At 41.2% G+C, this 144,179-nt stretch overlaps 4 protein-coding genes and 2 non-coding genes across 7 annotated transcripts in view; 3 read left to right on the top strand and 3 right to left on the bottom strand.

Annotated features, from left to right (window-relative positions):
- F8 (coagulation factor VIII) overlaps positions 1-30,788 on the top strand; it is a 382,001-nt gene extending 351,213 nt beyond the window's left edge. The window contains exons 24-26 of the mRNA XM_058291449.2: positions 309-457; positions 1,705-1,881; positions 27,764-30,788. Coding sequence (XP_058147432.1) covers positions 309-457; positions 1,705-1,881; positions 27,764-27,919 — 482 coding nt within the window. The 3' untranslated portion in view covers positions 27,920-30,788. The remainder of the gene's footprint in view (positions 1-308; positions 458-1,704; positions 1,882-27,763) is intronic.
- An 8,040-nt stretch (positions 30,789-38,828) lies between these two features.
- On the top strand, positions 38,829-50,768 carry SMIM9 (small integral membrane protein 9). The gene is made up of 4 exons (XM_058291666.1): positions 38,829-38,966; positions 39,713-40,024; positions 41,110-41,239; positions 50,615-50,768. The coding sequence occupies exons 2-4, from the start codon at positions 39,826-39,828 to the stop codon at positions 50,640-50,642; spliced, it is 357 nt and encodes a 118-aa protein (XP_058147649.1). The 5' UTR covers positions 38,829-38,966; positions 39,713-39,825; the 3' UTR covers positions 50,643-50,768.
- A 19,334-nt stretch (positions 50,769-70,102) lies between these two features.
- On the top strand, positions 70,103-120,805 carry MPP1 (MAGUK p55 scaffold protein 1). The gene is made up of 12 exons (XM_058292078.2): positions 70,103-70,290; positions 98,927-99,070; positions 100,005-100,083; positions 101,448-101,533; positions 104,237-104,305; positions 108,826-109,022; positions 110,513-110,619; positions 115,166-115,246; positions 116,228-116,308; positions 118,155-118,357; positions 118,633-118,707; positions 120,155-120,805. The coding sequence occupies exons 1-12, from the start codon at positions 70,189-70,191 to the stop codon at positions 120,329-120,331; spliced, it is 1,401 nt and encodes a 466-aa protein (XP_058148061.1). The 5' UTR covers positions 70,103-70,188; the 3' UTR covers positions 120,332-120,805.
- Positions 120,806-122,380: 1,575 nt separating this feature from the next.
- On the bottom strand, positions 122,381-134,192 carry DKC1 (dyskerin pseudouridine synthase 1). Of its 2 annotated transcripts, none has more exons than XM_004480849.4 (15): positions 134,074-134,192; positions 133,325-133,392; positions 132,788-132,874; positions 132,184-132,275; positions 131,806-131,990; positions 131,280-131,344; positions 130,781-130,907; positions 129,559-129,689; positions 129,005-129,148; positions 127,061-127,181; positions 126,050-126,168; positions 125,166-125,269; positions 124,650-124,728; positions 123,620-123,757; positions 122,381-123,146 (listed from the first exon to the last, which is right to left on the bottom strand). In XM_004480849.4, exons 1-15 carry the CDS (start codon positions 134,087-134,089, stop codon positions 123,081-123,083), a joined length of 1,542 nt encoding a protein of 513 aa, XP_004480906.2. In that variant the 5' UTR covers positions 134,090-134,192; the 3' UTR covers positions 122,381-123,080. The 2 variants fall into 2 exon arrangements, with proteins under 2 accessions (XP_004480906.2, XP_004480907.2); XM_004480850.4 differs by having other exon boundaries at positions 133,325-133,389; positions 134,074-134,189.
- Positions 124,807-124,935, bottom strand: LOC111761238 (small nucleolar RNA SNORA56). The gene has a single exon (XR_002794656.1). It is a non-coding gene; the product is annotated as a small nucleolar RNA SNORA56 (small nucleolar RNA).
- LOC111761237 (small nucleolar RNA SNORA36 family) lies at positions 129,334-129,466 on the bottom strand. Its single transcript, XR_002794655.1, has one exon. It is a non-coding gene; the product is annotated as a small nucleolar RNA SNORA36 family (small nucleolar RNA).
- Positions 134,193-144,179: the final 9,987 nt, after the last annotated feature.

The following is a 144,179-nucleotide window of genomic DNA, read 5'->3' as shown; positions in this document are numbered from 1 at the left end:
TCCATGCTAAAACTGATACAGTCCTGGAAAAACCCAAAACCAAGTCACCCAAACCATGGGATAATATTCCCCCGAGCAGCCGTCTCCTACACTACAATTAACAAGGCAGAACAAAGTCAAACGGCTGAGCCAAGCTGAGCTGACTAGCAGACAGGAGACATGTTAACAATAGCAGAATCTGTGCAAAAGTAAATACTTGAGAAATAACACCATGATGACAGTAGTCCTAGAGTGTCAGTGGAAGCAGCCCAGTGGAACCTAGGTTGCAGCAAGTTCATGTAGTGACATTCTCCTTTCATTTCTTTGAGGTTGCAGCATGCCACTGGGAATGGAGAGTAAAACAATAGCAGATGCACAAATTACTGCCTCATCTTACTTTACCAATATGTTTGCCACCTGGTCTCCTTCACAAGCCCGACTTCACCTCCAGGGAAGGACCAATGCCTGGAGACCACAGGTAAGAGCAACAGACTTGCCATTTAACTGACCCAGAGTATGGATTAGTGGTTGGGAAAAATAGGCAAAGCCTTTATTTCTTCAGAGGTATCTCTGCCAATTGGTTCATTCCAAAAATGTGTGTCAAGGAAGGTTAATTATGGGCAGAAAACCCCACAGACATTTTGTGGATGTTCAATGTGATTTCACATGGCACTCACAGGGGAAATTATCCCTAACTGAACTTCCTAGAAGAAGAATCTCTATATCATGTACTGGGTGAATATCTGGAAAAGAGTTTTAGTAGCTTACGTTTTACACAGAAATATCAACAATTATCCTTCCAGTTTTCTCAGTGCCTTAAAGAAAATAGTCACAGCCATGTACAATGCATTGGGCACAGTCCTTTCCCGAACCACTCAGTATGTGATTTCAATCACTGAGAGGATTTTTAAGAAGAATTAGGGCGGCGGACTTGGCCCAGTGGTTAGGGCTTCCGTCTACCACACGGGAGGTCCGCAGTTCAAACCCCGGGCCTCCTTGACCCGTGTGCAGCTGGCCCATGTGCAGTGCTGATGAGCACAGGGAGTGCTTTGCCACACAGGGGTGTCCCCCGCATAGGGGAGCCCCACGTGCAAGGAGTACGCCCCGTGGGGAGAGCCACCCAGTGCAGCCTGCCCAGGAATGGTGCCACACACACGGAGAACTGACACAACAAGATGAAGCAACAAAAAGAAACACAGATTCCCATGCCACTGACAACAACAGAAGCGGACAAAGAAGCAGCAGCAAATAGACACAGAGAACAGACAACCAGGGTAGGGATGGAAGGGGAGAAAAATAAATAAATAAATCTTTTAAAAAAAAACGATGAATTAGTTCTGCTCCTCCAGGAGTTTACTTTAACCAGAACAGGTTGTACATCACATTGCCAAATTTTTTATATGCTAGTCACTGCAAATATATTTTTTCTAGATAGACAATGACTATATGGAAATCCACATAAAGGAAGTCTATATATGGCTCATATATTCATTCAGCAAACATTTACTGGGCACCTATTAAGTGACTGACTCTGGGGATACAAAGATGAACCATGTAAAATTCCTGCTCTCAAGTTGCTTAGAGTCTAATATGGGAGACTGACAAATAAACAGACCATTAAAATGTAAAGTAATAAGTGCTTTGCTAAGGCTAAGAAGGGATTTGGGGGTTTCTGGGAGCAAAGAGTGACCAAAAGGATACTAATCCAACACTAACTTTCCTCAGGTGAATAACCCAAACGAGTGGTTGCAAGTGGACTTCCAGAAGACAATGAGAGTCACAGGAATAGCTACCCAGGGAGTGAAATCTCTCCTTACCAGCATGTATGTGAAGGAGTTCCTCATCTCCAGCAGTCAAGATGGCCATCACTGGACTCTCTTTCTTCACAATGGCAAAGTAAAGGTATGCTGGTCTCATAGGAAAGCCACAAAACCTCTCCTAAAGCTTGGCATCCAGAAACATAATAAGGTTGACATGTGATCAAACTTTCAGGGTAAAATTTACAGTAACTATGGTAGCAGAAAATCATGAAAAGCATTCTAGGAGAACACAGTGATTCTTCACATGGAGGTATAATACCAGGTGTTGATTATCCTCATGGATGTTAATGTCATACAGGATGGTGAGAATCAGAATGGTGAAGATGAATGAGAATTATTTATGAAATGCTCAGTGGTGTATATATCCTCATCAGCAACCTAGATTCCCAATGCCTGTTGACCTAACTTCAATGATCCAGTCTTTATTCTTGATCTGGATTTGCTGGGAAGGTCAACAAATTGTGTTTAGAAAACATGACTTAAAAAGACTTGCTTTCCCATGAGTAATGGGGGAAGGAATAGCTCATCTCTATGGTCTCTTGTACCTTGTTTTTCACCAAGAACTAACTGGAATATGGCCCTTAACAACCTCTCTAGCACAGTTTCTTGCTACCTGCCCCTTTACTCTCTAAGCTCCAGTCATACTAAGAGATTCTCATGTCTCTAAATACAGAAAGTTCTTTCTCACACAAGGCTTTTATACGTACTGTTCCTTCTACATTTTTCTAGCTACCTCTCACTGCCCTTTTTATCTGGCTCATTCTTCAAATCTTAGGTAAACATTACTTCCTCCAAGAATTTCTTGAGCCTTCAAAGCTGTACTAAAGACTTGGTTCTGGAAGTGTTATGGACTAGAATTTATTTATTTATTATTTTTTTTTATTTTAACACATTTTTTTTTAAGATTTATTTATTTATTTAATCCCCCCCCCCCCCCCCCCCCGTTGTCTGTTCTCTGTGTCTATTTGCTGCGTCTTGTTTCTTTGTCCGCTTCTGTTGTCGTCAGCGGCACCGGAAGTGTGGGCGGCGCCATTCCTGGGCAGGCTGCACTTTCTTTCGCGCTGGGCGGCTCTCCTTACCGGGCGCACTCCTTGCGCGTGGGGCTCCCCCACGCGGGGGACACCCTTGCGTGGCACGGCACTCCTTGCGCGCATCAGCACTGCGCATGGGCCAGCTCCACACGGGTCAAGGAGGCCCGGGGTTTGAACCGCAGGCCTTCCATGTGGTAGACGGACGCCCTAACCACTGGGCCAAGTCTGTTTCCCGGACTAGAATTTAGACAACAGATTGTCTAAAGGAAATTTCCATCTTAAAAGGGCTATATCACTGAGAGTCCATATTTCTTAATGCATTGCTACATTTGAATGACCATAACGGAATCTCCAACCTCCCCAATGACTGACAGCAGAAAAACAATGAGTTTTTTAATCCCCCCTCCCAACCTTGTGGCTTTTTTTTTTTTTTTGCTTGCTGTCTGCTCTCTGTGTCCATTCACTATGCATTGTTCTGTGTCTGTATTTACTTATTCATCCCCATCCCCTTGGCGGCTTATTTGTTGTCTGCACTCTGTGTCCATTCGCTGCACACTCTTCTGTGTTTTACTTGTCTCCCTTTTTGTTGGGTCACCTTGCTGAGTCAGCTCTCTGTCGCAATGGCAGGCCAGGCGGCACTCCACAGCGCTGGCAGCCGGACCTGTCTTCACAAGGAGACCCCAGGACATGAACCCAGGGCCTCCCATATGGTAGATGGGAACCCAGCTAATTGAGCCACAGCCACTTCCCAACAATGAGTTTTTAATTCAAAATAATGAGGTGAAACTGGATCAGGAAGAAGTGAAAAGTGAGCAGATGTAAAAGGGAGCAAACTCCCTGAGGAAAAATTACTGTTTTTATGGTTATTGGGAGACTAAGCCTTGGGGGAAATGCAAGGAAAACTAAACCTGAGACTTCTGCATTAAATGAGGATCTCCAGAAGAGAGTTAAAGTGGTTGCAAATCAGTAGCACCCTCTGGCATCTCTAGTCCACTCTGGAAGAAAGCATCTCCAGTTTAGATCTCCAGAATTTCTACATATTTATATAAAACAAATATAAGATCATAAACTTAGATCAACAAACATGCAAGATGACCTTGATTACAAATAAGCAGAAACAACTGATGCAGATTTAGAATCTGAAGAACATCAGTTATTAACATTTTCAGATGCATAATATGAAACAATTATGCATAAAATATTTAAAGCAATAATATATGGAAACAAAAATAAATAACAGATTATCCAAAATTATTAGGGATTTTTGAAAAATGACAACTTTTAAAAATGAAAAATATAATTGTTGAAGATTAAAAGCCAAAGAATAATTTAAATAGTAGAGTAGGCATAACTGAAGAGAAAGGTAATCAATTGGAAGATATATCTGAAGAAATTGCCCAAAATGTAGCACAGAAGATGAAAATTATGATAGAGAATGTGAGACATAAAGTATGCAAATATAAAGTCTAACATATGTATAATTGGAGACCCAGGGTAAAAGAGGAAAATAATGAAGAAGGGACAACATTTAAAAGTTGCTAAGAAGTTTCCAGAACTGATGAACAATATCAATCCACAGATTCAAGAATCGAAACATCCCAAGTATGATAAATAAAAGAAAATCTACAACTATCACATGATAATTAAATGGTTAAAAAAATCAAAGACAAAAAGGAAATAGGAAACTGGGAGGAGAGATATCACTGAAAATGGCAGAGTAGGGAACTCCAAATATCTGAACCCTCCACTAAAACTACAATTTAGCTAGCCAAAACAGTATCAGAAACAATTTTTTTGAACTCCAGAACCTAATTTAAAAATCTCATAACAGCCAGGGGATAACTTATTGAAGAAAAAAGCTGCTAAATTCCTACATTTAAGGAAATAACTGTCAAATCATTAGCACCACCAAGCTAATGAAACAGAGACTTCAGTAACCAAACATGACAAAAAATATTCTACAAAAAAATAGGTTAGAAAAGTCACTAAAATAAATAATACAACCTGTAACAAGCAGCAACAACCAATCCTGTAGATGAGAAGAATCTAATTTCCAAAGTTACCTCATTATAATATTCCACATGTCCAGTTTTCAACAACAAAAAATATAAAGCATGTGAAGAATAAAATATGGCCCATTCCAGGATAAAAATAATTACCAGAAACTGTCCCTGAGAAACCCCAGACATTGGATTTACTAGACAAAGATTTTAAATTGACTGTCTTAAATATGCTCAAAGAACTAAAGAAAACCAATGGACAAAGAACAAAAGGAAAGCAAGCGAATAATGTCTCACCAACTACAGATGATCAACAAAAAGATAGAAATTACAAAAAAAAAGAACCAGCTAGAAATTCTGGAGATCTGAAGCACCATAATTGAAATAAAAAATTCACTATAGGCTTTCAACAGCAGATTTAAGTAGGCAAAGAATCAGCTTGAAGATGGGTCAATTGAAACAATCCAGTTTGAGAAACAGAAATAGAAGAGAATGAAGAAAAATGAACAGAGACTAAGGGCTCTGTGGGACACCATCAAGCATGCCAACATATGCATTATAGGAGTCCCAGAAGGAAAGGAGCTAGAGAAAGGGGAAGAAAGAATATTTGATGAAATAATATCAAAAACTTCCTAAATTTATGAAAGACATGACTCTGAACACCCAAGAAATGCAACAAATTCCAGTATGATTGTGCTGGTTGGAGTTATATACCCCAGAAAACATGTTCTTAAACTTAATTTGTTCATGAAGAGAGTTCAGGAAAGACTGTGTAGAAAAGAGGAAAGATCAGTGTAGAACCTAGTGGTTGGAACACAAATAAAATCAATCCGAAAAGAGGAATTCCCATTCTGAATGGTGAAATAAAAATGGGCCTAAGACCTTCTGGATTATAGCACTGGCTTCTGGGGAATTGAAAGAAAGGGGCTTAAAATTATGCAGGACTAGAGGTAGCAGTCCTGGAGGCTTGATGATGAACAAAATAAGAAAACAAATGGTGGAAATTTAGCATTCTATGAAAACAAAAATGAATCACAAAATCACAAGACAAGCAAACCTCTTCCTGTCCCATCTATTAAAGAAACTGCACTCCAATTTATCAACAGTAGAGGGTGCTCCTGTAATAAGAAATCTAGTAGGATGTCCAAAGCTCATACCACTGCCTAGATAAAATTTCCTCTTTTGCTGGAACAAGAAAATGTAAGAAATTTTTAAATGAACAAAAATGGCAGATGAAGTAGATTGTATTGCTCTTTATTTTTAATGTCCTCCTTCCTTGTATGCTCCATTCACTTTGGTTTTAGCCATGTGGCTTATTCTGACCAATGGAATGTGAGCACACATGACACACACCACTACCAAACAGAGGCTTTAAATGTGATTATATGCTTGTCTCAGTCTCTTGGGCTTCTTATCTCTGCCAAGAGATAAAAATATCAAGGCTGGGATTGCTCCTTCAGTCCGGATCCCAAAATGAGAAGACACATATTACAAAGCCTCAGCCTATAACAGAGCTGCAGCTAACCTAGAGCCCTCTTGTAGCTGGAGAAAAAAAAATGTAAGTCACTGAGATTTTAAGGGGGGTTGCAACTAGAGCAAAAGATGACTAATACACCAGAGAGCATCTTCATGAATATAACATCCACACAACGCTACACAAAGGAGAAAACAGAAAATGAGAATAAAAGCACTTCATCTGATGAAATCCCCCCATAAAACTACAAAGCAGGGGAGGGATTGTGAGAATATGGCAGAGTAGGGAGCTCCAGGACTCAGTCCTTCCACCAGAATAACTATTAAACAGGCAGGAACTGCCTGAAACAACTATTTTGAAACTCTGGAGACCAGAACACTGTACAGGATCCAGGGACGAGCAGGAGGAGGAGGCTGATAAATTTTGGTAAAGACCAGTAAAGTGCTCTCTCCATGAGGTGGCAACTGGCAACAATCTCTCACTCTCATGGCAGGCTACTGTGAGATCCAGACCCTGGCTAGCTCACTGGTGACAGAAAGGGACATAAAAATTATCTTCCCCAAGACCAGGGGTGGGCACAACCAATCACTGCTCATGCTGGGGGCCTGGCTATTAGGATGACCATTGTTTCAACCCTCCCTGGACAAAGACCACAGCAGAGGAGAATTAAAGATGCTATGCTTCCTCAGAGCTATGGGAGACAGTTAGTTGAAAGGCTGTATTTTCTGGGTAGGACAAAAAAGTTCAAATTTGGGGAGCTGTGGAAGAAGTTTTTGCCATCCTTCCTGATCCCCTCCCCACATGTAAGGGTTAGAAGCTGTATGGGCCCCCAGAAAAGTAAGATCTTAAAGCTAATCTATTCTTGTGAGCATAAACTTATTATACGTAGGACATTTTGATTAGGTTACTTTAGTTAAGGCATGGCCTAGGTGGGTCTTAATCCTCTCACTGAAGTCCTTTATGACACAATGAAATTCAAAGAGAGAGGAAGCCGTGGAAGCAAGAGGCTGAAAGCAATGAAACCAGGAAGAGAAGGGAGAGGGCAGCAGATGCCACCATGTGCCTTGCCTTACGACAGAGGAGTCCAGGATTGCCAGCAGCTGGTCTTCAGGGAGAAAGCATTACCTGATGATGCCTTGATTTAGACATTTTTCTCAGCTTCAAAAATGGAAGCTTATACACTAATAAATTCCCATTGTTAACAGCCAACCCATTTATGGTATCTGCTTAAGCAGCTTTAGCAAAATATAACAGATTTTGTTATCATGAAAGTGGAGTGCTACTATTGCAAATACCAAAAAAAGTGGAAGCAGCTTATTTATTGGTGTATTAGTCAGCCAAAGGGGTGCTGATGCAAAATACCAGAAATCTGTCGGCTTTTATAAAGGGTATTTATTTGGGGTAGGAGCTTACAGTTACCAGGTCATAAAGCATAAGTTACTTCCCTCACCAAAGTCTATTTGGAGCAAGATGGCTGCCGACGTCTGCGAGGGTTCAGGCTTCCTGGGTTCCTATGTTCCTGGGGCTTGCTTTACTCTGGCTTCAAGGTTCCTTCCTTCCTGGGGCTGGCTTCGCTTTCCTCTGTGTGCTGACTTCCCAGGGCTCCAGTTTAAGTCTTCAGCATCAAACTCCAAAATCAAAACTCCAGCATTAAAAGCCCTCAACTCTGTTCTTCGCCTTGCCTTTTATCTGTGCGTCCCCACCCAAAGAGAGTTGCTGACTCAGTGCCCTAATCATAACTCAATCATGCCCAGGTACAGATCAGATTACAAGCATAATACAATATTTCTTTCTGTAATTCATCAATTATATCAAATTGCTACAATCAGTAAGGAAACAGAGAACTTGAATAATAAGATAAATGACCTAGATATACATACATAGAACACTGCATCCCAAAACAGCAGGATATACATTCTTCTAAAGTTCTAATGGATCATTGTCCAGGATAGAGCATGTGGTGGGTCAAAAAATAGGCCTCGATAAACTTAAATGATTGAAATTATACAAAGCACTTTCTCTGGCTATAATGGAAAGGAACTGGGAAACAACAGGTGGAGAACTGGAAATTCACAAACATACAGGGGTTAAACAATACACATTTAAACAATTAGTGGTCAAAGAACAAATTACAAGAGAAATCAGTAAATATCTCAAGAAAAAAATGAAAATGAGAACAGAACAGATCAAAACCTATGGGATTCCAAGAGGGAAATTTATAGCCCCAAATGCCAACATTAAAAAAGAAGAAAGCGCTAAAATCCAATACCTAACTACACACCTAGAGGAATGAGAAAAAGAACAACAAAATAATCCCAAAGCAAGCAGGAAGAAAGAAATAAGAAAGACTAGAGCAGAAATAAATGAAATTGAGGAAGAAAAATAAAAACAAAGACAAGCAACAAAACCAAGAGTTGGTTTTCTGAGATGATCAATAAAATTGACAAACTCTTAGCTACCCTGACAAAGGAAAAAGAGAGAAGATGCAAATAAATAAAATCACAAATGAGAGATGGACATTACTACTGACCTCACAGAAAAAAAAAAGATCATAAGAGAATATGATGCCAACATTAGACAACTTGATGAAATAGACAATATCCTAGACACAAATGAGCAAACTACGCTCACTCTAGAAGAAATAGAAGTCCTCAACAAACCTATTACAAAGTAAGAGATTGAATCAGTTTTCAAAAACCTCCCAACAAAGGAAATCCCAGAATCTGATTGCTTCACAGGCAAATTCTACCAATAATTCCAAGAAGAATCAAAAATACCAATTCTTATCAATCTCTTCCAAAAAGTTGAGGAGGAGGAAATACTATATAACTCATTCTACGAATCCAACATAACCCTAATACCAAAGCTAGATAAAGATACTACAAGAAAAGAAAAGTATAGGCCAAATGAATATAGATGCAAAAATCCTCAACAAAATACTTGCAAATAAAACCTAACAGCACATTAAGAGAATTATACAACATGACCAATGGGGTTTTTCTCAGTTATGCAAGGGTGATTCAACACAAGAAAATAAATTAATGTAATACAACACATTAACATATTGAACGAGGATGAACCACATGATCATCTCCACTGTTGCAGAAAAGGCATTTGACAAAATCCAATATTCTTTCTTTTTTTCTTTTTTTTTAAAGATTTATTTTATTTATTTCTCTCCCTTCCCCTCCCTCATTGTCTGTGTCCATTTGCTGTGTGTTTTTCTGCATCCACTTGTATTATCCAGCAGCACTGGGAAACTGCATCTCTTTTTTGTTGCGTCCTTTCCATGTGTGCAAGGCCACTACTGGGCAGGCTGTGCTTTTTTCACATGGGGCGGCTCTCCTTACAGGGTGCACTCCTTGCGTGTGGGGCACCCCTACATGGGTGTGCCCCTGTGTGGCATGGCACTTGTTGCATGCGGCAGCACAGCACATGGGCCAGCTTACCACATGGGTCAGGAGACCCTTGGGTTTGAACCCTGGACCCTCCATATGGTAGACAGACACACTATCAATTGAGCCATGTCCATTTCCCCAGTATTCTTTCTTGAAAAAAGCATTTCAAAAGATAGGAATAGAAGGAAAATTCCACAACATGATAAAGAGCACATATGAAAAACCCACAGCAAATATCATACTCAATGGAAAGCTTTCCCTCTAAGATCAGGAATAAGACAAGGATGCCTATTGTTACCACTGTTACATAACGTTATGCTAGAAGTTCTAGCTAGAGCAATAGGCAAGAAAAAGAAATAAATGCCATTCAAATTGGAAAGGAAGAGGCAAAACTTACACTATTTTCAAATTGCATGACCCTATATTTAGAACACCCAAAAAAACTACAACAAAGCTACTAGAGCTAATAAATGAGTTCAGCAAAATGGCAGAATAAAAGATCAACATGCAAAAATGAGTAGTGTCTCTATACATTAGTAATGAGAAATAGGAGTAAATCAAGTGAAAAATTCTATTTACAGCAGCAACTGAGGAATAAAATATCTAGGAATAAATTTAACCAAGGACATAAAGGACCTTTTTATAGTTTACCAAAGTGGTGCTGATGCAAAGTATCAGAAATGGGAAGGCTTTTATAAAGGGGATTTATTTGGGTAAAACCTTACAGTTCCAAGGCTGTGAAAAAATCCAACCTGAGGCACCATCACAGATGCTTTCTCACAAAAGTCAGTTACTGTTGATCCCAGCATGTTGCCACGTGGTGAAACAAGATGGTCACTCATCTCTGCTGAGGTTTCAGCTTTCCCTTCTGGGTTCTCCATCTCCTCTTGAACTGCTCCATGGGCCACCCTTTTGGGTTTTTGTGCTTAAGTCCTCCTGAAGTCTTCTTTTACATGGTAGGATCAAACACAGTGGCTTCCTTTGCCTGTGTCTGTCTGAGTGAGTTTCTCTCTGTGTTTCCATTTATTTCAGACCCAGCAAGGGGGCAGAGACTCAACCTGCGTCATGTCTCACTGATATAGTCCAATTTAAAACCCTAAAGTGATCTTATCAATTAATCTAATCAAAGGCCTCAACTGAATTTCATTCAATCAAAGGGTATCACACCCAGAAGAATAGATTAGTTTGCAAGCTTAATATTTCTCTTTTGGGGACTCATAAAATCACCATACTCCACCTTCTTAATCCCAGAAATACAATATTCCAAAAAACCTTAAATCATTTCAGTAGCAATGCTAAGTAGAAAATCACATCAAAATCAGTCATAGGAGTATAGTTTGTCTTGGGTCAAAAGTCCCCTCTGGACATTGTAGATCCCCCCAGGGCCCACTGGCTGGAATGTGGGAGCGTGTGGGCTATGATGTGGACCATTAAGTCATGAGGTGTAGCGATGCCCAGAGATGTACTTACCAAATGCAATGGATGTGTCATGATGATGGGAGAGAGTGTTGCTGGGGGGGAGTGGGGGGTGGGGGCGGTGGGGTTGAATGGGACTTCATATTTTTTGAATGTAATATTTTTTAAAAAATGAATAAAAAAATGAAAAAAAATAAAAATAAATAAAAATTTTTTTAAAAGTCCCCTCTGGTATAGACCTGTGAAACTTACAAAACAAGTTATCTGCTTCCAATATACAAAGGAGAGACAAATACAGGATAAACACTTGCATCACCATAAAGAGAGATTGGGAGTGAAAATATGTCACAGGTCCCCAACAGTTCTGAAAACTTACAGGACATACTCCTTTAGAAGTCAAAGGCTGAGAATCATTCTTAAAATGACAGTTTCTTCTTTTCCTCACCCCAAGCATCTGGGTGATGACTAAGCTCCAGAACTCACCCTTCAAGAACACCGGGGTGACAGTCACACTTTCCCCAAACTCTGGGGGACAATCTATACCCCTTGGTATAATGAGGGAGCTGCAACAGTCTCCCTAATCTCTGGCATATAAACCCAACCCCTCAGAAAAGTAGGGTGGTAACCTGATTGTCCCTAATCTATGGAGACTAAGCCCAATCCACTCAAAGCAGTGGGGTGGTGACCAAACTCTCCCCAACACCCAGGAAACAGGCCTACCTTTCTCAGAGAAGTGAGGTGGCAACGTAACTCTCCCCAACCACTGAAGAATGTGCTATACCCTCTCTATAGCCTGGGGCAGCCAAACTCTCCCTTAATATTTAATATTCTGGATATTAAACAATTATCAGTTAATTTTTGTGTATAGCGTGAGATAGTAGACCTCAAAATGGATCAAAGACCTAAATATAAGAGCCAGGACGAGAAAACTCCTGTAAGAAATGTATGGAAGCATCTTTAAGATCTTGTGGTAGGCAGTGGTTACTTAGATTTTATGCAAAGCACGAGCAACAAAAAGAAATAATAGGTAAATGGGACCTCCTCAAAATGGAATACTTTTGTGCTAAAGGACTTTGTCAGCAAGGTGAAAGAATAGCCTATTCAATGGGAGAAAATATTTTGAAAGCACTTATCTGATAATGGTTTAATATCCAGAATATATAAAGAAATCCTATGACTCAACAATGAAAAGATTAACATCCTTATTTAGAAATGGGCAAAAGTCTTGAGTAGACATTTTTCCAAAGAGGAAATATAAATTACTAAAAAGCACATGAAAAGATGCTCAACATCACTATTAGGGAAATGAAAATCAAAACCACAATAAGTTATCACTTCACACCCATAGACTGGCCATTATTAAATAAAGAACTACAAGTGTTGGAGACAATGTGTAGAAATGGGAACACTTATTCACTGCTGGTGGGAATGTAGAATGGTACAGCCTCTGTGGAAGACAGTTTGTCAGTTCCTCCGAAAACTAAGGATAGAGCTGCCATATGATCTGGCAATCCAGATAGTAACTATATACTCAGAAGAACTGAAAGCAAGGTTGCAAACTGAAATTTGTGCACCAGTGTTCATAGCAGCATTATTCACGATTGCCAAAAGATGGAAACAACCCAAGTGTCCATCAACTGATGAATGGATAAACGGATAAACAAATATATCAAATAAAAAATTGCATTAATTCCCAAATAACTTTTCAATAAATTACCATGAATGTACACCTTCAGTAGGATATATTCTAAGGACAAAAGGAACTATGAAGAAATTCTGAAATTTATTTAGTAGGTTTCTTGTTGGTTTCGGAATTGATGTAATAATTCTTTAACTATTTTGTGTGTGCTTTGGACAGAACAAATGCATAAACATATTAACGTTGTTGTCAACTAGGGTTCTCACTGAGGGAGAAAAGGAATACAAATATGAAACAAGAATTGTAGTGGGTTGAATGGTGGCCCCCCAAAAAGATATGTCCACGTCCTAATACCTGGAACCTGTGAATGTGATCTTATTTGGGAAAAGAGTATTTGTAGATGAATTAAGTTAAGGATCATGAATTGAGATCATCCTGGATTACTGAATGACAAGCATCCTTATAAGAGACAGAAAAGGAGAAGACATAGAGAAGAGAAGGCCATGTGAAGGAGTCAGAGATGCAGCCAAAAGCACAGGAATTCATGGAGGCACTGTAAGCTGGACTAAGCAAGAAAAGATCCTCTCCCAGAGCCTTCAGAGGGAGTGTGGTCCTGCTGACACCTTGATTTGGACTTCTGCCCACCAGAATAGTGAGAGAATGAATTGCTGTTGTTTTAAGCCACCAAGTTTGTGGCAATTTGTTATGAAAGCCCTGGGAACCTAATACAGAGATTGTTGAATTTGAATCAAAAGTGTCAGTAAGAAATCAGATATTCTAAAGAATATATTTCCTAGCATTGTCTACTGAGACAGTCTAGAAGTAATGACAACCAGTAGAAATGAGCATATTCCATACCCAGATCTTAATTTCTAAATACTATTTCCCAGTAAAAGGAATATGGGCTCCTTAGAGAAATTACTTATTCCAAGTCTGGATCAAGGCAATGCAATCAACATGGAACATCTGGTGTGCTAGAAAACAAGAAACCACTCAAAGACTAACGAGATCATGTCAAAATAACACAGGAGGATGACACCAAGACAGTAGAGTGAGAGACTCCAGGGTTCAGAATTTTAATCACTCACAGAATTTTTTCAACAATAAGCAAAACCTGGAAGAATTATCTTTCTTAAAGCTCTGGAAAGATAGGTAAAGGATTGCAGTAACTAGATGAGTGATGAATCAAGAAAAAGGCAAACTAAAAATGGAAAACCTCATGACATCTTTGCCAGTCCATGTTCCTAGTGCATAGCCCTGGTCCGGGAAAGACATATTTATAGTGCTGGAGTAAAAAAGGGAATTACCAACCACGATTTCTACACTGTGCAAAACCATACTTCAAAAATTAGGATGAGGGAAGCAGACTTGACCCGTGTGGAGCTGGCCCACGCGCAGTGCTGATGCGTGCAAGGAGTGCCATGCCGCACAGGGGTGTCCCCGCGTACGGGAGCCCCATGCGCAAGGAGTGCGCCCCACAAGGAGTGTGCCCCATCCGGAGAGCCGCCCAGCGTGAAAGAAAGTGCAGCCTGCCCAGGAATGGCACCGCACTCACGGAGAGCTGACACAAGATGACGCAACAAAAAGAAACACAGATACCCCGTGCCGCTGATAAGGATAGAAGCAGTCACAGAAGAACACACAGCGAATGGACACAGAGGGCAGACAACTGGGGGGGGGGGGGGATAAATAAAATAAATAAATCTTTTTTAAAAATTAGGATGAGGAACAAGACAAGGATGCCCACTGTCACCACTGTTATTCAACATTGTTCTGGAAGTTCTTGTCAGAGCAATTAGGTAAGGAAAAATAAATAAAAGCCATCCAAACTGGAAATGAAGAAGCAAAAGTTTCCTTATTTGCAAGTGATATGATCCTGTATACAGAAAATATTAAAAACCCACAACAAAGCTACTAGAACTAATAAATGGATTCATCAAAGTGGCAGGGTACAAGATTAGAACTCCAAAATCAGTGGTTTTTCTATAATCAAGCAATAAACAACCAGAAGAAGAAATCAAGAAAAGAATTCCATTCACAATATCAACCAAATGAGTCAAATATCTAGGTGTAGCAGTTTGATATAGTTAAAAATTCCAAAAAGAAATATTGGATTATGTTTGTAAACAGATCTTTTCCTCTGGGCATATTAGATTAAGTAATCAGGTAAACCTCTTGTGCCAGTAAGGCATTGAGTCCCCACTCCTTGGTGGGTGGGTACTCACAGATAAAAGACATGACAAAGGATGGAGTTAAAGATTTTTATGTTGGGCTTCCCATAAGGTATGAAGTTGGGCTTCCCATATGGTAGAAGGGAGCCCAAATGACTGAGCCACAGATGCTTCCCTTTGATTGTATTTTTTTAAGATTCATAGATCACAAAAAATGTTACATTAAAAAATATGAGGTTCCCATATACCCCACAACCCCACCCCCACACTCCTCCAATATCAACAACCTCTTTCATCACTGTGGTACATTCATTGCATTTGGTGACTACATTTTGGAGCACTGCTACACCACATGGATACTACATTGTAGTTTACACTCTCCCCCAGTACTTTCAGTGACTTATGGCAGGATATATAATGACCAGCATCTATCCCTACACTATCATTTAGGACAACTCCAAGTCCTGAAAATGTCCCCACATCCTATCTCCTCTTCCCTCTCCATACTCTCAGCAGTTACCATGGACACTTTCTCCACATCAATGCTACAATTTCTTCCATTACTTATCACAATAGTTCCATAGTAGAATACCAGTAAGTCCACTCTAGTCTATACTCTATTCCTCCATCCTGTGGACCCTGGGATGGTGATGTCCACTCCACCTCTATATCAAGAGGAGGCTTAGATTCCACATGGCTGATGGATGCGATTCTCCTGCTTGCAATTGTAGGCACTCTCAGTTCCCTCGTGTGGTGGTTGACCAACTTCACCTCCTTGTTAGCTGACCTGGCTATGTCCAACGAACCAGGGAGTGAGAGTTGCAACTCTGCTGAGTCTCAGGGGCCCAGCTGGCACATAGCCAGTCCAGAGATTCAAGTCTCCTGAGTATATACCAACCTCAGCACCAACCACAGGTTCAGTAAAAGTGACAGAAGAGGCATGTGTAGAAAGGTCACATCTGAGTCCAACTCTATCACACTCAGGAACACAAATTTCAAAGTAGGGCCCACTGACAAGGCACTGAACTCCAGAGCCATCTGCCATGACTATAGGGCCTGTGTGTCTCTGTAGCCCTCAGGAGCACTAATACCTGGGGTTGTATCTACTTTGGCTGTCTCTGGGATTCTGCTGAGGCATGCATAAGTACAACGCCTCTGATGACCTCCCAACTCTTTTTTTGAAGGCTCTTAGCCAAATAAACTCATTTGTCTTTGCAATGTCCCCCTTTTATTCAAGGTCTTTTTCTAGTTGCATCACCACTTAGTGTTTGGTAGTAATCCCTTGGCACCAGGGAGGGTCATCCCTGGGACTCATGTCCCATGGTGGGGGGAAAGTAATGTGTTTACATGCTGAGTTTGACTTAGAGAGAGGCCACATTTGAGCAACATGGAGGATCTCAGGAGATAACTCTTAGGCACCCTGCAGCTCTAGGCATAGTTGAAATTTCAGGCACACAGGCTCATAAGCATAGTCAGGATCTAAAATGCAAGTGCATAGAAAATAATGATAGGTGGCAGACTTGGCCCAGTGGTTGGGGTGTCTTTCTACCACATGGGAAATCCGCAGTTCAAACCCTGGGCCTCCTTGACCCGTGTGGAGCTGGCCCATGCACAGTACTGATGCGCGCGGGGAGTGCTGTACCACACAGGGGTGTCCCCGCATAGGGGAGCCCCACGCGCAGGGAGCGCGCCCCATAAGGAGAGCCGTCCAGCGCGAAAGAAGGTGCGAACTGCCCAGGGGTGGTGCCGCACACACGGAGAGCTGACACAGCAAGAAGACGCAACAGAAAGAAATGCAGATTCCCGTGCCACTGATAACAACAGAAGCGGACAAAGAAGACGCAGCAAAATAGACAGCAGACAACCGGGGTGGGGGCAGGGAGAGAAAAAATAAATAAATACATAAATAAATCTTTAAAAAAAAAAAGAAAGTAATGATAAAGCTATGGTTTTAGAAATACAATGTATAAAGATTTATAAAGATGTAATTTGTGACAAATACAACATGAAGGGGTGTTGAGGGGGTGTAGGAATAGTGTTTGTTTATGTTATTGAATTTAAGTTGGTACCAAATCAAACTTTGTTCTTACTTATTAAGATGTTAAAAATATGTCCCATGGTAACAACAAAGAAAATATCTGAAATATATATACAAAATTAAATGAGAAGGAACCAAAAATGATAAAGTAGAAGAAATCAAATAAATATGAAAATAGGCATTAACAGTAGAATTGAAGGTCAAAAAGGTATAAAACTTACAAAGGCAAAATAGATACCCGGCAGAAGAAAGTTCTGAATTACCAGTAGTTACATTAAATGTAAATTAATTGGACTTCTGGGAAGATGGCATCAGAGTAGGTAGGCAGGTCTCAACTATCACAAAAACAATGGGGGAAGGGGAAAAAGCTGTCCAAGGGAGCTGTTTTGGGAATCTGAAGACCAGGAGAGTGCTGCGCATCGTCCAGGAGAGTGAGGGACAGAAAGATGAAGCAGCAGAAAAATAAACAAACAAGTAACTAGCCACTGTGGGTAGGAACAGCACCCATCCAGTACCCTCAATGCAAACATCCTGGATAAATCCCATAGCTCAGTGCAGCCATCTGAGAGGGGAACAGTCATCTTCCCCCTTGGGAAAAGGGAGAGTATGGCAGAGGGCAGAGAGGTTTCTCTTCAGCGAATTTGGCCTGCAGAGTCTGCTTAGAGTATCATTTGTGACCAGATCAGAATGATGGGCAAGTGGAAGTTGAAAGAGACACCTCAGTGGAAAGATTCATCAAAGAATGCCATCTTCTGACTGGTTGGGAAACTGCAAGGAGAAAAACTGCTTTTAGGAGTCTCTTCTCCAAGACCCCTTGGATCAGCTCTATAACCCATTAGTGAACCCCTGGCCTTATTTTGATAACCTAAGCTGGGAAATATAAAAACTTAGAATAAGCTGAACCCAAAATTAAAGAAAAATGATGAAACAAAACCACTAGGCAAGAGAGAGAAATTGACCATCAGTAAATTCACCAACATATTCAGATGCCTAAACATCAGAAAAAAATTACAAGCTATATTAAGAATCAGGAAGAGATATCCCAGGCAAAGGAACAAACCAAAAATCCTGATGAGACACAGGATTTAAGACAAGTAATCAATGATAACCACACAAATCTCCTAAATCCATTCAAGGAGTTGAAGACAAATTTGAAAGAGATAAAGGATTTTAAGAGGACACTGAGTGAGCATAAAGAAGAATTCAAAAGCTTGCACAGAAAAATAACAGAACTTATAGGAATGAAAGACACAATTGATGTGATTTAAAATTCATTAAAGCATTCAACAGCAGATTTAAACAAGCAAAATAAAGGAAAAATTAATTAGATAACAGGGCATCTGATATTGAACAGGCAGAAGAACAGATAGAGAAGAGAATGGAAAAATTGAGCAGGGTCGCAGAGAATTGAATGACATCATGAAGCACTCAAACATGTGTCATGGGTGCCCCAGAAGAAGAGAAGGTAAAGAGGCAGAAAGAGTATTTGTGGAAATAATGGCTGAAAATTTCCCAACTTTTATGAAAGACATAAATATACATGTCCAAGAAGCATAACTTACTCCAAACAGAATAAATCCTATTAGACCTACTCTGAGACATATACTAATCAGAATGTCAAATGCCAAAAAAAAAAAAAGAGAGAGAGAGAGAGAATTCTGAAAGCAGCAAGAGTAAAGCAATCCATCACATACAAGGGACATTCAAAATGACTTAGTGCAGGACATTGTATGTCCTCCCATGACCCACTGGGTGGACTGGGGGAGAGTGTAAACTATAATGTGGACCATTGCCATGTGGTGCAGCAGTGCTAAGAGATGTGTTCACCAATGGATGTCCAATGATGATGGAGGGGTTGTTGTTGTGGGAGGAATAGGGTGACCGACAAGAATACAAGTGGACACAGAAGAACACAGCAAATGGACACAGAGCGGACAACTGGGGAAGAGGGGGAGAAGGAAAGAGAAATAAATACATAAATAAATAACTTTTTTTAAAGGCTTTTTACAAAGCTACAATGTTCAAAACAGCATGGTAGTGGCATAAGGATGGGCATATTGATCAATGTAATTGAATTGGGGAAGCGGGCTTGGCTCAATGGATAGAGTATCTGCCTACCACATGGGAGGTCAACGGTTCATATCCAGGACATCCTTGACCTATGTGGAGCTGGCCCACGTGCAGTGCTGTTGCACGCAAGGAGTGCCGTGCCATGTGGGGTGTCCTCCACATAGGTGAGCCCCACGCGCAAGGAGTGCACCCCATAAGGAGAGCCGCCCAGCGTGAAAGAAAGCACAGCCTGCCCAAGAATGGCATCACACATACGGAGAGATGATACAACAAGATGACACAACAAAAAGAGACACAATACCCGTGCCACTGAGAAGAATATAAGCTGACACAGAAGAACACACAGTGAATGGACACAGAGAGCAGACAACTGGGGCGGGGGGAAGGGGAAAGAAATAAAATTTTTAAAATCTTTTTTAAAAATGTAATTGAATTGAATGTTCAGAAATAGTCCCTTACTTCTATGATCAACTGATTTTTTACAAGGTTGCCAAGTCCATTCAACTGAGGCAGAATAGTCTTTTCAACAATTGGTGCTGGGAGAACTCATTATCCATATCCAAAAGAATGAAAGAGGACCAGTATCTCACACCTTGTACAAAAATTATCTCAAAAGAGATAAAGGACCTAAAAATAAAAGTTAGGGCCATAAAATTCCTAGAAGAAAATGTCAGAATGCATTTTTAAGATCTTCTGGTAGTTGGTGGTTTCTTAGACCTCACCCCCAAAGCATGATCAACAAAAGAAAAAAATAGATAAATGGGACGTCCTCAAAATTAATACTTTTGTGCTTCAAAGGACTGTCAAGAAGGTGAAAAGAAAGTCTACTCAATGGGAGAAAATATTTGGAGGCCATATATTTAATAAAGGTTTAATATCCATAATATAACTCAACAATAAAGACAAACAGCCCAATTTAAAAATGGGCAAAAGACTTGAATAGACATTTTTCATCACATGAAAAGATGTTCAACATCACTAGCTCTCAGGGGAATGCAAATCAAAACTACAATGAGATATAATTTCATACCTACTAGAATGGCAAATATATTTTTTTAAAAAAAAAAAGAAAACTACAAGTGTTCAAGAGGATGTGGAGAAATACAAACACATAGTCAGTTTTAGTGGAAATGCAGAATGGTACAGCCACTGTTGAAGACTAGCAGCTCCTCAGGAAGCTAAATATAGATCTGTCATATGATCCAGCAGTGCTGCTACTAGGTATATATTCAGAAGAACTGAAATCAGAGACTCGAACAGATATTTGCACACCAATGTTTATAGCAGCCTTATTCACAATTGGCAAAAGATGGAAACAACCCAAGTGTTTATCAACCAATGGAAGGATAAACAAAATGTGCTATATACATATGATGGAATATTACTCAGCTTTAAGAAGAAATGGAAGTCTTCATACATGCGATGACATGAATAAACCTTGAGGACATTACACTGAGTGAAGCAAGCCAGACACAAAAGTACAAATATTGAATTATATGATCTCACTAATATGAATGCAATATAATGTGCAGACTCATGGAGTTAACAGCTAGAATATAAGTCACAAGAAGATAAAATGAGGGTAAAGAATGGAATGCTTGATGTTGAATTTGTGCAGAATTTTTTAAAATGTTGTTTTTAAATGTTTGGAAATGGATAGAAGTGATGTTAGCACATTATAGTAAGTGTAATTAGCATTGCTTATATATGGGTGTGATTGTGGTTGAAAGGGAAAGTTTAGGGGTTTTTATGTCACTAAAATGAAAGCTAGAAAATGAAAAATGGAGTAGTATGGGATAGTGAACCCTGTTTTGGATGATGAGTGTGGTCAATAGTACAAATACAAATGAATGGGAAGGTATCCCACACTGGGAAGTACTGCTGTGTTCTCAGATAGAGGGGCAAGAGTCTCTCGAGAGCACAGGCAGTGCCTAATAGGGGAGGACAGGCCAGTATGTCAAGTCCTCAATGTTGTTGCAAGTAACTATGAATCTTGTTCTTCAAGGAGTAAAGTTTGGTGGTTGCCGTGGGTCCTGAGGGGAGGGGGAAGGAGGAATAGAATAGATGGAACATGGGCCATTTTGGAGTGTTGGAATTGCTCTAAATGATCTTGCAATGATGGATACAGGCCATGTTAAATTTCGTCAATATTTATAAAAGTGTATGGTCCAAAATGTAAACCATAATGTAAATCATTGACCATGGTTAGTAGCAATGCTTCAATATTTGTATATCAGTTGTAACAAATGGACCACCCACATGTAAAATGCTATTAATAGGGGAAAGGGGGGAAGGGGGAGGATGTTTGGTATATGGGAATCCCCTATATTCTGTACATGACTTTTCTGTAAGTTAAGATTCTTTGACAATAAAATGAAAATAAATAAGACACTGGGGGAATAAATTACAACAGATCTTACAGTGCTGAAAGACATAATGCCAAAATTTATTTTTAATTGTATTCTTAAAAATTTTTTATTATTTCAAATTATTTTTAATTTTTTGTATTTTGTCATTTTTAAATCTTTCATTATTATTTCATTTTCTTATTAATTTTATTCAGTTAGTTTGATGGCTTCATTTGTGAAGAAGTTTTGAATCACAGAAGAGTTACAACTGTGGAAGGGGAAGATCATCAGCACAGGGTGTCAGTGATGGGGGATGTATGCGAGGAGGTTCACCTGGGGCATACTTATAAGACATATGAAAGAGTTCAAGTGTTAATGGGGCATTGTCACAGTGGGTGGAGTTCCACACAATAACCAAAAGAACATCTAATTCCCATCCTGGGGAGCTCTGCCATGTTCTCTAATGGGACAGAAAGAATCCTCCAAGTACAGGGGCAGCGATTAGTGAAGCAGGTTGGACCACTTTATGGACCCTTGATATTGATGACTATACTTATGAACATTTTCTTTTTTTTATCCCCCTCCTTGCAGCTTACTTGTTGTCTGTTCTCTGTGTCCATTCACCACATGTTCTTCTGTGTTTTTACTTGTCTCCCTTTTTGTTGCGTCACCTTGCTGAGTCAGCTCTCCATGGCGCTTGCAGGCCAGTGGCACTCTGTGGTGCCCAGGCTAGCAGCTCTCCGCAGCATGCGGGTGAGTCTGCCTTCATAAGGAGGCCCCAGGACACAAACCCAGGGCCTCCCATGTGGTAGATGGGAGCCCAACTGATTGAGCCACAGCCACTTCCCTGAACACTTTCTTTTAAAATTGAAACTTAGCCTAGTATTAAAGGGTGCCTAAGAGTTACCTCCTGAGAGCCTCCTTGTTGCTCAAATGTGGCCTTTCTCTAAGCCAAAAAGAAATTAAAGGCACCCAAATTGGAAGAGAAGAAGTAAAACTATCTCTATTTGCAGGTAACATGATTCTATATAGAGAAAATTCCAAAGAATCTACAAGAAAGCTCCTAGGCCTAATGAATGAATTCAGTAAAATGGTGAGGTACAAGATCAATGCACAAAAATCAGTGGTGTTTCTATACACCAGCAATGAAAATTCAAAAAAGCAATCAAGAAAACAAATCTATTCACACTAGAAACTAAAATAATAGTATGTCTAGGAATAAATTTAACCAAGGATATAAATGAATCTTATATGGAAAACTAAAAAAAAACATTGCTGAAAGAAATTAAAGAAGACCTAATAAATGGAAAGACATCCTTGTCCATGGATTGGAAAACTCAATATTGTTAAGAACTCAGTACTACACGATGTGATTTATAGATTCAACACAATCCCGATCAAAATTCCAACAGCCTTCTTCACAGAAATGGAAAAGTCAATCATCAATTTCATATGAAGGGAATGGGGCCCCAAATAGCCAAATCCCCCAGAAAATTAACAAATTTGATCCACTCACACTCACTGATTTCAAAACTGGCATAAGGATAGAAAGAGATCAATGAAATAGAATCAAGATTTTTAGAAATAAACCCTTACATCTATAGCCAATTAATTTTTTACAAGGGTTCCAATTCCATTCAATGGGGGGAAACAGTCTGTTCAACAAATTGTGCTGGGAAAATTGCAAAAGTACATGCAAAATATTGAGAGTAGAGCTCGACCTCACGTCATATAGAAAAATTAACTCAAATGCATCAATGACCTAAACATAAGAGCTAAAGCTGTAAATTTTTTAGAAGAAAACATAGGGGATATCTTCAGGAGTTAGTATTATGCATTAGGTTCTTAGATTTTACACCAAAAGCACAAGCAACAAAAGGAAAAAAGATAAATTGGACTTCATCCAAATTTAAAACTTTGAGCATCAAAAGACATTACCAAGAAAGTTGAAAGGTAACCTACAGAGTGGGAGAAAATATTTGGAAACCATATATCAGATAAGGGTCTAATATCCAGAATATGAAAAACAACTTATGAATAAAAAGAAAAACAGCCCTATTTTAAAGTGGGCATAGGATCTCAATAGATATTTCTCATACGAAGATACACTAATGTCTTATAAGCACATGAAAAGATGCTCAACATCATTAACCATTAGTGAAATGCAAGTCAAAATCACAATAAGTTACCACTTCACACCTACTAGGATGGCTAGTATTAATAAAACAGAAAATCACAAGTGTTGGTGAGGATGCAGAGAAATAGGAACATTTATACAATGTTGCTGGGAATTACAATGGCGCAGCCACTGTTTAAAACAGTTTGGCAGTTCCTCAGACAGCAAATACAAAATTACTGTATGTAGAAGTTTGATATTATTGATGAATTCCAAAAAGAAATATTGGATTATGTTTGTAAACTGGTCTTTTCCTCTGGGCATATTAGATTATATCGGATTCATAGGTTTACTTGATCAAGTAATTATGTACAGGGCCCACTGGATGGAACGTGGGAGAGTGTGGGCTATGATGTGGACCATTGACCATGAGGTGCAGCGATGCCCAGAGATGTACTTACCAAATGCAATGGATGTGTCATGATGATGGGAGAGAGTGTTTCTGTGGGGGGAGTGGGGAGTGGGGGCAGTGGGGTTGAATGGGACTTCATATTTTTTGAATGTAATTTTTTTTAAATGAATTTAAAAAAATACCAAAAAAAAAGTAATTATGTAAACGTCTTGTGCCAGAAGGGTGTTGAGTCCTCACCCCTTGGTGGGTGGGGACTCACAGATAAAAGGCAAAGCAAAGGACAGAGTTGAGGGTTTTTGATGTTGGAGTTTTGATGTTGGAGTTTGATGCTGAAGACTTAAGCTAGAGGCCCGGGAAGTCAGCTCATAGAGGAAACAGAAGCAAGCCCCAGGAAGAGCGAAACCCTGAACCCAGAGAGAAGCAAGACCCTGGAAAAGAGGAACCCAGGAAGCCTGAACCCTTGCTGATATTGGCAGCCATCTTGCTCCAACATGTGAAAACAGACTTTGTGAGGAAAGTAGCTTATGCTTTATGGCCTGTTACCTGTAAGCTCCTACCCCAAATAAATACCCTTTACAAAAAAACAACCAATTTTGGTATTTTGCCTCAGCACCCCTTTGGCTGACTAGTACACTATATGACTCATCAATTCCACTCCTAGGTATGTACCCAAAATAACTGAAAACACAATTAGAAGAGCATTATTCATAGCAGCATTATTCACAATAACAAAAAATAGAAATGATCCAAGTATCCATAAACAGATGAATTGATAAATTATGGTATGTACATGCAATGGAATATTATTCAGTTGTAAAAAAGGAATGAAGTTCTGATACATATTACAATATGGATGAATCTTGAGGACATCATGTGTAGTATAATAAGCCAGACATAATGACTCCTACTGAATGATTCAACTTATAGGAAATATGTACAATATGCCAATTCATAAAGAATGAAAGTCGATTACAGTTTACCAGGGGCTGGTGTGGGACTACAAATGGGTAGTTACTGTTCAATGGGTACACAATGCCTGTTGGGGTGTTGGGAAAAGTTTTGGTAATGGATGGTGGGTGATGGTGGCATAACATTGTGAATGTAATTAATACCACTGAATTGCATTCTTGACAGTTGCTAAAATAGAAAATTTTGTGTTGTATTTGTTGCCACATATGAAATAAAAAAGAATGCAAGGGATGACTTAAATTGGCTCTAAGTCCAAGTTTGAGACAATTTGAGCATTGAAATAAATAATGACGGAATGAATTATAATATACAAAACTTATAAAACAACCCAGAGACCAATAATCATAGTAAAGAAAACTAAAAGGCGGGGTAGCTTTTCTCTACACAAGAATTCCAACGGACAAATATAGAAGAAATGACAAATTAGAATACCATTTTGCAAGCACCAATATCATATTTTATACTTGTAAGAAATTTTAATGGATGCTTAAACCATTTGGTGAAAGATTCTTGAAGACAGGATATTTAAGTGGTCTCAAAGTATCACTCCATAGATTGTTTCTTAGAAAAGAGAAATGGTTAACTTTATAGTAGAGATATTAGGAATACACCTCCTTAACCAAGTGATCAAACTTAGCATCATTAATAATAGGACAAACGGGCATCAAGTGTCCCCTAATCTGATGGTGTGAGAACACATCACCTACATAGCATTCTAACCAAAACTGTTTAACCAAAATCTAATAATAGGAAAACAGTCATACAAATTTAGAATGTGGGCATTCTACAACACAACTCTCCTGTACTTAAAAAAAAAAGTCAATGTAATGAAAGACAAAGAAGACCAGAGACTAGGGTATCTGTTTTAGCTCAGAGGAGAAAAGGATATGACAAGTAAATGCAATATGTTATCTTTTATTAGATGCTAGATTGGAAAAATTGTTTAAGTGATGTGATAACTGGAAACTTGTGAATATTATTAATGTTGTATCAATATTAAATTAGTAGGGCATAATTATGGTATTTTGTGATTAGGAAGAAAAATGACCTTATTCTTAGTTTTGGCATGCTGAAATATTTATGTAAAATGCCACAATGTTTATAACTTCCTTTCAAATAGTTCAGCAAAAAATGTGTGTGGGAGAGAGAGAAAAAGAGAGAGAGGGAGAGAGAGAAATATCTCAAAATGTTAATAATCGGTGAATCCAGATGAAGGATTTAAGGCTATGCATTGTATTGTTCTTTTGACTTTTCTCTAGGTTTTCTTTTTTTTTTTTTTCAGAAAACCATGGGGGCAAATATCAACAAGGAATAAGTTTAACAAACGATGTAAAAAACCTTCAAGTATATCATAAACATTTGTGGAAGAATCTCAGAACAGGGACTTTATGATGTCTCCATTGCTTGCACATCTTCTTTAATATTTCTCAGAAGGATTTATGAAACACACAAAATTAGGTCAACAAATGTTTATGGGGTATTTTGCCTTGTATATATGTTATGTTATACATTCTATGAGTTCAGGATATAGCAGTAACCAAGGTCTCTGCCCTCATGGAATTGACATTTGGTGGCAAGACAGAATGGCCAATAAGCATGTAAAAAGATAAGCAAGAAGATATTGGATGTTACAAAGGAAATGAAGAACAGTTTAGATTTGGAATAAACAGAGGTCATGGGGAAGAGCTCTCTAAAGAGATAACATATAAACTGAAACTCAAAGGATAAAAAGAAGATGGATAAAAGAAGAGGTGACAGAAAGAATAAGAGGATTCCAAGCTGAATGAACTGTGTATACAAAGGCTCTCATGTTAAAAAGAATTGCCTCGTCCAAGAAGTAAAAGACCAGTGTATCTTCAAATTGTAAAATAGGGGAAATGGAATGGGAGATCAGGTCAGAGACTTGGGCAGGGGCCAGATCTGCAGGCAGGTTTTGAAGGGTAGAGTAAGAAATTTGGATTTTTAGAATAAATATGTTCAAGAACATTTATTTCTTTTTCGTTTTGTCTTAGAACCCCAAGTGAAATCAAGCCCACACTTGGCAGGACTCTTTCAGGGAAATATCCCTCATATAGCCTTAGGAAGCAGGATCCCTTTTGTTGCTGTTTAACCACTTCTTGCCAATTATTGTGGTGGGTTATCTCCTTTCACTTGAATTACATTGAGATCTATCAGGTCTGACTGTCCTTGCAAGAGCTCACATTATGATAGGATGTCACCTGTTCATGCTGTTCTTATTTTTCCAAGACTCCTGTTTATTCTTATCATTTGGAATCCACACAACAACCCAGGGCTTCAGGGTTGCCTTGAATTACGCTTTTTAAATATTCAGACTCTCATTTTCCCAATAGGTGGACTTACCTCCGAACTTCCAGAGTGGCAAGCTACCTTTAGTCTTAGACGCTCTTCCTTCTTTCTTCTCCCCTTGGTCACCCCATCTGCCAATGTCCCAGGGCTACACTAGAGTGCATGCCTATCTCTTTTGCTTTTGCTGTCATTCTAAAGTCTACCTATATGTGTGAAACTAGCTTATCTGACTACTAGCATTCCAGATTTGAGACATAAATGGAATAAAGGATTCCACATCAGACAAGCAGGATGCTTTTAATCCTAGTGCCTTTCCCAGGCCCATATGTGTGGGAATTGAGGGTCAATCCTGGAGTAGTGGGAGCATGGACTATACAACTGGAGAAAAAGCCAGCGCTTTGTGGCAAGCACTGTGATGGATGCCAAGGAGGGTGAGGGGCTATATTGGGGGAGAAGCTATGGGTGAGTGGCTGACAGTGGGAAGCTGATGGGTTTGAGGAAGCCAGGGGCAGTATATGAACATTATACTATTTTTCCTGTCAAACAACTGATAAATGCTATCTTTCCTCTTTCAGGTTTTTCAAGGAAATCAAGACTCCTTCACACCTGTGGTGAACTCTCTAGACCCACCACTGCTGACTCGATACCTTAGAATCCACCCCCAGAGCTGGGTGCACCAAATTGCCTTGAGGCTGGAGGTTCTGGGCTGTGAGGCACAACAGCTCTACTGAGGGCTTCTGCGGCAGCCCTTGCTGGTCCCCTCACCCCTCCCTCCTATGCTATAGTCCAGCATCTCTCTCAGACTTGCCTTCTACCTCTGTACCCGGCCTCTGGGTCCCATGGCACCATCAGGAGATGTCAGTCATAGCAGACACTGCCCTGAAGCCTCCCAAGTTGTCATTAATCCTGCTTTCCCTGGGTGTGCTTTCATCTCACTTAACTCTTACCCATTTGCTGCAGCTGCTCTCAGATTGATCCACAGTGTGGTTAGGCAAAAAGAAATGAGGAGATAAGTTATTTGAAAAGCATTACGTTAGGTCTCTCACAGAGCCATCACTTCTTTCACTGTGGAAAAACAAAGTGGTGAAAGATATTCAGATTAGGCTGCGTGCTTTTAAAATAAAACTCTCATTTATTAGCTGAGTCAAAAATGGAAAGGATAGAAAATTAAATGCAATCAAGTCCTTTTAGCAAAACAAAACAAGCAGATACAAATAACTTGTTGCCTAAATTTTCTATACTCAGTTTTCTGTACATGGTGCAAAATAAACTGAGCTGAATTTTTCCACTAGAAAGATTTTAACCACGTTTTGAGGTCAAAAGGCCCCATTTAGTCAATCTGCAAGATGGAGATAGTATAAGAACTGTTACTACCTCAAAGTCTATTTTTGCCACCTTATAGATAGGTATCATTTTCTTATTTAGTCACTTTGGGGTATTGTTAGTGGTACATTCTTACCTCCATAATTAGTGCTCTTAAAACAAATCTCAAAAATGGGGTCCAAGAGCCCCCGAATCCCCTGAAATTTTATAAAACATTATGTGTGCATGTATATGCTCATTTTCCTGACAAAAAGTGTCCATAGAGTTAATCAGATTTTTAAAGAGGTGGTAGCCTTAAAACGGTGTTATTTAATCTCAGAAGGAAGTAGAAAACCCTTTGGCCTTAATTCTGACCACCAAAAAAAATAGTTTAGGGTAACAGAAATATTGGAAACCTTGAAATAAAATAACAATGTCCTTTTGAAACTTGTAATGGTCAAGAAAAGTAATGATCATAATAAACTTCTAAATGACAGATTTTTAATATCTCTGGGGGGAAATGAAAATCCATGGCTATCTAGGATAGGATATACAACATTTATCATTCTAATAATGCAATTATTTTACTCCCTTCTTCTCCTAATTTCCTGCTGAAAGGACACAAAAGAAATCCCATCTACATAGTTGAAACATCAAGGAGTCACAGAAGAAAATTAAGCGGGCAAAAGTAGAGAGAAAACACTTCAGTCTGCCATATCCACCACACAAGAGGGAACCCACCATGAATTTCTCAAGGGTTTACTGATCCTTACATATGCCTGCCCAGCCCCTGTTACAACTACCAAAACATTTCCAGGATGCTAACAGGGGCTACAGGCAAGGATAATCCATATAATCCATAGAGCAAATGGAGAAAGCATCCAAAGTTTGCCTTCCATAGTGATTTGAAAACAAGAGCTCCTAGTATAAAAGAAAACTTTATCCCAATCTTAGAAGAGGCAAGATAAAGAGGATTTTTTCTCCATATTACAGCATTTTCTAATAAGTCTGCTTGACCCTTATCTGCCCCTCTCTGGGACTGTAATTTACTTGTCATAGTGTAGTTGACTGACAATCCACAACTAATGAAGCTGCAAATCATTTGCAGTCCTAAGGTTCTTTAAAATTTGAGGTTAGCTTACAAAAATCAGTAAGTTTACCAATCATCAGCTGGTGATGCAATTAGAAAAAGATTTTGAATAAAAGGGGGAAATGGCAAAGACAAATGAGTTTATATGGCTAAGAGACTTCAAAATGAGTTGTGAGGTCATCAGAGGGGTCGCACTTAAGCACGTCTCAGCAGGATCCCAGAGACAGCCAAAATAGGTACAACCCCAGGTAGGGATGCTCCTGAGGGTTATGGAGACACCCAGGTCCTACTGTCATGACAGATGGCTCTGGAGCTCAGTGCCTTGCCAGTGGGCCATACTTTGGAATTTGTGTTCCTGATTGTGATGGAGTTGGACTCAGATATAACCTTTCTACACATGCCTCTTCTGTCACTTTTACTGGACCTGTGGTTGCCACGGGGGTCGTTGTATGCTCAGGAGACTTGAATCTCTGGATTGTCCATGTGCCAACTGGACCCTTAGCCTCAGCAGAGTTGCAACTCCTACTCTCCGTTTCGTTGGACTTACCCAGGTCAACTAACAGGAGGTGAGGATGGTCAACCACCACACCAGGGAACCAAGAGTGCCCACAACTGCAAGCAGGAGAATCCCATCCATCAACCATGTGGGATCTAAGCCCCCTCTCAATTTAGAGATGAAGTGGACATTACCATCCCAGGGTCCACAGGATGGAGGAATAAAATATGGATTAGAGTGGACTTACTGGTATTCTACTATAGAATTATTGTGACTCTAGCAATGGAAGAAATTGTATTATCGATGTGGAGACAGTGGCCATGGTAGTTGCTGAGGGCTGGGAGAGGGAGAAGAGATGTGATGTAGGGGCATTTTCTGAACTTGGAGTTGTCCTAGATGATATTTCAGGGTCAGATGCTGGGCATTATATATCCTGCCATAACCCACTTAATGGACTGAGGGAGAATGTAAACTACAATGTAAACTATAACCATGCAGTGCAGCAGTGCTCCAAAATGTATTCAGCAAATGCAATGAATGTGCCACAGTGATGAAAGAGGTTGTTGATATGGGAAGAGTGGGGTGGGATAGGGTGGGGGAGGTATATGGGACCCTCTTATATTTTTTAATGTAATTTTTTTGTGATCTATGTATCTTTTTTAAAAAGACAATTAAATTTTTAAAATTCAAAAATAAATAAATAAATAATATATATGCAATTATAAAAAAAAAGAAATCAACCAGATTTTTTTAGTAAACACTGCTTAGTACCCAGATAACATAAACTTGACTGTTTTATTAATATTTCACTTGGTATGACAGAAATAAAACATCAATCTTAAAACACATTGTGCTTTACCTTAACACCTTAGTAAGTAAGGCAAAGGTCTCTATATAAAAAATATATATCCATGACTATCTTTATTCCATGAATTACATCAAAGATACTTAAAAGATATATTAACAAACCACTATGGGTGGGTTTTACTTGGATCCTATTTCAGATACAAAAACTGGGGAAAAAAACAAGAACTATAAACACTGACTAAATATTTGATGATACTAACAAAGTTTTGTTATTTTTAAGGTGTGATAATAGAATTATTCATTTCTTTAAGAGTCTATCTTTTAGACACATATAATGAAATATTTACAAAAGAAACAATAAAATATCAAGGATTCAACAGAATGGCTTTGTGGAAATGAGTAACTGACAGAAGAGATGAAATGAGTTCAGTCAGGTATTGATAATCGGTAAAGTGCATTGAGTTCATTATTCAAGTCTTACCTGTTTTATATGTTTGAATTTTTCCATCATAAAAGATTAGGAAAGATTTTCTAATTGCTGCCTTAGACAAGTTCACTTTAATTCCACAAAATAATTCTTTATCAGACTATAAAGTCATCTGGTTAAACATGTAAAATTATTTGTCCGCATATAGAAGCTTTATTTGAGTTAATTCATTGCTGAAAAAACATGAGTTACAGGTAAATGACTATGTAAAAATGCTGCATAAGGTAACAGCAAGAGATAAGAGTATCATATAATTGTTTATTTTTCTTGTTGGTTTCTCCAAATACTGTAATAAAATCTATGGCTCCTCAAAACAAAAAAAAAAAATCAGTAAGTTGTTTTGTTTTATAGCCCAGTACAGAAGTTAACCCCAAAGATAAAAAGGTTTTATTTCCTGTAAAAGATTACCTTTATGTCTAACTTAACAATCTTGTTTTGGCATTCTTTTCCCATCGACTATATAAACCTATATTTCTCAAATGCTCTTAGAACCAGCTCTTTTGTCTTCCTGCTGATTTTCTCAGTTAAGTGAAATATTGACAGATACAAACAAATGACTTTGTTTGAGAATTGTGTTTTTACATTGGAAATAAAAATGTGAAAAATGATTTTTTTTTTAAACAGAGACACTGAATAGCAGGATGGATACTTTAGAAACCCAAATTAATGACTTAGAAAACCAGATTAAATTGAATTGAGAGTAAAAAGTGACGTAATTTATGAGAGGGGAAATAAAACAAAAGAAATAAGAAATAGAGCCTTGATCCCAGGAGAAGAGTTTGAGAGAGTGAAAGTTCCTGAATTAAAGTTCAGAAAGAGTTTGGTCAAAGAAAACAGTAGCAGAAAATTTCTTCGAGATGAAGAAAAAAAAAAAAGGAACATATTTGAGTCTTCAGATCAAACATCCCTTAGTGCAAGGCAGAATTAAAGACAGACCAAAGCAAACCATAACCTGCTACCAATGTTAAATTCCAGGAATAATGTAGAAAAATTAGACTGTATATTGTTTACTGACATAAACCTAGTCAAGGGGGAAAACATATTATTGCCAATTCCAAGAAATCTGTGCAATTTTTATCACGGTGATTGAGTTCATTATAAGATTGCTGAGGTGATAGCAAGATAATTATCAGAGGATTGATAAACAAATTCAATCTCCTATGAAAAAAATAGTTTGTATGTAAATTTAAGTGAAGAAATGGAATTTCTGACACAAACACTTTATTAAACATAATTTCAAGATTACAAGTCAATAATCTTAGGAAAATGCATATTTTTTTAAAAATCTCTCAATTATGGGAAATCTCTGTACATTTTTTAGTAAACAGACTATATAGAAATCCAATTTTATTTTACAAGATACAGACTAAGTACAGATTTAAGTTTAATGTATACTAATATCTAGCTGTAAATGCTTTCTAACCTTCTTCCTTAGCTATCTTAACAAAGGGTAATGACTAACACAGCACTCCCAGAAACATGTGTCAACAACTTCTTTTTCACAAAGTCTCTCTTTAAGTGCCTTTCAAACATATGGTACTTAAAGAACAATATTTCATCCATATTGTTAACCAAAGCTGAGATTTTGGTCCTTATAATTTTCTATTTCTACAAGTAAAGAAAGATAAAATGTTCAAAATACCCTGTCAAAAGAATAGATCATTTACAAAGAAGAAAGAGAGTGATATTGATGGTAGTCACCTCTTCTTTGTCTACCTAGCATCTATTCCTTTGGGAAACTACCCCTCTCCATTTCCACAATATTCCTATTTGGTCCATGTTTTGTGAACCAAGATTCCCTTTTGTGCCTGTATTAGTCAGCTAAAGGGGTATTGATGCAAAGTACTAGAAATCTGTTGGTTTTTATAAAGGGTATTTATTTGGGGTAGAAGCTCATAGTCACAAGGCCCTAAGAGTTCAACTCAATATACCAGTAGAGGTACTTTCTCACCCAAAGTCATTTGCCACATGTTGAAGCAAGATGGCAGGCAATGTCTGTGAGGATTCAGCCTTCCTCTTTCCTCTTAAGGCTCCATGGTTCCAGCTTCTTCCAATCTCAGCTGTGGGCTGGCATAAGGCTCATCTCTCTTCCAGGGGCATTTCTTTCCAGGCTCAGCTGCTCTGTTGTTCTTCACATGGTCAGCTGAAAACTATCAGGCAAATGGCTCATCTCTTCCCGAGGCCTCTGTCTATGGAGCTGTCTCTCTTCCTCTGAGTTCTTCTATGAGTCACCCTAATGACATGGTCAAATTAAAGCCCTAACCTTGATTTAATAAAGTAAAAGTGAAACCTCTGAATTTAATACAATCAAAGGGGTATCACACCCAGAGAAACAGACCAATTTACAAACATAATCAAATATCTCTTTTTGGAATTCATAAATAATATCAAATTGCCACAGGGCCTAAACTAGTTTCGTTGAGTTTCTATCATTTGCAATGCACAGAGTACTTTCTAAGCTTTATAATTCTCAATTGCAATCCTCAATCCAACGAGACAGTAAAGAAACATTTAGAGAGGCATAAAGAAAATGCTTTCTTAATGTATCCCAATAATTTTTCCAGCCAAAGTTTGTACACACAAGAGCATGCACACATGTGTACACCTTGTCTATATTCAAGATCTAAATATCCATGGTGAACTGTATATCTTCCCTCTCATGTTCCCTCTAAACTGCCAGTTTTCTCACTCAGTATTTGACATGACTATCCACCCAGTTTATCAAACCAGAACTTGAGTGTTATCCTTGACACTGCCCTCTCCTTCACTGCATCTTTTCAAAAAATGCTATCTTTTTTTTACCTCTTAAATATTGCTCACCTTTCATCCAGCGTCATCATTCATCACTCCTTGAACTTTCACCTTGATATGGGACTTATTCTAATTTCCCTGATTTGCCATTTTCTCTCGACTCCAGTATTTTATAACACTGTATCAGTCTCTCCTCTCTCCCTGCCCCTTCATCAGTTCATCTAACTCTTATTCATCCTTTAGGTTGCAGTTTAAAAATCACTTAAATGTCACTTCCACTGGGGAGCTTTTCCCACCCTTTCCCATGAATCCTGCTGGTACTGGTTCATGGCCCTCCTCCTTGATACTCCTACAGTAGCCTTATATCACTGTTTTGGAATTGCCTGAAGACTTCCAGTTAAAGGTGGTAAATTGAATGAAAGCCTTAATCTTCACTCCCTTCTGAAATGCCAATAATATAATCATTTAAAAAAAACTAGGGGTTGCACAAAACCTTAAGGAAGAAGTGACAAGATCAACAAAATTTTAGAAGGTAGAAAGAAGATATATAAGTAGCAACTGACTTAGAAAACCCTAGAAAATTCTAGGCTGCTGTGATGGTTTGAAGCTGAATGGACTCCAGAAAATTAGGTCCTTAAAGTTAATTCATTCACTTTCTCTGAGATGGCTGACTGGATCCATGAGCCATATACCTATCTTTCTTAGCAAAGCATTGTTCACTTAAACCCTCAGATGGAGTCGTATTCTCTGAGAAATCACCTCCCAGGCCCAGAGAAGGCACTGGTCAAGCCTCTTCTGGCCTTAGTCTCAGAGCACATTATGTGGATAGGATCAGACTTTTGCAAATCATCAATTGTTGGCTCCTTGTTGCTTAAGAGTTCAGTCCTCTGTTTATCCTTTTCTCTCTCATTTCACTATAAGCAGAAAGTAGAAACCTGGCTACATCTTCCACACTTATCTTGGAAATATCATTAGCTTAATATCCAAATTCATCACTTACAAGTTCTGCCTTCCATCCAACATCAGAAAACAATTTTGCCAAATTCTCTGCCACTTTATAACAAGGATTTCCTTTCCTTCTATTTCAATGAACACATTCATAATTTCTTCCTACAGCCTCACCAGAAACACTTTTAACTTTCATATTTCTACCAAGTGTCTCACAATTCTCCCAACCTCTAAAGCTGTTTCTGAGCACCCCATTTCTGGCACCAAAACTGCTCTATTTTTCCAGGCTGCTATGACAAATACCATACAGTAGGCTAACTTAAACAAGCAGCATTTATTAGCTGACAGGTTTTTTTGTTGTTGCTTTGTTTTGTTTATTTTTGGTTTTAGTTTGTTCTTTTTTTTTGGTTTTTGGTTTTTGGTTTTTGAGGTACCTGGCACCAGGTACCCAGAACCTTGTATGAGGGAAGCTGGCTCTCAACCACTGAGCCACATCAGCTTCCCTGAGTTGGTTTTTTCATTTGTTTTGCTTGTTCTTCATTTTTTTGGTTTGTTTTCTCAGGGGGCACCAGAAACTGAACCCAGGACCTGTATGTGGGAGGTGGGAGCTCAACCACTTGAGCCACATCCTCTTCCACCTGACAGTTTTTGAGGCTAGAAGCCCAAAATCAAGGCATGAGGCAAGACCATACTTTCTTCCCCAAGAATAGTGTAGCAATTTGAAGATTTTGTGGACCCTGGAACATTATGTCTTTAGGGTTAATCCATTCCTGAGTGTGTTAACCTATTTTAGGTGGGATCTCTTAATTAAATTACCTCAGTCAAGTGTCTTTGATTAGATTGCATGACCCAGGGTGAGTTTTAATCCTCTCTTATTAGAGTCCTTTATAAATGTAGGAATAAAGAGCTGAAGACATGGGGAAAAAAGCTGCAGTCAGAGAGGAACCCAGAAGCTGAGAGAGAAGATCCCAGGAGCCAGAAACTGAAATCAATGGAACACAGAAGCTGAGAAGTCACTTTAGCCAGAAGCTGAAAGCAACAAAGCATGGAGGAGAGGGGAGAGACAAGCAGACCACACCATGTACCTGATAACCCACAGCTGCCATCTCGGGAAGAAAGCATCTTCTTTCTTGAGAACCTTTCAAGGTCTCAGAACAGCAAGCTTTTAAATTAATAAATCCCTATTGTGAAAGCCAATCCATTTCTGGTATATTACTTGGCAGCCTTTAGCAAACTAAAACAAATAGCATTCCGGTGCTGGCTTGACATAATCTTTGGGGTTCCTTGGCTTGCATCTCTGCTTCGTGGTACATGACAAAGCCCTCTCCTTTCTAGCTTCTGTGATTTCCCAGGTCTCCTTATAAGGCCTCTGGTAATTGGATTAAGACTCACCCTCATTCATTTAGCCCATATCTTACTAAAAATAACATCTTAAAAAGGTCCTATTTACAATGGGTTCACATCCACAAGGACATGGATTAACAGCATAGGAGGCAGAGGACTGTGGTTGAGAATACAATTGTGTGAGTGTTCTTTTAGCAACTATGGCAGGAGAGGGTTACTGGTGCAGGGTGTGTGGGGGGCGGGGTATGTGTGGAGAAGGATGCACCTGGGGCATGCCTTTATTGTATATGAATGTGTTCGTGTGGTCACAGTGTGTTATCTCAGTGGGTGGAGACCCAGACAATAACTAACAAAATGTTAAATTTCCATCCTGGGGAGTCCTACTACGTTCTCTAATAGAGTGGCAAGAATCTGTAGAGTATATAGGCAGTGCCTAATAAGAGAAAACAGACCAATGCAATATTAATGCTTATACTTATGAACCTTATTCTTCTCAAATTGAAGCTTAGCCTAATAATATCAATTGCCTAAGAGTTACTTCCTGAAAACCTCCTTGTTATTCAAATGTGGCCTCTCTCTAAGCCAAACTCAGCAAATAAACTTGCTACATACCCCCCAGTGTGGGACATGACTCCTGGGGATGACTCCCTGGCACTGAGAAATTGATACCAAGCACCAACCAGCAGTGCATTTGGGAAAAGACCTTGACCAAAAGGGGAAAATGTTAAATACAAAAGAGTTTTTATAGCTAAGAGATTTCAAAATTAGTCTGGAGATCATTCCAGAGGTTATGCTTATGTACATCTCAAGTGGATCTCACTAACTGCCACAGTAAACAAAGCCTCAAACAGGGGTGCTCCCAAGGCTCTCCAGACAATTGGACACTGTAGGCAAGACACAAAACCCATGAAATCAGCACCCCATCACTGGACCTTATCTTGGAATATGATAACATTTCCTTACTGTAAAAGAGTTAGACTCAATTTTAATTTCCCTACACATAACTCTTCAACCCCTTTTATATGAACCTATAATTAGCACTATGCCCACTGAATATACATCGTAGAAACTTAAATCTCTGGTCTGTTTATATGCTGGTTGAGCCCTGAATCTCAGCAGAGTTGCAGCCAACACCTACTCTCCAGTTCATCAGACTTGCCCAGGAAAGAACAAAATCATGATGACGGACAATCCCCATCCCAAAAAGCAAAGAATATCTACAACTTCAAGCAAAGCTGTTCTTTCCATCTGCCCCATAAGAGCTAAATCCCCTCTCAATCCGAAGCTGAGCAGGCATCACCATCCCAAAATCCTAAAATTGAGGAATTAACAAACATAAGGGGAGAGTGCAACCATGAACCAAAGTAGACTTATTATTCTTGCAGTAACAAAAGAACTTGTAACATTGATATAAAGATAGTGGTTACCAAAGTTTCTTAGGGGAGGAGGAGGGAAGAGTAGGTGGAACATAAGGCATTCTTTTTTTTTTAAAGATTTATTTATTTATTTATGCCCCCCCCCCCCCCCCCCCGTTGTCTGTTCTCTGTGTCTATTTGCTGTGTCTTCTTTGTCCACTTCTGTTGCTTTCAGCAGCACGGGAATCTATTTCTTTTTGTTGCGTCATCTTGCTGTGTCAGCTCTCCGTGTGTGCTACGCCATTCCTGGGCAGGCTGCACTTTCTTTTGCGCTGGGCAGCTCTCCTTACGGGGCGCACTCCTTGCGGGTGGGGCTCCCCTACGCAGGGGACAGCCCTGCATGGCACAGCACTCCCTTCACGCATCAGCACTGCGCACGGGCCAGCTGCACACGGGTCAAGGAAACCCGGGTTTGAACTGCAGACCTCCCATGTGGTAGACGGACGCCCTAACCACTGGGCCAAGTCCACTTCCCCATAGGGGCATTCTTAAGACATTGGAATTATTCTGCATGATATTGCGATGACAGATACAAGCTATTATACATTTTGTCGAAATCTATAAAATTGTGTGGTATAAAGTGTTAATCATAATGTAAACTAAAGAACATCTTAGTAGCAATGCCTCAGTATTGTAATAAATGTACCATACTAATGAAAGGTGTTATTAATAGGGGAAAATGTGAGAGGGGGAGGGGTGGGGTATATGAGAATCGCTTATATTTTCTATGTAAATTTTTTGTAATCTAAAGCTTCTTTAAAAATAAAGTTTAAAGAAGGTCAAAAAAAGAAAACAAAGATTAACAACATACGTTTTTTGGGGTACATAATTCAACCTACCACAGTAACAATAACATAGATGTTTATGCATAGACAGAAAAAGATGCCTGTAACCTTAGCTGCCAAATAGAGAGAGACTGGGGGAGGGTCAAATGCAGTGGATGATATCATAAGGAGCCGTAAAATTCTATTTGGAACTTCACAGACTTAGAAAAGACTCTAGCTAGCTTTTACTGATGACTGCTGCACTCTGAAGACTAAGTCCTAACCCAGTGGCTTATTTTCTTGTTGGTTTTTTTCTTCTTCATTTATCTACCCAGTGACATCTTCGAATCCCTTGGCGCTAAGTCAATTTTCAGGTATTTGCCTTCCCACCTGACATGAGTGTCTTTAAGTGCTCTCAAATAGTAGATGAGTGTATCAGTTATGCATGTCTTAAGTAATAGAACGCTCAAATTTCTTTATAGAGGCTCAAATAGGGGGTTATTTTTCTCATATCAAGCAGTCCAGATGTGGGCAGATATGGGTGTTGATTAAATGACTTGAAATTTTCAGAGTTAAAATATTTGCCATTTTCTAGTTTTTTTTTTCCTCATTTACTTTGAATTTACTCAATTCAAGATTGATGCCCCAACTTCAGGCAACAAATCATAAATAATGTTCAAGGCAGCATAAAGGAAAAATGGTAGCACCACATCTTTTATCAAGGCATCAAAAAGTCTCCCTAGAAGCTACTCATCAGACTTCCATAAATATTTCATTATCCTTAACTGTCACATAGCCATGACTAGCTGCAAGGGTAACTGGGAAAGGATGTATTCAGCTTTGCCAGCTTCTGTAGTTGGATGTTATCTTAGTTTCCGGGCTGTGATCACAAGTACCCTGAAGTAGGCTGGCCTTGAACAACTGAGTTTCTACTAATGGAGTTGGGAAAGACTGAAGGGGAATCAAGTTCAGCAGGGGATGTCAGATAGCTGATAATACTTTTTTGGAGAGGGGGGATCATTTTGCTTTGGAAACTGACCGTATTTTTCAGTTGTTCCTTTGTTCATGGCAGGTAAGCTTTTTGCAGTAAGAACTAAATCCTGATTTTCTAACTTTCCAGACAAAGCTACCTTGGAAAGTGTGGATAGCCAAGGACAAAGAAATTTCCCCTTGATCAAGTAAGTTAGGTGTGCCAGCTGCTCATCCAAAACCTGGTGGCCATCAGGAGAGTCCATGGAGTTCCAGAAGCTGCTGAGCATTGGATTTCTACTCTGTTCTCTGACATGCAGCTTATTAGAGACTGTGGTTTCCTCTCCTACTTTATCTGCCTCTGGAATTCAAGACAATGCAAAAGCGAAATCCCGCTCAAGGGGTGTGTTTGCTATTAGAATGAACGGTCATCACTTCGAAAGACATAAAATTCGTGTCTCAGGTTAGGAAAACCTGACTTCGGGTTTAGAAATAGTGTTCACAGGAAAGGAAACTATTCTGGCTTGGATAAATTTAGTTCTGCAAGCACTAGCCCACCTACTATGTACCACGTTGTTTGCTGAATTCCATGGATTAGCAGTTGAACAAATATTATAAATGTTCTCATAGATGGCCAGGCAAATCCATAGAGGCCAGCCTTGCATGTAATATGACAAATGCTCCTGGAGGACAAACAAAGGGATAAAGTTGTTTAGCGGGAAAGGTTAGGGGAGACTTAATGAAGAAGTTGAAACTTAATGTAAATCTTAAGGGTAGGAGGAGCCTTGCTTCCAACACCACACACATGCTCCTCAGGAACTTTCTAGAGTTTCAGGCTTGCTGGCAAGTGGTGAAACCTCTTTACTCCATGCTGCAGGCACTTTTTGTTTTCCTCTGCCTCTTTCCTTGGAGCCAAATCACAGTATGCTCTCCCTTCTGCCCATTCCTAAAAAGAGACCCTTTTTCTTGAGAATTATTTCACTCAACAGACTCATACACACACACCCAAAGTACCTTCTTCCAGGTGCCCTGCCCCTTCCTCCTCTGGATGCTCTAATGCTTTGCAGTTCTGCTCCTGGGCCTGCTGCCCTAGTGGCCTTCTCCTTTCTCTTCCTGAAGCACTTACTGTCCTCAGCCTCCTACAGAACTCCCAAGATGTACTGTGGGCAACAGTACCTTAGTAAATATTTTCCTATTATCAATTTGTGTCCTTCTTTCACAAAATACCCCCAATTACTCACTATGACTTCAAAACAACCCTTAAAATATCTGGAACAGAGATTATTGCTCCTATTTTATTTGTGAGGAGGCAAAACTGATAACCATCTGAGGATATCTTGTTTTTTATGTATACATAAAACATTTTAGAGGCAGCATAGCAAAATAATTAAGAATATAGGCTCTGAGGCAACTATAAGAATACGATATCTGGGGCAACTATTTGAACTTGATCTAGGGTCCAAATCCCAGCTACATCATTTACTCACTATGTAACGTTGGCTAAGGTACTTGAACTCTCTTCAATGAATGTCTATGCTCTCCCTGCAGACCACCATGGATCCTGGATAGAAAACTTCAGGGATTACTTGTGGGATCTCATCAAGAGCTCCATACCTCCAGCAGCCATTTTGGCTTTTCTTATCACCACAGCACTAATGGGGACCCTCTGTTGCCTCACGTAAGCTGTTGTAGGATGAAGAGAATGGAGGGAGGAAGGAACACGAAGGAGGGATAGAATCAGTCATGTTCCCCACAAGCCTGAACACCTGTAAATAAGGGGGAATTTTAAGGAAGGTGGTTCTGGAATGCAACACTCAGGGGCCATGCAAGTACCTCTTTAAAAGTCTTCTCTGCTTTCTCTTTTTCCTCCAACCTGCCCTGTCCATTACCAATACCCAACAGGTGATATTTAATAACCAGTGTTTTCAACTAATCATTTCTTTTATTAGCTTCATAAAGTCTTCATTTTCATTTCTCCTGGCTCAGGAACAACACATGAAAAATATATAATTAACTATGTCTCAATTGTCTAAAAATGTGCTAAAATATGTTTCTATATAATTCATATGAATTCAAAGAGAATCTAAGGAAACCAGAAGAGTTAAGTATAGCTAGAAAACCCTAAATTTTGTTAGTTCAATTACTATTTACCAAAAGAGGAGTATTTGCCTGGCTGTGTCCTGGTTACTACAGAAACAAATAAAAAGACAATTAAATAAGTACAAACTGGTGGATCAGTGCCACAATGGAAGGCGACAAAGCCCAAGTAGGGGAACCTATGAAAGTGTGGTACATTTTACTTATGATCAACAAAGTATTAAAAGAGATGAGATTAGGCAGTAGTTGGCCAGTGTGCAAGAAGAAATGAAAGGGAATAGACAGAGAGTAAAAATGTGGGGCCCTGCAGGTTTCCAAAGGCCAAACTGCTTCTAAATTCCCAGGGTATGATGGAATTACAAACAGCTTTGCTTGTAAAAGACTATTCAAACTTCACAATCTAATATAATAGCTGAGGGCAAAGATCTGATTAAGGGAGCAGCATCCCCACCTATGGCTTCTGATAAATTCAAATTAATCAGGATCAAGAACTGTGTCTGGAAAAGAACCTTGAATATAGTTACTGGCACGTGAAATTGACTGGAGGCAGGTAGATCAGAAGTAGGCTAAGCTTTTGAAAGAAGTATATTGCCAAAGAAGCAATAAGCTGGAACTAAATGAATCACCAGTCGTTTGAGACTTAAAACAGTATTTGGAACCCCAAACTTTGATGAGAAGAACACAGGCTTTAAAGGCTGTACGGGCCTCAGAAGGGCATACTCCCCAAAACTTGCTTCAGATGCAGTCATAGAGAATAATGGAAGATGGATCAGGCAATTCCTCCTAGAAAACAGGATCTAGGCCTATTGGATGTAGCCCAGCAGGATTTCAGGATTACTACAGAAGAGTGACTGCTGTGTATCCCCCATTATTCCTCTTTTCAGATGGGCTTGTTTATCATGGTTTTCTTCCTCTGCCCCATCATTGTATATGAGGAACAGAGAGCAGGGGTAGATAAATGGTTTTAGTTCATAGGTCACTTAATCACTAAGAGCTACACCTTGCCTTGAGAGGACTGAGCAACACCCACATACTCTGGACTTTGAATTGGACATAGTGATGAATGAGAATTTGGATTTGGGGAAAGGGTGTGTCACAGGTCAAATGCTCTGGAAGCAGATTCTGAAGCAAGGGTTTGGCATGTATTTATTTATTTATGGATCAACACCTGTAGAAGAAAGGGGAAGAAAGAAGGGTTGGACAGAGGGAGAAGTGGAACTGCCTTGCAAGACCAACAAAGCTTTGGTTTATCCCCACATGGAATGCTGAAATGTATACAGCCTATCAGAGTTGTCCCACATTAGCCAGAAATGGCTGTACCATTAAAACCCCACCTTGATCAGTATTGGCTATTAGCTGCCCCAGGTAGTATAAGGCAGCTCTCTGGAGCTGAGGGAACTCTGAAAGAGCTAACAACTAGAGACTGTCTGCCAACTGATAGCACTCTTAGAAGCTAGGGGAAATCCAGGTGACCTATTTCCTTATTCACTACAGGATGAATGTGTTCCATGTACAGAAGGAAGTGTGAAACATCAGATGAACAGAAAAAGTCAGACCATGTCAGATATGGGTTAGATGCTCACCAATATTTTTCATTCTTTCCAAGCATAGAGGAAGACTGCATTTTTCAACTTTCACTTCTTGTAGATAGGCCAGGACCATGTTACTGAGTTTTAGCCAATGAAATATGGGCAAAAGTGATGTATGCCACTTCCAGTCCTGGCCATAAAATGTCCTATCCAATTGTTCATGCTGTCTCACTCCCTCACATAAGCATGGCTTGAAGAGGAGGGCTCCAAGATGGTGAAGCCACAAGATGGAAGGAGCTGGGATCCCTGAATAACCAGTTGGAGGAGCAGCACTTGACCCGCATCAGAATGAGGCAGGAGTGTGAGATAAACTTTTATTTCATTAAGCAAAGATTTTGGGAAAGTTTGTTACAGCAGCTGGGTGTTACTGTGACTAGTACACTTTGTAACCAAGTAGACAGGACTCATATCCAGATATGTCTGATTCTACATCTTTTAAGTCATTGTTACTCAAACTGTGACCAATAGGTCAGTTGCACCAGACATATCTGTAGTATTTGTTAAACATGCACATTCAGGGTGATTTCTGTCAAGACAAAGCAGATAATAAACCAAGAGAAATAGTTTATTCTTTGAACTAGGTGGCTCAACCTGAGGGAAAAAAACAATAAGCCTTGCTGGGAACAATTAATATGGCAAGTGAAAGGAACATCTCTAAATCCTTTTGGGTACCAGGGAGAAGTATAACAGGTAGGTTTGAATGTATAAGCATACAGGCAAGCCATATTTTCAAGACACAGTCTATTAGTGAGGCAAGACGATAAAGAGAAAAAGTTCATTATGCTCAAAACTCCAGCTGCTGTTTTCAATTGACTGGGAAGAAGTAAAAGCTACAATATCTCACTAATACACCCAACTCAGCATCATAAAGAGAATTTCTATTAGCCTCAAATACAGCATTGGTCCCTCCCCATTCAAATATCTTATAAATAACTGGTCCAGCTCTAGCTGCTCTCATTCAAAAGAAACCTGCACCAGATCCATACAAAGTTACTATATGAAAAAGATGAGAAATGTGCAAGAAGAAAATGGTGTATGAGGAATACTCACCATAAAAATTTATTGGAGCAAAACAAAAGAAAAAAATGAAAATTAGATGGAAGAGCCCAAGAAAAATGTGAAAAACAAAAAGTAAAACTATCACATAAATGAGAAAGCACAAAGGAGAAAAGACATTGATGAAAAAATATAAAAGACAAAATGGCGGCTGAGTTCTGCCTTCTCCTCTAGGTTCACATTTTCCCCTGAGCTCAGCTGTTGACAATCAGGCATATGGCTCACCTCTCCCCTCTCGTTCTTCCTTTAGCTTTGGGATGCTCCACTGATTCCAGCCTCTGGTCTTTCTCTCAGTCTCTTGGGCTTTCTCTGTCTTTCTATGGCTGTAGATGATCCTGGAGGCCTCTCTCACATGGGGGTGTAAAATGGTAGCATTCTTTCTCTGACATCTCTTCATGTTTCTCCCGCTTATAAAGCCTCCAGCAAGAGGAGGCAGACCCATCCTAGGTCATGCCTCACCAAAGTACTCCAATTAAAGGCCCACAAATGAATTCAATCCAATCAAATGGTCCCACAATCTAATCAAAGGCCCTTAACTGAGAATCTAACCTAAAGGCCTCTCCACATACAATAGGTTTATGGACACAGGAAGACTCAAACCAGTACAATACAGAAAACAAGACTGAAAAAATCAAGCACTGTTAGAGATAAACAAAGAGTTTAGAGAAAGAATTAGAGAAAAAGGAAACATGCACAGGGCATATAATTGATTTATTTGACAAAGAAAATTAAAATAATACAACAAAAATGTTTAAAGGCATATATATTTTTAAACCAATTTTATTGGTACATATTAATAAAGCATACAATTCATCCAAAGTGTATAATCAATGGTATTTGCTATAATCACACAGTTGTGCATTCATCACTTCAACCATTATTAGAGCATTTTCATTATTTCAATAATGATAATTTAAAAAAACAGACAAACAAGAAATTTCATCACCTCTCAGTCTCTCTTTGCTTCCCTCACTGGACATAGCTGCTATTTCTGGATATTCTATCCAAAGTGTATAATCAATGGCTTTTAGTATAATCACAATGTTGTAAATTCATCATCTCAAAAATTTTAGAACAATTCCATTACTCAGAAAAGAAAGACTCCACACTCCTTAGCATTCCTTCCTCAAATCTACATAACAACTAATCTAATTTCATCTTTGTAAATATATTTTTTTAACATTTTAAAATTTTATTTATTTCCTCCTCCCCTCCCCCTTCTCCCCACCTCTCCCCACCCTGCTGTTTTTGTTGTCTGTGTTCATTAGCTGTGTGATCTTCTGTATCTATTTCTCTTTTTGTCTTCTCTTCTCATCTTTCTCCTCTAGGATTCCCCAGGATTCGATCCTGGGGACCTCTGATGTGGAGAGAGGTTGTTTCCCTGTCAATTGTGTCACCTCAGTTCCTGGTTTCTGCTGCACTTCACCTTAACTCTCCCCGTTGTCTCTCTTTTGATGAGTCATCATCTAGCTGCGTGACTCACTTACATGGGCACTGGCTCACTGCACCAGTACTCAGCTTACTGTGTGGGCACTCAGCTCATTGCGTGTGCACCCACATGGGCACTCAGCTCACTGCCATGGGCACTTGGCTCACCACGCGGGCACTGGCTCACTGCTCAGACACACTTTCTCTTCTTCTTTTTTACCAGGAGGCCCCAGGGATTGAACCAAGTTCCTCCCATATGGTAGACTGAGGCCTTATCACCTGAATGACATCCACTACCCTGTAAACCGATTTATGTTTACACTTTATATAAATGGAATCATACAATATGTAGTACTCTTGTCTCATGTCTCCTTCACTTAGCATAATGTGTTTTTTTGTGTATGTCTGATATTAACATTTTGTACTATTAACTTACATTTGTTCAGCTTCAAAGAAAAAGGGTCTTATATATGCAATTCTACCCATATTCATATTTCACATAATATATTTAGTTCAGATAAGGCAATCATACAGTATTTGTCCTTTAGTGTCTGGCTTGCTTCACTCAACATAATGTCCTCCAGGTTCATCCATGTTGTCATATGCTTCACGACTTCATTTCTTCTTATCACTGCATAATAATCCATTGTGTGTATACTCCAAAATTTGTTTATTCATCAGTTGATGGACACCTGGGTTGTTTCCAACTTTGGGCTATTGTGAATAAAGCTGCTATGAACATCAGTGTGCAGATATTTGTTCATGTCACTGCTCTCAGTTCTTCTGGGTATATACCTACCAGTGGTATTGCCAGGTCCCATGGCAAGTCCATATTCAACTTCCTTTGGAACCTGCCAAACCGTCCTCCACAGTGGCTGTACAATTCTACATGTTCCTGTCTTTCCACATCCTCTCCAACATTTACAGTTTTCCAACTTTTTAATAGCAGCCAGTCTAATAAGTGTGAAATGATATCTCAATGCAGTTTTGATTTGCGTTTCCCTAATCCCTGGTGATGTTGGACATTTTTTCATGTGTTTTTTCACCATTTGTATTTCTTCTTTGGACAGTAGACTTTTCAAGTCTTTTGAATTTTAAAGACTTTTAAAATTTTAAAGAATTTTAAAGTATATGATTTTTAAATCATATACTTTGTCTTTTTATTGTTAAGTTGTATGATCTCCTTATATATCATGGATATTAAACCCTTATCAGATATGTAATTGCCAAATATTTTCTCCCATTGAGTCAGCTGCCTTTTCACTCTTTTGACAAAGTCCTTGGAGGTGCAAAAGTGTTGCATTTTGAGGAGGTCCCATCTACCTATTTTTTCTTTTGTTGCTCATGCTTTGGGCATAGGTTTAAGAAACTACTGTCTACCATAAGATCTTGAAGATGTTTTCCGAAATTTTCTTCTAGGGGTTTTATGGTTGTTGTTTTTATATTTAAGTCCTTGATTCATCTTCAGTTAATTTTTGTATAAGGTGTGAGATAGGGTTTTTCATCTTTGGGAGGTTTTTTTGGTTAATTTTAATTTTTTATTCAAGTATATCATTTTACATGAACACATGTAAACAATAAGTGTTTAGTAAAGATTGTGAACTTACAAAATAAACATACATAACATCACACAGGGGTCTCATACATCACCCTGCCACCAACTCTTTGCACTGTTGTGAAACATTTGTTACAAACTATGCAAGAGCATCGTCAAAATATTACTACCAACTATAGTCCTTATCTTACATTTGGTGTATTTTTCCCCAAACCCATACTATTTTTTTAATATATTTTTGTTACAGATATTGTGAACTTGCAAAACAGTCATAAAGATGTGTAGATTTCCCATACAACTCCACACCCTGGTGGAAACTTTGTTACAGATTATGAGACGATATCATCTGACTATTACCACCAATCATGGTCCACAGCATACATTTGGCACACTTTTCCCATACACCTCCATTATCAACACAGTACGGCTTTGGCATTGATGCAAGACTATTATAGTATTGCTGTTAACCGCAGTTTATAGGTCAGACCAATTGTAGTTTTCCCATGCTTCTCCATATTCCCATCACTCTGCAATAGTGATGTGCCTCTGCTCTAGCTCACAGAAGGACTCTCTTACATTTATTTGTACACTTAACCACAATTCTCCACCGCCTCTGGGTTCACTGTGTTACTCAGTCCCTAGATTATTATTTTTAGCTTTCTTTCTATTGACATTTACTCCCCCAGACTACCTTTTTCAGCCACAATCCCATTTATAAACCAGTTGCTACTCACTATAATGTGTAACGATCAACTTTATCCATCTCCACACTTTTACGGTCAAGTTAATTAAAACTTCTACATACATTAAGCATCTATAGTTCTTTTCAACCCTCCTCTTACCTCCGAATAACCTATAATCTAGGATTTAAATCCATGTGTTTATTATTTGTATTTAGTTCATATTAATGAGACCATGCAATATTTGTCCTTTTGTGTCTGGCTTACTTCACTTAGTGTAATGTCTTCAAGACTCATCCATGTTATCACATATGTCCCAATTTCATTTCTTCTTACTGAAGCATAGTATTCCATTGCATGTACATACCACATTTTGTTTATCCATTCATTGGTGGATAGACACCTGGGTTGTTTCCATCTTTTGGTAATTGTGAACAACGCTGCTATGAACATTGGTGTGCAGCTTTGGGAAGTTTTTGATGACTGTTTCAATCGCTTCACTTGTGATTGATTTGTTGAGATCTTCTATTTCTTCTAAAGTCAGTGTATGTGGTTCATGTGTTTCCGGGAATTCGTCCATCTCATCTAAATTTTCTAGTTTTTTGACACACAGTATCCTCATATTCTCTCTCTTATTTCAACGGGGTCAGTAGTAATGTCTCCTCTTTCATTTCTGATTTTATTTATTTGTGTCTTCTGTTTTTTTCTTTGTCAGTCTGGCTGAGGGTTTGTCGATTTTGTTGATCTTCTCAAAGAACCACCTTTTGGTCTTGTTGATTCTATCTATTGCTTTGTCGTTGTTGTTGTTTTTCTAGATTTCATTTATTTCAGCTCTGATCTTTACTATTTCCTTTGGTCTCGTTTGTGATTAGTTTTCTGTTCTTTTTCGAGTTCTTCCAGGTGTGCAGTTACATCATCAATTTTAATTCTTCTTTTTTAATGTAAGCATTGAGCACTAAAAATTTCTCTCTTGGCACTGCTAAAGGCATATGTTTGTTAATGTTACAGAAATAAAGGAAGTGTTGAACCTATAAAAGGGGGACATCAAGTCAAGAAAAATTGACTCAAGTTCCCATGCACATAGGAGAGTGTCAAATTGTTGATTTTTAAAATTAATACATTTTACAGTAAGGATTACAAACACCCTCTGTGTGCCTCTTTATCCTCTATATCCACTGTGGTAGGTTTAATTATAAATCCCATCAAAAAAATCAAACATATTCTCAGTCTTAATCCCATTCCTGTGAGTATGAACCCATTGTAAGTAGAACATTTTGAAGATGGCATTTTTAGTTAAGATATGCCTGAATAAATCAGGATGGGTTCTTAACCTTATTATTGGAAGTCTAGGAAAAATCAAACAAATAAACACAGAAAGGAGCTGGAAGCTGGAAGTCAACGGAACCCAGAAGAGAGAAGAGAGGATATCATTATGTGATGTGAAAGCCTAGGGACCCAAAAATTTCTGGCCAGCCAGAACGTTACCCACCCTGGGAAGAAGCCAACTTTCTGGCTTCTGAAATTCTGAGGCAATAAATTCCTGCTGTTGAGGCAACTCATTGTGTGATATTTGTCACAGCAACCAGGAAACTGACACCCACCTATATACCACTAACTGCAGCTATAATGAAGGATCAGGATAACTGTTTCTTGCCTGAAGGAATCAACACACACTCCAGCACTCCAGACTGGAGGTAGCAATCTGAGGCACTGCCTGGCACTAACAAATATACAAAGATACATGTATAAGGAATTTTTAGTATGGTTTAAGTTAGTAAAAAAAGGAAAGCCAATGTCCCTTATTCTGGAGTTAGTTAAATAAAGCATTGCACATTCATATAATTGAGAACTAGACAGTCACCGAAACAGTGAATTAGAAGCATAATTTTGTGGAAACATATAAACATATTTATGAAATATTGTTGGGTGGAAAAAATCAGATTATAACAGAGCAGGGGTTCTTAACCTTTTTTGTTCCATGGACCCTTTTGCCAGTCAGATGAAAACCACGGACCCCTTACTAAGTCTTCACTATACTCTGAATTATTTAATAAATATATCACACCCACACCAACACATCCCCACAGGAATGTTTTTTTTTTTTTAATTTTCAAGTCAAGCTCACGGAACCCCTGCAACAGAGGAGATAGAGATTAATCCAGTTTTTGTTTTAAAAGAAAACATGTACCAGGAAAAAAAAGCCTCTAAGGACATAACCAAATAAATACTGGTTATCTCCTTGCAGTTGTATATAGGTGGTTTTCATTTTTATTATTATTTTTGCCTGCATTTCCAATCTCTCTACAATGAACTGTGTTGTTTAATTCATATGTCTTTAAAAGATATTTTAAAAACAGAAGGAAAGCTGTCTTTCCTCTGCCTACCTACTCCTTACTCTTATCCTGACCATACTTCTACCTCTACTTCCAATTCCAACTCTGCTAGAAACATATTCTTACACTAACTTTCTCCAGTTATCAAAAAAATTTGTCAGCATGAAATAATTTGGTTCATATTAAGAGAAGAAACTGTCTAAAATACTGTCTTGGAAAAGGTGATACAACTACAAAGTAACTCCATGCAAACCAGGAGAGTGTATAAGAATTTAAACTTAGTGCAGCATTCATTATTTTATCTTCCTTTTCCAGTATTCTTATAGGTGAACCAATTCAATGAAGAACTAGAAGATTCAGTAGGGACAGCTTCGTGTTTGCTTGCTGTATTCCAAGAGAATGGAAATACAATTTTTGATTAAATTGAGGAAGTATCTCTCAGTTAAAATTAAATTGTTTTCCACCTTAAGCTATCTTTGCCTTTTCTCCTTCAAAAACGCAATTTGAAAAATGGGAGTAGCTTTATCACTGACTATAAAAGTAATACACACTTATTCCAAAAAATCTTCAGAAAATACGGTCTTAACACCTTGAGATATCTAATTTTAAACTTTTTTCTATGCACATATTACCATTTTCCCATAGTCTGTTTTATGATGCAATAGTTCTGTTTTAATAGATATTATGAAACTATAGGACTCTGTGGTCAATTAAATGTAGGAGATACTAGAGTAAACAAATTTAAACAGGTTTCTTTGCTTCAGGATTTTAAGAGCCTTTAACAGTCTAATGTGAATTTCTATGAGAGGATATTATATGCAGCATTTCCCAAACTAATTGGATCTTGGGATTTTTTTTTAATGGATTCTCTACACACTTTGAGAAATATTAATGTACACACATTCACAAAAACGAATTCACGTATTTTTTAATCAATTATCTTCTTTTAAAAGATACATAAATCACACAAAATGTTACATTAAAAAATATGAGGTTCCCATTTACTCCACTCCCACTCCCCCCACTCCTCCCATATCAACAACTTCTTTCATTAGTGTGGTACATTAATTGCATTTGATGAGTACATTTTGGAGAACTGCTACACCGCATGGATTATAGTTTACATTGTAGTTTATACTCTCTCCCAGTCCATTTACTGGGTTTTGACAGGATATATAATGCCCTGCCTCTGTCCATGCAATATCATTCAGGAGAATGCCAAGTTCTGAAAATGCCCCAATATCACACCTCTTTTTCCCTCTCCCTGCCTTCAGCAACTCCCACGGTCACTGTCTCCACATCATTGACATAATTTCTTCCACTGCAAGAGTCACAATAATTCTATAGTAGAATACCAGTAGGTCTGCTCTAATCCATATTTTGTTCCTCCATCCTGAGGACCCTGGAATGGCAATGTCCACTCCACCTCTAAATGTAGAGGGGGCTTAGATCCCACATGGTTGATGGATGGAATTCTCCTGCTTGCAGCTGTAGGCTCTCTTGGTTCCCTGGTGTGGTGGTTGACCATCCTCATCTCCCTTTTAACTAATCTGAATAAGTCTAATGAAACTGAGAGTAGGTGTTCCAACTCTGCTGAGGCTCAGGGCACAGCTGGTACATAGGCAATCCAGAGATTCAAGTCTCCTGAGCATTCACCAACGCCAGCACCAACCACAGGTTCAGTAAAAGCGACAGAAGAGGCTCATGTAGAGAGGTCACATCTGAGTCCCACTCCATCACACCCAGGAGCACAAATTCAAAGAACAGCCCACTGGCAAGGCACCAAACTCCAGCGCCATCTGTCGTGACCATAGGACCTGGGTGTCTTCATAGCCCTCAGGAGCACCACTACCTGGGATTGTATCTATTTTGGCTGTCTCTGAGATTCTGCTGAGATGTGCTTAAGCGTGACCCTTCTGATGACCTCCCAACTCATTTTGAAGTCTCTTAGCCAAATAAACTCATTTGTCTTTACCATTTCCCCCTTTTATTCAAGGTCTTTTTCTAGTTGCATCACCAGCTGATGTCGGTAGTAATCCCTTGGTGCCAGGGAGGCTCATCCCCGGTAATCATGTCCCACACTGGGAGGAAGGTAATGCATTTACACGCTGAGTTTGGCTTAGACAGTGGCCACATTTGAGCAACATGGAGGTTCTCAGGAGGTAACTCTTGGGTACCCTGCAGCTCTAGGCCTAGCTGAAATTTCAAGCACACAGGCTCTTAAGCATAGTCACCAGTATCAAAGGCCCATCATTGGACCATCCTCCTTCTCTGGTCTTTGCCCTTGTACTTGGGGAATTGTTGCTTCTCCATTGGGGAATGTGACAGTTTCCTGGAATGGGAACTCAGCACTCTGTCAACTGTCATGTGATACTCTACCCTCTATGTCAATACCCAACAAACATCCGAACATATCTATATACCCTATATGTGTGCCCTGGAGAACTCTCCCCCACCCATGCATGCCCTATCAATGACACCCCACATCAGTGCTCCTCCCCTGCCATAGTTGAACCACTCTGTGATCCAAAACTTCTTAAAAATGAGTTCTGATATACATCCTCACATATACAGTCATCTGATATTCTGCAAGGCCACCAAGCCCACTCAACTGGGAGAGAATGGCCTCTTCAACAAATGGTGCTTGGGGATGAGAGAAGATTACCAACTCACACCTTATACAAAAGTCATCTCAGGATGGATAAAAGAATTAATATAAGAGACAAGACCATGAAGACCTTGGAAGACAATGTAGGGAAGCATCTACAGGACCTTGTAGTAGGAAATGGCTTCATGAACTTCACACCCAAACCATGAGCGGTGAAAGAAAAAATAAATAGGACCTTCTCAAAATTAAAGCTTTTGCACCTAAAGGAGTTTATCAAGAAAGTGAAAGGACAGCCTACCCAATGGGAGAAAATATCTGGTAACCATATATCTGATAGGAGCCAGCATATATAAAGAAATACTATATCTCAAAAATAAAAAGGCAAACAACCCGTTCAAAAAATGGACAAGAGATTTGAACAGACCCTTCTCCAAAGAAGAAATTCAAATGGCTAAAAAGCAATGAAAAGATGCTCAACATCACTAGCTATTAAAGAAATGCAAATCAAAACTACAGTGAGATACCATCTTACACCTATTAGACTGGCAGCTACTGGGGGGAATGTGGGAGAGTGTGGGCTATGATGTGGACCATTGACCATGAGGTACAGCGGTGCTCAGAGATGTATTCACCAAATGCAATGATTGTCTCATGATAATGGAGGAGATTGTTGTTATGGGGGGAGGAGTGGGGTGAGGGGGGTGGCGGGTATATGGGGACCTCATTTTTTGAATGTAATATTAAAAAAATAAGACCAAAAAAAAAGACTACAAGTGCTAGACAGGATGTGGAGGAATAGGAAAACTCATCCACTGCTGGTGGGAATGCAGAAGGATCCAGTCATTCTGGAGAACAGTCTGGCGGTTTCTCAAAAAAACTAGCTATAGATTTGCCATATGACCCAGCAATTCCACTGCTGGGTATATGCACAGTAGAACTGAAAACAAGGGCACAAACAAATATATGCACACCAATGTTCATAGCGGCATTATTCACTATTGCCAAAATTTGGAATCAACCCAAATGCCCATCAACAGATGAATGGATAAATAAATTGTGGTATATACATACGACGGAATACTACTCAGCTTTAAGAACAAATACACTACAAACACACGTGATAACATGGATGAATCTTGAGAACTTTATGTTGAGTGAAGCAACCCAGGCATTGAAGGACAAATGCTACATGACATCTCTGATATGAAATAAGGAAACCAAGCTGTCTCAGAAAGCTAGAGACTGGATGATAGGCTTAAAGGAAGTTGGGGGGAGAGGAAGGTTGCGAGCTGACACCTACATGGGTGAAATCGATGATCAGCTGGAGATTGGAAATATCCCAGAAAATTAAGATAATGGTGCTGGGAAGACCTGACGTGGACGACCCTCCACAGAGAGATCCAGGACCTGGTGGAGCTCCCCTGTGGAGCAACAACTGTGGAAGCTCATTCCCTGTTGGGTTGACAGAGGAGGACCAGCAAATTCCTCTGTAGAGGCCTGAGGGCAGTGCCAGTCCCAGGAGATCACTGTTGGAGATGCCTCCAGAAGCAGTCAATATGGCTGCAAGGGGGTCACCTCTTTCCCAGGACCACCCTTCATGCACTACCCCATGGGAAACCCACCACCACCAATGCTGAGATACAAGCCACCTCCTCCACGCTGGGGGCCTCTCGGACCTCCCCCACTGCCTCCCCCTCACCATTTGGACAACTATATTGATGTTTTAAGAGGCCTTTCAAAGCGGTCAGCAGGCTGCAGTCATAATAATGTTTGAAAGAGTCAGGTCTGCATTATGGTCTGAAGGTTTTCCCTGTACCATCCAGTTTCCTCTCCCTTTCAACTTTCCTAGATGTTTACCCTAATAAACCTAATTTATTTTTTAAAAAAAGAAGGAAATACAGTACTATCACACAGGTTAACATGGATGAATCTTGAGAACCTTATGCTGAGTAAAGCAAGACAGGCATTGAAGGACAAATACTACATGACCTCTCTGGTATGAATTAAGCAAATCAAGCTGTCTCAGCTAGAAACTGGAAGATAGGCTTACAGGAAATAGGGGGGAAAAGGAAGGTTGTGAGCCATATTTACTTTTTCTTTTACCCAAATGTGCATGCTGTTTTGTAGGCTATCTTTTTTCTTCACTGAACAATGTATCATGGATATCTTTCCATGTCAGTAAGCATATAAGTCCATATAATTTTAATTGCTGCATAGTATTCCTTGGAGTGGATAAGTCGTTTAACAACCCCCTATACTAATAATTAAGGCATTTCTACTTATTCATTACTATAAATATAACCCAGGTAATAGTTTTAAATTTTTAATTTGCTTTTCCCTTTTGCCATTATGAATATGACACCTTTCATTCATTCATTCTCGTATGTATATATGCATTCATTCATTTGACAGACATTTATTGAACACCTACTGTGTCAGGTACTATAGATATAGCAGGTAACAACACAGAAACTAATTCTGACCCTTGCAGAACTTCCATGCTCGTGGGAGGATTGAGACCATTAAAACAACAAAAACAGTTGTTTCAGGCAGGAGGATCAGCAAGTATAAAGGTGCTGGGACTTGAGCATCCCTGGTATATTTGAGAAGCAGCAAAGAAACCAGAGTAAGCAAGGGGCATAATAGGGCCTTGTGGCCCATTGAAAGAAGTGGGTTTATCCTGGGTGTGAGGTGGGGATTCAATAGAAGGTTTGAGCAGAAAAGAGATGTGATTTGACATATTTCTTTAAAAGGTCATCTCAGCTGCCATGTTGAGAATATAAAGGGGGAAAAACAGAAGCAGGGAGACCGGTCAGGAGGCTTTATGATAACCCAGGTGAGAGATAAGTTGGTTTGGACCAAGGGTGGGGGCAGGAGAGTTGCACTAAGTATAAGATTCTGGATGTACTATGAGGGGAGAACCCATAGGATTGGATGAGGCATGTGGGAGAAAATGAGGCTTCGAGGGTGCCTCCGAGGTTTCTGGTTTGAGCAAGTAAAAAGAAGGTGTTATCATTTTTGAAATGGAGGAAACTGCAGAGGTTAGGGATTTACTACAGAGGGAACACAAAAAGATGGACTGAAGTGTTATGTTATTTCCAACATTGAAACTACGATTGTGCAGCAAGCCTTGCAATCCAGGCTATTGTCTTTAGAAATATTTTCCCAATGCCTTTGTATTATTATTGAGCCTATCACGTTTATTAGAGAGTTCTTCATAGGTGTAGAGAAGATACCTTGATCACCATGAAGACTCAGCTTGAGTTCCATAGAGAAGCCAGAATGTAGGGGACACATTATAGAAAGAAGGGAAGGGGGTCAGGGAGAGGGAAAGAAAGCAAGAGGGTGAGAGAGTGAATATGATGAGTTGAAGCTATGTGTCCCAATCCTCCTACCTTCAGGATTTGGCCCTAAGTTCAGTGGGTTTATTGGAAAGTAGAAAAGAGGGAAGCAGACTTGGCTCAATGCATAGGGCATCCGCCTACCACATGGGAGGTCCAGGGTTCAAACCCCAGGCCTCCTGGACCCGTGTGGAGCTGGCCCATGCGCAGTGCTGATGCGCGCAAGGAGTGCCCTGCCACGCAGGGTGTCCCCCGCGTAGGGGAGCCCCACCCGCAAAGAGTGCGCCCCCTAAGGAGAGCCACCCAGCGTGAAAGAAAGTGCAGCCTGCCCAGGAATGGCGCCGCACACACGGAGAGCTGATGCAGCAAGATGACAACAAAAAGAAACACAGATTCCCGGTGCCACTGATAAGGATAGAAGCAGTCATAGAAGAACATGCCAAATGGACACAGACAGCAGACAACCGGAGGGGGCGGGGGGAGAAGGGGAGATAAATAAATAAATAAATAAATCTTTTTTTAAAAAGTAGAAAAGAGACAATAGGAGAAGGGGCAGGGTGATCTTCCCTCAGTTCCTGTAACAACTCTGGGAGGAAGTCACCACACTGTCTGCCCCAAACCCACCTGGGCCAGAGCCACCAAAGAGTTGTGAAATGTGAGCTTAGCTTTCCTGAGCCACACTTGGTTCCCGTGAAGAATGGATGCTCAGGTAGGATCCAGCTGGCTGCTACATAGCCTGTTGTGTGGCCAGGAGCTAGACGAAGCCCTGACAAAGGCATGTGGTATTGATACCAGCGGGAACCCAAAGACTTTGGACGGCTCTAGTAAAGGCTGTCTCAGTTTCCGGGGCTGCTAACAAATACCACAGGCTGGTTGGCTTAAACAACGGAATTTATTGTCTCACAGTTTGGGAGGCTAGAAGTCCAAAATCAAGATGTCAGCAGGGCTATGCTTTTTCTGAAGTCTGTAGCATCCAGGTGCTGGCTCAGTGTCTGCCTCTGACACATGGTGATCTGTTTCCTTCTGTCACCTCCTCTGACTTTTACTTCCATGTCCAATTTTCCTTTGCTTATAAGGTCTGCCCTCATTCAGTTTAGGGGCTTATCTTAACTAGTAGGGTCTTTGGAGATCCTGTTTACAAGCAAGTTCACACTCACAGGACTGAGGGTTGGACTTGAGCATGTCTTATGGGGAACATGGTTAAATCCCCAACAGAGGACAAGACCAGGTTGACAAGAGTCAGCCCTGTGGACACCAGCAGGTGCCAACTCACTTGCAAGCCAAGGTGAGGGGGCCAACCCCCCCCCCCCCCATAGCATGAGGTGAATAAACTGCATACCCTTCATCTTATACACCCAGATATCAGGATGAAAATATAATTTTTATCAAAGAGAATACTGCCTGAAGTTACTGTTTAACTTATCAGTTTACACTAAGCTTTAAAGCAGATTGCACATTTACTTGATTCCCGCCCCCCCACACACACCCTCCGCTAACCAGAAGGCAGGAGCTTGGAAGGGAAGTCAATAAGTACAAGTTGTTCCTTAAGATAAATTATTGAATGCAGAATTATTGGGTTATAGGATATGACCCTTGCAAGGCTTTTGATATTGTTCCACAATTTACACTCCAGGCTCACAGCCCTCCCTCCTCCTGTCCCAGAGGTAACTATACTGTCTTAAAGATTCTGTTATTTATTTCCTTGCTTTTCTTTTTATTTTTTCCAGTTAAGTTTATGTTCCAAAATAATATATTATTTAATTTTGCCTTGTTTTTTTCCTATTCTTAAAGTGTTCCTCTGTTTAGTGCCCCAGAATTTTTAAACCTTTTTCTTAAATATAACATACATACAGAAAAAAGCACAGATCATAAGTATACAGCCCAAAGAATTACCACAAGGTGAGCAAATCTGCCCTCTTCTTGCCCCTCCACATCAGTAGCTCTCAGCTCCCCAAAATAACACCTATCTTGTCTTCTAACACCTGTTAGAACCTCATAAACTTCATAAAACTAAGCAGTAATGTATATATTCTTTTTTTTCCTTCTTTATTTTTTTAATGTACATTCAAAAAATATGAGGTCCCCATATACCCCCCAACCCCCTCACCCCACTCCTCCCACATCAACAACCTCTTTCATCATCTTGGAACATTCATTGCATTTGGTGAATACATTTTGGATATATTTTTTTGTGGCTTTCTTTAACCCACAGTATGTTTTGTTGTGTTTTTTTTAAAGATGTATTTATGTATTTCTCCCCTCACCCCCTCGGTGTTTTTGCACTCTCTGTCTGCTTTCTGTCTCCATTCGCTGCGTGTTCTTTTGTGTCTGCTTGTCTTCTCGGAACCGATCCTAGGACTTTCCAGAGTGGGAGAGAGGTGCTCAATCTCTTGTGCCACCTCAGCTCCCCAATCTGCTGTGTCTCTTATTGTCTCTTCTCTGTGTCTCTTTTTGTTGCATCATCTTGCTGTGCCAGCTCTTCACGCAGGCCTGCACTCTGCGCAGGTCAGCTCTCTGCTTGGGCCAGCACTCCGTGTGGGTCAGCTTGCCTTCACCAGGAGTCCAGGGGAATTGAACCCTGGACCTCCCATATGGTAGACGGGAACCCAATAACTTGAGCCTCATCCACTTCCCATTCACATTATGTTTTGATATTCTTCTATGTCAATTCCTGTAGTTGTAGTTTACCCATTTTCATCCATTCTGAATAATGTTCTATTGGATGAATAGAACTCTACTTTTAGATTGTCAACTGCAGAAGGATATTTGTGCTGTTTCTGTTTTTTCCTATTCTGAATAAAATATCTTTAAATATTCTTTTTTTTTTAAAGATTTATTTTTATTTATTTAATTCCCCTCCCCTCCCCCGGTTGTCTGTTTTCTGTGTCTTTTTGCTGCGTCTTGTTTCTTTGTCCGCTTCTGTTGTCGTCAGCGGCACGGGAAGTGTGGGCGGCGCCATTCCTCGGCAGGCTGCTCCCTCCTTCGCGCTGGGCGGCTCTCCTTATGGGTGCACTCCTTGCGCGTGGGGCTCCCCTACGCGGGGGACACCCCTGTGTTGCAGCACGGCACTCCTTGCGCGCATCAGCACTGCGCATGGGCCAGCTCCACACGGGTCAAGGAGGCCCGGGGCTTGAACCGCGGACCTCCCATGTGGTAGACGGACGCCCTAACCACTGGGCCAAAGTCCGTTTCCCTAAATATTCTTGAACATGTCTTCTAGTGCACATGTGCAAGAGTTTCTCTAAAGAATATACCCAGTGATGGAATTGCTGGATCAAAGGATATGTGCATGTTCCACTTTATGATACAATGCCAAATTTCCAAAATGACTGCACCAATTTGCACTCCTACCAGCAGTATATGTGCCATTATCCCACATCCTTGATAACACTTAAAATCATCAGTCTTTTTTTTTCTGCCAATCTGGTGGATGAGGAATTCTATTTCATTGTTTTCCCAATTTGCATTTCCCTGATAACTGATGGGCTCAAAGAATTTTTCTTATGTTTGTGGATCCTTTATCTTTCTCTTCTATGAGATTCCTGCTAATTAATTTTTCATGTTTGCTAATTAGTAGTTTCAGTTATTCCTTATTGATCAATAGGAATTCTTTATATATTCTGTATGCTAATTTTTTGTAGGTTAAATGTATGGAAAATACCTTCCCCCAATTTGAGGATTGTATTTTTACCCTCAATATGATGCATTTTCATGAATGGAAGTACTTATTTTAATGTAGTCAAATTTGGCAATCATTTTCTTCTTTGTTAGTATTTTTGGTGTCTGTTTAAGAAATCCTCTTTTATCCCTGAATCATAAAGGAATTTTTCTATATTGTCATCGTAAAGTTTTATAATTTTGTCTTTCACATTTAAGTCCTTAAGAAACTTAGAATTGAATTTTTTTGTGTGGTGTGAGGTAGAGGTCATTTTCATTTTTTTATATTGTGTAAAGCAACTCTTTTCCTTTCATGAACTTTGAACTGAACTTTTGTGCCTAAAGGCAGTTTCAAGAATTGAGAAAAGCAGATGGTTGCAATAAATTCCAAGAAGCAATAAATTCCAAAAATCAAAACAAGATTCTGAGCAATGATCACTCTGAACTGGAGCTGACAGATCATTAAAAGGCATGAGAGGGAAGCAGATTTGGCTCAACGGATAGAGTGTCCGCCTACCACATGGGAGGTCCAGGTTCAAACTCAGGGCCTCCTGACTCATGTGATGAGCTGGCCCGTGCGCAGTGCTGATGCGTGCAAAGAGTGCTGTACCACATAGGTGTGTCCCCCGCATAGGGGAGCCCCACGCACAAGGAGTGCACCCCATAGGGAGAACCGCCCGGTGTGAAAAAAGTGCAACCTGCCCAGGAGTGGCACCGCACACATGGAGAGCTGACAGCAGCAAGATGATGCAACAAAAAGAGACACAGATTGCCAGTGCTGATGACAAGAATGCAAGAGGACACAGAACACACAGCGAATGGACACAGAAGCAGACAACAGGGAAGGGGGGGAGAGAAATAAATCTTAAAAAAAAAAAAAGGCATGAGAATGTTGAAAAAAGACAAGCAGTATGACCAGCACCCACCCCGACCGAGTAAGTCAACTTGTTCTCCCAGTATGATTCCACCCTGAGATTTGCCCCAGTAAAAACTTGACCTAAATTTTGCTCAGGAGTCACTCTCTTGAGTTCTTCAAATGCAGAAGTTTGAATGAAGTGTTTGCCTTCAGCTTTCAGTAGTCTCATTTTCTGTTTTGAGGGTACAGATACCCAATTACCTAGTACCATTTAGTGGAAGTCTAAAGTTCCCTCTTGATCTGCAATGCCACTTCTGCCATATTATCAAAGATCTAAATATGCATTAATCTTTCTCTAGTCTCTTCTTTCCGGTTGCCTTGACTCTATAGGCCAATTTGGGGAAAACTGACATGTGGATGAATGCATAATTCTGTGAGCATAATAAAAACCACTGAACTGTATACTTTAAAAGGGTGAATTTTATGATATTGATTATTGTCTCAATTATTTAAAAGATACCTATTTCATAGGATTGTCATAAGACTCAATGAAAGTGTATAAAATGCATCTTGCCTGTATTCAAAAAGCAGTAATTCTCAGAAAAATTAGTAGGCCCAATACTTTAATCTACTATGATAGAATTATAAATCCATATCCTTGCTGTGACCTCATAGTGGGTAAAGCATATTTCCCTACTCCTTGACTTTGGGCTTAGGCATGTGACTTTATTTGACCATTAACTTGTTCAGGAATGGGTTTAATACATTACACATCCAGAATTTTTAGTTGTTTTCAGCAGAAGAATCATTCAGATACTTGGTACCAAAAATTGATATTTTTTATTACTTAGGTTGTATTTCGTAGATTACCAATGTGGTTGAATATCTCTCTGGAAATTTATTACCATTTGTATTTCTCGTTTTTGTATTGCCTGCTTATATCCAAATCCTGTTAGTTCTCTTATTTTAGAGAGTTCATTTTTTAAAAAAGATTTGTTCATTTATTTATTTCTCTCCCTTTCCCCCTCACCCCCCACCCCGGTTGTCTGTTCTCTGTGTCTATTTGCTGCATCTTGTTTCTTTGTCCGCTTCTGTTGTTGTCAGCGGCAGGGGAATCTGTGTTTCTTTTTGTTGCGTCATCTTGTTGTGTCAGCTCTCCGTGTGTGCGGCACCATTCTTGGGCAGGCTGTACTTTCTTTCGCGCTGGGCGGCTCTCCTTACGGGGGCGCACTCCTTGCACGTGGGGCTCCCCTACACGGGCGACACCCCTACGTGGCAGGGCACTCCTTGCGCGCATCAACACTGCGCATGGGCCAGCTCCACACAGGTCAAGGAGGCCTGGGGTTTGAACCACGGACCTCCCATGTGGTAGACGGACGCCCTAACCACTGGGCCAAGTGCGCCGCCCTAGAGAGTTCTTTATATATTAAAGATATTAACCCTTCATCCATCATATAATCTTCAAATAAGTTCCCCAGTTTGTCTTATTCCTATAATTTTATTTATGATGAGTTTTTTAATCACAAAAAAAGTTGAGATGGTGTTCTCAGTGAATAATGAAGCATATGTTTAAATTTTCCATCCACCCTCACCCTCTGTATTAGCCAGCCAATGGGGTGCTGATGTAAAGTACCTGAAATCTGTTGTTGGCTTTTATAAAGGGTATTTATTTGGGGTAAAAGTTTACAGGTACAAGGCCCTAAAAAGTCCAACTCAAGGTGACTTCCTTTCCAAACTCTGTTACCATGTGTTGAAGCAAGATGCTCGGTAACGTCTGCAAGGGTTCAGCCTTCCTCTGCCGCCTCCGTGGTCATGGTCCCAGCTTCTTCTAATCTCAGCTGCAGGCTGGTATAAGGCCTGTCTCTCTTCCTGGACCTCCTTTCTTCCCAGACTCAGCTGTTGTGGTCTCTTTACATGGTCAGCTTTAAACTATCAGGCAAATGTCTTATCTCTCTTCCAGGGCCTCTGCCATCTATGGAGCTCTCTCCCTCTGTGTATCTTCCTTGTGTGTCTATCTGTCTCCCTGATTGAGTGTCTGTTTATACAGCCCACCAAGGGGGCAGGGACTCAACCCTGCACACCCTAATGATGTGGTTGAATCAAAGCCCTAATCTTGATTTAATCACATAAATGTAAAGCCTTTAAACTTAAATCAATCAAAGCGTATCATGCCCAGAGGAACAGAGCAGTTTACAAACATGATCAATATCTTTTTTGGAATTCATAAATAATATCAAACTGCCACACCCTCCAATCTGTCTCATACCAAATAACTGTCTACATGCTTTAATTTTAGTGTCATAAAAAGTAAATTTTTATGGCCTGTATCCCTTGAAACTCAACCTTAACACAAAATTTAAAAGCTAATGCTATATTATGGGTGCAATCCCATGGCAAGTGGGAAGGGGGGAAGGGAAGTGAGGCAGGGAAGAAAAACGAAAAGCAAATACAAAATCATGTATTCATGAAGCACGGCTTCATAAGAAAACACTGCCACTTGTTTGGTCATGTAGGATGTCTTCAGACTATAAAGAAATCACTGCATTTTGGAATAGTCCATCAGGGGAAAGAAAGGAGAATTTACCTTCTGGTTCCTTCTCATTTCCCACTCTTTCATTGGCCAAAATTTGTCTCACAAGTATTAATTCCCTCACACTTTCCAGATTGTATTGCCCAGCCCCTCTGCCAGGGAATACAGATCCCATGTCCCACAACATGGCAGTTCACCTGAACTTGGAAGCAGGCCAGACAAGTCAGGCTTGAAAGCATAAGTTGCTGAGGCTCCCACTGTAGAAAGTGCAGCAAGGCCATGCTGTACCCCAGCCCTCATGTCAGGGAGTGTTGAGTCAGCCAGCAGTATTATGAGATAAGATGACAGTGGTGACCAAGGACCACTGGGGACTGAGAGAATCTGGGGAAGCACACAAAATGGGCCAAATATAGTCTACCCCTTGTGTTAATCAGATCCTCTTGTACTCTCCTTTTTGGTTTAGATATTATAATATGTAAACAAGTTGCCCTAACTTCTTCCCCAAGTAAGATGTTGCAAGTCCAATCCTTCAACATGGTGGTAATCTCCTAAAAAGATTTAAGGACTTAAAAGAAGCTTGGTAAACCTAGCTACAGTCTCAACTTCTCACAGCTTGTCTGAGGATTCTAATAGATATTCATCATCTTCCTCTTCCATCACCCATTATACATATCCCTCTTTCTCAGTCAGCACTTTGTATGGACTGGCTTATTCATCTGTGAGATGACTCTAGTCTTCATCCTCAAAAGGTCTGAGATATTAGTCGTTTTGCTCTTGTTGGGCCACAGTTACTGCATTTTCCTATTTACAGTTATCACTGGGCATGGAAATATCAAGGGGCATTCAAGTGAATCCCCTGGTTCCAGACATACTCTTCCTCTCTGCCCTCACTGTGTGTAGTAACCCTAATTCTTTGTGGCAATCAGGGCTGATTATGCTGTCCATTAGCATAAAGAACCCAAAAAATGTACAGGTGTTGGTCACAGCTTCCAGTCTAGTGGAACCTTAATTATATGCCCACTGGAACTATTTTCCTTGCCCCCAACCCCAGTAACAAGGACCTCTAAACCAAAAGAGTATAACATTCCAGACATAAGAAGCACAAATTCCATAGTGAGCCATGGAGAATGATATAAGAAGGACCAATCTTATTTCCACCCCACCCCCGTTGAATCTTGGGACCGTGTATTCTACCTGTTGAGGACACAGCATTATATATCAGGCACTGATCCAATGCATACCCAATATTCTGGCAGACAACATCCTAACCCTTCAAAGTGTTGTCCCTGAGCTGGTGCCTTACTTAAGCGTTCAATAGGCCATTCTACCATTCTATCATGCCAGCTGCTTCTGGGTAATGAGATACAGGGTAAGACCAGTAAATTCCTTGATCATTAATCCGTTGTCTCACTTCCCTTTGCCGTAAAATAGGTCCCTTGGTCTAAGGCAATGCTGCATGGAAAACCCATATTAATAGATTAGATGTTCTGTGTGCCCTTGAATACTAGTTCTAGAAGAGACACTGTGGGCAGGACGGCAAATCCACGTGTAACATATATGTTGATTCCAGTAAACATGAACCCAACATGGAAGGATCTGATGCAATTGCCCTGCCACAAGTAGCTGCTTTGTCTCCTTTAAAAAAAAACAACAGGAAAACGGACTTTGGCCCAGTGGTTGGGGCGTCTGTCTACCATATGGGAGGTCCGCGGTTCAAGCCCCGGGCCTCCTTGACCCGTGTGGAGCTGGCCATGCGCAGTGCTGATGCGCGCAAGGAGTGCCGTGCCACGCAGGGGTGTCCCCCGCGTGGGGGAGCCCCCATGCGCAAGGAGTGCGCCCGTGAGGAAAGCCGCCCAGCGTGAAAGGAAAGAGCAGCCTGCCCAGGAATGGCGCCGCCCACACTTCCTGTGCCGCTGACGACAACAGAAGCGGACAAAGAAACAAAAGCAGACAAAGAAACAAGAGGCAGCAAATAGACGCCGGGAACAGACAACCAGGGGAGGGGGGGGGAAATTAAATAAATAAATAAATCTTTAAAAAAAAAAAAAACAACAACCATGCTCTTGCCTCCCTCACCTCCACGAGCAGCAGCCACTCCTCATTTTGACCTTCCCACACCCATCAGTATCCCAGCCTCCAGCTTAGGGGCTTTTTAAAAAATTACTTAGTTTTATTTTACAAACAAATACTCCCCCTTAACCCTCCTCTACCACACTTCTGGTAACCTCTAATCTGCTTTCTATCTCTGTGAATTTTTTGTCCTTATATATCTGGCTTATTTCAGTGAGTATAATTATTTTGAGGTTCTTCCTGTTGCATGCCTCATAACTTCATTTTTTCTTACAGTTGGATAATATTCCATTGTGTGTATGTACCACGTTTTGTTTATACATTCATTTGTTGATGGATATAGCAGTTTGATATGGTTATGAATTCCAAAAATAGATATTGGCTTATGTTTGTAATCTGGTCTGTACCTGGGCATGATTAAGTTATGATTAGGGTTTTGATTGGGCCACATCACTAGGGTGTTGAGTCCACACCCCTTGGTGGGGGTGGGGACGCACAGATAAAAGGCATGGCAAAGGACAGAGTTAGAGCTTTTTGATGCTGGGGCTTTTCTGACATTGGAGTTTTGATGTTGGAGTTTGATGCTGAAGTCTTAAGCTGGAGCCCCAGGAAGTCAGCACACAGGAAAGAGAAGCAAGTCCCAGGAAGAGAGGACCTGAGCCAGGAGAAGAACCCAGAGTAGAGATGGCTCCTTAGACACGGCAGAAACCCCAGGGAGACAGACAGAGCCATTCACCTGATAGTCTACAGCTGACCTGTGAAAAAAGGCAAAGTCTAGAGAGCCTCATAGTCTACAGCTGACCTTGTGGAGGAACCAGAGGCGCTGAGCCCAGAGGAAGCCAGGAAGCCTGAACCCTCACAGATGCTGGCAGCCAACTTGCTCCAACACGTGGAAATAGACTTTGTTGAGGGAAGTAACCTATGCTTTATGGCCTGGTAACTGTAAACTCCTATCCCAAATAAATACCCTTTATAAAAACCAACCAATTTCTGGTATTTTGCATCAGCACCCCTTTGGCTAACTAATACAATGGATATTTGGGTTGTTTCCAGCTTTTGGATACTGTGAATAATGCTGCTATAAACTGCTGTACAAGTATCTATTTGCAGCCCTGTCTTCACTCTCTTTAGTATATGTCTAGACATGGGGTTGCCAGGGCAAGCAGTAAGTCTATATTTAACTTTTTGAGGAACCACCATATTGCATCCACAGTGGCTGCACCATTTTACATTCCAACCAACAATGCATTAGAATTCCAATTTCTCCACATCCTCTCCAACATTTGTTATTTTCTGTGTTTTTTAAAATAATAGCCATCCTTATGGGTGTGAAGTGGTATCTCATTGTGGTTTTGATTTATATTTCCCTAATAGCCAGTGATGTTGAGCACTTTTTCATGTGTTTACTGGCCATTTATGTATCTTCTGTGGAGAAATATCTATTCAATCCCTTTGCCTGGTTGATCTGTTGAGGGATGGTACTGTGTCAGGGGCTCAGCATTGGGCTCTGCTGCTGGCAGTTTGAGCACTTAGCAGTGGCAATGACTAGGCCAGTATTGGCGAGAGGAAGCTCATGCTGTTGGGCCGCATATAGCCTCCATCCTTAATGCGATGGCCAGTCTGTGCATGGGTCCATGGCACAAGCACTGGAGCAGCTGAGGACAGAGCCTAGGTGATAAGCATGAGATGCATTTTCCTGTCCATCTGGTTGTTGAGAGCCTCCCCTACAATGGGTGTATTCTGATGGGTACTGACATGAGAAAAAAGAGTCAGCATGCTGTGGGCCCACTCCCATACTATACCACTTCCCCAGACCTCCTCACTCTGATATTGCAGCTGTATCCCTTCTAAGTCCCTGAGCAAATGGCCAAGCAGTTCCTCACTGCACAGGAGTCTGTGCATATCCATGACCCATGCCACCTCTCCTATATGTAGAGGGAATGACCTTGCTCTATTTAACACCAACAAAACATCCATCATTCCCCTGCTTTCTGCAGTTTTATTGCATCTCTATTCCTAAAAGTATGTGCTCTGTTTTAGTTGTTTTAAGTTTATAAAACAAATTACTATGCTATATATGTTCATTCAAGTTTATTTTTTGTCTTAATAATACATTGCTTAAATTCACCATATTATTGCATGTTGCTATTGTTCTTTAGTTCTAACTGCTATATAATATTCTGTTGTGTGACTATACCACACTTCATTCATCTATTTTTCCATTGATAGGCAATGGGAAACCCGTGATGGCTATTCACAGGATTTTTGCTATTATGAATAGTGTTTTTTGTTTTTTAAAAAAATTATTTATTTATTTTCCCCCTTCCCCTTCTCCCACACTGCTGTTTTTGCTGTCTGTGTTGTCTTCTCATCTTTCTTCTCTGAGATTCACTGGGATTTGATCCTGGGAACCTCTGATGGGGAGAGAGGTTCCCTGTCAATTGTGCCACCTCAGTTCCTGGTTTCTGCTGCGATTCACCTGGACTCTCCCCTTGTCTCTCTTTTGATGAGTCATCATCTTGCTGTGTGACTCACTTGCGCAGGCACTGGCTCACCACACAGGCGCTCACGTGGGTACTGGCTCACCACGCTGGCACTCACGCAGGCACTGGCTCACTGAGCGGGCACGCTTTCTCTTCTTTTTCACCAGGAGGCCCCAGGGACCAAACCCAGATCCTCCCATATGGTAGGCATCTATCACTTGAGCCACATCTGCTTCCCAAACAGTGTTTTTATTAACATTGTTTTATATGCCCCCTGCTGAACATGTTCAAGAATTTCTCTTGGATATATACCTAGGAGCAGAATTGCTGGCTCATAGGGTAAAATGTGTTCTACTTTAAGAGATAATGAAAAACTGTTTTCCTAACTAGTAGAACCAATTTAGACTACTATCAACAATGTTTAAGAAATTATGCAGATTTTTATCCTAACAGTTGATATTGTTAGGCTTTTAAATTTTTGCCAATCAAATGGGTATACAGAGGTATTTTATTATAGTCATATTTACATTTCCCTGATCACTAATGAAGTTGAACATCTCTTAATACATTTATTGGGTCTATGTGTTTCTCCATCTGTGAAATGTTTATTGATGTCTTTTGCATATTTTTCTACTGGATTATTTGTGTTCTCCTTATTAGGTTGATGTCCTTTATATATTTATAATAAGAATTCTTTGTCAATTTCATACACTGGAAATATTTTCTCCCAATTCCTATCTGATTCTTTATAGACTTTATGATGTCTTTTAATGAATAAACATTTGTAATGTTAATAAAGTAAAACTTAACAAAATTTTATTTTATAGTCAATGTTTCATCTGCACTGTTTAAGAAATCCTTCTATATCCTAAAGTCTAAAATTTCTTTGCCTATGTTTTCTGTCAGGAGTTTTAAAGTTGTGTTTTTCGTATTTAAGTCCTTATTCCATCTGGAGTAGTTTTTGTTTGCTTGTTGTATATCATATGGAGTTAGGTACCAATTTCATCTCTTTGAATATAAATAACCATTTTTAGCTGCATTTAATTAAAAGTCCTTCTTAACAGGCTGCCTCTGTCATATACCAAAGATCCCTACATGCATCTGTGTGTTTCAGGGCTCTGTATTCTATGCCATTGCTCAATTAGTGTATCCCTGCACTAATACGACACCTTCTTAATCACTACAATGCTCTTTCTTTCTTGCAATTGTCTAGTCAGCAATTGTGTGAGTTCAGCCTCTTAGCAGAATAGACTGCTAACGTCAAAACTCCCAAAGAGCTTTGAGGAAAGTCAGAATAAGATTTCATAGGATAATGAACTGCTTCTGATACTTACTAGCTTGTGGTAAGGGGGCCAGGTTTTTGTCAGTTAAAGGTGTTTAAAGATAGTGGACAGTCCTGAATCCAGTAAGCTAGGTCAATGTTTTTCTTCAGAAAGCCCTCCATCACCATGACTCTTGTTTACCCTCCAAGTGTAACTGCATTAGAATTCCTATGGAATATCTGCCCCCTTTGCTTCAAATGATCACTAACCATTTTGTGGCAGTAATAGCAGATTTGGCCTAAGATAAGTAAAAGCTGTCTGCTCTAGTATGCAGTCAGGACTTTCATCATTGAGTAAATGACCGGGTAATAGCAGCACAGTAGCCTTAAAAGCATCTTCAGAATGCTGCAACCTCAAACGATGCACTTGCCCTGTTGTGTGCTGCGTCACTTTGCGGGGCTCGCGCACCTACATTTTTCGGGTTCCACTGAGCCAGCCGATTACGATTTCCTGTGTTTTCCTGGGTGTACGAACCGCTGTAGCTGGTTGTAACAGCTAGAAGGTCCGGGCCTGCGGCCTCGCAGCCCAGGTAAGGGTGATGGGCGTGGGGGGGTGGGCGCCGCAGCCTCTGGATTCCTCCCCGCCACTCCCACGAATTCAGCTGGGTCACCCGTGCAGCTCTGGGCCCCCATGGGTGTAGGTGGCATGTTTATCTGGCCAGAGGCTGGGGTCCGTTCCGGGAATGCGCTCCTTTTCTTTATTCCTATGAGACCCTCTGGGCTTCGACACGAGCATCCCGTGGGCCCCCGCCCGAGCGCGGGCGAGAAAGCAACCCCCTTCCCCTAAGCCGCCGCGGAGCGAGGCGCTCCGCTCGGCTTGGCCCGGGGGGCGGGGCGGGGGGCCGGGCGGGGGGCGGGGCGTCGGCGGGGCCCCGCCCCTGGCCGCCCGGCGCGCCGCCTGCGGGGTGGCGACCAGCGGGTCCGCGCCGCGTCCTCTCCTCCTCCGCCGCCTCCGCCGCCTCCGCCGCTCCGCAGGCCCTGCGCTCCCGCGGCCCGGCGTCCCCGCGGCCCGGCTCCGGCGAGATGACGCTCAAGGCGAGCGAAGGCGATGGCGGGGTCAGCATGCGCACGGCGCTCTCCGACCTCTACCTGGAGCACTTGCTGCAGAAGCGCAGCCGGCCCGAGGTGAGCGGGCGCCGCCGGGCTCAGGGCCCCGGGCCTGTGAGGCGGCCCTGGGGGCACCGGGGACCCGGTGCGTGGCCCTCGTCGCCTCTCCAGGCCAGGCCGGCCTTCGCGGGACCTCCCCGACCCTGGCCCTGGGCCCGAGGCCGAGTCCGTGGCGGCCGGCGGCATGGGGAGTGGGAGGGTCTTGGGGGGAGAACACGCGGACCCGCTCGTGCCGGGCTCGGGGTGCCCTGGGTGTTCAACCAGAATTCGGGAGAGGCCCCGGACCGGCGGGAGCAGCGAAGGCCAAGGAAAACTTCTGAGACCAGGTTAACAGACTTTAAGGAGCAGATCCGAGAGCACGTCTGCCCGGTTGTGAAGTGCGTGCGTTTGGGTCAGGAAACGTGGCTGTAAAAGCCAACTTGTGTGTTTAAAGCTCTCACTCGCCTCACTGCATTTACGATTCAGATGTACAGATGGGGTGGCCTGTAGGTATTTGCGGGTGGAAAAATGACTCCAGGGATTTCGGGGGCAATTCTTCTTTCCCGACTTTCACGATGCTCAGTAAGTAGCTGCTAACCAAAGATATGCGGAGAAGAGGTGTTGCGGTTATCTATCGGCCACAGCAAATCTCCCTCCAACTTAGTGGCTTCACAGCACAACGGTCATGTTCTTAATCTCTCTCCAAGTTCTGGGTGTGGAGCGGCCGCAGCGAGGTAGTTGTCACTCGGTGTGTCTCAGGGGGTCGCAGCCAGACACTGGCTCACTCGCCGGAAAGCCAGTGCTGCCTGTCAGCTGGAGCTGTAAGCCAGAAGACCTAAACACCTACCAGCGACCTCTCGGGGTGACCTGGACTTCCTCACAGCATGGTGACTGCGCACCAAGAGTAAATGCTGAGAGACAGGAGGAGAGAGAGAGAAAGAGAAGGAAAGAAAGAAAGAAAGAAAGAAAGGAGAAGAACCAGGCAGAACCAGCTTCAGAAGTCTCATAGCGTCACTTCCGTCCTGAATCTATTTCCTTGACTGCAAGGTCCTCCGGGGTAGGGACTGTTTTCATACTCGGTTCTTTATTTTCAGTGCTTGGCAGAGTAGGTCCTCAGAAATGTTTACTGACTTAAATGACCAAAGAGATAGACATTAGCCATTTATAGATGGGAACCTGAGGAGCCATAAGGAAAAGCAAGGAGTAGAGCATAGACTCTTCAGGATGGGTAGAATTAGCTTAAAGCAACAATTTCTTTGCATGGAACTGAGGCTCAATTTTTCTATCTGCAGAGTCAGAGCTCAGTATTCTTTCTCCTTCACCAAGTGCCTTATCTATATATACTGACCAAAGGGTAGCGTTCATATCTTTCATTTCAGTGATGGCAAAAAGCCTGGGCTCAAATGAGTGACTGAACGGACAGGCAGGGAAAATACTGTTCTGTTTTATGACCAAAAGACAAAATTAGCAGTTAGGTGGTGGGAAGTGCACTGGATGGGAAGTGAGGTATAGAACTACCAGGTTCCATGTAAGCTTGGATGTGCAATTGTTTTCTCCTACAATCAGAGCTCCTTTGATTGAGACTTCACTTTTTTCAGACCTTTTGATTAAATTTATTTTTGGTAGTTTTATTGAGGTATAATTTGCATACTGTAGAATTCACAACTTGTAATTGTACACTTCAGTGTGGCTTGATAAATATATGCAATCATGTAACCTATACAACAATCATGATATAGAATATTTTTGTCAGCCCAGAAAGTTTCCTTGTGACCCTTAAGTCAATCCCTCCACCCTCCAAAACCTCCAACCATGGATCTGTTTTCTGTCACTATAATTTTTCCTTTTCAAGACTGTCCTATAAATGGAAGCCAACTATCTGAAGTTTTCTGTGTCTGACTCCTATCATTTAGCACAAGCCCCATCTGTAACTAAATAACTGGATTTTTTTAAGGAGGTACTAGGAATTGAACTCAGGACCTCATACATGGGAAGTAGGCACTCAACCACTGAGCTACATCTGCTCCCCAATGAGAGTTGGGTGTTTTTTTTTTTTATTCATCTGTTTGTTAGTTTTCGGAGGTACTGGGAATCAAACCTGGAACCTCATATATGGGAAGCAGTTGCTCAAACCACTGAGCATTCCCATAGATTTTGTGTTAAAGTGAGTAGACCATGTGTAAACCTGTCTGCTCCCTTATGGGCATGCTTGAGAAATTTTGTGCCTTTTTGAAAAAAGGGCCATCACTATCAGAATTATGTTGTGGGTGCAGCATCTCACTAACAGATGCCCATCTAGTAGCCATCAGATCATTTTCCTGTAGTGGCAAGATTATAAACAGGAAAGCCAATTAGGAAGTTGTTGGCTTTTAATGGAATTCATAAAATCATTTTGCTGAAAGCGTCATTTAAAGGGATCACTTTCTCCAGAAGTGCTAGGATTTAATATTGAAAAGTATTATCAAAAGATAATTTTGCAATAGGTTTGGACTGCACCCTCCCATCTTTAAATATATCTCATTCCTTGGAGAAAAAGTTCTCCCTCCATTAGTATCCATTAATGCACATAAAAAGGGTTGTAAAATTCCAAATACCGCTTTTCTTCTCAGTCCTATTTGAAGCATGACCTGAGGCAATAGGTTGAATCTCTGAAAATTAACTTGGTCCAATCCCACATCAAAAAATGATCTAAGAAATAAGTCAGGCCCCAGATTAGTTTCCACTGAGAAACACTCCATACTGGTGATCATTCATTCTAATAAAGTTTTGTTGCTTGCTCCCTATGAGCAGGCTCTATTCCTGGTGTTGGGGTAAAAAAGTAAATAAGGGAGGAAACAGACGTGTAAACAAATACAATGGGGTGTTGTGGTGGTATGCTAGAGGCAGGTGTAAGGTGCCTGTGAAGCAGTGAGGAGGGGTACTCGGCTCTGTCTGAGGCCGAATTTGGCGACATCTTGTAAGTAATTGGCAGACCAGGGCAAATAGGCTTCCAGGAATAGCCTCTGCAAAGCCACTGAGATTCTTGAGAAATGGGGAACATTCTGGGATAGCAAGAGGTCAAGACTCACCAAAGTATGTGGTATGCTTTCTCGGTGAGTCTGGTCCTAATTATTTATGATTTTGTCTCCAGACTTGAATTTAATTGCTTCATTTAAGTAGGGAATTTTTCAAGTTTTTTTCTTTTCACAGAAATGAGGAAAACTAAATGTAATTTTCTAATAACTTAGTCCTTTTCCCACTTTTTCCTTTTCACAGTATGGTCTCAGCTAGTCTGGCTCCTTCCATGACCTTCACTTCCAGGAACTTTATGACTTCCTTTGAAACTAGAAGGACTTAGTGTACCTTGCAGATAAGAATCAGTTTTATTGTGGCCACGTGTAGATAAGTAGATTCATTTTATCATATAAATTCTATTCAATATTTTAAGTTAGAGATTAATTAACTCGTTCCCCCTGGACAAAATGCTGAACTAGAATATCAGGAACAGACGTTTCAGGCTCACATCAATTCCCTTAAATTGAAGTTTCTCAACCTCGGCACTATTGATATTTGGGTGAGATCATTCTTTGTTGAGAAAGGTCGTACAACCCCCTCCCTAGTTATGATCTTCAGAAATCTCTCAGACTTTTCCAGATGGGGGACAACAAGATGTCTGCCCCCCGCCCCCCCACACACCTTGAGAACCACTGCCTTAATTGTAAGACCTGATAACGGTTGACCTTTCACTGATGCAGAGATTTTCCCCCTCAGTAGTGAATTGCTCTAACCTTTCCGTGTTGCCAAACAAGAAGTCTGGGTAAGTGGATAGAAAGGGAAGAGTACATTGGCTGGGGGGTGGGGAAGTGAGGACAGAGGTAGAGAAGAGGAAGAAAAGCCCTGGAATTAGGGAACCAGGATGCAATTTTCTTAACATGGTGTTTCCTTTTTCTCTTGCCTTCCTTTTTCCTTTTTCCTTCATATGAAGAAATATGCATAAGCAAAACACATATATAGATTTTTGTTCAAAAGTCACCTTCTCTGTGTGCCCTTTTCTGGACACCCTATTTAAAATGGCAAACCTCTCACCCCATTTCTGCTCTGTTTTCTCCATAGCATTTATCGTCTTTGATTCTTCCATATAACCAGCGGGGATCATTTATCTCTATCTTCCCACTAGAATATCAGCTTCACGAGTACAGGGATCCTGTCTCTTACTCACTGCATGTGTCCCAAGCACCTCCTGAAATCTGCATTAAATGAGTACTAGCCTTCTCAGGGTTATTCTTAGCTCCCACAGACTCAATTAGCTCTCATCCTTCTGATCATGAAGGAAAAGCCCTCATGATGCTTACACTCCAATTGGGAAGACAGACTAATTTAATATAACGTCAGGGTGATTAGTGTTTGAGGTGAGATAAAGCCAAGGAAGTGGGTAAAGAGCAAGAGGGGACAGGGTTGCTGTTCTGCTTGTCCTCCTGCCTCCCTCCGAACAGGCATCACTTCTATATTCTGTTGAAGGAATTCACTTGGATTCATATCTCTGAATCCCCAGATTCCCTTGTTCCCACTAACACACCTCTGTACCTATAGTCTACCCTTGAACGCTCTCACAAACTCTGAAGTTGACACTCTTAATTCACTCAGACACTGAGACTTACTAGTCCTTTAATCTTGGACAAATTTCTGAACCTTTTCAAACCTCAGAATTTTATCACAAAATGGAGATGAGAATTTAATGAATGAAGTTATCAGCCCAAAGTCCCAAAACTTTTGTAATGGTAGTGTGGAGACTCAGTGCCATCATTTTCCTTTCTGTGTGCAGTAGTGCTCCTTGGGTTTCCTGTTTTTCTTCAGTGAAGGTGGAAGCCTTTGGGCGTGAACATAGTGCATTGGGTAGATACGTGCACTGAAAAAGAATCTTTAGGGACTTGGCTTTTGGAGTGATGTGTTTTCTTTGAACAGATGTAGTGGCTTAGAATGAAGTGCCTAGTTAATGTATGATTTTAAGACAGTACTTGCCAGAAAATGCTGGCTGGTAGGCCTTCCTCTCTCCCCACCTCTGAGTCCCAGTTCTTCTTGTCCTTTGTGATTAACAGTATTGATTAGCATTCTTGCTTTTCTCACAGTTTCTCTCCTTTTCTCGCAAAGTAGAATAGGCTATTGCACATGCGTAGAGCGGGTATTGCATGTACTGGGGCCCTGGGGATCAGTGGGAGGCTGGCAGGTGTTCTTTGGCAACTCCCAGAGGCTTCTCTCTTTGGTGTTTGCTAGCCTTCTTGGATTGGGCCTTCTCCTTAGTCTCCATGTGAAGCCGTTGGCAAAGAGCCTAACAGTAGGCTGAACAAATGTTTGTTCTTTCCTTTGTTCACTGGCACTAGCTGGTAATCCAGTTGTTTGGATGAGAAGGCCCGTTTTAGTTGCCACTGCTCCATCACCCCCACAACCACCCCCACCCTCGCCAAGTTTGTTTTTCATCTCTCTTTTAATTCCAACTTCCTTTGAGCAACTGCCTCCGCCCTTTGAACCCTGCTGCAGATGTTTCCTCCAAAGAGTTTTTCAGTGCAGCAGGCAGCCGTGGTGGGCAGGCATTGCCAGTCCTGCAGTTTATACATTTAAAGGCCAAGAGGCTGCAGAGCAAAGGGCAGGCATGAGTCGTTCTTGGGTTTTTACTCTGTTTTCTTTTGTAGCTGAACAGAGTTGCTTCTACCCTGCCTTTATCATTGGCAGGGTCAGGCCTTCCATAGCCTTGAATAAAACAAAGATCTTTGTGCTTGTGGAACTTACATTTCAGTGTGGAAAGAAAGTTAGTAAATAAAATAAACAAATATATAGTGTGCTCAAATGTATTTAAAGGCTGTGGAAGTAAAGCAAAATTAGAGCACATTAAGAGGGGTTCAGGCGTGCCAGGGCAGATGTCTGGCACATGTCTGTGAATGGATGAACAGATTTCAATGTGTAGACCTGGATAAGTTAATTATCCTATCTGGGTCAAAGGAAAATACCGTCCTTTTTCTCCTGTGCTCAGTCTGGGCCAGTTGTGTAGCAGGAATGTGATGGGGAACTACATCAGGCAAAACTTGTGTCTGAAATCACCATTCTTTCATCTTCCCTGATCCATTCAAGAGCAGACTTCTCTTATATCTGTTGCCTAAGGCCCCCATCTTCCCTACAGATTCTGTCCTCCTCACCATATAGCAAGCCTTCTGTGGAGCAAAACTTTGCTAGTTTTTGGAGAAAGCTGACAACCGTGGTCTTTGTCCTCTGAGCTTTTAAGAGTCTAAGATGGTCTTAAACTTGACAGGAGATAGAGATCTTTTAGACTAGTTCTTTCACATTTATGTTGAATAAATGAATGGATGAATAAATGGCTTTCTCCTCATAGTAGTGAGCTGCCAAAGGGCAGAGGCCATGACTTAACTATCTCTAGATCCCCTGCACTTAATGCAATCGCTCACACACAGCTAGGGCTCAGTAGATGCAGACTGACTTACTGAATGACCTTTACTCTTGGTGTGTACTTGGACATCAAGAATAAGTGTGTGTTTGCATATCCTTCTATGATACATTCGTACTGATGAGATAGAGGAGGCTGGTAGAATAGTCCAAGGAGTTTGCTGTAAGGCAAGAAAGAGGAGCTTTCTGAGTAGTCCAGGCATGTTTCACTGAACCAGATGCCCTGAGGAGAGCTTGGTCAGTGGGATAGAATGTGTTTCAGGAAGACAAGGTAGCTTAGGGGGAAATTTCATGGTAGGAGAAAATTGCGCTTTGCTTTTTGAAATCATACTCTTGTCAGTTGATTTTGAGTTACGACTTTGGAAGTTTCAGTTTTTCTTAGTCATCGTTTGCAACTTCTGGTTGAGGGCGATAGTGACTGTTAGTCACCATGAAGGGGAATGTCTTGATGGATAAGCACATTTGAAAGACCAACCTTTGGGATAGCAACTCTTGAACTTTTCTGGCTGGAATTTGTTATGCTTCTGGTAAGCTTTGCTGAGTCCTTAATTTAAAGGCTGACATGTTAAAAGCAAACTCTATAATAAAGCTGAATAAGAAGAATATGAGGCAAGGGTGCCAATTTATCTTCCTGTTCAAGGTACACTATGAATACATGATGATATTGCATGTAGATTTCAACCCCTTTTCAAAGGTCATTTTGTATTCTGTGGACTACGACTTTTTAATCTTTTATTCTTTAGAGTATTATCAGGTGGCCACCAAGTCTGGAAACTCAAGTGAATCATCATAAATGGTTTATTGCCAGTACATTACAACATATGATAAAATAATATGATCTATGTTTCCAAACTTTATGGCACCTGCATATCACTGTATTTCATTTACCAAGACACATAAATGGTAGTTGCTGGTAATTTCAGAATTAATTTTTCACTTTGGTTTTCAGCTTTCTCCACTCAACAATTATTAATAGTAAGCAATTCTTAAAGTAGGATCAAGGAAAATCCTGTTTTATTTCATGCTTTTTGTCCAGAAATTTAAAATTTCAGCCCATGATTCTTTTGCAGCAGTCATCTAATCAGTGGTCCTCAAAATTCTCATTCTATAAATTCTATCAATAATACATGTACATGACAAAAATATACAATCAGTGCAGATGGTTAATTTGAGAAAAAGAATTCTTCCTACCACCTCCATGTTGATTTTCTCCTGTTTTATTTTGTTTTGTTTTACCTGCTTCAAGGTCTATTTGATCTCATTTTCTTTCATTTCTCACTAGGTGGCCTTAGCTACCTAGTTTTGCTGAGGTTCAACCACATGGTCCCAATTCACCAGGGGCTGATGCTTTGGAGAACTGTCTGGTCACTATGTACCCCAGAATGGAAATGGGAATCCCACTACCTAAAAATGAATCCTGTAAACTGCGTATTTCTCAAAGGTTTTTTGTCTATACCCATTCTCTGATACCAAGCTCTCTCTTAGTTATAATTCTTTGACTGCAAGCAAGTGCTACATGCCAGTCATTTTGCTCAATAATAGTAAAATAGCAAAATAGAAAAATGTCAAAACAAGGTGGTTAACATTGGTACAATTCGTGTATATAGTTCTATGTTATTTTATCACATGTCAACCTATGCAGCCTCCAAGGAAATCAAGAGGAGGGACTATTGTACCACCACAAAGACTTTCCTGGTACTTCTCCATTATAGCCACACCCAAGACCCCCCATCCCTAATTCCTGGCAACCACTAATATCTACTCCATGTCTAATTTTGTCATTTCAAGATTGTTATATAAGTGGAATCATACAGTATATGACCTTTTGCAATTGGCATTTTTTCACTTGGCATAATTCTCTGGAGATACTTCCAGGTTGTTGGGTGTATCAAGAGTCTTTTCTTTTTTATTGCTGAGTAATATTCCCTGGTATGAATGTGCAACAGTTTGTTAAACCACACACCTATTGAAAAACGTCTGGTCTATTTCCAGTTCTGGACCATTATAAATAAAGCTGCTATGGTCATTCATGTATTTTTTTTTACTTGATTTAATTTTTTTTTACTTGATTTAATTTTTTAATTAGAGAAGTTGCAGGTTTACAGAAAAATCATGTAAAAAGTACAGTGTTCCCATGTACCCACCCCATATTATTAATACTTTGCATTAGTTGGTACCTTTGTTACAATTGATAAGAGATTATTATAGTTGTACTATTACCTATAGTCCATAGCTAACATTAGGGTGTACTTTTCCCCATATACCACCCTATTATTAACACCTTGCATTAGTGTGATACGTTTGTTATTATTCATAAAAGAACATTTTTATAATTGAACTATTAACTATAGTCCATCATTTACAGTAGTTCACTGTGTTGTATAGTCCTATGTTTTTATCTTTTAATTTTTATTCTATTTACAAATATATGAACTGAAACTTCCCTTTTTAACCACATTTACATATATAATTCAGTGCTGTTGATTACATTCACAAGATTGTGCTACCATCATCACTATCCATTTCTAAAACTTTATAATGAACCCAAATAGAAATTCTGTACAAATTAAGCATTAACTCCCCATTCCCTACCACCAACCCAGCACCTCACCTGGTAACCTATATTCCAGATTCTAACTCTTTGAGTTTGCTTATTCCTAATTAGTTCATATCAGTGAGATCATACAATATTTATTCTTTTGCGTCTGGCTTATTTCACTCAACAAGTCTTCAAGTTTCATCCATGTTGTTACATGAACCACTTCATTCCTTTTTAATGCTGAATAATATTATGTTGTCTGTATATAACACATTTTACTTATCCATTCATTGGTTGATGGACACTTGGGTTGCTTCCATCTTCTGGGAATTGTGAATAGTACTGCTAAGAACATCAGTGTGAAAATACCTGTTCAAGTCCCTGCTTTCAATTCTTTTGGGTATATAGTTAGTAGAGGAACCTGCTGACCACATGGTAGTTCTATACTTAGCATTCTGAGGAACTGCCAAATTATCTTCCACAGAGATTGCACCATTTTACATTGCCACCAACAATGAATGAGTGTTTCTATTTTTCCACATCCTCTCCAACACTTAAAATTTTCTGTTTTTCTAAATAACACTCTAGTAGGTATATGACATGGTATCTCATTGTGGTTTCAATTTGCATTTCTCTAATAGCTACTGATGTTGAGCATCTTTTTATATGCTTTTTAGTTATTTGTGTATCCTTTTTGGAGAAATGTGTATTCAAATCTATTGTCCATTTTTTAAATATAGGGTTATTTGTCTTTTTATTTTGGGGTTGTAGGATTTCTTTATATATTTTGGATAGTAAACTCTTACCAGATTTGTATTTTGCAAATATTTTTCCCATTGAGTACATTTTCTTTTTACTTTCATAATATCCTTTGATGCACCAAAGCTTTTAATTTTGATGAAGTGCCATTTTTCTTTTGTTACTTGTGCTGTGGATGTAAAATCTAAGACTCCTTTGCCTAATGTAAGATCCTGAACATGCTTCCTTACATTTTTTTTCTAGGAGTTTTATACTGCTCGTTCTTATATTTAGGTTTTTGGTACATTTTTAATTAATTTTTGTATATAGTATGAGATAGGGGTCCACCTTCATTCTTTTGCATATGGATATCCAGTTCTCCCAGCATCATTTGTTGAAGAGTGTATTCTTTCCCAATTGAGTGGACTTGACAGCCTTGTGAAGCACCAATTGGCCATAGATGTGATGGTCTATTTCTGAACTCTCAGTTCTATTCCATTGCTGTGTGCGTGTGTGCCCTTATGCCAGTAACATGCTGTTTAGACCACTGTAGCTTTGTGTTATGACTTAAAGTCAGGAAGTGTGAATCCTCCAACTTCATTCTTCTTTTTGAAGATAGTTTTTGCTGTACAGGAGCCCTTACCCTTCCAAATAAATTTGATAATTGGCTTTTCCATTTCCATTCCTGCAAAGTAGGCTGTGGGAATTTTGATTGTGATTGTGATGAATGTGTAAATGATTTAGATTTAGGTAGATTTAGGTAGAATTGACTTCTTAGTAATATTTAGTCTTCCAATCCATGAGCATGGAATGTCCTCCCATTTCTTTATATCTTCTTTGATTTTTTTAGCAAAGTTTTGTAGTTTTCTGTGAATAAGTCCTTTATATCCTTGGTTAAATTTATTCCTAGATATTTTAGTCTTTTATTTGCTAGCTAAGGGTTTGTTGATCTTGAAGAACCAACTTTTGGTTTTGTTGATTCTATTTTTTTTCTCAGTTACATTTATTTCTGCTCTAATTGTTGCTATTTCTTTCCTTCTGCTTGCTTTGGTATTACTTTGCTGTTCTTTTTCTACTTCCTCCAGGTGTGTAGTTAGGTCATTGAGTTTAGCTCTTTATCCTATTTTAATGTAAGCATTCAGGGCTACAAATATCCTTTTCAGAACTGCCTTCAGGGTATCCCACAGGTTTTGATATGTTGTGTTCTTGTTTTCACTCATCTCAAAATATTTACTGATTTCTCTTGCAATTTCTTCTTTGACCCTCTGATTTTTTAAGTGTGTTGTTTAATCTCCATATACTTGTGGATTTCCCTTTTACCACTTGTTATTCATTTCCAGCTTCATTCCATTATGATCAGAGAAAGTGCTTTGTATAGTTTCAGCCTTTTAAAATGTATTGAGACCTGTCTTGTGACCCAGCATATGGTCTACCTGTAGAAAGGTCAATGAGCATTTGAGAAGAATATATATCTTGCTGTTGTGGGTATAATGCTCTTTAAATTTATGTTAGGTCTACTTAATATATCATATTTATCAAGCTCTCTATTTCCTTATTTATCCTGTATCTAGATGTTCTGTCCAGTACTGAGAGTGGTGTATTGAAGTCCCCCACTATTATTGTAGAGATGTCTATTTCTCCCTTCAATTTTGCCAATGTGTGTACCATGTATCTTTGGGCACCCAGGTTAGGTGCATAAATATTTAATATAGTTACTTTTTCTTGGGAAATTAGGCCTTTTATTAATATATAATGATTTTCTTCATCTCTTATAACAATTTTGCATTTACAGTCTATTTTGTTTGGTATTAGTATTGCTACTCCAGATATTTTTGGTTACTCTTTCTGTGGAATATATTTTTCAAGCCTTTCTCTTTCAACCTGATTGTGTCATTACATCTAATGTGAGTCTCTTGAAGACAACATAAAGATGGTTCTTATTTTTTTATCCATTCCATGAGGCTTTGTCTTTTGATTGGGGAGTTCACTCCATTAATATTTAGTGTTATTATTGTAAAGGCATTATTTACTTTGTTCATTTTATCCTTTGGCTTTCCATTGTCATATCTTACTATTGTCTGTTTTGTTTGTTTTGTTTTGTTTTACCCTTTTAGTTACCTTTACTAATACCCTTCATTTCTACACTCTTCGCCAAGTCTCGCAACCTTGTCCTTTCCTTTCAGCACTCCCTTTAGTGTCTCTTGTAAATCTGGTCCTTTTAACAAACCCTCTCCCTTTTTGTTTATGAAGGCTTTAAACTCACCCCCCCCCTTTTTTTTTTTTCAGGAGGTACCCGGGATTGAATCCAGGACCTCATAACACTGGAAGCAGGTGCTCAACACTGAACTACATCTGCCCCCCCAATGAGAGTTGGTTTTTCCATTTTGTTTGTTTGTTTTGTTTTTAGGAGGTCCCAGGGATCGAACCCAGGACCTCAAACAATGGATGCAGGCACTTAACCACTTGAGCTACATCTGCTCCCCAGCTCAACCTCATGTTTGCCCAATAAAGAATTCTTGGGGAAGCGGATTTGGCTCAACTGATAGAGCATCCACCTACCACATAGGAGGTCCAGGGTTCAAACTCAGGGCTTCCTGACCCATGTGGTGAGCTGGCCCATGTGCTGTACCGATGTGCACAAGGAGTGACATGTCACGCAAGGGTGTCCCCCATATACGGGAGCTCCATGAACAAGGAGTGTGCCCCTCAAGGAGAGCTGCCCAACATGAAAAAAGCACAGCCTGCCCAGGAGTGGCACCACACATACAGAGAGCTGACACAGCAAGATGACGCAAAAAAAAAAAAAAAAAAGAGATATGGATTCCCAGTACTGCTGACAAGAATGCAAGTGGACAAAAGAAGAACACACAGCAAATGGACACAGCAGACGATGGAGGGGAAAGGGAAAGAAATAAATTTTTTAAAAATCTTTAAAAAAAAAAAAGATTTCTTGGCTGGCAGTTTTTCTCTTTCACGATCTTAAATATATCATACCTCTGACTTCTCACTTCCATGATTTCTGATGCGAGATTGACACTTAGTCTTATTTAATTGCCCTTGTATGTGATGCATTGCATTTCTCTTGCTTTCAGAATCCTCTCTTTATCTCTGATATTTGACATTCTGAATAGGTGTCTCAGGGTAAGTCTATTTGGATTTATTCTGTTTGGGGTGTGTTGTCCTTCTTGGATATTGATATTTATGTCTTTCATAAGAGTTGGGAATTTTTTAATCATTGTTTCCTCAAATATTCTTTCTGCCCCCTTTACATTACACTCATATTTTCTTCTCCTTCTGGGATACCAATAACATGTATGTTTGTGCATTTTGCATTGTCATTAAATTCCCTGAGACCCTGTTCCATTTCTTCTTTTTCTTTCTCCTGTCATTTCAAGTTCTGATGATCTATCCTCAGTTTCATTAATTCTGTCTTCCACCAATTGAAATCTGTTGTTATATGCCTCTTAAGTATTTTTAATCTCATCCATCATGTCTTGGATTCCTGTAACTCTGTTACTCTTCTTTGCAGGTTTTCAAAGTGTTCTTTATGCTCACCCAGTTTTCTTAATATTTTTTATCTCTTTAGCCACATTTTCCTTCAACTTTTTGAATTGATTTAGGAGGTTTGTGTGAACATCAATGATTAGTTATGTTAAATCCTGTGTCTCATCAGGATTTTTTATTTGACCCTTTGGCTGGGCCATATATTCCTGTTTCTTGGTATGAGTTGTAATTTTTTTGCTGAAGTCTAGGCATCTGACTGTGTTGGTGAATTTACTCTGATGATCAAATTCTCTGTCTTACCTAGTGGTTTGTTTCATGGCTCTTCTTTGATTTTTGGTTTAACTTATTCTGAATCTTTAAGATTGCCCAGATTAAGTTATCAAATCAGAGCCAGGGATGCAATAATGTGATACAGACCAGATTCAATAGTTCCTGGACATTAGAGACTCCAAAAAGCATTTTTACTTCTTGCAGTTTCCTGACTGGCCAGAAGATGGTATTCTTCAGTGAACCTTTCCACAGAGGTGTCTTTTTCAACCTCCACTCACTGGTGATTCTTGTCTGGCCAGAGCCAAGAATTCAAATTGGGCTCTGCTGGTCAAACTCACTGAAGAGAACCAAGTCTGTACCCTTGGCTGCACCCTCCCTGCTCCCAGGGATGAAGATATCGTTCCTCTCAGTTGGCTGCAGTGAGCCACAGGTTTTAGCCAGGCTATTCGTCTTAAGGGTGGAGGGTGAGTGCCATTCCTAGCTGTGGGGGCTGGCAACTCATGGTTTTCACTTTGGCTGCTTTCTCTCTCTGTCCCTCTTCCTCTTGGTCTGTAAACCCCCAAAGCATCTCCCTTGGAGAGTTTATTGCCCTTCCTTTGTTGTTTTTTAAGAGAGTTGAACCTTGCCACCCAGCTCTGACACCAATCTCCCAGAAGTTCCTATTTGATTTTTTTTTTTGATGTATTAACTCTGAAGGTCAGTTTCTCCCTCTTCCCTAAGACTTTATTCTTAATTTGCTTTATGTTAATGCTCTTGTTTGATCTTGGTCCAACTTCTTCTGGACCTTTAGAGTAGTATATGTTTAACTGTTCATACTTTCTGAATTCTTCTTCATATGATTTTTGCCCTGAATATGTGGTACAATTTTTAAGATTGCACTTTTTGTGCAGTTGTTTCACATCCAGGATAAAGCTTCCTTTCCTCTGTTCCTTCTCCAAAATCTTGAACCATACTGATTGTTTTTGTGTAGAATTTTCTTTCTACCTCTTATAGTTTGTTTAAATTCCCTCACTCATTACCCCCTTTTCATTACACTTTTCAGGACCCATCCTGTGTTATACCAGTTCAGTTCCACCCTCCCCTTTCCTTTTCTGCCTCTAGTTTCTTCCCCATTAAGGTTTCCTGCCCTGGAGACCCAGATGGGGTCAATCTAATAAGGTGGGTCAATTCAGAAATCCATTTTACATTCAGATAGTCCAGTGAACAGAGCCTGGATCAAGTGTGCACAGCTTTTGTCAACAGTTAAGATTAGGGGAGCAGTGGCAGTCCCCCAGGTGCAACGGTAAGGACCAGGAAGGAATGAGGGTCCAACAGTGAGCCCCTGATACTAATGACTATGCTTGTGAGCCTATACACCTGAAATAAGAACAAGGCCTAGAGCAGCACTGTGCCTAAGAGTTCCCTCCTGACAGCCTCCATGTTACTCAACTGTGGCCAGTCTCGAAGCCAAACTCAGCATGTAAATGCAATGCCTTCCCCCCAGCGTGGGACATGACACCCGGGGATGAGCCTCCCTGGCACCGAGGGATCACTACCAAGTACCAGCTCATGACATAACTAGAAAATGACCTTGAATTAAAGGTTCAACGCAGACCAGCAGAATATCCCTGTCTACATATAATAACAGGAGTTAAAAATGCTGTTTGACCTAAAGTAAGGGGGAAATAGAAAGGACAAATGAGTTTATATGGCTATGAGTCTCTAAAAAAGAATCTGGAGGTTGTCAGAAGGATTGCCCTTATGCACACCTGAGCAGAGTCTCAGAGACAGATAAAATAGATACAACCCCAGGTATTGGTCCTTTTGAGGGCTAAAGAGACCCACAGGTTCTATGGCCATGGCAGATGGGGTTCACTGCCATGTCAGTTGGCCCTTCTTTGGAGCTGGTGTTTCTGCGTGATGGAGCTGGACTCAGATGGGATCTCTTTTCACAAGCCTTTCATGCTACTTTACTGGAATTGTAGTTGGTACTGGGGTTTAAAATATATCTAGGGGATTTGAATCTCTGGACTGACAATATGATAGCCAGGCCCTGAGCCACAACAGACTTCAGCTCCTACACTCTGATTTATTGGACTTACCCCACTCAGCTAGCATGGAGTTGAAGAATGTCAACCACCACACCATGGAGCCTAGAGTGCCTACAACTGAAAGCAGGAGGATTGCATCCAATATCCATGTGGAATCTAAGCCCCCTCTTGACATAGATGTGGAATGGACACAACCAAGCCAAGGTCCATAGGAAGGAGGAATACAGTAAGGATCAGAGTGGACTTAATGATATTCTATTCATGACTATTGTGGTTAATAATTGAGAAAATGTGACATTGGTGTGGAAAAAGTGGCTATGGTGGCTGCTGGGTGCGGGGAATGGGAGGAAAAGATGAGATGTGGAGGCATTTTCGGGACTTGGAGTTGTCCTGGGTGGTGCTTCAGGGACAATTGCCGGACATTGTATGTCCTCCCATGGCCCACTGGCTGGAACGTGGGAGAGTGTGGGCTATGGTGTGGCCCACAGGCCATGGGGTGCAGCGATGCCCAGAGATGTACTCACCAGAGGCAATGGATGTGTCATGATGATGGGGGAGAGTGTTACTGTGGGGGAGTGGTGGGGTGGGGGCGGTGGGGGTGAATGGGGACTTCATATTTTTTGAATGTAATATTTTTTAAGAAATGAATAAATTGAGTAGAATTTAAAAAAAAAAACAGTTATGATGTGGTCTTTCCCCCCACACTTCCCAAAAGCCCTTTTTTATGCTGAACTCCTTATCAGTTTGTGTTATGCCCTGGGTCTCTTCAGACTAAGGTCCCTGTGCCTGGATATACATGGGGTTCTAACTTGCTGCTGTGAATGGCTCTCTAGTATGCATCTGTGGCAGGAGGGACTCAGGCCATGCTGCCTCTGCATAACTCACAAGCTGCACAGGACCAAGTGAGGGGGCGGGGTCCAGACTGTTGGGTCCTGGATGGAAATCTTCTATCTGATGTTGGAGATTGTTTTTCTTTTTCTTCAATTCAGCATTTGAGGAGTTCTTCTCCAGTCTCTACTGCCCTCCACGGTTCATGTATAGGTTTTTGAATGAATATGAGTTTTCATTTTTCTAGGTAGAGGCCCAGGAGTGCAAGTGTTGGTTTATATGATAGTCGCTTGTTTAATTTTTTAAGAAACTGCCAAGCTATTTTCTAGAGCAGCTGTACCATTCTGGAAAATAGTGTTCCAGTTTCTCCACATCCTCAACAGCATTTAGAATTATCACTGTATGTTTTTTAAATTTCAGTATTTTGATAAGTGTGTAGTGATATCTCTGGTTTTAAAAAAAAAAAAAAGATTGTTTGATTGATTCCCCTCTTCCCCCCCCCCCCCCCCCCCCATTGTGTGCTCTTCTGTATCTGCTTGTATTCTTTTTAGGTGGCACCAGGAACCAGTCCTGGGACCTTCCGGAGTGGGAGAGAGGCATTCAGTCTTGCACCACCTCCACTCCCTGGTCTGCTGCATCTCTCATTGTCTCCTCTGTGTCTCTTTTTCTTGTGTCATCTTGCTGCACCAGCTCTCTGTGCAGGCCAGCACTCCACTCAGGCCAGCTCACCATGTGAGCCAGCACTCTGCGTGGGTCAGCTTTTTGCACAGGCCAACTTGCCTTCACCAGGAGGCCCTGGGAATCAAACCCTGGACTTCACATATGGTAGATGGGAGCCCAATCACTTGAGTCACATCTGCCCATCTTTGTGGGTTTTTTTTTATTTCTTCCCCCCCCCCCCCGCCCCAGTTGTCTGTTCTCTGTGTCCATTTGCTGCGTGTTCTTTTTGTCTGCTTCTGTTGTTGTCAGCAGCATGGGAATCTGTGTCTCTTTTTGTTGCGTCATCTTGCTGCGTCAGCTCTCCGTGTGTGCAGCACCTTTCCTGGCCAGGCTGCACTTTCTTTCATGCTGGGTGGCTGTCCTTACAGGGCGCACTCCTTGCGCGTGGGGCTCCCCTATGCGGGGGACACCCCTGCGTGGCACTGCACTCCCTTCACGCATCAGCACTGCGCATGGGCCAACTCCACACGGGTCAAGGAGGCCCGGGGTTTGAACCGTGGACCTTCCATGTGGTAGACGGACACCTTAACCACTGGGCCAAGTCTGCTTCCTTTGTGGGTTTTTTTGTTAACAACTTTATTTCAAATTCACAAAAAATGAAAGAACAGAGAAAGGTGGCTCAACAAATTATGGAAACATTACCCCTTAAAAAGTTCTTTTTCAGGCAGTTTTATTTCATCTAATTCTACCTGCCAACTCAATTTTTCCTCTAGTGTTCAGAAAGATAAGCAGATAACCCAGATTAGTTAAATGACACAGTCAGGGTCTCTTTATTAATGAAAACAATGAAGAAGAGAAAAAAATGCTTAATTGTATTCATATCTCACAAAATGAAACCCCAAATTCTTATTTTTTAACCTGTAGAATTAGTATAGTACCAACTTGGCTTTTGCTACAGAAACATTACAATGTTGTTGTTAACTATATTCCATCAATTACATTAGGTATATTTTCCCCACATATCACCACATTCTTTGTGGCTTTAATTTGCATTCCTCCCTGATAGCTAATGATGTTGAATATTTTTTCATGTTCTCATTTGCTATCCTTATATCTTCTTTTAGTGAAATATCATGTTGGATATGTGGTTTGTAAGTATTTTCTCCCAGTCTGTAGCTTGTCTTTTCATCATCTTCACATGGGCTTTCATAGAGCAAAAGTTTTTTTAAAAATTTTTATGAGGTCCAATTGATCATATTTTAATTTTATGGACCTGACATTGGTGTCAAGTCTAAGAGTTCTTTGCATAGCCATAGGTCCTGAAGATTTCCTCCTATATTTTTTCATAAAAAAGTTTTATAGTTTTATACTTTACATTTAAGTCCATCATCCATTTTGAATTAATTTTTTTAAAGGTGTGAGGTTTAGGTTGACTTTTCTCTTTGTATGCCTATGACTGTCCAATTGCTCCAGCACCATTTGTTGAAAAGACTATCTTTCCTCCATTAAATTGCTTTTGTACCTTTGTCAAAAATCTTTTTTTTTTTTATAGGTGGTTACATCTCCATTTAATGATGAACAGAGTGTCAAGGGATGAGTTGGATTTGTAAGGAATGGAATTGGGACCTGAACCCAGGCCTTCTCTCAAGGAGGAAGGAGGCCAGGGTATTGCAGGTCCACACTATGAGTCTTGGACTCCCAAGCCAGTGGGCAAGAGGGTCCCAAGGCTGCTGCTCAGCAGAGGGTCATGCCCCAACAAGGCTCCAAGGGCCTGCCTATCAGGCAAGCCCTGGGCTAATGTACTTCCTTGGCCTTTTACTCAGAATGTGTTCACCTCTGTTCCTTGTGGGGAGTGCAGGCAGCCATATTCTTGCTCTTCACTTGTCTGGGACGAAACAAAGAGGCGTGTGTTTTCACTCCTCACAGCTCATGATTTTTTAAATGTCGGGTTATCCAGAATTGCTTTTGGTATAACCTACATGGATCAAGTGAGTGAAGGCACTTGAGCATAAGAAAAATAACACCATCAGTAGCCAACTCTTGGCCTCTGTGCCAGGGAGCAATAGGGAAAGTGAGGGCTGGCACAACCTGGAGAACATGTGCCCATCTGCGGAGCCATTCCTCAGCCTAGTGTTCTGTAGCCATCTTAGAATACAAGCTCAACCATGCCAGATCTTCTGGGTTTTAAAAAGAAGTTATAATCTCTTGATTTTTACAAAACAAAACAAAACAAATCTCTTGATTTTTATAAAACAAAACACATGGTCCATGTAAAACAGATTTGTGGACCATTAATTTGTAACTTCTGCTTTGTTGGTTAACCTTGGAACTTTAAATAATGTATTTCTTCTTTTATTCTTCCACCCACTATAGATACTACCTCAACTCCCTACTTTTTTGCCCCTCCCTTCATTTTTTTCTCACCCTTCTTTATCTTTCAACTCCTATCATCTTTATGCATCCTTTAATATTGTCACAGTGCTGACATTTATAATCTGATCTTTAACTGTTATTTCTCATTACTTGTTTATAGGTAGATTCTAAAAAAAGTAAAAAATCAGTAAAAGGTTTTTGTTGTTATTATAACTGGCAGGCGCTGTTGGCAACCTGCCCAACATCCTTATCCCACTTCTCACTTGCAGATCCCTGATACTGTTTGGAATGGCAAGATGCCCAACTAAATTATTTTTCCAACCCTGTTTGTAGCTTGGGACAGCTATGTGCCACAGTTCTGGCCAATGAGACATGAACAGATGTCCACTGGGGACGTTCTGGGACATATCCCTCTGGCCTGGCCCTTCTTCCTGCCTTGAAAGTGGAGCTAATGGCCAGAGTTGCAGCTTTTCTGTATATGTTTTCAACCCTGAGCTCCACTTTTTTCTTTCTCAGTACCAGGTATTTCTTGAGTTCCGCAGAGCAGTACAGATCTCTCCTTGGCTGATTCCATCTCTGTGTACATTCTAGGTACAATTCTGCTTGATCAATGACAATTTCCCCATTCACATTCTGTCTTCTAGAAGGTTATGGACATCTCTGACCCCTGGTAGCCCGCTTATATTTTCTTCTTTTTTGGTAGGATTATCATCCCCTCTTTACTCCCATCTATAAACAGGGTCACAGGAGAGAGAGGAGATACACAAGTACTTAGTCTGCCAACTCGGTCCAAAGTTCCATCCACTTTATGAAAATTCCATATTGCCAGTTAGAAAGCATTAGACTCTGTAGAGCTTTGGAGCTTTTATGAATAATGGGCTTTCATTTACCTGAACATAAACTAAGCATTGGGACATCAAAGTGAAGGGATGAATAAAATTTTCAATGCTAGACTTTTTTTAGCAGCCTCTTTTCTGGATTCTATGTGTGTATTGATAAGAGTTGTATAGTATCTTAATAACAGCAGTCAACATTTGCTGAGTACTTCTAGGTATTGTATTAAGCACTTGCCTCATCACAACCCTATAAGGGCGTACTGTTATAATCCCTCACTTTACAGATGAGGACAGTAAGCACAGAGAGGTCAAGAAACTTGGCTAGAGTTACCCAACTGCTAGTAATAGAGCAAAGACTCAAACTCAGACAGTTGTAGATATGTTCAAATGTATCCCTCCAATGTGTAACCAGTGCTATCTTTTTTCTTTTACTAATTTCTGTTATTAAAGTAAAGCATGCACATAGTATATAATTTGAAAGACATGAGTGATAGACATTGAGAAACATTTCCTTCTCATCCCATCCTATAGCCACTAAATCCCCCTCACTAGAGGCAACCACTTTTTCTTATGTTTCCTTCCAGAGATAGTTGATGTATTTATAAGCAAATAAAGACATACTCATTTTTCACTGCTTATAGGATGATAGTATACTCTTCCTCACTTTGTTTCTTTTTTCGCTGAACAATTTATCTTCAAGATTATTTGACATCAGAGCATAAAAGGCTTCCCTCTTCTTTTTATGGCTATGTGGTGGTCTGTATGCCCAGAATGCCCTGTGTAGATGAAGTATTAACTATATTATTGAGTTACCTACTATAGAGTACTTTGAAATTATGTGGGGTTCTATGCTCTTGGGTATCTTAAGTCAGTTTTATAAATAAAATTTTGTCTTAGGCAATTTTGTTATAATGCCATGTGACTTTGTATCATGTGAGTTTTTTGAAATTCTAGTTGCAGTGTAAGGCAGTTTCTGTTTCTAAGTACTTCCCTCATTTCAGGCCACTCAGTAACTAACAGTACTTGAATTTCACCATCTCATCAGAAAATCTACAGACCTCTTAGAAAATACGCAATAAGTTAAAACTAAAATTTTATTGTTATATTATTTTGTCAGTAGCACTGCTGATGTTATAAGACGTGTGCCCATCCACAAGCCTCTACCACAGACCTCCTTGTCTCTGATCTTCTAGTCCTTTCCCTTCCAGACCCCTGACCAGATGACCAAACCATTGGCCACTATCCAGAAATCTGTATATTTTCCCACCCTGGGCCACTTCTCTTTCCCCACAAAGTGGATGAACACATGTACTGCTTGCAGCTCCACCCATTGGGAAGCTCTTCCCTCCACTGTGTCTCAGGGCCACCCCTGAGTATGGCTCTAAGGCAGCCACCATCCATTTATGGCTTCCATTCACAAACTGAGTTCATCTGTCTGTAAAGGTTGGGCCTTTTCCTCCTCCATCATATGGTCATATTATTTTTGTTTTTAAGAGCAAAGCATGGGGCATTTTCGGAGGTTTCCACTGGGTTTTCCCCAGTGTGATAGCTCCCTCAGGCCAAGGACCTGTGGAAGTTCCTCTAGTTGCCAAGTAGCAGTTCCATTTATACACTTGCGGATCAGGGAAATGACCACTGGGTAGGTCTGTGGACCCAGTGGGCCCATCATGAGCCAGTCTTTAGCTGGGGCTCCAGGACTTCTGACCACCAGAGGCTCCCACTCTAATGAGGGGCCATGATGATATGTTGTGTTTCCAGGTGTCAATGTCAACACAGATCCTATGCCCAATAGTCCTTAAAATATCTAGGCAGTACCCTCTTCCTAGTGTATAGATAATTTGGGGACATTATCAAGTGTATTTTTGCTACAGGGTCTTTCCTCCTGGAGACCCTCCTCAGTCAGTGAGTTCCAGGTCTGAAAATTAGCTCAGGACTAGGAATTTAGCAAGCGATAGAGAATTGGATGGTGACAGCTGTTTCTCCATTCTTGCCTTCTTTGGATTGTATGCACATTCATCAGCTGCCCATCTCTTTTGCCCCTGGGGATGCTGTACTCTATTAACCATCTCCTTACCTCTTAGAGTTTCAGGCCCCCTTGGATGACCCTCCAATCTCGCTAGTCATTACAGTAATTGCAGACTCCTGATTTATGGTGGTTATGTACCACCACCTGGCTTCTATTTAAATGTCCAGTGCTCGTTATCCTCGTGGATCCTAACAAGCCCAGTCCTGTGATCATGTCTCCTATGGTCATCCCTGGCCTGCAGATGAGGCCGCTGCTGAACTTCTGAGTGATACTCGTATCCTCTCACCGGCTACTTCCTAATAGCCTTTATGCAGAGTGTGTCCTTAGGCCCTCCTGTGGAACATAATCCTTTGGGTCTTCTGGCCTCACATAATCTATCTACTCCAGTAGGCCTACTTTTCTCAGTCTTGAATCCTTTCCTCTGCTGCCTGCCACCACAATTCAAGCCTTTCAGACTCATTCAGCTTGAACCATTGCTGTTTCCAGGTTTCTAGCACCCATCCCAACAGAGAGTTTGTGCATCCATTGGGATTCTTTAACAGGGTGTTAAATCCTGTATCCCAAGAAGATGCCTCCAAGCCATTGAATACTTGCTTATCCAGTCTTATATCCTGGCCTCCTTGATCTAGCCTCAAAATTGTTCTGACTACTACATAGGGAGTCAAAGTCAGGAGCCAAAAGCCATCTAGGTATTGCCATTATTCAGACAAGAAAGGAGGTGGCTTGGACTAGAGTACCAGCAGTAGAGGTGGTGAAGGTGGTGTTTCTGGATATATTTTGAAGGCAGAGCCTAAAGGATTTGCTTATAGATCAAATTGTGATATATGAAGGAAAGAGTGAGTCGAGAAAGATTTCAAGATTTGGGCCTGAAGAATAGAGATGGGGATGACTGCAGGGACAATGGATTTGGGGTGGAGAAGATTGAAAGCTTATTTTTGGATATGTTAAGTTTGAGATGTCTGTTGGGTATCTAGTTGGAGATATGGAGTAGACAGTTGGATATGGGTGTCTAAATTTCAAGGGAAATGTCTTTGAAGATCAAGCCACAGGACACTTCAATGTTAATAGATCAGAAAGATGAAGAAGAACTGGCAAAGGAGACTGAGGAGGAATGTTTCAAGAAGAGAGTGGTAAACTGAGATTCATCCTCGTTGTTACGTAGCCATAGTCCATTCATTCTCACGGAGGTGTAGTATTCCATTGTAAATCTATACCATAGTTTATCCATTCTACTGTTTTTTTGGTTTTGTTTTGTTTTCTTTTCTTTTTTTTAAATTTATTTATTTATTTAATTCCCCCCCTTCCCCCGGTTGTCTGTTCTCTGTGTCTATTTGCTGCATCTTGTTTCTTTGTCCGCTTCTGTTGTCGTCAGCGGCACGGGAAGTGTGGGCGGCGCCGTTCCTCGGCAGGCTGCTCTCTCCTTCGCGCTGGGTGGCTCTCCTTACGGGTGCACTCCTTGCGCGTGGGGTTCCCCTATGCGGGGGACACCCCTGAGTGGCATAGCACTCCTTGCGCGCATCAGCACTGCGCATGGGCCAGCTCCACACAGGTCAAGGAGGCCCGGGGTTTGAACCGGGGACCTCCCATGTGGTAGACGGATGCCCTAACCCCTGGGCCAAGTCCGTTTCCCTATCCATTCTACTGTTGATGGACTTTGGGGTTTTAAGAATAGTGTTGCTCTGAGAAGGACACAATTCATGACAAAAATGTATAACCTCAATCTAATCATGAGGAAACATCAGCCAAACCCAAATTGAGGGACATTGTACAAAAAACAACAGGCCTTTCCTCTTCAAAAAGGTCATGAAAGACAAAGTAAAGCTGAGGAACTTTTCCAAATTCAGGGAGACTAAAAAGACATGAAAACTGAAAACAATGCGTGATCCTTGATTGGATCCTGGACCAAGAAAATGACTATATAGCTGTAAAGAATATTATTGGGACAGTTGATGAAATTTAAATATGAACTGATAATTATAGCACTGGATCAATGTCAATGTTAAATTTTTGGTCTTTCATAATTAAGAATGTATTTAGTGGCAGAGGGGCGTGATGTCTTCAGATTACTCTCAAATGGTTCAAAAATACAGCTTTATAATATTGAAAAAGAAGAGTTCTCTGATAATACTGTTGTCCATGTCTTTTGGTGCTTATAGCTTTTATCTCTTTTGGCATGTGCCTAGGAGTGAAATGGCTGGGTCATCAGGGAGGCATCCTATGTCTACCTTTGGTAGATAGCCCCAGTGTTCCAATGAGATTTCACCAGTTTATATTCCCAGCAGCAGGGTATGCATGTTCCATTTCCTCCCATTCCATGGCTTGCCTTTTTGTTCTCTTAATGTCATTTCTCCTAATATTTTATTATGAAAAATTTCAAACATACCAAAAAGATTAAAGAAATTTATAGTAACACCCATATATCTACACCTCCTAGAATCTACAGTTGCCATTTTGTTTTACCACATATCTGTCCCAAGCTCATCTGTCTATCCACCTTTTTTTGTAGACTTTCAAAATATTGCAGAATGCTTCACCTCTACAGATGCCGCATGCCTGTCATTGACTAGGCTCAATATTGATTTATGGTTCCTTTCGAAAAAATTTATGTAAAATTTAGTGAAATGCTCAAATCTTAAAAGTACCATCGGATGAGTTTTAACAAATGTGTATACCTGTGTAACCCAAACCTCTATCACAATATAGAGCATTAGCAGCATCCCAGGAAGTTCTCTTACGCCCCTTCCCACTTTCCCATCAGAGGTAACCAATGTTTTGATTATTGTTTACTATAGATTAGTATTTCCTGTTCTAAAACCTCATATAAATCATATTATGTAGTATGTAATATTTTGCATAAGGCTTTGTTCACTCAAGATAATGTTTAGAGATTCATTCATGTTATATGCATAAGTAGTTCAATCCTTTTCATTACTGGGTAGTATTCCATTGTTTGTATATATCACAGTTTGTTTATTCCCCAGTTAATGGAAATTTCCACTTTGGGCTATTGTGAATAAAGCTTCTGTGAACATTCATGTACAAGTCTTTTTGTGGATATTTGTTTTCTTTTCTCTTGGATGAATATCTAGGCATGGGATTGCTGGGTCATAGGGTAAGTATGTTTAACTTTATATAAGAACTTGCTAAACCCTTTTCAAAATGGCTTTTTTTTAAAGATTTACTTTTTATTTACTTCTCTCCCCTTCCACACACCCCGCCTCTCGCCCGTTGTCTGCTCTCTGTGTCCATTCGCTGTGTATTCTTCTGGGTCCGCTTGGATTTTTGTCAGTGGCACTGGGAATCTGTCTCTCTTGTTGCGTCATCTTGCTGCGTCAGATTTCCATGTGTACATCACCACTCCTGAGCAGGCTGCACTTTCTTCACATAGGGCGGCTCTCCTTAAGGGGCGCGCTCCTTGTGCGTGGGGCTCCCCTATGCAGGGGACACCCCTGCATGGCATGGCATTCCTTGTGTACATCAGCACTGCACTTGGGCCAGCTCACCACATGAGCCAAGAGACCCTGGGTTTGACCCTGGACCTCCCATATGGTAGGCAGATGCTCTATCAGTTGAGCCAAATCCACTTCCCCAAATGGCTTTCTATACCACTTTGCATTCCCACCAGCAATGTATGAGAGTTTTAACACTTGATATTGTCTATATTTTTTATTGTAGCCATTCTAGAGGGTAGGTAGTGGTATCTCCTTATGACTTTATTTTATATGTTCAAAAGACAAATGATGTTGGGCATCTTTTTATGTGCTTATTGGCCATTCTTTGGGGGATGTTGTCTGTTCAGGTATTTTACCCATTGTATTGGTGAGCCAAAGGGGTGCTGATGCAAAGTACCAGAAAATTGTTGGGTTTATAAAGGGTATTTATTTGGGGTAAAAGCTTACAGTTACAAGGCTCTAAAGAGTCCAACTCAAGACTACTTTCTCACCAAAGTCTGTTGCCAGGTGTTGAAGCAAGATGGTGGGCGATCTCTGCTGGTCTCTCTTCCTTCTTCCTCTTTTTTTTTTTTTTTTCATTATTTTTTTTTAAGATACACAGATCACACAGAATATTACATTAAAAAATATAGGAAGTTCCCATATATGCCATTCCTCCCACATCGACAACTTCTTTCATTAGTGTGGTACATTCATTGCATTTGCTGAGTACATTTTGGAGCATTGCTACACAGCATGGATATAGTTTATGTTGTAGTTTACACTTTCTCCCAGTCCATCCAGTGGATTATGGCAGGATATATGATGTCCTGCGTCTTTCCCTGCAGTGTCATTGAGGACAACTCCAAATCCCAATAATAGCCCATATCACACCTCTTCCTCCCTCTCCCTGCCTTCAGCAACTCCTGTGGCCACTGTCTCCACATCAGCGATATTTCTTCCATAAGGCTCTGTGGTCCTGCTTCTTCTGATCTCACCTGTCAGCTGGCATAGGGCTCATCTCTCTTCCTGGGGCTTTAGCTGTTTGAGCCTTCTCCTTTCTGTCACATGGAAGGACCTAAATGACCAAGTTCTCTCCTCTTCCATGTTTATGGAGCTCTCTCTCTTCCTGGGTGTCTTCTTGGGTGAGTGTCCATTTATATTTATAGAGCCCACCAAGGGGGTGGGGACTCAACCCTGAGTCATGCCTTACTGACTGGTCGAATCAAAGCCCTATTCTTTACAGGTAATTTAATCAAGACATGTCAGCTGAATCTAATACAGTCAAAGGGGATCACACGCAGAGAAACAGACCAGTTTACAAAAATCATCTTTTTCTTTTTGGGGATTCATAAATAATAACACTCTGTCACACCCATCATTTTGTTGTATCATTTGTCATCTTGTAATTGGAAAAGTTATTAATGTATTCTGAATACAAGTCCTTTGTCAGATATAAGTATTACAGATTTTTACTTTCAGGTTATGCCATGACTTTTCATTTTCCTAACAGTGTCTTTTGATGAGCAGAAGATTTTAGCTTTGATGAAGTTGATTCTTTTATTTTATGGTTATTGCTTTTTATGTCTTTTCTAAGAAATCTTTGCATACCTTAATGGAGTTTTTTGATAAACCGACATTCTGAATGTTAAAATAGTCTGACTTTCTTTCTCTTTTTCATTTCATAGTTAGGACATTTATGTCTTTCTTTTTTCCTTTTTTTTTGTCTTTATTTTTTTAATATTACATTAAAAAATATGAGGTCCCCATATACCCCCCACCCCACCCACCCCACACCTCGCCCCATAACAACAGTCTCCTCCATCATCATGAGACATTCATTGCACTTGGTGAATACATCTCTGAGCACCGCTGCACCTCATGGTCAATGGTCCACATCATAGCCCACACTCTCCCACATTCCACCCAGTGGGCCATGGGAGGACATACAATGTCCTGTAACTGTCCCTGCGGCACCACCCAGGACAACTCCAACCCCCGAAAATGCCCCCATATCACATCTCTTCCTCCCACTCCCTACCCCCGCAGCCACCATGGCCACTTTCTCCACACCAATGCCACATTTTCTTCGATTACTAATCACAATAGTTCATGAATAGAATATCAGTAAGTCCACTCTAATCCTTACTCTATTCCTCCATCCTGTGGTCCTTGGAATGGTTGTGTCCACTCCACATCTATATCAAGACTCCAAGGTTATGAAGATATTCTCCCGTGTTTTCTTCTCAAAGCTCGGTGGTTTTACCTTTCACATTTGGATCTATAATCCATCTGGAATTGATTTTTGTATGTAAAATGAGGTAGGGAGTGAAGGTTTATTTTTCTCCATATGCTTATCTGCTGAGTCCAGCACCATTAGTTTCAAAGATCTGCCTTTCCCCTCTACACCACAGTGCCACCTTTATCATTAATCAATCGACCATATACGTGTGGGTCTGTTTGTGCACTCTCTGTCCTGTTGGCTGGTCTTTTGCATCTGTCCTCATGCTGATGCCACAGTGTTTTAAATTACTTCAGATTTATAATAATGAGGTCTTGCTATCTAGTAATGTGTGTTGTCCAGCTTTGCCATCTTCAGGATTGAAGAAAAGGAGTCACAATGGTGATATCATCTTGGGATGGGTGGGAGGGGTAGCAGTGATCCCATCTAGGGGTAACCACTTGGTTTAGGCTAGTATAACTGTTTACATCATTTTCCAGGATGTAGTCCTAAACACATAATATCTCAAGATAGAAGCTATTTTTGTTTCATAGCCTCAAAGATGATCAATAAAAGACTGATGCTGAACTAAGCTTCTTTGACTTTTGTGTCTATTAAATTGGATAAATAAAGCTTATAAACAACTTCTTATTGTTTCAAAATGTGATTGGATGCCAAACTTATAAAATAACCATTGGTTTTCAGAGCTTTTTTGGATTTTAGAATTGCAGATCAGGGAGCCTTTCCTGTGTATTTTATACATCATTGTGTTGTTTTGGCTTGACAGGCTGTGTTACACCAGTTGAATGCCGTGACTGAAGACATGTACACCAATGGGTCTGCTGCCCCAGGTAGCCCTGCCCAGGCCAAGGGGCAGGAGGTGCGGAAAGTGCGACTCATACAGTTTGAGAAGGTCACAGAGGAGCCCATGGTAATCTTCCATTGAATTGTCACCCACCACTTACACTTGACCCCACAAGTCACGGGACCCAGTCCACGAGAAGAAATGAAGAAGGCAGGGGAGCAGTCAACTCCAATATTATGTCTCTATGTCTCTTTGTCCCCATTTCAAGTCCCATCTCAAACCAGGCCTCATGTCCATTTTTTTTTTAATTTTATTTTATTTATTCATTTTTTAAAAAAATATTACATTAAAAAAATATGAGGTCCCCATTCACCCCCACCTCCCCCACCCCACCACTCCCTCCACAGTAACACTCTCCCCCATCATCATGACACATCCATTGCATCTGGTGAGTACATATCTGGGCATCGCAGCACCCCATGGCCTGTGGTCCACACCATAGCCCACACTCTCCCATGTTCCATCCAGTGGGCCACCTCATGTCCATTCTAATTGAGGACTGTCCCAGACAAGCATAATTTTCCTGAGAAATTGCCTTAGGTTGTTTTATTTATTTATTTTTTTTATTTTAAAGATTTATTTTTATTTAATTCCCCTCCCCTCCCCTCCCCCGGTTGTTTGTTTTCTGTGTCTTTTTGCTGCGTCTTGTTTCTTTGTCCACTTCTGTTGTCGTCAGCGGCACAGGAAGTGTGGGCGGCGCCATTCCTGGGCAGGCTGCTCCCTCCTTCGCGCTGGGCGGCTCTCCTTATGGGTGCACTCCTTGCGCGTGGGGCTCCCCTACGCGGGGGACACCCCTGTGTGGGGCAGCACTCCTTGCGCGCATCAGCACTGCGCATGGGCCAGCTCCACACGGGTAAAGGAGGCCCGGGGCTTGAACCACGGGCCTCCCATGTGGTAGACGGACACCCTAACCACTGGGCCAAAGTCCATTTCCCTGTTTTAAAGGTAATCTCAGAAAGAGCTTAAAATAAAGCTTACTGTGCCATTGCCTTTCTTTCAGGGAATCACTCTGAAGCTAAATGAAAAACAGTCCTGTACAGTGGCCAGAATTCTTCATGGGGGCATGATTCATAGACAAGGTACTCTGTGGGAGTCCTAAGTCGGGTTTTATTCAGGAATTAATCTTTTATTCCCTGTTCAGTGGTGTGGGACATGAAGCTCATATTCTTCACTTTTGTGTGTATACCAAGGGATTTTAGTAGTTTAACAGCTAGCTCCTGAGAATAATTGAGTGATAAGATCTTGGTATTAATTGCCCAGTGCCACCATCTCTCCCTCTGAGCCTTCTTATACACCTATTTGCACCAATAATTTTTGCAGTCAGTTAACATTTGAGCAATTACTGCATGCTGTCTGCTGCATTGGCATTTGAATATACAGCGGTGAAAAAAAGAGACCATCTTTTCTCTCCTGGAGCTAACAGTTTAACTGAGAAAACAGACATTAAACAAATAATTAGTAGTAATTAATGTATTTCCTTAAAGTTAAGGTGCTATCAATATTTAGATATATCATTTAGTAAAACCTTTTTTTTTTGCGGGGGGGATGGTGATAGAACAGAATAATACATTAAAAGACAACATGTGTTTAGTAGCTGACAATAGCCTGTATTTGTCCATCAGATCCATACCATGCTCTAAGCCATACCTGGGACTTTTCCCAGTGCAACTCAGGAAAAAGTGGTTTGGGGAAGCAGATGTGGCTCAAACCGAGGTGCCAGGTTCAGTCCCCATTGCCTCCTAAAAACAAAAAAGCAAACAACAAGCAAAACAAATGAAATAGTCAACTCAGGGGAGCACCAGCTTCACACATGCAAGGTCCCAGGTTCAATCCCCAGCCCCAGTACCTCAAAAAAAAAAAAAGTCGGGATGGGGGTTTCCTACTCTGCTAGATGCTACCCTTTTATGTTTAGTTAAGACATTTTTTATTCCAGGATGGCACAAATATTTTTAACTACTTTTAGTGCAGAATCTAAACATTAGTTAACTTTACCATTTGGTAGCATGTTTGGTTTTAGCTAAACAACAAAGAAAAATTGAACTTGCCAGTGATTGATGAATACTGAGTTATTTGACTTGTTTTATTTTTCTTTTCAGTATATACAGGTGTGCCATATGCTCCTGGAATTAGTAGCCAGTTTAGTTCCAGGAGACTCTGAGAATAAGGTGCCTTAATCTGTTGTTGGAGTACCGAAGTCAAGGAGAATGAAATAGTCTTGAACTGTCAAGTACTTGCTCTGATGTATAACTAGAGGGAATAAAAAGGACATTCCTATCTCTCATAATTAAATGGTCTCAATCCTATTTCATGCAATCTATTTAATAATATGCTCCAGATCAGGGCTTCTTTTCTGTGATATCTTGCATTATAGTGATGTCTCTTGTTGTTTGAAATCTTATTCATTTGTAAATTGATTTGTTGTTTTTTTTTCATTTTGTGGCAGGCTCCCTTCATGTGGGGGATGAGATTCTAGAAATCAATGGCACAAATGTGACTAATCACTCCGTAGATCAGCTACAGAAGGCGATGGTAGGTATTTTCTATGCTAGCTTTTGTTTCTTCATCTATAAAATGAAGATAGTAATCCCTATTCTTATCTCATAGTTCGAATGATAATATAAATGAAAAGTAAGATTCATTTGCTATTTGTTGAGCATCTACTATGTGCCAGGCATTGAGCTTGATGCTTGTGCTGCCTGTTGTGTTTATCCCTCCAGATTCTTCTCCATCCTCCTTGATTCTGTCCTGTGCTTCAGCAGACTCACTAATGGCTACATCAGTTGGGCTGCAATAGCTATGGCCAGTGCTTGGTACTGGTAAGAAATTAGAGGGCAGGAGGAGAGAGAGGGATCAGGCTGTTTATATTCCCACTCTTCTCTGCTAGACTATGGCTTTCCAGTGATTGAATTCCTTTGCTGAGGCCAGAGCTCCTGCTGGTAACCATTCCCTGTAGTTACAGTTTTCATTGGGTTCCAGTAACTGCTCCCTACCTTTGCTCCTTCAAGTCTAGCAGTGGTAATGGCTTCCCTGAGTTGCTGATCCTGGAATGCTTCACACACTCCTTTGTTGGATTCTTCAGATATGCCCACATATTTGTGAATAGTCCCTTCAAAAAACTCCCTTCATTAAACTCTCTTCAGGTCTACCAGATCTTTTTTTTTTCCTTTTTGTTTTTTATTCAAGAAGTTGTAGGTTTATGGAAAAATCATGCTGAAAATACAGAGTTCCCATTTACCCCCCACACACACATTTTTCCACATTAAAGCGTTGAGTTACTGTGGTACCTTTGTTACAATTGATGAAATAATATTATAGTTATCCTATAGTTTATATTAGAGTTCACTGTTTGTGTTATATAGCCCTATGTTTTTGGGTTTTTTAACATCTCATAACCTTAAACTTTCCCCTTTTAACCACATTCAAATATACAATTCAGTGATGTTAATTACATTCACAATATTCTGCTACATCACCATCATCGATTATCAAAACTTTTCCGTCATCCCAGCAGAAACTTTGTACCAATTAAACATTAACTCTACACTTTCTACCCCTTCCCTGGCCCCTGATAACCTGTATTCTAATTTATGACACTGAATTTGCTAGTTCTAATTACTTCACATCAGTGCAATCACATAATATTTATCCTTTTGTGACTGCCTTATTTCACTCAACATGATGTCTTCAAGGTTCATCCATGTTGTCACATGTATCACAACACAACTTGTCATTTGCATCTTTTAAAATATTAACTCTGGGATTTTGTAAATAATCCCTTCATTAAACTGTCTTCACTTACCCTTTTGAGTGGGTCACCTGTTTCCTGCTGGGACTCTGATAGAGTCTCTTACATGCTTATTGCTTATGTAAGTGGTTATACTTGGGATCTTTTCCCATACATGAGAATGAGAATTGAGTATTTCATGACTAACAGCATGAGAAGGTTGATTTGTTTCCTCACAGCATACCCTCCTGGTCTACTGGTTCTCAGTAAGATATGATACACATATATATTTTTTTCTGAGCCTGTGTAATGACTGTATACACTTTTGCGTAAAAACCATTTCAAACTTGTGCATGTCCAAAATTTGTTCTTCATTTTTTGTTGTTGTTCGTTTTGATTTTATGCAAATATATGCAACTATGTAAAAATTAATTTGTGCTACATGGCAAATACCATAAACTTGGAAAAATGCTTGCCATGCATGTAACAGATAAAGAGTTAACAACTAATGTTTAACTTATAAGAGTTATTATAAGACAAACACTGTATAGGAAAAAATGGACATCGATTATACAAAGAAAAAGCGTATGGCCTGTAAACATTTGAAAACTGCTCAACTTTAATCTTGGTAACAAAATTACAAAATAAAGCAAATATAAAATACCTCCTGCCCATCAGATTGGCAAAAATTAAGAAGGCGTATTAATATGTAATTCTGGCAAGAATTTGGGGGGAAAGAATGCTCTTGTACACTCCTGCTGAGAGTGGAATTGCTATATTCTTTTGAAAATGTAATCTGTCAATAGCTGTTGAAACTCAAAATAGTCATACTTTTTGATTCTGCATTTCCACCATGGGATTCTATTGTATAAAAATCAAAGCACAACTATCTAAGGATATATGTTCAAGGATGTGTGTTGCAGCCAAGATTATAGTAAGAAAAGTTGGCAATAACCTATATCCCCATTAATGGGAGAGAGCATGATAATTGAATAAATGGTGATATAGTCATGGTGTGAATGTTCTGTAGCCCTTAAAAAGAATCTTTATGTGTTGACCTGGAAGGATATCCATGCAGATACTAAATAAAGTTTTAAAGTGATGTATATAGTCTAATCCAATTTTTGTTAAAAATAGCCACAAAATACATACATTATGCATATGTATATATCTGTATAGATGCTTTTATTGGCATGGAGAAAGGTGGGGATGTGTATATGCCAGGCTTCATTTTAGCTAACTCTGGGGATCTTTAGGGGTCAAATATGGGGGTGAGGGAAAGTCATTAGCTTTTTCTTCATGATTTTTTGTGCATCTTTATATTGTTACACTGGTTTATGGGAGCAAATGACACTTTTGTAATGAAGGAAAAATTGTCCTATGAAATTTCTAAATATAAAGGTGGCTTGGGGGGTGGTAATCTGGAGCTTTGGTGGGGTAGGGGGGAATGACTTTATGAAACCCAAAGTCATCCAGATCAATTTTATTTCCCCTTTCTTTTTTAACAGAAGGAAACCAAAGGAATAATTTCATTAAAAGTAATTCCCAACCAGCAAAATCGTCTTCCTGCACTACAGGTTGGTGATGCCTGATACCATTTTCTCTATTGTGGCAATGGTCCCGATTAGGCCCAGTTTAGTCTTGAGATTTGATTGTAAGAGATGTGATTGTATTGTAACTTTAAGCTCTTAAACATCTCACAATAGGGGAACTGTACCATTATGTAGCTGCTTAACTCAGAATTGCCTTTTCACCCCACCTGATGCTCTCTGAACTAACATGCAGGAGCTTGTACAACAGTGACAACAGTAGTAGAAGAGAATCAGCTCAAGTCTTGGCCCCTATGCTGATCCTATGCTGCCACTGGTCAGAAAGAAGACCTGTTTGTAACATATGTGAAAGGAAAGGGCTAATTTTACTCTGCAAATGGTGGAGAATCAGTTCAACTCCAAGAGAAAAATGGGCAAAGGGTAGGCGGTCATTCACAGGAGGAAAAATACAAATGGTTATTAGAACATAAGAAAAACTATTCACTCTTACTAGTTATCAAAGAAATGCAAATAAAAATATGTGAGAGATAACCAGTTTTCACCAAGCAAATTGGCAAAGACTAAAAAAATAAAAAATACATAAAGCCCAGTGATTAATAGTGCCAATGTAAAGAAAGAAAGAAAAGAGTCTTTTGAGCATATATTAAAAACTCAGAAAGTGGCTGTGGCTCAAGCAATTGAGCTTCCATTTACCATTTTAAAAAAATCTATTGATGTCTGCCATGAAAAAATCACTGTGCTAGAAAATGGAGGTGATATAGAGAGAAATGGGTACATTCCCTGTCCACAGGCAGCTCATTGTCTGGTGGAGGAGGTACATGCATGTAGTAGTACATGATTCATTCTCATTCATGCCTTGATTTTTCCATCCATTCTGCTGTTGACAGAATTTTGGGTTTCTAGCTTTTTTGCTCTTAGGAATAGTGCTGCTCTGAACCTTCTTATACATGCCTTTTGGTGCAACAATCTATGCATTTCTGTTAGGTATTTACCTGGGAGTGGGACTGCTGGGTTGTAGGATATGCAAACAGTTTTCCAAAGTAGTTGTACCATTTTGCATTCCCCTCTGGCTAATACATAGAATTGTCTGGGCTTTTTGTTTTGTTTTTGTTTTATCTTCCTCTTGGCTATTCTGGTAGGTATTTAGTAGTATCACCTTGTGATTTTAATTTGCATTTCTCTGATGACTAATGAGAGTAAGCTCCTTTCTATCTATGAATTTTCCATTTGGATATCCACTTTTGTAAAACCTGCTCAAGACGTTTTCTTACTGATTGTAGGAGTTGCTTATATAGTCTGGATAAGAGTCCTTTGTCATGTTTATCCCACATATGTTCTCATATTCTGTGACTTGCTATTTAATTTTCCTAATGCTGTTTTTAATAATTAGAAACTCTTAATTTTAATGAAATCCAGTCTACCACTTTTTCCCCCTATGTAATTAGCAAGTTTTATGTCCTGTTTGAAAAGAAAAGGACATTACCACAAGGTCAAGAAGATATTTTCCTCAAAAAGCTTACTTGTGTTATTTTTCATATTCGGATCTACAACCTAGCTGGAATTGATTTTTTTGTATAGTGTAAGGTAAGAGGTCAAGAATTCAGTTTCCCAGCATCACTGATTGTTCCTATTGTACTGCAGCAGCATCTTTGTCTATTTCTCAACTCTTTATTCTGTTCCATTGGACTGTTTGTTTACCCCTGCATTAAACCTGTAGATAAATTTGGGAAGAATTGACATCTTTACAGTATTATAGTAGAAGCAGCGATAGTCTTAAAGGGAACATTAATATTTCACTGTGAAGTAAGGTGTTGGCTGTAGGCTTTTTGAGACAGTCTCTATCAGATTGAAGAAGCTCCCTTCTATTCTCTTAATTTAATGAATTCATCGATCTTCAATTTTTAAACCTTGTAATGCTGGGCTAGACCCCATTTGGTTGTGATTTATTGTCCTTTTTTATTTTATACATTGCTGTATTTGATTTGCTAATGTTTTTATTTAGGATTTTTGCACCTCTGTTGTAAGAGAGATTGTGATATTCTTGTCATATTTTGGTATCATGGTTATTATGCTAGATTCATAAAATGAGTTGGGAAGTTCTTTTCCTTTTTCTATAATCTATAAGTGTTTTTGTGAGGTTACTGTATGAGATTAGCTTTATTAGCCTAATTTTTTCAAATAGTATTTGGAAAAATTTACCAGTGAATTCATCAGGGCCCATGTTTATGCATGTGTGAGTTTGAAGGAGGGTTTGTAATAACTGATTTAAGTTATGATATGACCATTTATATTTTCAATTTCTTATGTCAGTTTTGATAAACTGAGTTTTTCAAGAAATTTGTCACACATGTATTGGTGTGAAACTGTCCATAATAGCCTCACAACATTTTTTTAAAAATCTTTTTATTGGAGTAACATATATACAACTCAGAATTTTCCATTTTAACCACTTTCAAGTATACAATTCAGTGGTATTATTACATTCACAATATTTTGCTACCACCACCAACATCCATTACCTCAACTTTTTCATCACCTCATAACTCCCCCTTTCCCCTATCTTTCTCTCTGAAATTTGCTTCTTTTGGGTATTCATGGAAGCAAGATCATACAACATTTGTCTCTTTGGGTCTGAAACAATTTTTTTACTTCAACTCTGGGACAACACTCTCTTAGTTTTCTTGTTATCTCTCTGCCTGCTGTTTATCAGCTTCCTTTTCTGGTTCCTCTCTTCATTCAGGACTCTGATCATGTCATTTTTATCAATGAGGCCTTCCCTTACACTCTTACCCTGTTGTTCTGTCTCTTTATTTTGCTCTGTTTTCCTTCTTAGCACTTACCATCACCTAGTATACAGTTATTTGTTTGTTGCTCATCTATCTCTACCACTAGAATGTAAGATCAATGAAAACAGAGATTTCGTTTTGTTTTGTGTGGTGTCGTCAGTGATTAGAACAGTGTCTGGCCCATAGTAAGCATTTCATAAGTTAGTTATTGAATGAATGAATGAATGAATGAATGAATGAATACTATTCCTTTAGTCTTTTATTTTCTACTTATTTTCACTATTCATTTTCTTTCTTACCAACAACATATACCTAATTTTTTTTACCCTATTTTACAGTCTCTGTCTTTTGAAAAGGCAATTGAGACAATTCACATTTAGTGTCATGATTGATAAACTTATTCCTTAGCTCTCCACAACTCCTTGATTTTTCATAGATGTTGGAGTGCTTTTAGTTTTAGACATTAGAGTTTCCCTAGAAATATGGGCCTTCTATTTCATGAGTATTTAACAGCTATGTTACACATTCTCAGAAAGTCTGTTATTACACACATATTTAATGACTATTTCACCTGCAGGTTCAGGTTTTCTTTCAGTGCTGGGATTGTTACTCCATTATTTGATTAATTTGCTTATTTTCTGTATGTCTTATTTTCTCCTTCTGCACCTGAATCTATTCATAGATTTGGTCTCCTGGATCTATCTACCTGTGGAGAGCCATACCCCAGAACTCTTAGACATTGGTTCATAGGTATTTGCCTAGTCCACAGTGTAAAAAGCCCCAGCACCAGTTCTTTTTGTTATTACATCACCAAATCCAAGACCTCAGTTTCTCCCAGGCACCTGTAGGCTCCAGCAGCCATTTGACCCAGGAGAGGTAGGTAGATGGTTTGGAGTTGTTAGTGCAGGGAGAGAGCTTTAGGCAGATTTCCATCTTTCTAGAGCAGGGGTTCTTAACAAGGGGTCCATGAGCTTGACTTGAAATTCAAAAGCACATTATTCTTGTGGGGATGTGTTGGTGCGGGTGTGATATACTTATTAAATGATACACAGTATGGTGTGGACTTAGTAAGGGGTTCGTGGTTTTCCCCTGACTGGCAAAGGGGTCCGTGGAACAGAAAAGGTTAAGAACCCCTGCTCTAGACTGTGGGGCTTTCAAAGAGTTTAAAAGGCAGCTCATTGCGGGAACCGTGTTTTCCTACTTCTAAGAGTGTTAAGAGATAGCATCCTTTTCTTCTTTTCCCCCCGTTTCTTCCCCAAGTTTACTTGAAATGATAAGAGTCCTTTCAGCTCTGGCCTTCTCTGCTACCTGTTTTGTAGACTCTTCCTCCGAGGACTCTGGAAAAAAATAGGGTGGTTTGAACATGTTCTTCCTTGGAAGGCTTGGATAGTCATATCTATTGCTTTATCCATTTATCCACTTATTCATTTTAAAATATTGAGTACTAGTATGTGGCAAGCACTCTTCTAGGTGGCTAAGGCGGAGATGGTCTCTATTCTCATGAATTCCTTGAGTATACAGCCTGTGCCTGATGGGATTGGTACTTTTGACATCCTTGCTTGCCGAGAGTGTGTAGATGCCTACTGAGAGTGTTTCAAGTTTGCAACTAATTTTGGAGAATGAGACTTTGAGGAACTCAGAGGAAGTATTTTTCTTCCATACCTGACCCTATCTATTTACAACAGGACTGCCTCCTTACATGCTCTGATGCTGGTCTTTCTCAGAGCCGTTGCCCACAGTTCTCCTTTGCCTTTTTTTCAGATGTTCATGAGAGCGCAGTTTGACTATGATCCCAAAAAGGACCATCTTATCCCTTGCAAGGAGGCCGGACTGAAGTTTGTTACTGGGGACATTATCCAGATCATCAACAAGGATGACAGCAACTGGTGGCAGGGACGGGTTGAAGGCTCATCCAAGGAATCAGCAGGACTGATCCCTTCCCCTGAGCTGCAAGAATGGTGAGCTGCCTTTAAAGGGGCAAAATTTACAAATGGAAGGGACATGTGCCTGCTACAAATAATTATGTTTCAGAATTCTGCCATCTTGTGCGTAGTTTCTGTTTCTTGATCAAGTGGACTCCTACCTTTCCTGGTATAATGGGAAGGGAGGCTAATCCCTTCTACCACTCTGCTGGGTTTGTGTTTTTTTTTGGGAGATTTGTTCCAAGGCCTGCAGAAAACAGTGAAAAGGTAAGTATTTCTCCTTTATGCAAATTGCCAGGCACGTAGAATAAAGAACTCCCACTCCCTAGTTAAATTGATCATTTAGTCCTAGGTATACGACACGGCTCTAGCAATGGTAGAAAAGTCCTTCATCAAGAGCAGGTCCAAGTGATTCCACATCTAATGTTGACTACCCTCCCTGAAAAACCACTCCAATCTAAAGAGTAAAACCTCAAGATTTTGCGGTTTGGGTTTGGTTTTTTGTTTTTTCTGTCATATTCCAGCCTTTTAGTTTTAAGCCAGAATTCTGGTTAATCTCATCTCTGGTGATGATATAGTAGAAGGGAAGTTAGAAATATGGCAGTAAACCTATGAAGTGCTATATAGAAATAAATTTTTTAAATCAGTCCAATAAAGGAAATACAGTGCAGAGCCTGGATGATATTGGTGAAAGCCTGAAATATGTTGGCTATAGCTTCTGTGCCATTTCCAGAGGTAACACCTCATGGAGAACATTGCAGGATTAGGCACAAGAGGTCATTCTAGCCTCTCCTTCCTTCTGTCCTGAATTTGCTGCACGATGTCGTTTCCACTGCCTTTAGAACTTGTCTATATGCAACCACACGCCCCCCTGGTGTGGTCTTCAATCTGTAGCATTAGGATCCACTTTTTCATGTGTAAGTGCCTTGCTTCTTCGGCCTGTTGAAGCTCCTTTGGACAGGGACCTTGTTGATGCATCTTTGTTGCCTCCACAGTCCACCCGTATCAATAAGTCATTCATTCATTTATTACACAAATATTTATTGAACCTACTCTCTAGCAGAGATTGTGCTGGGTGTTGGGGCAAGCAATTGGGGTGACTGTAGCAGAGGAAGCAGAGAGAGAGAGATGCATATACACAGAAACTAAGTTTGAGTGCTGGTATGTGACTCAGTATGCAAGGTAAAATGTTTCTGCCCACACTGTCACATATATGACCCTCGTCATCCACAGGGAGTGCTACAAAGACAAGCTATTGGGGGTGAAGGAGGGGCAGTAGCCAGGGGTGAGCACTGGGGATGGCAAATGGTGGACCGATTCCGTTTTCATTGTAGTCACTAACAGAGAAAAATCTTATTTACCTTTATGTTTGCTTTGGGGACGTGAAGGTAGAGACCCTTCTGGAGGTGACAGGTCACAGAGGTCATCAAGACAGATAACTGACCCTGGGACTTTTCCTGGCGGGGGCTACTACCCTTACCTCCAGCTCTGAGGGTCCTCTGTTCACTGGTACTTTTGCCTCCTAGGCGAGTGGCGAGTGTGGCCCAATCTGCTCCGAGTGAAGCCCCAAGCTGTAGTCCCTTTGGAAAGAAGAAGAAGTACAAAGACAAGTATCTGGCAAAACACAGCTCCAGTAAGCTTTCTGAGAAACTTCTCTCTCCAGACCACAGCATGCACTAGTTTGTTTCCAGTATCTTTAGGCAGCAGAAAAGGGAAAATGGTAACAGCCCCCGGGTGCAATAGTAACCAGAAAATAAAATGTACAGAAAGAATTTCATTTCCACGTTATTGCATTTGAGAGAAGAAACCATGTGTTACAGTAGGAGTTGAGAATTTGGAAAATCATGAAAGTCTCATGAATGTGAAGGATCTGCTACACATGAAACTCCATGTTCCAGATTTGCCTGTTTCTGTGGTTCGGGGACTGTCCTCTTTTCATACTTCATGTATACTTGGGTCTTTCTGTCAGCACCATTCTGCATTGGTTCAGTTACTGCAACATTTTATACTATTGGTACTGCTGTGTTTTGCCATTTTCTCTTTTCTGCAGCCTAGGTTGCCTGTTTCCTGATTTTCTTTTTTTCTTTTATTTATTTCTTTTATTCATCTTCAACAAGAAACAAGGTTTCTCACATGTTCACTGCAATCAGTGAGACCCTGCCACTAGATATAAAAGAAGAGTATGTATGGGACCCCTCTATGATGGGTCAAGAGGTCAGATGGAGAGTGTCAGGAAAACAAAGAAATCAAGACCCAAAGGAACATGCCCATTCTATAAATACAGAATTTGTTGATTTTAATACTGAGCAAAGCACACGCCCTGAATCCTTGCTGGAAGCCAACCCGTGGCTACGAAGCTGTAATGGATTTTCAGTTTTATTGATCTGGAATCAAAGCTAGAGTTGTTATACAGCCTCCTCCTCCTAGATACTCAGTTTGCAACAGTACTTACTTTGTGCTTACTCTGACATCCTGTTCTTGGTAATTCTTTATCAGTATCTCCTACAGTTACCCCTGTTGTTTCTTCATAAGAGATTAGCTTGATAGCAAGAGTGCAAGGGTAGGTCCCAGGAGTTTGGCAGTTAAGGGTCTCACTGCTTCTACCCTTGCCTCTGGAGTTATTACCTCCCTGGCAGCCAGAGTTTTCCTTTAAAAACCTAAGTGGAAGTGATCATATCCCTCCCTTGTTTAAAACTCCCACATCACACTAAAAATAGATAAACTCTGAAGTCCTTCTTCCCTGGCCTCATCTCAAGTCATTCCTTCCCTGCCAGTTAGGGTCTGGTCATGGTGATTGGATTTTATTTCCTAAATTTCGTTCCCCAAATGTGGCCAGGCTCTTTCCCACCACAGGGCCTCCGGACAGGATGACGCTTCTGCCCAGACCACTCTTCTCCCCAGCTCTCTTCTTAAGCTTCAGCTGTCAGCTCCGTCAGTGCCACTCCCTCAGAGGCACCCTCCCCAGCCAGCCCACACTGAAATGGGTTCTCCTTTTTTTTTTAAAGATTTATTTTTATTTATTTCTCTCCCTTCCCCCCACTCCCAGGTATCTGCTTTCTGTGTCCATTTGCTGCGTGTTCTTCTGTGTCTGCTTGTGTTCTTGTCAGCGGCACTGGAAACCCGTGTCTCTTTTTGTTGCATCATCTTGCTGCATCAGCTCTCTGTGTGTTTGGTGCCACTCCTGGGTGGGCTGCACTTTTTTCGCACTGGGTGGCTCTCCTTGCAGAGCGCATTCCTTGCACGTGAGGCTCCCCTATGTAGGGGACACCCCTGCGTGGCACGGCACTCCTTGCTTGCATCAGCACTGCACATGGGCCAGCTCCACATGGGTCAGGAGGCCCTGGGTTTGAACCCTGGACCTCCCATGTGGTAGGTGGATGCTCTATCCATTGAGCCAAATCTGCTTCCCTTGAAATGGGTTCTCCTGATGCCAGTGTCCTCTACCCCAGTATGCCCTTCTTGCTTGGTGCCTTTTTAGTTCTTACAATCATTTGGATGTAGATAGCTGCTTTTGTGTGTTTGTTTGTTGTTCTCTCCCTTGCTAGACTGTAAACTACTGAAAGGTAGAGCTCTGCAATTGACACAAGGCACATGCAAAGGGAACAAGTCACTTAACCTCTCTAAAGCTTGGTGACTTCATCGGTAAAATGAAGAATTCTCTTAGTCTTGTAAGCTATGAGTGGAAAAAGCATACATTAAGTACCTAGCAAATTGTCTGGCACAGTAGGTATTCAACAAATATATATTTTCTCCCCCTTACCATCCATCCCTTCACTGTGTTCTCTCTCTTTTCCCTTAATACATCTACCCCCACTCATTAGGAAGATTTGTCAAACTTGAGGCATGGACACAGATGTGAGGTCAGAAAGATGAAGTAAAGGGTCTAGGAGGAATAAACTAACAAATATGAGGGGTAATTGGGGGGAAAGCCCATGAAGAAGACGAAGAAGAAGTGATCAGAAAAAGAAGGGTAAAACCAAGAGTCATATCACAAATAATAAAAAGGTTGAAGTGTGGGTTCAAGATGACTAAGTATGTTCACATAGTTTTCTCATCTCCTTTCCAAAATTCTGCTGGAATGAAACACTCCAAGATCAGGGATAGCAGGGACTGGGAATGAGCTATGAAGCAGTTTGCAAAATAGCTCTGAGAGTCTGAGTTCTCAAAAAGCTCTGGGATTAAACTGTAAGAATTGTTCTTTTAACATAGTGGGAGATTTGCAGTAGGGAGAAGCAGGGTGATGTCTTGGGTAATTATCAATGTCTTCCCTGGCACAGAGTTCCCATACCTAGAAGGCAAGCTTCACACATACTCTAAAGGAAAATACTCTTAAGCACAAAATCTTATTCACTCACCACAGCCTGGATTCCTACACTGTGTCTAGGGACACAGTGATGTGTCGTATGTGCTAGGAAGTCAACTCCAGCTATTGGCTTATCTATACTTGTTTATAATCATCAACAGGCAACAAAAGTCATCACAAATGTGAGGAAAGCACCATTTGAGTAACTGATGCCAGAAGAAACAGATTTACTGTGGGAAATAGATGATAACTTTTTATACAGTTCCAGTTGGCATACTTCCTTGATGCTAAGTTCCGTTTTCTCTACTTTTTAACATTTCTGGAATGGAGTGTGCCTTAAAATTGATGTGTACAATTATTGTGACAGTGTCGCTAACTCCTAAAAGCTGCTACTATGTGGTAAAATTAATAGTGGCTTAAAATAAAGACAGTATTATGCTCAGAAAGATTAGGGAGGCTATTATAGCCATAAAATAAGCAAACTCTCATGTAAAAGTAGCAGTCAGAGAACAAGAAAGGGTTCTTGGAATTGAAAATTTGATTGCTAAAATAAAAATCAGGGAAGAGGATTTGGCTCAATGAATAGAGCATCCGCCTACCACATGGGAGGTTCAGGGTTCAAACCCAGGGTCTCCTGACCCGTGTGGTGAGCCGGCCCATGCACCATGCTGATGCACACAAGGAGTGCTGTGCCACGCAGGGGTGTCCCCCGCGTGGGGGAGCCCCACATGCAAGGAGTGTGCCCCGTAAGGAGAGCCACCCAGTGCAAAAGAAATTGCAGCCTGCCCAGGAGTGGCACCGCACACACAGAGAGCTGACACAACAAGATGACACAACAAAAAGAAACACAGATTCCCATGCCGCTGACAAGAATATAAGCAGACACAGAAGAACACACAGTGAACAGACTCAGAGAGCAGACAAGTGGCGGGGGGCAGGGAGCAGGGAAAGGGGGTGAAATAAATACATACATACATACATACCAGTGGATGGCCTGTTTTACCCATGAGGAAACCAAACTGCAAACTGCTTTCCAACTTTTGCCAAATACAGTTTTCCAAATTGAAAATTCTTGGAAATGTATACTATGCCTTGTCATGTTTATGATGTGCTATTGATTGATCATAGTTGCTGAGCCGTCTGAGCCCGATTACTCCTGTGTGGTATAATTTGTTTAGCTAGGCCACAGATCTTCCCGGAGACTTGTATTTGAGTGTTCAGTGGAGCCAGCATTCTAAGAGTTTAGTTTTTTTCTGGTCCTAAGGGATAAACATACTGCTTTTTTTGTTTTTTAAGATTTATTTATTTCTCCCCACCCCCTCATTGTTTGTACTTGTTCTGTGTGTTCACCTTCATCTTCCTTGTTACTTTAGGAGGCACCGGGAACTGAACCTGGGACCTCCAATGTGAGAAGGAGGTGCCTAATCTCTTGAGCTACCTCCCTTCCCTGTATTTTGTTGTATCTCTCATTATGATTTTTTTCCTTCTTGTATCTCTTGTTGTATCATCTTGCTGCATCAGCTTGCCATGCCTGCCTGTTGTGTCAGCTCGCTGTCTTCTTTAGGAGGCACCAGGAACTGAACCAGGGACCTCCCATGTGGTAGGCAGGGGCTCAGTCTCTTGAGCCACGTCCGCTTCCCATAAGGGACATTCTGTTGATGGGATATACTTGAAGGTAAACAGTGCCTTCTTTTGAGCTTCCACTGCCAGCAACTCCTGGGTTTGGGATTCGGAAAATGGTACCCAATGAATTCCTTTTGAAAGGGGCTTGAAAGAAACCCAGATTTATCTCGTGGAGACAGGGAAAGGGGTCTCAGCAATACCATCTGTCCTCCCCATACTGGAAATGAACATTGCTCACTTTTTTTCTCTCTAGTTTTTGACCAATTGGATGTTGTTTCCTATGAGGAAGTTGTCCGGCTCCCTGCGTTCAAGAGGAAGACCCTGGTGCTGATAGGTATCTTCTTGTTGCTCTGCTAAAGAGTACATTTCTTTCATTTTTCTTCTAACTGCATTATGTACCCTTGCCCTACACACACACACACACACAGAAAACCTAGAAGCAGTGAGGAGAAAAGGCTTGAGGTCTCTTGGATTCTCCAGCCAGAGCAGGTAGAAAGAATCTTCCGGGTTCTCATGAGAACTCCATCTGAGCATACCTGATGAGTGAAGCTAAACCTTATAGTGACTAATTCCTTTAGGTTGGGTTCAGTGCTGGAAGGTCCTAAACTGGTTTTTGCCCTTTGTTCTGTCCATCTGCCTGGAAGTAGGAGTGATGTGCCCTTTTTTTTCTTTACCTTATGTGTTAGAGTGCTTTGCTAGCACTGTGAGGGTTCCTGGAAAGTATTCTGATATGTTTAGTCAGCAACACAAACCCTGGAAGCCCCCTTACCCCAAGTAGTGACTATGACCTTGAAATGGAATGAATCCTTGCTCCAAAAGCCAACCCAGTAAGAATTGGTCCAAGTGCCCAATCTTCAGGCCTTGGCTTAGGTGGATGAGCTCACCTCCCCATCCTGCAAGTGAAAACATTAGTTGGTAAAAGATCTGTGTTAGGGTTCAGGTGAGATTTCCAGTAAAAATCTGGGCTTAAATTCAGTTCCATTAATTTTGGAGAGCTCACACAAGCTCATATCCTTTAGAAAACCTCAGAGGTTAGCTGGCTTTGCAGAAATGGCAGTTATGTTCTGAGCCCTGACCCTTAGCCCTTAGAAAGAACCTTTCCCCTAGATGGTAGAAGGGTCAGAAGCACTTGGCAGCCCTGAACTTTGGAGGACCTGAAGGAATGCTTTCCCCAGCTTGATCCCAGCCCAGATGTCCCAATAACTCACTTTCACCTGCTGGTGATTTCAGGCTCTCAAAGAGATCACATGCCTACTCCCATTCCCACCTTTCTCTTTGGGGTTCTCTCTTCTCTAATTCTTCTTTCCCTACACAGGAGCCAGTGGGGTGGGTCGTAGCCACATAAAGAATGCCCTGCTCAGCCAGAATCCAGAGAAGTTTGTGTACCCCACCCCGTGTAAGTAGCTCCAAGATCTTATATTGGTCTTTTTTTTTTTTAAAGGAGATCTGGGGATTGAACTCAGGACCTTATATGTGGGAAGCCAGCACTCAGGTGCTCAACCCCTGAGCTACATTTGCTCCCCTTATATTGGTCTTATATTCTAAATGTTTGACTATAAAAACAAAATGTGGAAAGATAAAAATGTTTACCCACAGTTGCTGCAACTAACAAAATAACTAGTATTGTTTCCTTCTATGCTGTTTGCCTACATAACAGAAGCTGTCATAAACCTACGTTTATCCTGCTTAATTATTTTGCAAGTAATGCGTTATTGAACTATATGCATATTACTTCTTTTTTTTTTTTTTTTAAGTTTTCCACATCGGCCAGCACTCCTGTAGGGCAGCTTTCCCATGCTGGGCGGCATTCCTGTGTGGGCCAACTTGCCCTTACCAGGAGGCCCTGGGCATTGAACCCTGGACCCTCCTATATGGTAGACAGGAGCCCAGTTGGTTGAGCCACATCCATTTCCCCATATTACTTCTTTAATTTTAGTTTACACTGAAACTTTTTCTCATATTCTTACACTGTCTTCCTAGTTTGTTTTCAAGAACTGGTTTATAGGCTATTAGGTGCATGTGCTCTAATTTAATCCCCATATTGTTTGACATCTAGTTTACCTCTGAATTTCTTGAAATGTCTTCTAAACCAAAACAGTATTTAGGAAAGGTATAAACAATCTTGGTAGCAGTCTTAGATATGGAGAAGCAGGCCAGTGACCGGGGATAGGGGGAATTAGATAACCCTTCCATTCCCAGAAATGTAGTCATATATATTCCCAGAAAGAGATACTGATAAAGTAGAAAATTGGATTCTAAAACCTGATATGATTTGTTGGGTTTTCTTTGCTCTTTTCTCCATTTTACTGTTTGACACATGGATCACTGATGGTTGTCTCTCTGCCAGGTGGGATATTGGTGAGAGTAGTTCAGTGACACCCTATGAGCAGAAAGCAGATAGCCCTGGGTTGTGGAGTGAGTGGGGGATGTCTGGAAGTACAAAAACAAAGCAAAACAAAACAGTTCAGGCTCCTCATTCAAGAAGTTTGAATGAGAAGGGAGTGAGGAAAAAGGGGTGACAGTTGAAGAAAATGTCAAGTCAGAGGAGGGTTGTTTTATAAGATGGCAAGAGACTCGTGTGTGGTTATAGATTGAGGGGAAGGAGCTCGTTGAGACAGACTAGTTGACAATGCAGAAGACAAGGAGGTGTTCAATGGAAGAAGAAAGTAAGTAGACGAGGTCTAGTAGGAGGGGGGATTTGGAGTATTGTGTTTCTTTCAAGCTACAGTATCTGGAGCTTATTTTATTATGGGACAATTACATAAGTAACTGAAAATGCTGTGACTTTTAAGAACATTCCAACTTTGAACAAGATGAGTTTAAACAAAATCAAAGTCTCTTTTTTCCAGGTCATGAAAAGGAAACTTCAAGAATATTTCCAAGCAATCCTGGCCATAGCCTGTAGATCTATTTTTTAAATATAGATTTAGCTGTCATTTCTTCATTTGTGAGCTTTAGTAATCCTGGGGTTAATGGTTCAAAAGCTGTAACTTCATGTAAGGAAAATGATGACAGGCATTTTCTGCATTGGGCTTTGCCTCTAGGAAATTAAATGTGTTCTGGTCAGATAAGGGTTTCCTGATCTACATCACCTCCTGTCGTCAGACTTTCAGGATCCTGTGGGATAAACCCCTCTAATAAAGTCTCTGCACCAAGGGCAGCTGAAGTGTCAGTACAGAGGCCTTGGGTGCAGAAATAGTAAGACCCAGGGTTCATTAGGGTGTTTGGGTTCCTTTACACAGATACGACCCGGCTCCCAAAGAAGAGCGAGGAGGATGGGAAGGAGTACCACTTCATCTCAACTGAAGAGATGACAAGGAACATCTCTGCCAATGAGTTCTTGGAGTTTGGCAGCTACCAGGGCAACATGTTTGGCACCAAATTTGAAACAGTGCATGAGATTCATAGGCAGGACAAAATTGCCATCCTTGACATTGAGCCTCAGGTGGGTAGGCATGAAAAGATAGGAGTAGATGGGCTTGGCCATGCAAGGGGTGGGAAAGGGAGCTCAGAAGAGCAAAGCTCATGGGAATCTTCTGGTAGCTCAGGGTTGTTTAATATACTTTTACTAGCGCCAGCCTGGAAAAAGAAGAGTGGTCCTGGGAATGATGGGAAATAATACTGGGATTTGTAAAGCCCAAAGCGCCTTATTAAAAGGAACCCATTATGGTAGTTAGCTACATTTTTTTTTCTTTCTTCCTCCCCCTTCCTTTTTTCCAGACCCTGAAGATTGTTCGGACAGCAGAACTTTCACCTTTCATTGTGTTCATTGCACCTACTGACCAGGGCACTCAGGTAGGAAGGAGGGGGTCATGTGTGGAGCTGGGTGGGGGTGAGGGGCTCAGCTCCAGTTCGTGACCAAATTTCCAATGACCCTATGTAGTACCACCTGCTGCCTGGCCTCCTGGCTCCTGCTGTTCCTACAAGGTCAAGAAGCCAAAGGGCACCTGTTTTGTTTGTTCTGCATTTATTAAACCACTAGTTGGGCCAGTTCTCATGCTAGGTGATAGGGGGACAAAATAAACCAGACCCAGTTATTGCTCTGGAGGTACTCAATGTCCAGTGGCACAGGTGGACAATTAAGCACTTACCGACACTGGAGTGGAGGGCTCCAATGGGGCAGGCAGAGGAAGAGGGAGGGAGAGAAAGGAGTCCAGGTCTGTGGCAGGTGTCTTTCTGGGTCTTAGGAGTTCAGCACTAGGGTTATGACATGGCTTTAAAACCTCCAGTTAGGACAGTGTCACCTCCAGGCTCACTGCTCTGTTGCCTCTCCATGGCCTACTCTGTGATATTCTCCACCTGGGTCTTTAAGCAGATGCTACAGAGCTGAGCAATATATCAGCAAATGGTGCCCTTTTAAAACGTGCCACTGACGTCTCTGATCTGGAGATGTTGTGGCTGCCGCCTGGGAAGACAGTTCAAGAGTTGCATGCCTTGATGTGGAAAGTGGCCAAAGTAGCTGCTGAGGGTAGGGAGAGGAAGAAGAGATATGGTGTGGGGAAATTTTCAGGACTTGGACTTGTCCTGGGTGGTACTGCAGGGAGAGATGCTGGACATTGTAGGTCCTGCCATGGTGCACTGGGCAGACTGGGGGAGAGTGTAACCTACAAAGTAAACCACTATCCATGTGGTGCAGCAGTGCTCCACAATGTATTCACCAAATGCCATGTCCCATGATGAAAGAGGTTGTTGATGTGGGAGGAGTGGGGTGAGGGGGGTGGTGTTATATGGGGACCTCTTGTATTTTTTGAATGTTAACATTTTAAAAAATAGAAAAATAAAAAATTTTTAAAGAGTTTCATGCCAAGGCTCTGTTCACACTGGGCACTGCACATAGTGAGCTGGAGGCATCCTTCAAAATCCATCAGCAATACCACTGTAATTGACTTTGGGCTCTCAAAGATTCTGGGTCTTAGGATTGATTCTAAATATGTTCTCATGGTGCACAGTGGGTGACCTGGCTATTCCCTCCTGGAGTACAGGTGGCCTGCTTGTCGGTCCTGGTTCCATTCCTCACAGTGTCCTCACATCCTGTTTCTTCGTGTGAAACGGGGCTGATAGCACCTGCCCAGCCTGTCCACATGAGTGGTTGTGAGGACTCAGAGAAGGCATGTGACAGGACAGAAAACATCAGGGATGGTTGTGGTTTCCAAAACCCTCTCAAGCACTAGACCAGGCAGTTTTCCCATTCACCAGGGTTGCAGGGGAGACCTCTTTGATCTGGTGCTCTCTCTCTTGGCAGACGGAAGCCCTGCAGCAGCTGCAGAAGGACTCTGAGGCCATTCGCAGCCAGTACGCACACTACTTTGACCTCTCCTTGGTTAATAATGGCGTTGATGAAACCCTCAAGAAATTGCAAGAAGCCTTTGACCAGGCATGCAGTTCTCCACAGTGGGTGCCTGTCTCCTGGGTTTACTAAGATTGCAGAGTGGGACAGATCCCTGTACATCCCTGATCTGTACATGGTCACACCCCTCTCCTGCATTTAGAACTCATTTCCTTTGCTGTAAGGCAAACAGGGTTGCTCCAACTAGTTTATGTCAGCTTCTAGCTCTCTGCAACTACCTTCATCTTCAGGCTCCTCAACAGCTGGGAGTTTGATTTTCCAGATAGATGGGATTGGTCTTGATTTCAAAGGCACCTCTTGGGAAGTTGGGGGGTCAAAGATCATATGCACAAAGTGGGGGAAAACAATGAACCCTGTTCCTCTAAAGCCCATGCTCCCTCACCTTCAATTACACTGGGCATTTCCTTTGTCTTTATTTTGGAGAAAGCATTTTTAACTGCAACTTTAAAGTGCAAAAAAATGCAACAGCTGTGCAATAGAATGGTGCCTGCTATAGGGAAACCCTCAAAAGCAATAAAAAAAAAAAACATGTTGCTGTTAAAATGATGATCTTTTATCTCTTTGGGCTTCCTCCTGCACAAACCTCTGGAAAGGTAAATATTTTCATGTAAGCTGTTTGAGCTGCCTGAACTTCATCTACACAAACTCTCTCTCCTTGGTTGCTGCAATCTCCCATGTGCAGTCTCTGCAGGGAGAAGCATAAACCCATTTCCTTTTAAGGAGGTATGGGGGATGAAACCCTGGACATCATACAAGGGAAGCAGGCACTCAACTGAAACTCCATTTCCTTTTAACAGTTAAGTGTATTTGCGTACATGTACAACCTATGGGTAGTCCAGTTTTTGCTTCATGGGGAGATTACTCTTTTAGGTTATTTTGTAACTTCGACTTCACTTCCATTTGTACTGGCCTTGGAAAGGAAGGAAATCTTTTTTCTCCTAACAGCCATTCCTTTTAGTTCTTTTCATTCTCAAAAAATGGGTTTTTGGACCACCCACTTCTCCGGTTACCCAGAACTTATTCCATCTACACTCTTCACAGCAAACACAATTCTTGCACTATCACAGTAGCCCCAAAGAGCTAAAATGCAACTAAAATTAACAGCTATGCCCTAGAAAAAACCCACCCTTCACAAACTGCAGTCTCCTACTGCTTGCACTTATGTGGAAAAGCATCCCAAGGTTTCTTATCCTAGGTAAGAGTAGATCACTAATAGCATGCACTGTAGTGGGTCAGAAAACCCAGCCTCTGGCAGGTAACTAAAGCTCAGGGCCTTACTGGACATGATGTCGCTCCCACACTGCTTTTTTTTTTCCTCTAGGCTTTAGGCACCAATCTCAACTGTTACCCAAACTGGAAGCAGTCCCTATTTCTCCTCTTAACCTGTCACCAGGGATTCCAGGTTCTCTTTCCTTCTTGCCATTCAAACCTACCTCTGTCACCTGGAACTGAACTCTTCACTGGTCTCCAGTCACCAATTTTGAATCCAAACTTGTCTGCAGGTACCTTAAGAGTTTTCAAGATCTGGCTCTTGCATGCTTCTCAAGGTTTGGGTCAACCAAACCCTGACCCCTTCCCTACCCTAGAAAGAAAGAAAGAAAGAAAGAAAAGAAAGGAAGAAAAGAAAGGAAAGGAAGAAAAGGAAGGAAAGGAAGGAAAGGAAGAAAAGGAAGAAAAGGAAGGAAGAGAAGGAAGAGAAGGAAGAGAAGGAAGAGAAGGAAGAGAAGGAAGGAAGGAAGGAAGGAAGGAAGGAAGGGGAAGGAAAGGAAAGGAAAGGAAAGGAAGGAAGGAAGACACACTCCTGTGACATCAGACAACCCTTCCTTTGCCACGCAACACACATAGCTTTTCTAACTTTTCTATTATTATATAAGGCACTGAAACTTGTGACTATTTTACCTCACATTATTTAGTCCATGTCTTGTTAAGATTCTGGAGTATTTGATCCTATGTCAGATGACAGTCCCCAAAATCAAAGTCGTTAAGAGAATCAGAAAGTGAAACCAACCAAACATCAAGGAAAGAAAGGCAAACGGCCCTAGATTTTTAATTTAAAAAACTTGTATTTTTTTGCTCTGCTAGTTTGAGATTGCCAACAATTAGAAAACTCAACAGAAATACTTTAAAAGCTTAATAAATTTTAATAAAGTAAAAATTACAACATTCTTCTCCCTTAAGACAGCCAGTTCATCCCTTAAAAAAGTAAGTATGGGTTAGAGGGACATCAGAATACCTTTACTTCTGTCACAGAATGCAAGTAGCCAGGTAGATTTAGGTGAAGAATGCCACATGTGCCAAAATTTTTAGCACACAAAGGACTACTAGGCCAGAAATATATTTTAAACAAGAACAGTTCACTGTCCTATGACACTGAAGAACATATTTACCCCAGTGACCAACCTTGTTCAGTTATACTTTGCTTTCACTTACTGAGGACTCTAGACCATTTCACCGAACTAACTTATTAAAAACTCTTAAAACTATTGGGGAAGGGGGAGCAAACTAGGAAAGGACCATGTTAAAATGGTGACTAGAAGACAGCTGTGGTTCCTGGGCAGTATTGGGTCTGAACATGAAGCTTCTTACCAGTCAGTGCAATCTGTGGGCCAAATCTGCCTCATTCACTCATATCCTTAAAACAGGACAAGACGGCTGACCACACCAGATAGCATCCCCTCAGGTAGCAATTCATATTAGGCCGTACCTCTCCACCCTTTCCTGGGCCTTTATTCCATTCCCTCAACAACAAAAGGGACTATGGTTTCTCAATAAGGCTTTAATTTCTCCTCCCAGCTAGATAAAATGCTTAAAGCAGTCTTCACTACTCAGAAACCACTTCCACCACTTTTGTTTTCTTCTTCTTCTTCTTTTTGGTGCTGTCGTTGCCCTAGGGAGAAAAAGAGAAAGCGCACACTATTTGTTAAAATTATTTTGATTCTCACAATCAAGTAGTAAGAAGCCTTTTTGCTATGTATATTCTCTTTTTCAGGATCTGTAAGGGTATTTGTTAATTAAATGTTGCAGGGATACCCAATCGAAAACATATTCCCAAGTGACATGTCCCACCTGTCCTACAGAGTTCTACTCTGAGCAGTTAGGATGCCTTGTCAGGTGTCTATGTTCCTCCATACCATGGGGGTAGGGGTGGTGGAGGGGAAGGGTATCCAAGGGAAGTATTACAAGCACTACACCAAGAGGGAAGGACAGCACACAAGCCTCGGACCAAAGCAGCAGCTTTCTGCCCATGCACCAGTGTCACCCAAGAGTAACAACAAAGCAGTTATCTTCTGGATAGTTCTTTCCCTATCCTAGGACTAAGCAAGCCCAAAGTACCCTGAATAAGGAAGACAGTATACACACCACATCTCCTGGCTCGTCCGCACTCTCTACAACAGCTTTGGCCTTTTTGTCCTTTTTGTTCTTCTTCTTTTCCTTCTTGCTCAATTGTGGAACAGCTGGAGAGATCTCGTCACCCTCACTTTCACTCTCTCGCTTCCGCTAAGGTGAAGACAATTAATGAGAAATTACATCTTGGACAATAAGTCAAAAATGAGGAAGTACCCAAGAAAGAGCCCAACTAAATCCCACAGGAACAATTTTCCTCATCAGTAACTGTGTTTACTGAGTACCTGAAAGGCATCTTATCCAATAAGCCCCAAGAAGTTGTGTGGTACAGGAGCACCACCAAAACAGCAGTGCCAGGCTGTTACTCAAAGACCCTGAGCAAGCGCATTCTGAGGGAAGGGTTTGAAATACATGACCTCTAGTAGGAGTGTCCCAGCTCTAAGTTCTGTGAATCTTCAACAAAAGTAGGCAGGTAGACCAGGATGTCACATGTGACAGGCCAGGAGAAACTAAAGGACTTGAACACCAACCTAGAACTTACCAGTCCCTACCCCAACAGCTTGTTTCCGGCCACTTAGTACAACCCTCCATACTCAAGGATTCTTAAGTGCTCAACCGCCAGCGGTCCCCAACCCCAGGGAGCTGAGCTGTCAACATGTTTTACTTTGACTCTTGAGAGATTTGCCATCTTTTGGAGATTCTGCTCCCTGATGAGTTTTACATGGCCTCCCCCCATCCCCTGACATAAACTACGATATGCTACGACCTCTTACTTTAAGTGATCTGCAGGACCTTAAAACATACCTATGCTGCTGGACCCAGAGGAGGGGACAGAGTAGAATTTACACCACCCACATTCTGTTCAAATGCTGTATACCTTTCTTCTCTTGCCTCAGCTAAGATGGGTTAGAGTCCACCCCCTCCTCCCAGCAGACACAATAGGGAACATAAATTCCAAGAGCCCAGACATCATCCTGCTGGAATGCAGTCACCAAGACAAGCCAATGATAAGCACATTCTTAACTGATCACAACATACCACTCACCTTCGGGGCTTTTGCTGCTTCAGCAACTACCTGTGGGGCTTTTACTGCTTCAGCAACCACTTCTCTCTTCGAAGTATCACTAAAAGAGAAGAGGTAACAGAGTCAAATTCACTGAATGGCTCTCCGCAAAGATAAAGTTGTATCCTCAATTAGTGGGTGATATCTGGTAAGTCTAAAGCCACCATCAAAATACTGACGCTGGACAGAAAAACTCACCACTTAATGTTGCAGACTGACTCCCTCTAGAGTCCCGTGAGCCAGACTAGAAAGGGATAACTGTCTGCTATGTAGGCCTGAATCCCTAACTGACCCAGGCCGACAAGAGGGGCCCTGCTGCCAAAAACCTACAGAGTCTCAAGGTTTTCATATAGTCCAGCAGTTTCATAGGAGCTGAGCAAGGAAAACTAAGGCTACTTATCCAACACCCAATTCCAAGTACTATGGTCTTGCATTTTCCAAGGCTTCCCCAAACAAAATCTCCCCCTCCCCCTCAGCTTTGCAATCTACTGTCATCACCTGTAGTCAACGTATTCCTGCATCCAAGCAGTAGGTGTGCTATCTGTGGGCTTGCCATGCTTATCCAGAAGGCCCTGCTTGATCATCATCTTCTTCTGACTTGCCTTGATGGAAAGAACAAAGTGAAAACAGGAAGCAGGCAAGTATTAACACATGCACATGGCTTCAACAGACCTCATCTACAAGGAGGTGCACAATGCTCCTTCCAGGCCTATTCTCACCTGGGCCTCAGAATCCTCTGAAGAACATTCAGAATTCACCCACTATCTCCAGCATGAGCAATTATGACTCATCTAAGGTCACAGCTTATTGTATTAGTGAGAACCAGAACCAGGATTTAAGGTGTCCAAACTTAGTCCCATATTTTCTACTAAACCAACCAATAATTAACCTTACAACATTATATTCTCCAAAGAAATTTCACCTACCACTTTCTGCAGACACTGTGTACCCCACTCCAGCCAACCACAGGGCCTTTGCACACGCTGTTCCATTCCAACTGCCTACAACTCCCTCCCTCTTCACATTATCAGCATCTAACCCACCCTCCACACTGGCACAGTTTTAAGAGAAGATCATTACCCCAGACACCTCCCCCACTAGGTAAAAGCTCTCACTGTGGGTTCTCAGGGCACCGTGAACCTCTGTGCACTCCTTTAGCTCTTAATGGAAATTCAGCATTTCACTGTGTGATTGAGTAATGGCTCTCCTCTCATTAGACTGAAATCTCTTAAGGTCCCAAAAGGGACCTGTTTCCACTCACCATTGATGCCCCAAAGCCTAGTGAAATAAATGATGATGGGGTTACACCAAGAGCTGCTCAACTTAAGTAATCAAAAATGCAAAATAAAATACAGCAGAGCACATTACCCAATTCCACTTACCTTCGGACCTAAACCCCACTTCCGAGGGTAAGTATCTCTCTCCATGATCACTCTTTTGATCTTAGCTACTATACCATGGTCACAGGTAGAGATTACTGCTGTGGTCATTAATGCAATAGCTAAGAAAAGAGAGAAAAGAACAAACTGAAGTGCAAAGACCCAAAATCTGCTTTAAAACTCATTTAAAACTCTTTGAGTTCTGCTGCCTTAACTGAGGTTTCCTTAGCTCAGTTTATGTATAAGCACAGCAAAAGCTGCATCCTGGCAGAATATCCTCAATTATGGGAAGAAAATCTTAGAAATGCTAAAATTATGAAGTTAAAAGATACCAGTACCAACCATACTAATAAAAGTCAATGCTTCCTAGGTCTTCAGGAAACATCTTAATGAATAAATCGGCATTACTCTTCTAATGGGCCTAATTTGCACCAGAAATAAAGCATGCCACCAGGATTTATTCTCTCGGGTCTGCAAGCAGGCAGGACAACCACAGAGGGTCGGTTCCATTCCCACTGACAGCAGCCAGAGGGGAAGAGAACACCAAAACAGTGTACCCTAAAGAAATACATGTCAGGATTGTGACTCAGGACAAGTACAAGGAATGGTAGGCACAAACCCCTCAGGTCCATAAAGGATGCAAAGCTTTCAATATTAGCTCGTAAGAAACCAGATTTTACCATTAACTGTGGCAAGCAGACAAGGAATGGATTAAAAGCTCTTCATTTTGACTCCCATCCACAACCAGCTATTACTCTTCACCTTACCTGTCTTTACTCATCAGAGAAATGACCTCTAATGCAGCCACCTAGAATCCTAAGTGGTGTGCAAACTGAAACCCCACTTAACTTTCCCACTTGTACCTGACATTTCCCTTCACTGTGAGAACTCAGACTCCAGAAAAACCATGATTAGGTCTAGTCGATAATTGGGAATCGGGTAACCTGCTCCCAGCAATTCTCGCTGTGATGGTCTGAATGGAGCCCAGCTCAAGAACTGTCTCCCTTTTCTTACCCATACAAATGGCTTCCCCTTTGGTGGTGATGACCACAATCTCTTGATTGACTTCAATGCCATCTTCATATCGAAGAACACCTGGAAGCATAATCTTGGCTCCATAGCAGATTGCATTCACCTGCAGAGATGAGGGCCAATCTTAGTTCTGTCACCAATTTATTCAAACACTAACCGACTAAGGACCAATCAAGGCCCAACATGTTCCGAAAAGACCCTTGGTTCTCAAAGTGGGGTCCCCAGACCAGTAACAGTATCCCCTGGGAACTTGTTAAAAGATTCAAACTCCTGAGCTCTACCTCGGATCCACTGTATTAGAAACGCAGGGGAGTAGGGCCCAGCCATTTTGTTTTGACAAGCCCCCCAGGAGCTTCTGATATCCTCCATCCCTCTCCCAAGTCAGAACGAATGAAAACAAAGGGGAAGTGAGGGTCTAAGGGCATCCTTCTCTTCTACCTGTGAAATGGGACTATGAGGACCTACAGAGCAAGAGCTCACTGAACCGAGTACTATGAAAGGATTTAAAACAGTAGCCACATACTACGTGCTAGGCACTGCTCTAAGCACTTTACATACATTAACTCAAAAAATAAAAAGACAGAGGACTTGACTAAAATCAGCTGTGCTTCTCTTATGTCCCAGACATTTTAGTTGCTAAAAAATAATGATTTCCTCATTAACATTCTTCTCCAATAAATTATGCAGTCAAGGTTTTAAGATTATACATTCTTCCCATGGAGCTGAAAGGTGTTTTTACTTTATACAACTCAGCCTTAGTTTTCCTTAATTGCTCCTCTATTCCCCAGCATCAAGGAAAAAGACAAACCCAATAGAACTAGGAGACCTATTAGATTTATTGGGAGATCTGAGTAATAGCAGGCCCCAACAGTAATTACAAGCAAGATTAACAAGGCCTGTTGAACCAATCACGGAAAAGTTTTCGCATGTAATTTATAGGTCAAGGTACAACTCCAGGCCACCTCTCAGCAATACCTGTTGTGTTCAAAGGCACCTAATGCACTCAATGCCTTATGCCTATCCTAGTTTCTTTTGCTGACCATATTCTACCCTTCCCTTAAATTCATCCAGAAGCGTATACCATATGACCCCAGGATAAGGGGAGTAAAGATTTATGTTATTCACCATTTTCATTCTTTATAGTGGGATGTTTTAGCATATCTTGGATTTTTGTCTTTTACTACAGACTGTAACACACAAAAATACATCAAGTGTGTGTATAATCTAAGATTTGATTATGAATAACCACCAACCCCAAATATATACAGCTGCTTATATCCAAGTAGAAAATTTTTTCAGCTACATGGTATTATTCACATTCAGGACTGCTCTCAGCTTTAAAGCTATTTAGTAAATAGGCTAGATAAGCTCAGTTGAAGGTCAGGTTGTATAGCCTACTATGTCTTACTTAAACAGGACAAAACTTTTTACTGAAATTCCTACAAGATAAAAAAACTTTGTTATAGCTCTGAAACACTAGTCCCAATTCTCCCCCCCCCCCCCATGGATACTATTTTTCTAATGGTAATTTAAATAAGTCAAGGTTTCTTAGGCACATGTAGAACTACCAGGTTATAGGAGATCACAATTAAGTGGCTCTGATGGTCTTTTACATGAACCAAGCTACTGGCTTTGGGAGATAGCCTACATTTTGAAATGGAATTAGGCCTAAAACTACACTTTTATTTTAAATTAGTATATTATGTTTTGAGTAATTTTTTCAGTCATAAATGCTCCTATTAACAAAGAATAAAAGAATCTAGCATTCAACTTAAGCCAGGAGAAACAAAACTAAGTCCAAAAGAAAATAATAAACTTATCAAAGTATGATCTCTTGAAATATAATGAGGTTTTCAGTTAAACAAGGACATCTCATTCTCTGAAGTCACATTTTGTCCAAAGATGAACTTCCAATTCAGAATTTACCGCACTGTCTTTCATAACCAGCCGTTTATGAGATGTCAGCAGCTTTTCCAACGGGTATATAACTCGCCGCAGGTAACTCTCGTCCTTGTGATTATCATATAGCCACTGCGCATCTAGCACATCATGCATAGTCACCATGTGGTCCTGGAAAAGCAGCCACATACGAAAACAATTCAATATCACTTTATCCCATAGCCAACTGGACCCAAAATTTCAAAAACTGAATGATACAACTTGTTTTGTCCAAGATCATTAGTCTTCAGTCACTTAAAATACTCATCTTTCTTCTGAAGATCTTTAATCACTGAGGTAGTAAATCTAAGCAGACATTTTGTAGGCCAGGACATAAATGAATAGAACAGTACTTTTCTATCCAAACACTTACCCTAGCCCATTTCAATTTCCCAAAGTTTAATTAACAGAACAGGGAAGTTGCCCTGAACTGAACTCAACACTTTGGAAATCACCCTGTCCAGGATGTTAAACAAGTAGAGGTCTACCAAGGAGATATGGTAACAACCAGTTCTAAAACTTCCAGCACCGTAATAGCATACCTTTTCACTCATAACCCCAGAACGAACCCTCCGAAGTTCCTGCATCTGTCCTCCAACTCCCAGTAGCAGACCAAGGTGCACACACAGCGTCCGAATGTAGGTGCCAGCCTCACAACTTACCCAAAAGATTCCTAAAACACACACAAAATAAAGCATATTATTTTCCAAAGTCAACACATCACTTGTCCACCTGAGCCATCGAGTCTAGCGATAACAAAGGCATTAACTACACTACACAACAAGCTAGCAGCATCTTTTTTTTAATTACTTTTTTTTCTTTTATTATCAATTTTTTATTTATTAAGGAGGCACAGGAGACCAAACCTGGGACCTTGTATATGACATGCAGGCACTCAACCATTGAGCTACACCAGCTCCCTAGATCTTTATTTCAATTTTTTTATTGAAGTAATTTCATACATGAACATGCATACACAATAAGTGTAAAAATTGTGAACTTACGAAATAAACATACATAACATCACATAGGGGTCTCATACATCACCCCTCCACCAATTCTTTGCATTGTTATGAAACATTTGTTATAAACTATGCAAGAGCATCATCAAAATATTACTATATTCCTTATCTTACATTTGGTGTATTTTTCCCCCAACCCATACTATCTTTTTTTTTAATATATTTTTGTTACAGATATTGTGAACTTGCAAAACAATTATACAGATGTGTAGATTTCCCATATAACTCCACGCCCTGGTGGAAACTTTGTTACAGATTATGAGATATTATCATCAGACTATTACCAGCAATCATGGTCCATAGCATACATTTGGCACACTTTTTCCATACACCTCCATTATCAACACAGTACAGCTTTGGCATTGATGCAAGACTATTATAGTATTACTGTTAACCACAGTCTAAAGTTCAGACCAAATGCAGCTTTCCCATGCTTCTCCATATTCCCATCACCCTGAAACAGTGATGTACATCTGCTCTAGCTCACAGAAGGACTCTTGCATTTGTACCCTTAACAGCAATTCTCCACCGCCTCTGGGTTCACTGTGTTATTCAGTCCCTACATTATTCTTTAGCTTTCCTTCTACTGACTTTACTTCCCCAGACTACCTTTTTCAGTCACAATCCCATTTATAAACCATCCTAGCATCTAGTTTTAAAAACAGAATAGAATTCTCAAGAACGCATTCCTACACACTTGTGGTGTATGTCCATTCAGTTCTTCATAAACCTAATGACCTACCTAATCTTCTTTCAGGATCATACTCTATCATTTTGCTCTCATAGATGGTCCGGACTCGGAGTTGCCTCTTTACTGCAGCAATAAGTGGAGGTCGCTGAAAGAGGGCACCCGTCAGAGTTTCTAAGGCCTGAGAAAAAGCACAAACCAAAATAAAGACTCTTATCCACATGAACTTTCAAATAAAGCCAAAAAGCATATTTTGAGAGTTTAAGGGCACGAGTGAAACATAAAAGGTTTCTTTCAATCATTAAAAATGTAAAATGTCCTCTCCACGTATGCTTCCTTCTTCAAATACAAGGGATAGTTCGGTGCTGACCAGAACCCCCTCAGAAGGGACATGGTCAGAAAATGCCTCTGCCACCTGCAGCCAACCGCACAGGTTGGTTAAGACAGCAAACTAAAAAAGGCGCTAAGAAATCAACATGACAAAGAGGCCAAATGTTTATGGGCTAAGAAGACCCAAGTGGCCAAAGGGTACACTTCCTATCAGTACACTTACCCTAGAAAGCTGGGTCCCCCCTTCAATAGCATTGTGCAGCCGGACAATTCCAACATACTCTTTGCCTGAAAAATGACAAAAGAGTAGTCAGGTGTGGCCACTAAGTTTTCTGTATTTTTATATTCTCAAACCACTTCCATTTTGCACAGCTAGAAAAGCAGGCAATCTGACCTCATGTTTCTGTAAAATATTTTACTAAAATACAGGTAAACCATGAACGAAGAGGCTAGAGTGATAAGCCAAGACTTGGTCTCAGAAAGGCAATTTTGGAGTTCTGCCTCAATGCCAGGAATGTTACTCAGTTCAATGTATACATCTAGTACCTGGAACTCTGAGAAAGGGCAGATCCACAAGGATCTGGCATAGAACAGAAGGTACACAGAAACCAAAAGAATATTCTGCTTTAGGAGTATCTTTTTTCCTAATGAGGAAATCGTTTCCAAGAGCCAAAACATAGACAGAAAGGGAAATAGAGACAGCCTGCCAATCTCAAAGTACCCATCCCCTCTCTCCCTCTTCCACATACCTGCACTCTGTTGTGATTTTACCAAGCGAGTGGCTCTTTCTATGCACACAATTAGACAGCCTGTCACCTTGGGATCCAAGGTACCACTGTGTCCTGTCTTCTCAACCCGAAGTATTCGTCGGATCCAGGCTACCACCTCATGGGAAGAGGGGTTGGATGGCTTGTCAAGGTTAATGAAACCTGTCCTAGAACAGGGGAAAAAATGTCACCAGCTGTCTAAAAAAGCAATAAATCTTAAAAGAAATCATCGGAGATACAAGTTATATATTTAGGGCAATGTCATTCAAACGTAAAACTACCTTCTTGAAAAACTGATAATGAAAGCAACGTTTTCAAAGGAACAAGAGTTTGAACGCTGCGCTTTCCAGACCTGCTTACCTGATGTAGTCTGCAATCTCCCTCTTCAGGGGATTTGAACCAGAAGGAAGAGGAGTATAGTGTGTTGTCCTTACATTTAGTTTATCAAAATTCTAGAAAACAAAGATACAATACAAAATAAACTTCGTGTTTTTACAGTCCCTGTTTTCGAACCATTAACACATATAAAACAAAGAATCAGCACCAACAAGCAACAACGATATGGTAACTGTCAAAGTTCATAAACTTCCAAGTCCATCTTTTACATCACCAAATTTAGTTTCATTATGGCCTTATGACCAACAACAGTTATTTTTTAATTTCTTATCTCCCACCCCTCAATTTTTAGTTCCCCCAGGGCTAACAACAGAAAAGCAGATGTCTAAATCTGCTAAGCAGAAACTCAACTGTGTAGAATTATATATGCAAATCTCACCCTTTAACCCAAATAAACTGGTTTATTAAAACTCTTTGTCAAAAGGTGTCTCAGTAACCTGCTAGTCTTTTTCTTCTAAACTTATACTGGTGCCCATTTAACCATTTGTAAAACTTATTAAAAAAATGCTTAACATTCGGAAATAATGTACAGTCAGGCAGTTGCCCGATACTGATTTCAACCTCATACCTTCAACAACAGGGGCCACTGAGATGTGTCCAACTGAGCCACTTTGGATTCAGGTTTGATAAGAAATTCTTCAATGTGCTGAATTTCCTTTGACAGGACAGAAACACTCTCTATTAGATTTCTCACCTGATTTTTAGCAACTCCATTACCATTACAGACGAGTTTGCCCTTTAAAAAGAAAACAAGGGCAAGGCATTCGATTCTATGCCTAGGAGCTCAGAAGGGGAAATGAAGTGCCACTAAGACTGGTTCACATCTTCTAAAGAGAAAAGAGAAAGGGGGGGATGGGCCGTTTGTGGGTGGAATTGGGAAGACAGAATATCAGGGAGATAATGTGGTATAGTAAACTATCTCCCAGTATGAGAAACTTAGGCTGGCTGAGGGACAGGGCGAGGTGGTTTCATTTTTAGTGCTTTGTAATTTCTATGCAATGCCCACCCAACTCTGGCCAGTTTCTAAGGTGTCTTTAAAAAAGTTTTCTTCTTTACTTTGTTAGTTAAGTCACTTTTTAGGTAAACCAAACATATTCCTACTCACGGCTACATCTTCTTCTGCTAGTGACTTTCGGTCTTTCTTCTTCTTATGCTTCTTCGGCAAGATAACTACTAAAAACATAGACGAGAGTTGGAAGTTTTCCCCAAAATAAAGACAACGAAATTGAAAATAAAGACGGAAATCAGGACAGGCCAATAGAGATTTTCAGTCTTAAAGTTCTGTTGAAAACAAAGCGCGTAAAATCAACCAATTCTCCCCACGGAAGGGGAACCAACTGGAGGCTGTCGCACATGTTGGCTCCCCTTCCGGTTCACCACGTGGCCGTGGCGGGGCTTAGAAAACCTGCAGAACCTCTCGGCTGGACGGCCACTACTTCCCCAGCGCCCACTCACTATCCCCACCGGTGTGTGGCCTCCGAGACTTTCTTGCAACTGGGCGCTAGGCAGGTTCCCGCGCACCTAAGCGTCCTTCTTCCCCACCGACCCCACCCCCTCCTGCTCCCTCCGCGCGGCGCCGACACTCGTCCTCCCCGGGCTCCCGCCACCGCCGCGCCGCTGGCGCCGCCTTTCGATTGCGATGCGGGCCCTAGAGAGCTTTTACCGTCGGCGGGAGGCCCGGGCCCCGCGGCGCCACGTCCCCGCGAGGGCCTCTAGGTCTCGTGCTCTCCGCGGGTGCAGCACAGGGACGGCGAGCGGCAAGGCCCGGCAGCGAGTCCGACCTCGTTCCCCCGGCTCTCCGAGCCCACAGAGCGGGCTCTGACCCCGGAGGGCACTGCCGCCCGCAGCCCTTACCTTCGGCGTCCGCCATGTTTCCTTGCACAACGTGCGTACGGCCGGGACTACCGCCGCGGGAACGACAGGCTACTCCTACCGCCTGGCTCTCCTCCGGCCGCGCCGCCAGGGCCCACCCACCTGCGCGCCGCCCCGTGCGTGCCGCGCCGAGGGGCGGGCCAGGGCGGGGCCCGAGGCGCGCGCAGGGTGCCTGGGCAATCCCATTGGCTAACTAGGCCCCTTGCAGGCTGCGCGTGCGCGTGGGGACCTCGGCTCCCGCCCCGCCCCCCGCCCCGCCCCGCCCCCCGCGGCACAGGCGGGAGCAAGAGTGGACCCCGCCCCGGCGGCCCGGAGTTCCCGGGCGCTGTGGCTCGCTTGTCTTCGCTTCAGGGCACCCACACCTGGGCCGTGGGCTAGATGCTGTGTGCATATTAGCTTATTGTTTCCTCACTGCCGACACTTTAAGGTGGGTGTCAGGACAGCACCCCCTTGAAAAGTGAGGAAATGCACGGAGATTGTAACGTCCTTGCTACTTTCTTGCCATCCGTCTAGAACGCCGCTGCCCAATAGGAAGAGGGTGCGAGCACGTGTGGACCTTACAGTTTTCCGGCAGCAGTAAAAAGAAAACGGGTAGCCTTAATTTTAGTGATGTGTTTTATTTAGCCCAGTGTATCCGAAATACTATCACTTAAACGTGTAATCCGTACAAAATATTAGAATGGGATATTTTCCATTCTCTTATTCGTACCAAGTCTTCAAATTCCAGTGTATGTTTTGCCCTTACAGCACACCTCAATTCCAACCAGCCCCTTGGCAAATGGCGTTGGTGGACTGGGCCAGGGGTATTGTACAACTCCCGGGGTTACTGTCTGCGAGATTTTGGTTGGACATTGTATTTGGGGGGATGGCCCGTAGCTTTCTAAAGGTTCCTAGGAGGTTTAAGAACTCTTGCCAAACATCTTGTACACGTTTCAATTGCTTGATTCCCTAGGTATTTAATTGCTAATTGCTATTATAAATCGCATCTTTTACCATTATTTTTCCTAATGAGCTGCTGCTGGTGAAAGAGGAAAGCTATTCCTTTTCTCCCATTTGGAAAAGATTGCAAAAATTTAATAAAAGTCTTTTTTATTTAAAATTGTTTCTGTATTTTGTCATTTTTTAAAACTATCATTATTATTTTATTTTCTTATTTTTAGTTGGTTATTTTCTTGGCTTCATCTTTAGAGAGGTTTTGGATCACAGAAGGGTCACAACTGTGGCCGGGGAGGAACACTGGTGCGAGGTGTGAGTGATGGGGAGATGCAAGGGAGGAACTTTACCTGGGGCATGCCTCTAAGGCATATGAATGTGTTCAGGTGTTCTTGAGGCATTGTCGCAGTGGGTGGAGATCCACACAATAATCGAAAGAATGTATAATTCTCATCCTGGGGAGCTCTGCCACATTCTCAAAAGGGATATAGCAAGAATCCCCTGAATACAGCGGCAGTGGCTAGTGAAGGAGGATGGACCATTGATGGGCCCTTGATAATTATGACTGTACTTATGAACCTTTACTCTTGAAATTGACCCTTAACCTAGTATTATATATCGCCTAAGAGTTACCTCCTGAGACCTCCCTGTTGCTCAAATGTGGCCTCTTTCTAAGCCAAACTCAGCATATAAATGCTTTCCCCCAGCATGAAACATGACTCCTGGGGGGATGAGGCTCCCGGCACCAACAGATTATTACCAAGTGCCAAATAGCAAGGCACCTGGAAAAAGACCTTGACCATAAGGAGGAAATGGTAAGGACAAATGAGTTCTTATGGGTAAGAGATTTCAGAGTCAGGAGGTCATTCCAGGGGTTATAATTATGCACGTCTCAGCAGGATCTCATTGACTGTTTTACTGTAGCTTTTTAAAAATAGATGATTGGGCTTTCCTCACTTAACTTTTATTCTATCTAGAATTTATTTTACTGTGCATTAAGGTAATGAGGAGGAGAATCAATCTTGATTTTTTTTTAGAGATAACCAGATTTCCCAGTATCAACCATTCCATGAGTAGTTTACTACTTCTCCATTCTTTTGTAATACTACATTAGTATATATTTGGCTGAGGAAATCTGAGCTATTCATTGATGGATTTTTAACACAGGATTTCTGGGCCCCTTTCTCCTCCTCTCTCTCCCCACCCACTTCAAACTGGTACTAGCTCTCTCCTTAGCTGCTTCAGGAGAGAGGTATGACATACCAAGGAAAGCTGTAGTTACTGTAAGACTTCCCGGCGTATGTTTAAAAGATGGAGCCCTTATGAGAGCTTCCAAGGTTTGGAGAAAGAGAGGGGAGAAAATGAGTATGTGTATGTGTGTGTGACCCCAAAATATTTTCCCATGAAAGCATCAAACCTTGTTTGGCACAGTGACAGAGAATTCTGGGGCCATATGGCCACAAGCTGGCTGGAATTGAGAAAAGGTGTGCCTAAGGACATAAGCCACTGGCCACAGAGCATCCGACCTCAGCAAAGATTCCTGGGCCCTTCTTATGGCACACAAGCCCAGGAGTTACTGGAGAAGGACTCAAGACAGAACAAACAGACATCTCAGTGGTACCTACTTAAAAGGGACACTTCCACCCCAATGGCACTACGTAAGATACTAGGAATTCGACATAATTCAGGAAGAGAAGAGACATCACCAAGAAGGTCCTAGATAGGATTTTCAGAGAGCCAACATAGGATTTTCAGATAGCCCAGTGGAATACAGTCTCACAGTCAGAAATCAAATTGTTGTAGAAAATAATGCTTCTAGCATATCTGATTTCAGAAACCAACATTTATATTCACTGTCTATATTTAAATTCTAATGTATTACAGGGTGTCTCCAGGCTATTTTGTCTATTGACATAATACCACAATGACTTGTTTATTGCACTTTTGATATGCTGCATGCATTCTCTGTCTTAATGCTAGTAAGTTAGGACATAACATGGGCGGGGGGGGCGGGGGGCTGCCTCCAAGTCATCATTTGTCAGGGCAACATTATAGGGGTAGTGAGACCTATGAGAAGATCGCAGCTCATTTTCAAACTGCAGCAGGGGGAGCTGGAAAGAGGCCCAGGGATTTATGCTGCCCGCTCACCTGGCTTCTCCTGGCTATCCCCACTTCAGTTGCCTGGTCTACACCCTTGCCCCTTTGTGCCTCCATCCCACTCACTAGCAAAATCACAGCCTGCATAAATTCACCTCTTCACCTATTCTGCTAGCACCCAAGCAGCTGACTGTAGCTGAAATTGCAAGGTCCACCATGCTGACCAAAGCTGAGCCCTTTATTACCTGGCAATTCTGTCTTGTTTTTTTTTTTTTTTGTTTTTTTTTTTAAGATACATGGATCACAAAAAATCTTACATTAAAAAAAATACAAGAGGTTCCCAAATACCCCACCCCTCCACTCCTCCCACCCCAGCAACCTCTTTCATCACTGCGGCACATTCATTGCATTTGGTGAATGCATTTTGAAGCACTGCTGCTCCGCATGGATTATAGTTTACATTGCAGTTTACACTCTCCCCCTGTCCATTCTGTGGGTTATGGCAGGATATATAATGTCGAGCATCTGTCCCTGCAATATCATTTAGGACAACTCCCAGTCCCGAAAATGCCCCCACATCACATCTCTTCTTCCCTCTCCCTGCCCTCAGCAAATACTGTGGCCACTTTCTCCACATCAATGCTACAGTTTCTTCCATTACTAGTCACAACAGTAATACCAGTAGAATACCAGTAAGTCCACTCTAATCCATATTTTATTCCTCCATCCTGTGGACCCTGGGATGGTGATGAAACACTCCACCTCTAGATCAAGAGGGGGACTGGAGAACGCACTCTCCCATGAATGTTTCTTACCTGCTCCTCCAACCCCAGCACATCTAACACTCAACTGATGATGACCTTACTTCGTATTTTATTAGGAATTAAGGCAGTCATAAGAGAATTTCCACATACTCTTGCTATCATATCTAACAACTCACCTACCAGCACCAGTGCACAAGTATTTTGCCTTCCCTCCTTTGTCCTTGAATGAAACACTCAAGCCTTACCTTAGGTCAGCCCCTCCATGTTGCCCAGGTCCAAACCCTGTTGCCTACTCAGGACATTGCTCCAGCAATTCTCCCTTCTGTTTCGTGCATCATCAATTTCTCCCTCTCTACTGGAGTAGGGGCTACATTGCCTGGAAAGGGCTCAGTTTTAACATCTGAAAGTGACTTTGCTCCCCCACCCTACCCCAGCCAATCTATCAGGAGTTTACTGTATGAGGACAAGTCTGTGCAGGGAGAGTTGTTTGGAGTTTGTGGGCAATCTGGACATTAGGGTGGGGAGGTGAGAGGTTGAAATGTAAGATCACAGACCTAGAGAAGGATCTCTTAGGGCCTGGACAGAAATGTAGCTCTGCGCTCCCAAGCACAGGGTGGTTCGGAGGTCAGGAGTTCAAGATAGATGTGTGTGCCACCAGGTGGGGGGCAGGTGAGGTGCTTGCAGGTTAACTGACAGGGGCACTAGGTCCTCAGCAGAAAGCGTAGGGGTCAGAGGCCAGGAGTGTGATGGAGCTCTGCCCTGGTCAGGATTGTATCTGCTGGTAGAGGCCAAGGCCTTGTAAGAGGGGTTGATCGTCTCTGCTAGCCCGCATCTTCCTCCTCACCCAGCAGCTTCAATGCTATGTCTTCTGTGACTGGCGCTCTCAGGGGCTCCAGGAAAGAGGTTCCCAGGCTTGAGGGCCCCAGGACTAGGTGGTGTATTCTATCCTTGCTGGTGGGTAGTTGATGGTGGTGAGGCATGCCATCCCTGGCTCACCTGACTTCATTTTGGGGGAAGGCAACTTATAGGCAGGGGTGCCTCCAGGTCCTCTTCTTCCTCAGGCCTTCCCAGCCTTTGCTTCTGCTGCTGCTGAAGCAGGCTAGTAAGACAGGGAATTAATAGATGGACCTGGAAGAGAGTCCATGGGGACATCAGTAACCCCCAAGATGGCTGCTGGAAGACCCCCACTTTCAAGATTCTGCTATCCAGAACAAAGACTTCTTCTGGAAGCAAGGAAAAGCCCCAGATATATCCAAGGACTTTATCATTGGACCCTCCCAGGGAACTGATGGGTGGGTAATCAGTCAAAACAGCAAACAGCTGGAACCCCTCCCCTGCCATCAGCAAAGGGGTGGAATAATTAATGGTTTATAAAGCAAACTGGGAGGCCTGAGCATGCTCTGGCCCTGCTCTCCCCTCTGGACCCGTCCTGCCCTCTATGTGCTGCTCGCACCATTTTTCCTCTGCCATGTGGTCACACAATAAACCTGGGGATTTATCATCTATAATGGGAATCGTAGCTTGTAAATCATTCCTCTTTATCCCTTTTCACCCCCTTCCTCTCTACCTGGGCTCCCAGCTCTGTTATTTGCTCCCATTTCTCTTCCCTCCCTACCTGAATAAATTACTGACCTAACTCACCTGGTGTGCACTTGAAATTCATTTCTGCACCACAGCCAAGAACCTAGATAAAATCCGGTAACACTGCCACTGTGGAGCAAGTTACTACAGCGGTACATCATGGGAATGCAGGTTCAGGGCACAACAGAAACTTTCAGCAAATGATCCCTCTATTTCTTGCACAGAATAAGGAGTTTAGACAGGGTAAATAAACTCCTTGTTACCTACTCAGCCCAAAGAAACCAAAAGGGCAGGGGAAGAAGTTCTATCATGGCCACTCCCCCTGGGGTGGCCAAAAACTGCTCCAGGCTGGGGTCAATAGATTGCAGCTCCACATGCCCCACTTCATGCCAAGAGAAGAGAGACCAAGCTAGATTGTTTGGGTGTGGTTCTTATCCACCTGGGAGAGAGGGGCCCTTGCCACTGAGAATCCCTGTACTGATAAGCATCTGGGGCTGCTTATTCCAGTTTCTGGTTTAAGGTTTGACAGGGCCTTTTTAGACTTAACAGGGCCTTTTTAGAATGGCATATAATAGAATGGCATATAATAGAATGGCATATAATAGAAAAGGAGGTGGGGTAGAGGAAGGTCCTAGGTAGGATGACCTTTTAGTGTGTGTTCCTGACTTCCCCAGAGAAGAAGGTGGGGGTTGGTGAGGTGAGGTCTGGGTGTGACCACGTAACAAGTATCTATGATTTCCCTAGCAGCCACCTGCCAATAAGGATGCCTGCCGGCTCCCAGCTACATAATACTCTCCAGGTTTCCATTCTACCTCAAGGGCCACTCCTTGTCAAGCTCCTTCCCTGGCTCCTCCTCATCTCCCCAACCTCTTCAAGTCAGAGTGCCCCAGGGCTTCCTCCTTGGCCCTTGCCTTTACCTGTATGTCCGTGTCTTGGTGGTCTCATGCAGGCCCAGGTCTTTAAGTGGGGTATGGCGATGACTCCCAAACTAAGGTCTCCAGCCTAGACTTCTTCCCTAATCTCCATACTTCTTTGACTTCTGTTCCTCATCTCCACTTGCGTATCTAAAAGGCATCTCAAACCCAGTGTCCATAATTGGACTCCTGATATTATCTTCAAACCTAGTTCTCCTATGGGCTTCATCTCAGTAAAGAGTAACTCCATTCTTGCAGTTGCACAAAGCAAAATAGTGTCACTGTCATCTTTGATTCCTGTTTCTTACTCCTCATCCAATCTGTTAGCAAACGCACACCTGACTGCTTTTCACCACCCTTGCTGCTGTCACTGTGGTCCCTGCTGTCATTATGGCTCTCTGAGATTTTCCCAGTGGCCTCCTGACAGGTCCCCCTTCTGCCTTTCCCATCTACTGTGTTGTGTCAGAGCAGCAGCCTGAAAGAGCCAGTAAACTGGAAGTCGTATCCCTCCTCTGCTCAAAACTTCCCATTGCACCAAGAGTAAATGTCCCAACAATGGCTGTCAGAATTTGCCCCCAGTTCTCTTTCTGAATTCTTGTCCTAACACACCCTTCCTTACCTCCTCCAGCTGTGTTGGCCTCTTGGTTGGTCACGTCTACTCCAGGCACACACACCCTTTTCTGGGCTTTTGCCCCTGCTCTTCTCTCTGCCTTGAATGTCCTACCATAAGATATCCATATTCTGCCCTTCCTCAGCTCTTTCATCAAATAACACTGTTTCACTGTCACCTTCTCTGGTCATCCCATCTAGAATTGCCACCCCTCCCAATACCCTGCTCCTTTCCTTACTTTTTTTTCCTTTAGCATTTGTCACTCTCCAGCACACAACATATTTTATTTATGAACCTTATCATCTGTCTCTTCACTAGAATGTTAACTTTATGAAGGCAGGAATTTTTTTGTCTGTTTTGATTACTGCTATATTCCTAGCTCCTAGAAGAAGCACAATAAGTATTTGTTGAGTGAATCTGTGTACCCTAAACCTTGAAACCCTGTACATTTTCCCTTTCAACAGAAGCAGCTCCTCTTCCAGGTCCACTGAGGATGATCCTACTTTTCTTGAAGACCCTTGTAGCAGTTTGGTATTGTTTATCAATTCCAAAAATAGATATTGGATTATGTTTATGAACTGATCTGTTCCTCTGGGCATTTTAGATTCAGAGGTTTCTCTTTTACTTGATTAAATTAAGCTTGGGGTTTTGATTCGGCCATGTAATTAGGACACCAAAGGGGTGGGGACTCACAGAGTAATGACACAGCAGAGGACAGAGTTCGAGTTTTAATGCTGGAGCCCTGGGAAGTAAATACACAGGAGAAGAACACAGAGGAATAGAGACAGCTCCATAGATACAGCAGAGGCCCCAGGAAGAGAATGAGCCTGATAGCCTACAGCTGCAGCTGAGGCAGGAGCAAAACAAGCCTCTGGAGAGAGATGACCCTTATCCCAGCCTACAGCTGAGATTGGAAGAAGCTGGGACCACAGAGCCTTAAGAGGAAGAGGGAGGCTGAACCCTTGCAGACATCACCCACCATCTTACGTCAACACATGGCAACAGATTTTGGGTGAGAAAGTATATCTTATGGTACCTTGAGTTGGACTCTTTATGGCCTGGTAACTGTAAGCTTCTACCCCAAATAAATAACCTTTATAAAAGCCAACAGACTTCTGGCACTTTGCATCAGCACCCCTTTGGCTGACTAATACAACCCTGTAATGAAATTTACCTAGCAAGGTAATGCCAATTCTCCTTATGCGCTACCGCTTCCATCCTTCATTGTTTTCAGACCTATAAATCAAGGCCAAATCCCAGTATGCACCAGGGGGACAAGTGAAAACTCTGAAGAAAGGGCTTATATACCCAAAGAATTGCAAAATTGTGCTAATTTTTTTTTTTTTTAAAGATTTTTATTTATTTATTTAATTCCCCCCCTCCCCTGGTTGTCTGTTCTTGGTGTCTATTTGCTGCGTCTTGTTTCTTTGTCCGCTTCTGTTGTCATCAGCGGCACGGGAAGTGTGGGCGGCACCATTCCTGGGCAGGCTGCTCTTTCTTTTCACGCTGGGCGGCTTTCCTCACGGGCGCACTCCTTGCGCGTGGGGCTCCCCCACGCGGGGGACACCCTTGCGTGGCACGGCACTCCTTGCGTGCATCAGCGCTGCGCATGGCCAGCTCCACACGGGTCAAGGAGGCCCGGGGTTTGAACCGCGGACCTCCCATATGGTAGACGGACGCCCTAACCACTGGGCCAAAGTCCGTTTCCCAAATTGTGCTAATTTATATCAGTAGAAACCTAGGAGAATATGTGGGATGCATGGGAATGGATTCTAAGGTTCAAGTCAGGGAAAAGGAATGTTACTTTAACTTGATATGAATATTCAGTAGCCTAGCTCAAGAGGGTGAAAATGATTCTACAGATTTGACTGAAACCAGGACCCAGAGGAGATTATGTTAAATGAAGGCAAGATGCCAGAAACTCCTTGGTATGAAATAAAGGAAGGAATCCATAGACTTAGGGTGTTAGGAATGTTGGAATAGATTTGTCATGTGTATTCCTCTCACTCACCCCTTAACAACATTCCTTGAGTGGGCTCAAAGGACATACCCTTCACTAAAACATTGAGACATACATTAGTGAAGGTTCTGGAAAACTAGGCTGGGAAAAGAGGTGGGCGTTGTCACCAAGGAGAAGAGCTTGCAATCTCAGCGGGGATAATGGGCTCCTAGAAAGACCAAGGCCAAGTGGTAGCACTTAATCTCGTAGAAACAAGGTATCACAGTGGGCAACAGGGCTGGAAACTGAAACCAGAACGGCTTGCTCCCCAAGGATCTTTGGTTGTAGCTAATTGATCATGTGTCCTGATATAGATTGGTGGCCTACCAAGATTCTATTTTATCTATATATCCCCAACAACAACAACAACAACAACTCAAGGTCTGGCAAGTGGAAGCCTGCCTTGAATCACCACAATGGAAAATCAGGGCACCTGGTATAATTCCCAGACCTAGTCAGTTCACAGACCCAGAGTCCTTCAAATGAGGGGAGGCCAGGTAGTGGGAAGGAAAGAACATATAGCAATATGTAAGCATATACTTTAAACCTTTCTCCTGACTTTCCTCAGGGACCCATGGCCATTTACCAGGGACCTGCACTGGCCTATGCTAATCCCTGGAGACATAGAATGCCACTGTGGTCCACTGGTCATCCTGTGGGCTAGGTAGGTCTGCAAACTCATCCTATGGTTATTCCCCCAGTTCCTGATTGTGTAATCAAAATAAACACAATTGGCAACTGGAAAAATTCTCCCAGGGGTATCCTGATCCAAGGACCAAGGAGACTATTTTGGAAGGGAATTTAAAAAGGAATCCACTGGCACTGTCCCCTTAAATCTCTGGCACATTATCCTAATTGACCCAGGTACTGACTTGATCATCTCACTGTCCCCCCAAACACCATGCTGATCAGCTACATTAATGACATCATGTTGATTGGACCTGATACATAGGAAGTGGCAAATATTCTGCCACAGGATGAGAGATAAACCCTATCCTTGTTAATCCAGGGGCGTGCGATACCTCAGTGAAGTTTCTGGGCTTTCCCTGGTCTACAGCATATAGAAATAGTCCCTCCAAAGAGAAAGACAAGTTGTTGCACCTTGAGCCTACTGCCACTAAGAAAGAAGAACAATGCTTGGTGGATCTCTCTTTCGAGGTAGCCTACCATATTATAAGGGTGTCATAGCT

This window comes from Dasypus novemcinctus, chromosome X (genome assembly GCF_030445035.2).
Source record: "Dasypus novemcinctus isolate mDasNov1 chromosome X, mDasNov1.1.hap2, whole genome shotgun sequence".
NCBI lineage: Eukaryota > Metazoa > Chordata > Mammalia > Cingulata > Dasypodidae > Dasypus > Dasypus novemcinctus.
Note: the sequence above shows the minus strand (reverse complement) of the source record. Positions and strands in the feature narration are given on the sequence as shown.

Excerpts from the sequence above, each read along its gene's own strand:
- SMIM9 (XM_058291666.1), top strand. The coding sequence starts at position 39,826 with ATGGAGTTCCAGAAGCTGCTGAGCATTGGATTTCTACTCTGTTCTCTG. Across the intron at positions 40,025-41,109 it reads ACATAAAATTCGTGTCTCAG|ACCACCATGGATCCTGGATA; the intron begins GTTAGGAAAACC and ends CTCTCCCTGCAG. Across the intron at positions 41,240-50,614 it reads GGGACCCTCTGTTGCCTCAC|TATTCTTATAGGTGAACCAA; the intron begins GTAAGCTGTTGT and ends TTCCTTTTCCAG.
- MPP1 (XM_058292078.2), top strand. The coding sequence starts at position 70,189 with ATGACGCTCAAGGCGAGCGAAGGCGATGGCGGGGTCAGCATGCGCACG. Across the intron at positions 118,358-118,632 it reads TCCTTGACATTGAGCCTCAG|ACCCTGAAGATTGTTCGGAC; the intron begins GTGGGTAGGCAT and ends CCTTTTTTCCAG. Across the intron at positions 118,708-120,154 it reads CTACTGACCAGGGCACTCAG|ACGGAAGCCCTGCAGCAGCT; the intron begins GTAGGAAGGAGG and ends CTCTCTTGGCAG.
- DKC1 (XM_004480849.4), bottom strand. Across the intron at positions 132,276-132,787 it reads AGTGGCCCCTGTTGTTGAAG|AATTTTGATAAACTAAATGT; the intron begins GTATGAGGTTGA and ends TTTGTTTTCTAG. Across the intron at positions 131,991-132,183 it reads GAGATTGCAGACTACATCAG|GACAGGTTTCATTAACCTTG; the intron begins GTAAGCAGGTCT and ends CCCCTGTTCTAG.